Here is a 139,009-nt window from a genome sequence, read left to right on the forward strand (position 1 = left end):
TCCCCCCAATTCCTGCCCCAGCCCCCCGGGATGGGGCAAGAGGAACATGCCACCTCTCCACCTGCAATCTGGCACCGCAGCGCGTCCGTCCCCCGCGCCAGGAGCCCCCCGCTTGTGCCGGGATAGAAACAGCAGCACTTAACCCCCCCCCAACACCCCAAAACCGAGGGGCACCCCCCGCTCCGTTTCCACACGAGCTGGTGGAGGAACCGGCTGCACCTTGACCAGATGAGGGTCCCCACAGTCGATGTGGGGGGGGCTGAACTCCCGCACCCCTCAGCCGCGACGGGGAGGAGGCGAAGCCGAACGGGGCGACGACGGCGAATTTAAACGGAATTATCGACGCGAGGGTGTAAATACCGGGTGAGAGTGGGGGGAGAGCAAAGTCATCTGCGCATAAATTGCAGAGTTTTATCTCCACAGTCACTCGGGGAGATGGCTAAAGGCTGCGGAGGGCATTTTTTTATCCTATATTGAAATTATGAATCACGGCGTAATTACCCAAAATGGATCTCGCGCTCTGGTGACACAGAAGTTTCAATCAGAGAAGTCGCCCGAGTTCGTGAATTTTAATCTCAAAGACCTTAATGAGAGCGAAATCCGAAGGGGGAGGGGGAGGCAGGGAGGGGGAGGCAGAGACGGGGAGGCAGGTTCACGGTGAATCCAGCCTCGTCCCACCCCCCCGCCCCCAACACCCGGCTCTGCCGGCAGGATGCGGCCCCGGCACTTGAATTCTGGCACAGAATTGCCAGAAAAAGCAGAAATCCGCACCCAAACCTGCCGCCCTCGAGTGCCGGGAGCTGCCGCCCGTCCCCCCTGCCGGGGTGCTCGGCAGGCCGCTCGCCTGCGCCTCCGTATTTTTTCTTTCAGAAGATCAAAAGAAAGTAATTTACAGTTTTTCGGCTGAGCAGATAAAGCTGCTCCCCTGCAGGGTCACTGATGTAATGAGCATGGGCTGCGGCCACGCAAGGTCGTCAGCGTTGGCCACGCGCCCGCCAGGCAGCCACGGGGCAGACACGGGGCAGCCGCAGGGAATCCACCTCCTGCCCCCCCCCAGCCGCTGGGCTGCTGCTCCGCAACCCCCCCGCAGCCGCCACGCACCCGCTGGGCATCCACCCTGCATCCACCCTGTGTCTGTCCTGTGTCTGTCCTGCATCTGTCCTGTGTCCTGTGTCTGTCCTGTGTCTGTCCTGCATCCACCTTGCATCCACCCTGCGTCTGTCCTGCATCTGTCCTGTGTCTGTCCTGTGTCCTGGGTCTGTCCTGCGTCTGTCCTGTGTCTGTCCTGCATCCACCCTGCATCCACCCTGCATCCTCTGTGCATCTACGACGCATCCACCCTGCATCTGTCCTGCATCCGCTGTGCATCTGCCATGGATCTGCTGGGCATCCGCTGCACCTCTGCTGTGCATCCACCACCCACCGCATCTACTGGGCATCTGCACTGCATCTGCTGCACTTCTGCTGTGCAGCCGCCACACATCCACCCTGCATCCACCCTGCATCCGCCCTGCATCCGCCCTGCATCCACCCTGCATCAGCCCTGCATCTGCTGTGCATCCCTGCTGGATCTGCTGCGCTTCTGCTGTGCAACCACCACACATCCACCCCGCATCCCCTCTGCATGCGCCCTGCGCCCTCTGCGTGTCTACGATGCATCCTCCCTGCACCCACCCTGCACCACCTTGTGCACCCGCTGCCCTTCTGCCGTGCACCCACCCTGCACCCACCCTGCACCCAGCCCCGCAGGCAGCAATGCAAACCCCCGCAGAGGGCTTGGTTCTGCTCCAACCCCCCACCTTGGCCCCCCTTGTCTGCTCAGAGGAGCCCCGATACATCCCGCTTGCACCCCGACACGGCGACACAGCGTGGGGACACGCACTGTGGGGACACGCACCATGGGGACACACACCGTGGGGACACGCACCGTGGCACGGGGGGGCTTTGCCTCGCCAGTGCTGCCGCGACGGTGCCCGCAGCCCGTTCCCAGCACCCTCCGGCTCTGAACAAGCCCTTGCCCCAGCGGCTGCTTGGGGCGGGGGGGCTCCGTTTGCCCCCCAACCCTCTTTACCCTCAAGGCAGTGGCCGCGTCCCGCTGCTTGCCCGGCGTTCAGCCGGGGATTGTTGGGGTCACCGCGTCCGCAGCCCAGCCTGGCTCCCAGCGAGGAGGGGGGGTTTGGGGTCCCCAGTGCTCCCCAGTCCTCCCCAGTTCTCCCCAGTGTGGGACTGGTGGTGCGGAGGAATGCGGAGGCAGGGCCAAGCCAGCCAAGCGCAGCGCACCGGAGCCACAGCCACCGTCACGTTGGGAGCAGAGGCTGTGGTTCAATACTGATTTCCACCAAAAATAATAAAATAAGATGAAATAAAATAAAATAAGATAAAAGAAAATAAAAATAAGTAAAAGGAAGTAAACTAAAATAAAATGAAATAAAGGAATAAAATGAAGTAAACTAAAGTAAAATAAAATAAAAATAAAGAAATAAAATGAAGCAAAATAAAATGAAGTAAACTAAAAAGTAAAATAAAATGAAATAAAAATAATGAAGTAAAATAAAATAAAATAAAAATAAACGAAATAAAGTAAAATAAAATTAAAATAAAGTAAAAGAAAATAAAAATAAAATAGTAAAATAAAAATAAAAATCAAATAAATAAAATAAAATAAAATAAATAAATAAAATAAAGTAAAATAAACCAAGATAAAATGAAAAACCAAAACTCAGGTGAAGGGGACTGCAGTGCAGTGGCAGGGCAGAGCTGCCCCCGCCGTGCCCCGGCCGGGAGGTGTCGGGGCAGAGCACACCCGAGGCCTCGGCGCCCCCGGAGCGGCCGCAAGCGCCCGTCGACGCTCCCGCTCTCCCCGCGGCCGCCCCGGGACCCCGGAGCCGCCGGGATGGGGCCCCCCGGGCACAGCCCCCGCTCGGGCCACACCACGAGGCACCCGGACGAGGGAGCGGGGCCGACCCCGGCCCGGGGGAGGTTCTGGTGCCGTCGGCGGGTCCACGCGGCGTTTCCCGGAGCCCCGCGGCGTTCCCAGAGCGCGGGGACGAGGCGGCTGCGGCTCAGCGACCCCTCGGCGCGTCCCACGGCCCCGCCGCGCATCTCCTACCTCTCGCTGCAGCACCAGCTCCTTGGTGAAGTGCGTGGCCTCCTCGCTGAAGGGTTCACCCTCCTGGACCAGCCCCGGCAGGTTGCGGGCTCCCCGGGGACACTCGATGCCTGGCGGGAGGAAGAGGAGGAAGAGGAGAGTGAGGTGCTGGGAGGAGGCCGGCGCTCAGCCAGGTGCCGTGGGCTGGGGGCGTCACCCGGAAGGGATGTTTTGGGGAGAAAAGGGGCCACCGGAGAGTTGGTGGGATGGGATCAGCTCCTGGGAGAGACCAGGACAGCCCTGGGGGCAGTGGGGTTGGGGACATGGGGATGGGCAGGGGATGAGCCAGAGGGGCTGGGACATGGGGACAAACAAGGGAAGAGCCAGGGGGACATGGTGACAAGTAAGGGAAGAGCCAGGGGGACATGGTGACAAGTAAGGGACGAGCCGGGGCTTTGGGGACATGGGGACAAGCAAGGGAAGAGCCAGCAGGGTTGGGGACATGGGGATGAGCCAGTGGGGTTGGGGACATGGTGACAAGTAAGGGATGAGCTAGGGAGGATGGGAACATGGGGACAAGCAAGGGAAGAGCCAGCAGGGTTGGGGACACAGGGACAAGTAAAGGATGAGCCAGTAGTGTTGGGGACATGGGGACAAGTAAGGGAAGAGCCAGGGCTGTTGGGGACATGGGGACAAGTAAAGGACAAGCCAGTGGGGTTGGGGACACGGGGACAAGTAAAGGATGAGCCAGTGGGGTTGGGGACGAGCTTGGGATGAGCCAGCAGGGTTGGGGACGTGGAGCCCCAGCCTTCCCCCCAGCCCTCATTAAAAATTAACATCCTTAAAATTAAAAATTAAAATCCTTAAAATTAAAACTTAAGACACTTTAAAAAGAAAGCCGGACCCCCCCCAGCCCCCACTCAGTCTCCCCCCGGTGACCACCCCGGGCTCCCCTTTGGCCAAGTGCTGCCAGCACCTGCGCTGGCCCCCACTATTAAACTGGGATTTCCTGCATTATTAATTTTATTTTTACATAATTCGTTATTAATGAAGTGCTGGGAATTACACTTAGCGTCTGCCTGATAAAATGCCGCCCCGCTCCAGCCCGGAGCACCCAGGGTCACCCCGGGAGAGCTTTGGGTGATGTCCCCATGTCCCCCCCCGACACCAACCACTCCACGTCGGGGAATTGGGGAGGGTCGCTGCCCCGCGCAGGTGCGGGGGATGAGAAGCACCCGGTGAAATCAAGGACAATTAAATGGTTAAATGATGATTTAGCTGAAGGCTGCAGGGGCGGGGGGGGTCCCCAGCCCTGCTGTGGGGGCTGGTGGGGGTCCGGGGGGGTCTCCAGCCCTGCTGTGGGGTTGGGTGGGGGTCCAGGGGGGTCCCCAGCCCTGCTGTGGGGGCTGGGGGGGTCCCTGCCTGCTCACAGGCCCTGTAGCAGTGGGGGGGGTGTGTGTGTGTGTTACCCCACCCCAGAGCACCTGGAGAAGGAGCCTGGAGCACTGGGAAGCTGCCCCACTGCCCCCTGCACCCCAATTCTGCTCCCTGACTGGGGGTGCAGGAGCCAGGCTGCAATTCAGGAGGACACATCCCTGTCCCCAACCCTGTCCCCACCCCCATCCCTGTCCCCAACCCTGTCCCTGTCACATCCCCATCCTCATCCCCATCCCCATTCTCACTCCCATCCCAGTCCCCACCCCGTCCCATCCCATCCCAATCCATCCCATCCCATCCCCATTCCCGTCCCTGTCACATCTCCATCCTCATCCTCATCCCTGTCCCCATTTTCACCCCCATCCCAGTCCCCACCCCTGTCACATCCCAGTCCCCATCCCATCCCCATCCCTGTTCCTGTCCCATCTACATCCTCATCCCCATCCTTGTCCCCATTCTCATCCCCATCCCAGTTCCCAGCCCTGTCACATCCCAATTTCCATCCCTGTCACATTCCAGTCCCCATCCCAGTCCCCACCCCTGTTACATCCCATCCCATTCCTATCCCTGTCACATCTCCATCCCCATCCCCATCCCAGTCTCCATCCCACCCCATTCCTGTCCCTGTCACATCCTAGTCCCCTTCCCCATCCCCATCCCCTCCCCTCACCCCCCCCCGCCGTTGCCATCCCCGTGCCCGCAGAGCCCGGTGCTGCTGTCAGCCAAAACCCCCTTTTCCCCCTCTTTTCCCACCTCCCCCCCCACGCTGTCTCCGAGGGAAGCGAAACCCTCCCAGGGAATCGGGCAGGAGTTTCGCTGCCCTGACAGTGCAGGCAGCTGCCAGCCCCCAGCCCTGCCTGCGTCCCCCCTGGGTGACAGGGACTCCCTGTCCCTGCCTGTGCTCCCCCCCCTCCCCGGCCTCGGTGGCACTGACATCCTCTGCCCCCCAAAAAATGGGGCAGGAAGGGAAGATTTCGGGAAACACGGCGCAATATAGGGTGGGGAGAGCGGGCAATCCAGTGATTTTTGTTAACGAGCTGGAAACCGGCAGTGTGGTAACGAACTGCCATGGCAAAGGCGCTGCCGGGTCTCCGGCAAGGAGCATCCTCCAGCGCCGCGCTGGGAGGGGGAAATGAGGAGCCAGAGCTGCCAAGAGCGTGTCTTCCCTTCCTCCTCCTCCTCCTCCTCCCCCTCCTCCTCCTCCTCCTCCTCCTCCTCCTCCTCCTCCTCCTCCTCCTCCTCCTCCGCGGAGCGAGCAGGGGTTGGGGGAAGGGAGCCGCGGCGGCGAGGCATTATGCACCACGGCGGCAAGCTTTTCTAAAGAAAACCTGAAGAAATAGCTGAGGAAGCATCCGAGGCCTTAAATAAAATAAAAAAGCAAAACGCAGCTTTTTGTCAACGTGGTGAAGGGCTGTCGGCCCCGCGGTGCCGGAGGACGCCGGCACAACCCGCTGCCACCCCGGACAGACGGCGCAGCAGCTCAGGATGCCAGCTCAGATCCTCTCTCTGCCTCTGACGCCTCCTAAACCCACACGAGCGAAAGCTGCTTTTGGAAAAGGATAAACCTAAAAAGGATGGGATGAGCGTGCTCGGCCCCAGAAACCCGCCGGCTGCCGTACGGCGAAGGGAGGGGGACGCTCGGTGCTCACCGGCTAAGCGAGCCCGGCAAAAAGTTACCCAGCGCTTTAAAAAAAAAATAAATAACTCAACCCGAAGCAGCTGCTCGGCTGCTCTCCCTGGGAAGCTGTAACGTATTAATGTGCGCAGAGGAGGGATGTGGTTTAAAATGCTGCAGCGTGCGGCTGCCGCCGCTCCCCCCCCAGGGCTCTCGGAAGAACTCGGCTACAAATCACCTCTGCCAAAGGCTTCTGCCGAGCGGCCAGGCCCGGCGCCGGCGGGGATGGAGGACACAGTGGCCGGGCTGCGGGGGGGTGCTGCCACCCTGGCCCCGGCCCTGCAGGGATGGAGGTTGAGGGCTGGGGATGAGCATCCTACAGCATCCTGGGGTAGCCCAGGGCATCCCACAGCATTCCAGGGTACCCCGGGGTATCCCATGGCATCCCACAGCATCCCAGGCCATCCTGCAGCATCCCTGAGTATCCCACAGTATCCTGGGGTATCCTGCAGCATCTCTGGGGCATCCCAGGGAATCCCACAGCATCCCGGAGTATCCTGCAGCAACCTTGGGGCATCCCACAGCATCCTGGGGTATCCTGCAGCATCCCGGGGTATCCCTGGGTATCCCACAGCATCCCAGGGCTTCCCAGGGTATCCCGCAGCATCCCGCAACATTCCAGGGCATCCTGCTGCATCCCTGGGTATCCCACAGCATCCTGGGGTATCCCACAGCATTCCAGAGCATCCTGCTCCATCCCAGGGAATCCCACAGCATCCCAGAGTATCCTACAGCAACCCTGGGGTATCCCATAGCATTCCAGGGCATCCTGCTGCATCCCTGGGTATCCCACAGCATCCTGGAGTATCCTGCAGCAACCCTGGGACATCCCACAGCATCCTGGGGTAACCCACACCCGGCATCACCTGCCTCTCCCCTCCCTCCGGGAGCTCATAAAAAACCTCTCCCAAATATCTCCATGGAAAATCTCTTGGATTTACCCCCGACTTCCCATCCCCCCTGGAGTGGGGGTTTTTCCAGCCCTGATTTTGGGGCTCAAAACAGCGTTTTTCCCCCCCTTGCTGTGCCATAACCGTGACGGGCACGGGGGGGAAGGGACAGCACCACACAAGGTTCACCGGTCCGGGAGCGCCTGCGCCGGTGCCGAATGTCGGGGATTGATCTCTGGGGGGGGATTTATGGATTTTGGGAAAAACAGAGGTGAGCCGACGGGAGGAGAGGAGCTGCACGGTGGCAGCAGGCAAAGGCTTTGGGCCGGATCCTGCCATTGCAACCAGCAGCGCTGGGCAGGACGATGACACCTGTCGCCAGGGGAGCTGAGCCGGGGCTGGCGGTGATGCTGGGGGCTGGTGGTTAAGTTGGGGGGCTGGTGCTGATGCTGAGGGTTGGTGGTGTTGCCGGGGGGCTGGCGGTGATGCCGGGGGGCTGGTGCTGATGCTGAGGGTTGGTGGTGTTGCCGGGGGGCTGGCGGTGATGTCGGGGGGCTGCCGCTGCCTCTTCCCCGGCGCTGGCAGGCGCGCGGCCAGCCTCCGAGTCGTGATGGCAACTTGGCTGCTGCCGCAGAGCCCGTGTGGGAGCGCGGCGTATTTTTAACACTAGTCCCTACCAAAATAGAGGCTGCTGGGAACAGGGAAACAGACGGCAGCGGGGAGGCGGGAGGTGGCCGGGTGCTGCCGAACCGGGCTGGCTCCTGCTAACGCAGCCCAGAGTTGGGGGGGCTGCCGGGGACCCCCTGCCCGGAGACCCCAGATTTTCGGGTCACCGTGTCCCAACACCGCTGCAAGCGGCCGGGGTGAAAAAATGAGGTAAAACAACAAAAAAATAGTGGTAAAAGTACATCAGTTCCCAAAAGTTGAAGTATTGTAAGAAAATTCTGGCTGGGAAGGGCTTTGGGGGGGTCTCTGATCCAACGCAGGGTGCGCTGGGGTGGGGGGGCACAACCTGGAGCGGGCACAACCTCGGGGGGCTGCCACCATGCCCTGCAACTCACACAGAAACCTCCATTTCCCCCTTTTTTCCCCCAAAAGCAGATACATGCCCTGACGTGGCTCTTTGGGGCTGCTCGGCTGCGGGTCACGGCCCCCCTCGCCCCCACCCCACCGGGGCCGGATCCCGGTAACGGTGCCGCCGGCCCCCGCACCGAGAAGGCGTCAGGCTGCAGAGTCTCGCCGGGAAAGCGAAACCCGGGATTAAATTAGCGCCTATTTGCATATATTTATAGCCCTCCAACGTATATATTTTAGCTGGGAAGCCGGGTTGAGGCTCCCCTGAGAGCATCCCTGAAGTCACAGTTACAAGGGACCCGTCTTTATGATGCTCATTTGCATTTGATATATATAAAAAAAAAGGAAAGCATTGATAAAATGCAGCTATTTCTCATATTTCTGGCTCGAAGCGACGGGTGATGGCACCGTGCGGAGCGGGCAGAGAGCAGGCGAGCACCGCGGTCCTGTTCCGCTCGGGAGCACCGAGAGAGGCTCCCGGGAATGGCAGCGGTTGGAAAATCAATTAAAAAAAAAGTAGGAAAAATAAAAAAAGAACATGAGTGTGTCCGGAGGGTGAAACCCAAATCCGGGTCGCTGGCACCGGCCACGGCAGCTCCCCGCGCCGCCGCCCAGCATCCGCCCGCCTTATTTTATATGATGCAATTACTTTGGTGATTATTAATTAACCAAGGAGAAACCCCTCCCCGCCGTGGGGTGCAGCGCAGGAGCCCCCACCCCCGGATGTCCCCGTCGGCCCCCCAAAACCAAGCGAGCCCAGGGGTACGTGCCGGGGGAGGACGAAGCACGCCCAGGGGGAGAGACGCCTCAGCCACACTGCGACCCCCCCCACATTGGGACCCCCCCCCCACCAGGGACACCCCCACACTGGCTGAGACCCCCCTGTTTCATCGGGGTCCGGCACCGGTGCTTGCAGTGGGTGCCCTGGGGTGGGCATTGAGGCGGGTAGGGAGGGGGGCTGAGGGTGGGATGTGGGTGCTGTATTGGAGCTGGGGGGAGTCAAGAGGGCACCCCAAAATCCAGCTGGTGGGGGCAAGCGGAGGTTGGGAGGAGGGCTGGAGGCTTGGGGGATGCTCCAGCAGCACTGTGGGGGGTGATGGTTTTCTGGGGTGCCATGGAACAGGACATGGAGCAGCAGCCCCCACGAGGAGGGACCCCCATGGAGGAGGGATCCCCATGGAGGAGGACCACGGAGCCAGGACCCCCACAAAGAAGGACCAAAGAGCAGAGACCCCCACGAAGCTGGGACCCCCACAGAGCAGGGACCCCCATGGAGCTGGGACCCCCACAGAGAAGGACCATGGAGCAGGGACCCCCACGAAGCTGGGACCCCCACAGAGCAGGGACCCCCATGGAGCCGGGACCCCCACAGAGCAGGACCATGGAGCAGGGACCCCCACGAAGCTGGGACCCCCACAGAGCAGGACCACGGAGTGGGGCTCACCCAGACACAGGCTCCGCTGTCACAGGCCTGGGGCTCCCCCCGGGGTGCCAACGTTTGGAGGTGGGGGCCACCCCACTCCTCTGCCCGTTAGCTCAGCTCCCCCCCAGCAGGACCCCCCTCTTCTCCCCTCTCCTCTCACCACCATTTCACCCTCCTGGTGCAGCCAGCAGCTCACCGCAGCGACCCCCCCCCCCGCCCAAATAAAGTCTGGGGAGTCCCGGAGCCCCCCCCCAGGCACCTGCCCTTTCATTAGCTGTTTCACTAAATAATTGATCAGGGCTCATTAGAGGCAGAGCTGCTTAATAACTGACTTTGCCTGAGTCAGGGTAAAAGTTTAATTTCCCAGCGCCACGAGCTGGGAGCTGCACCAGCCCCCCCGTCCCGGTGATGGGCACCAGCAGCTCCCCAGCAGCGTTTCAGGGAGCCCCGGGGGCGTGGCCGGGGATGGGGGTGGCACCCCCAAAGCGCCCATCAGTGCCACCCACCGTGCCGGTGTGCCAGGGCAGCTGGGAAAGGTGCCAGCAGGGGCTGGGAAATTATTCAAATTATTAGCCCCCTCCTGGGCTCAGGGTCACCCCAAAACCTCCATCCCCGGTGAGCGCAGGTCGCAGGGGAAGGGGCCACCCCGATTCCGCTGGGGCTGCACCCCCAGGATGCTTTAAGATTTGCCACCGGCTGGAGAAACTGGGGGTGAATCACCCCGAGTGTCGGGGCAAGGAGGGGACGGGGCCGACACAGCGAGCTCGGTGGCATCGGCGGTGCTGGCGCTGCTGTCGGGATGTGGGGGGGAATCCGGCCAAATCCCAGGAATACCCGCGCTGGCAGATGTGCAGGGTCTGCAGCGGGGAAGACAGAAGGGGCGCGTCATCCTCCCTGCTAATTGGCATGTTACCTGCCTTTTTAGCCTGTAATTAATGTCTACAGCTTGATTAGCGAGCCCCGGCTGGGGAAGGTCTCCCCGGAGAAGAGCGGGGGCAGAGCAGGAGCTGCTGCGGCCTCCCCCGGCACTAAGGGGCCGGGAAGGGAGCGGGACACTGCTCTGACACCCAAGAAGCGTCTCCAGCAGCACCACTAGCCTGGCTCAGCACGCCACGGCTCTGGGATGTGCAAATCAGGATGGGCCTGTGCAAAGTGCGATGCTCCTGGGTGATGCAGGACGATCCTTTGCAATGCAGGATGGTCCTGTGCAACATGGGATGACCCTGAGCAATGCAGGATGGTCCTGGGCGATGCAGGATGATCCTATGAACCAGGACGGTCCTGTGCAAAGCAGGATGGTCCTGTGCAATGCAGGACGCTCCTGGGTGATGCAGGATGATCCTGTGCAGCTCAGGGTGCTCCTGTGCAATATGGGATGACCCTGAGTGATGCAGGATGGTCCTGAGCAATGCAGGATGGTCCTGTGCAACATGGGATAACCCTGAGTGATGCAGGATGCTCCTGGGTGACACAGGATGGTCCTGGGTGATGCAGGATGGTCCTGAGCAGCTCAGGGTGCTCCTGTGCAACATGGGATGACCCTGAGTGACACAGGATGTTCCTGGGTGACACAGGATGGTCCTGGGTGATGCAGGATGGTCCTGGGCGAGGCGGGACACCCCAGGAGACGCAGAGGCTGGTGCCGAGGGGTGCAGCTGCATTCCCAGGGGGCCGCAGCTGCCCACGGGCACCCGGCTCCCCAAAATCTTCCCCCCCCGAGCACGGCGCCCACTTCCAACAGTGCAGAGCCGCTGAGGGAGGTGGCCGGGGGGGTCACTCAGGCCACAGGTGCCCCCAGCACCCATCCAGGCACCCTCGACCGCAGCGGGTCCCCCCCTATCACCCCCCCCGAGGCAGGTGGGTCTGGGGGGTTGGGGGGGGGGGGGGTTATTCACAACTTTTGGGGAGCAAAATCAGCCCCTGGGAGTGGGCGACAGCCCGGCGGTCTCCACAGCAACGGGGATTAAATATAAAATATAACCAGCAGCGAGCGTGCTCCCCCCGGAGCTCTCCCCGGAGCCATCCATTTCCAGGCCGCCCCAGCACCCTCCCCACCCCCTCCCCTTTAATTTAAAAATTATAAAAATAATTGGAAAGGCCGAGCCGGAGCCTCAGCGCGAGCGGCCAGGAACACCGGGAGGGATGGGGGGGATTTAACCGGGCGGGAGCCTCTTCATCCCGCCCTGCCAAGGGGATTAATCGGTGCCGGTGCCCTGGAGGTCCCGTGGGATCCGGGGTGGCCGTCCCCCACCCGAGCGTCTCCCACCGGCGAGGAAGAGGATGGGGAACGGCGATTCCCCTGAAACGGGCCGCTCAAGCACGGGGAGCAAAGCAAATCCCAATGCTAGGCACCCGAAATCATGGGGGGCCTGAAATCATGGGGGGAGCATCCCCAAGCGTGCTGGTGGGACGATGCGGCACCTGAAATCCTGGGGGTCTCAAAATCATGGGGGGCCTGAAATCATGAGGGGAGCGTCTCCGAGCGTGCTGGCGGGATGACACGGCACCTGAAATTGTGGGGGGTCCGAAATCATGGGGGGCCCGAAATAATGGGGGGAGTGTCCCCGAGCACGCTGGCGGGACGACGCGGCGCCTGAAATCATGGGGGGCCCGAAATCACTGGGGGAGCGTCCCTGAGTGTGTCAGCGGGATGACGCGGGGGCCAAAATCACGGGGGGAGCATCCCTGAGCGTGCCAGTGGGACGATGCGGCACCTGAAATTGTGGGGGACCCGAAATTGTGGGGGACCCGAAATCGTGGGAGACGCGTCCCTGATGCGGTGCCTGAAATCTTGGGGGCTCCAAAATCACGGGGGGCTCCGAAACCACGGGGGGGACACCGGCGGCTGCGCCGGGCCGTGCCCTGCCACCAGCTGCGGCAGGATTCCCGCGTGGGGAAGGCGGCCGGAGCCAGCGGCAGCCTTTTAAACCAGAAATATTTAAATATATACCTAAATTCCTCCTCCCTGAGCACGTGGGAGTTTTATCGCTTCTTAAAATTTTACCGTCTCCGTCGCAGGCAAGGGGGAGTCTCGTTTCCCCGTCTTTTGCAGCTGACTTTAAGAATGGTTCATTATAAATAAGACTCGGTGACTATTTATACGCACAAGCGCGCGCAGAAGGACGGGTTTAGGACGCGCTTCCCACACGGCAGGAGCGGGGCTGGGGACACTCGTGCTCAGGCCACGGCCACGGGTTGTCCCCAGGCCCTGGCACCGCTCCAGCACGGGGGAGGGGGGGGCAGGTTTGGTGACTGGAAGGTGATGGTGACGGTCACAGGTGGGACTGGGGGTCCCTGGAAGCGCTGGACGCGTCCTACGGTGCCACGGAGCTCCGGCAGATGGGGGGGGGGTCAGGGATTTGCATCTTTGGGGTGCGAGGGGAAAGGGCTGCGGGTGATGATGGGGGGGGCCCGTGGCAAAGCCCTTGGTGCTGCGGTGGCCTCGGGGGGCGGCGGAGCGGGTGAATAAAGCGACGGATAAAGACTCCCCGAGTCCATCCCGGCCCCCACACTCCCCCCCCTCAGATAAATATTCCATTGGTGGGAGCGGGAAGAGCTGCTGCTTACAGCAACCTCGGTGGTTTTATCCCCATCTAAGATCTATTTATATGCTTATTGAATTTTTCATAACCAAGTTGTGAACGATCGGTGTTCAGGGTCATCCTTCATACACGGTTATCGCCATAGAAACGGGAGCGAGGGATGAGCCGCCCCACATCCTCTCCCATCGAGGGATCCGGCTCCGCGAGCCGCTGCTCGCCCCGGTAACGGGGTTCCCCGTGCTGGGGGGACACCCCGGCGCCGCTCACCCACCAGGGAGGTGGCACCTCCAAACCCCCGGGGATGGTGATGCTCCGCGGCGAAGCTTTGGCTCAAATCCGCACCGCAACTGGCGTTGGTTTAGTTGGGGGGGGGGGGGGGGGGGGGGAATTCTGCTATTTTTGTAGGACCTACCAAAACCACCACGCGCCTCTCTCAGCTCATGCTCAGACCCGTCCCCGCGTGTCCCCATCCCACCGCCTTCCTCCCCCATCTCTGTGATGCTCCTGGGGTTCACCGCCCGGCTCCCCAGTTTTGGGGGAGGACAGCACCCTTCCCAGGCCCCCCCCCGCCCAAAATCACCCCCCAAACCACCCTGCCTGCGGGAGGAGCACCCTGCTCGCCCTGCCTGCACCCACCAGGAGGGAAGAGGGGGTGAGCAGCCACACCACGGGGCACTGAAACGTGCAGGAGGCACATGGTGGGGGGCACAGCGGGGTTGGGGGGGGAAGACCCCCCCTCCAGCACCCAAACCCTCTAAACATCTCCAATTAGTGCTCCCCAGCCCAATTAACCCCCAAGGTTTGGCAGCATCAGCCTTAATGTCACCCGCAGGTATGTGGAGGGGGAGGGAGGATCGTGTAGACAAGGAGGGGGCAAGGAACCCCCCCGCCATGCTGAGGGGTGGCCCTGCGCAGGGCCGGGGGCTCACCTGCGAGGAGGAAGGTGATGAGGCAGGTTTCCTTTGGCATGAAGAGCTTGAGGCGGGAGCCGCTGAAGACGTACTCCACCACGGCCTCGGAGCGGCCGGCGCGCTGCAGGAAGGGCAGGAACTGCTTCGCCTTCTGGGTGTCCTGAGAAAAGGGGGAAAAAACAGGGTGGGGGGGGGGTGTCAGGGTTGGGGGGGGGGTCCCATCGATGTGCGGGGACCCGCCACCACCCCGATGTCCCACAGGGTGGGTGCTGGTTGGGGTGTGGGATGTGGGCAGGGATCCCGCTTCTCCCAGTTTGCGGTGGACCGTGCACCCCCAAACCTGCACCCACAGCCCTGGGGCGCCCGACAGTGATGGCGCAGGCAGGAGCAGGCAGGAGCAGGCAGGCCGGCTCCTGCCCCATCCCTCCCTCCACAACAGAGCAGCCCTTTCTGGGGAAACCCCCTCTGCGGGCCACCCGCTCCCTTCCCAGCAGCGAGCCTATAAATTCAAGCACGTTCATTAATGAAAACTTAACGAGCTGCCGAGCAGCTCGGGGTCCCCTGGGTGCCTCCCTGGGTACCCAGCCAGCGTCACCGCCGGCGTCACCGGTGTCCCCACGAGGACTCAGTGTGGCACCTATGTGCCAGCAGCCTCGACGCTGAGCACCGTCCCGTTGCCGCCGTCGCATGAACGGGGTGAACCCCCTCCTCTGCCCAGTGCAGCCGGGGGGAACCGCAGAGCCCACCTCAGCCCACCGGCGCCACGGTCGGCACCTCCGCATGTCCCGGAGGCAAGAGGCTCCGTGTTGCAAGCGCCCGATTTATTTACCCGAGGAAAAAAGGGGAAAAAAAAAAAAAAACGTTTCCTGAAATAAAAGGCAGCCAGGTGGCTTTTTATCTCACTCCGGCCTTAATTTAGAAAAATGAGCTGCGGAGGAGAGAAGGGAACATGCCCCGGCCTCTCGGCGGGACCTGGAGCCGGCTCTGCCGCGCAGGGATGGAGGCAGCAGCCGGGCCGCGGCCGGAGCAGGGTTTAATAACTTTTATTAATCTAAACGCAGCGCGGCGGTGCTGGGAAGGGGCTGTAAATCTCCCGAGCAGAGGACGGGAGCCAGGGCGGGAGGGGGACGGCGCTGGCATCGGCTGGTGGAGGAGCCGGAGCCGCTTCTAGAGGATGGCAGCAGAGGAAGAGGCGAATCTCGGGGCCCCTCTGGGGACGGGGGGAGCTGCAGCAGGAACCGTGCTGCCCTGCCTGCAGTTCTGCCTGCGGCTCTGCCTGCGGCTCTGCCCGCGGCTCCAGCGGGGATCGGTGCTGGCGGCACGAGAGCGAAGGGGCCGGTGGTCGCGTGCGTCCCCCATGTCATCCACTTGCTCCCGCGCGCGCGTGACCTAGAGCGGGCGCAAGATCTTGGTGGTCCCTGAGTACCAGAGGCGCCACCCCCCAGCTCCAGCACCGGGAAAGGCACCGGGAAAGGCACCGGGAAAGGCACCGTCATCCGCTGCGCCGGCGCTTCAGCATCTCTCTCCCATCGGCACCGCCCCGGCAGCTCCCCGGCCACACGCCGACGCCGCAGCTCCCTTCGCTGCAGGCGCCCACCCGCAAAGGGGTCTCAGGGAAACGCCCCCCTCCAGCACCCCAGCTGGAAAAGCCCCCCCCACCCGCACCCTGAAATCCCGTTCCGCTGCCGCGCTCACTCGGTGCCACGTGCGCGCGGTGCACGGAACACGCCCGGGGAGGGTTTTGGAGCAGATGTGCAGTCAAGAAGTTAATACAACACATGTAAGAGCAATCTGCACGCAAAGAAAAACCACATTACCCGACGTTAACCACTTAGGTCTAACATATGCAAATCTAAAATGGGAGCCGCTAATGAAGGCTACTAATTAGCGGTAATCACTAGACAGTCACGATTTGATTAGCTTCAAGGAAAAAAAAAAAGAGCTTCAAGAAAAAAAAAAAAAAAGACCCCACCACGGGGTGGGCTTCTCTGCTCTGGCCCAAAAGTGGGTGATTGGGGAACCGCCCCCCAACGCCCCGGCTGCTCCAAACGGGTGGTGGAGGCAGCGAGGAAGAGCTCGGCGCCGAAGATCGTCGGCATGGGAAGGAGGCGGCGGCGTTCCGACATGCTGGAGAATGACCTTAAAAATCCGCGGGGATTCGCACAAGGCAAAGCAGCTCTTCCGCGAGAGGGGCAGAGACGTGCCGGCGCCCAGCGCTACCGCGGAATAATAAGCGGAGAGCGGCGATTCCTGCCCGGCAGCGCGGCGTGGAGGGGACGGGTGTCCAGGCGGTCCCCGGCGGTGCTGTCAGGGCAGGGTTTGGGGTTTTGGCGCTGCCGGGGGGATCCCCCGCGTCGCTTCGGGCCTTTCGTGCTGCCAAAGCGGCTCCTGGGTGGGGGTGACGCCGCCTCCGCCACGCAGGTGGGGACGCCGGTCTTCTGCTCCACTGCGGGCGCCGGGAGAAGCCGGACATGAGGCAGGAGCTGGGGGTTCGACCCCTCAGACCCTTCAGATTCTCCCCAAAATGTGGCTGCGCTGGCCTCTGCCCCACGGCTCCGCCAGCCACCACCGGGGCTCACCCCGACCCCACCGAGGGTGGTCGGTGGCCGCCCCGCAGCGCTGGTGCTGGGCAAACCAGAGCAGGGAGAGGTTGGGCTCATACGCTTCCAGGGCACGACCCACCCACCCTACTTCATCCATCCAACCACCTCGGGGGGTGCAAACCCCCCGGCACCCCCATCCTGCGCCTTTTTGGGGCTCCCCAATACACGACGGAGCGGCGCTGCCGGCTCTGCCTGCTCCGCTCCCTGCCCGTACCTCCTGCCCAGGTGATATCACCCCCGTTACTATTATTTTAACACTTCCAGCGTTTAATTAGCTGGGAATGGAAGGAAAATTATGCATAAATACAGCGAGGGAAAAAATATCACCCGAACTCCACTTTTTATGTGAAGCTCTGCCAATTATGCAAAATTATTCAAGGACTTTTGACAAGGACAGGAGGCTTTTTGGCGGCCGGGCTGCCGCACACTTGCCTGAGCTCCCGTGCTGGAGCGCACGTTAATGGGAGAAGCGAGCTAGCGCAGATTCGTATCGCTGCTGCACTTCCCTCTGGGCTTTTTCTCTGGTTTTTGGGGGAATTTTTCTTGCCTGCAGCATCGCGGGATCTGGGAGAAGGGAGCTGCTTGTCTCCGCAGCTCCCGGCAGGCAGGGAGGAGGGGGATGGGACTGGGGGGGGCTCAGGGTGTTGGAGAGGAGCGGGGTGCTCCGGGGACACCAGGACAGGAGCCAAACCATGAGAAAAGGGGCATTTCCCAGCATGAGCCGGGGCGGGAGCTCGGGAGGCTGCTGGGAAAACTGGGTTGAATCCTGGGTTTGAGCTAATTCCCTGATTTCTGCACCAGGCGGGATGGTGGGGAGTGGGGAGGCAGAGCTGGGGACCAGCAGCGGGACTGGGTGGGGACAGAGATGACGACCCAGGGGACAAGGACACAGCACCCCACGGCATGGGTCAGGGTTGGGGACCAAGGTGTGGGTGGCACTGAGGGTCCTGTGACCGCCCTGTCACCACCACCTGGAAGGTGAAACAGCCCCAAATCCCATGTTTTCTCCCCGGGGTGCCGCAGCAAGGGGAGGTGCCGCACCGGTGAAGGGCAGCGGGCGCAGCCCAGCGACACCGCAGCGGCGTTGGGCACAGAAGAGCAACGGGGACAGGGACATCCCCAGCAGCCGAGGGACAAAGGGCAATGCCACACCAGCCACTCCATCGCCAGCACCAACCCAGCACCGGTGCCAGAGCGACACGGAGCTCGGCAGCGCCGCCGCCGCTGGCACTTTGCTGGGCCAAGCGGTGCCACAGCCGGGATCGCGCGGGGGGGACACACCGCGCACAGCCACCTCTGGTGGCATCGCCAGCAAGTCCTGATGTTGGGGTCACCGGCACCCCAAAACATTGCCTGGCTCCTGCCTCCCACCGTGGTGCAGCACCAGGGAGGCTCCAGTTCGGTGCTGGTGCTGAGGGATCGCGACACACACACCCCCCTGTCACCCCGAACCCTGCCAGGCCCCGGAAGGCGGGTGCTGGCCGATGCCGGTGCTCGCCGGGGCAGCGGGAGGAGCTCATCGAGGCTAATTCCCAGGGAATTATTTTGGCAGTGGTAAAGCACCCGCTGTCAGCCCGGCGCGCGCCCACATTCATCACGCCGCGCAACTGCTGACACGCGGCGAACGGAGGCCTGGATCAATTTACAGAAAACTATTAAAGATTAAAAAAGATTAACAAATCTTCATAAAAGCCGTGATGTATTAGCCTAATTTTGTTTGCGGGGGCCCTCCCTTTCCCATCCGGCTCCAACCCTTTTGCTCGCTGCCCTGATTGAGTTACGGGGGCTCCTAACGATCCCGGCGGCAGCACGGCCCCGGCGCGGGGACCCTGCGGGGAGCAGGGCCGGGGGGCTCGCAGCAGGGACGTCCCCATGCTGCTTTGCCTCACTCTTTGTGAGCAATCGCACCGGCATGTGGGTTTTTTTAAAGCCTAAAAGGCAACCAAGCCCCCACCCTGGGATGTTGGCAGCTCTGCCAAGGGGGTGTCCCCAGGATGGGGTGCCGGCACGGGCAGCACCCTTCCCCGTCCCGCGGCCGGTGGGGACCCCATGAAAACGAGAAATCTCCATCTCATATGAGCAGCCAACGCCGCTGTGGAGCCCAGCAATTAAAAAAAAAAATTGGGGTGTCCAGGACTCTGCAGGAGTTGGGGTGCCTAGGACACCACAGGAATTGGGGTGCCCAGGACAGAGCTCCGTCCTCCCGAGGACACAAAGGACCCTCTGGTGAGCCGGGGCACGGACACAGCCCCTCTGTGCTGATTTATCAACGTCTCCGGCACAGCAGCGGGAGCCCTGTGCGGCAAAACCCTGCAGCGCCGTGGGGTCACCTTCGTCACCGGTGCTGGGGGTGATGCCAGCACGAGCCATGCGGTGAGACCTCCCCAGGGAAGAGAAACCCCGAGGAGAAATCTCAATTTCACCCTTTCCGGGACATGCTGGGGGTGACAAACAGCTTCTGCAGGGGCACTTGGGGGAGCCACCAGCCCTAGAGGAGGAGGAGGAGGATGGTAAAACCATCCCCAGCCGGGTGTCCCGGTTCCGTTCCTTCGGAAATCCCGCGTGCAACGAGCGGGCCCACGCACCGTGCGGGAGCGCCGGCGCCCCGACATCTCTCCAGGATTGCCCCATCCCGGCAAACCACCTCTCCTGTGGCACAACCGCTCCCCCCCAGCCCCACCGCCGCGCGCCAGAGGGTCCTTACCCCAGAGATATCGGCCACCCGGTGAATCGGCACCTCCTTCTTGCTGTGCAGCCCTTTGCCGTTCTTGATGGCCCTGCGAAACGAGAGGTGGCACCGAGCTGTCAGCACCCGCCGCTGGAAGGGCTGGCGTTGCCCCCCGCGCCCAACCCCACGAGAGACCGCCCGGCTCGTTAGCCCATTAATCCCAACTACCGGCCTTCAGCGGCTCACCGGAGCTCAGCCCGGACTTGATCGGAGGCACCACGCGTCCCCGTTACCAAATTAATTTGCTTTGTCCCCTGCGCGAAGGAGGGATCACCAGGAAGGTGAAGGATGCAAAACTAATACCCGTTTCTTTCGGCGCTTAATCACACGAAGCGTTTTAAATGCAGAATACGTGGCAAAACGCTCCAATTCTAATGGAAATAAGCTCCTTCTAGGTTAAAATAATATAGAGGCGATAAGGAGACTGGATGAAGCGATACCACAACGTGGAAGGTGCCCCATGGCTGGAAAACGTGGGTGCCCCCGACCTGGTTTTTGTGCCGTCGACGGCCGCGCTGGCTTATCGCCGGGCGTGCGGAGGCAGCGGAGGCAGCGCTGCCCTCGGCGGGAAGGGCCAGCAGTGGCGGCGAAAGGGCAGCGCACGTTCATTAGAGCTCCTTCCCCTGACAGCTTTGTCCTTTTCCAGCTTCCAAAAGGCCAAGATTATTTTCCAGGTGTTACCGGTGCGGAGCAGAAGCTGCCCGGGAGCCTGCACAGCCGAGGCACTGCGGTGGTTTTTTGGGGGGTTGGGGCTTTTTTTTTTAGCCTGTCAGCAGCAGGGTGGTGAATCCAAGAACCGAAGTGGGGCTGGAAATCAGGTCCCTGCCCCACACCTCCCTGAGAACGCTGCGCTCCCGGCTCCGGTTTGCCAGCACCCGCAGCCAGCCCAAGGCGGGGACTTAGGCTCATCCCAAAGGATGCCGGGGGCTTCCCCAGCAAAGCCAGGCCTGGTCCCCTGTCCCCACGCGCCGTGGGACGTCCCTCTGCAGAGCGGGGGGGCAGCTGACAGGACTTCAACCTCCTCCCAGCACCTTTCGTCCCCACGCTACAAGACGCTCCTGTAATACAAGCGACGAGCCGCTGCGCCCCATGGTCCCCCAAATTCACCCCTTCCCGCGGGCACGGCCCGGGCTGCCGGTCCTCAGGCTGGAAATGAAAGCTCCTCATTTTTTCAAGCTGCTCCCAGGCCTGAATTTGTTCAGGGTGGACCGTGATGATAATAAAAATACAAGGGGAAAAATTCAAAGCCCCTGCCGAGGCTTTGTACAGCGATCAATTTGCTGAGCTGGATCACTGGAGGAGCTGTCTGGAAGAAGCCAACCTGTTAAATCAGCAAAAGGATTTCTTCTTTCTCCCTCGCCCTCCTTTGTGACGCCCCTCCCCGCTCAACGCTGCACCCAGGGAGAAGTGGCTTGGCCAGAAATAGCTTTTTTTTTTTTTTCTTCCAGGAAAACAGCTCTTTCCCCAGGTTAAGAAGAAAGTTAAACAAGTGCCGTAACACCCGGCGGGCTGGAAACCACTCCAAGGGCAGCCAGGGATGCTCGTCCTCGGTGGGGGGATGCGGGTGCTGTGACAGTGTGACCACCCCCCGGAGCAGCTCGGTCCCGGGAGATCAGACTCCGGCCTGTGAGCCAGGAAGGTTAAAGGGATTTTGCAACCCCCAAACTGCTCCCAACCCTCCTCCACCGAGACCTCCAGGCCTCAATCTCCCTGCAAATCCCCTTGGAATGTCAGTTGTGCCCCCGCCGCTGGCACGACCCCCTCCACCGCAGCACACCCGAGCATCCCAAATTTGGGAAATCTGAGCTCAAATCCCCCCTCAGTGGCTTCAGGCTCCATCCGTCACATCCAACCCCGGCTATCCCGGTGCTGGGCTGGAGCATCGCCCATGCCGGTGCGCTCCGAGATGCTGATTTAATGCCAAGCACATCCCTGTCGCTCGGCAGCGATCCGCCGGCCGCCGATCCCACGCCGCGCGGGCTTGGGGAGGGGAAAAGGCAGCGCCAGAGCCCATTTATCAACCTTCCCCCTCAAAAGCGAGAGCGGCTCGCGGTAAAGCGGAGTCTTGCACAGCCGGGCTGGCAGAAACCACGCCGCAACCCCCTCAAAGCTGCTCGCCCCTGCTGTCGGCACCGCGCCGGCGGCTGCTGCCAAAATCGCTGCCGAGGAGGAGCTGAGATCCCACCGAGGAGCAGCTGAAATCCCACCGGCACGCTGGGCCCAGCCGTGCCACCACCCCCCCCGGTGCCGCTGGAGCCGGGCCAGAGCCTGTGGGGGGACCAGAGTGGTGGGGGGATTTGGGGGATGGATGGGATGGATGGGATTTGGGGGATGGATGGGGCACAGCCCACTCCGGGCTTCTCCCCGTGGAGCAGCAACATCCAGAGATGGGGGGCAAGGACCCAGCCCTGGTGTGGGGGGCATGGGGCTGCACGTGGGGTTGAATGATGGGAGCTGGACTGCGCACAGCTGGACCGTGCACAGCTGGATCATGAACACGTGGACCGTGCATGGCTGGAGTGTGCACAGCTGGACCACAAACACCTGGACTGTGCACAGCTGGATCATGAACACCTGGACCACGCACACCTGGAACATGCACACTGGGATCACGGACACCTGGAGCACACACACACTGGGAGCACACACACCCGGAGCACAAACACCTGGAACACACACACCCAGAACACACACACTGGGACTATGCACACCCAGAGCACACACATCTGGAACATGCACAACCACAGCACAACCCCCTGGAGCACACACCCCTGGAACACGCACACACCGGGACCAAGCGCACCTGGAGCACACACACACCAGGACCATGCACACTGGGAGCACGTACACCCAGAGCACACACACATGGGACACACACACTGGGACCACACACACCCAGAGCACACACCCCTGGAGCACACACCCCCAGAACACGCACACTGGGACCATGCACACCTGGAGCACACACACTCTGAGCACACACCCCCAGAACATGCACACCTGGAGGACACACACCTGGAACATGCACAACCACAGCACAACCCCCTGGAGCACACACGTCTGGAACACACACACCGGGACCAAGCACACCAGGACCATGCACACTGGGAGCACACAGCCCCAGAGCACACACCCCCAGAACACACCCACTGGGACCATGCACACCTGGAGCACACACACTCTGAGCATGCACACCCAGAACACGCACACCCACAGCACACACCCCTGGAGCACACACACACGGAACATGCACACTGGGACCACACATACCTGGAGCGCACACACACACACACACACTGGGAGCACACCCCCCCAGAACGTGCATCCCCAGAACACCCACACCGGGACCACCACATACAACTGGAACACCCACCCCCAGAACACGCACACCGGGACCACACACACCCCCCAAACACGCACACCCAGAACACGCACACCAGGACCACGCACACCCCGAACACACCCCAGAACACCCCCCCCCCCGTCCGAACACACACACACCGGGACCACACACCCCCCCAGAACACGCACACCCGGAACACACCCCAGAACACACCCCAGAACACACCCACCCCCCCAGAACACACACACTGGGACCACACACACCCCCAGAACACACCCCAGGACGGCCGCTGGGGATGGTGCTGCCGGTGGGAGGCAACACCTTGGCGCTCCCCTCCCGCCCCAGCGCCGGCACCACCCCAACCCGCCGGGGCGCAGTCCTGCACGCGGGGCGCAGGCGGGCGGGCAGCCAACGCCGCCCTCCCCGCTCCTGCCAGCTGGCAGCAAAGCAGGCAGCGCGCCCTTGCCTGCATCAGCGATTCCGCGGCCCCCGCCGAGGAACGTGGGGAAGCAGCCACACGCGTTTTTCTCACCACAATCCCCTCAACCTAATTACGGGAGGCCGGGACGCGCCTCGAGTCCGTCGGTTTGGACGTCACGGGGGTTTTAAACGCCGTTATTCTCCGGCAGCAGCGCCGTGCCGGGCTCACTGCCCCGCGGAGGGGAGCGGAGACCCTTTGAACCCCAAACCCAACGCACCGGGAGACTCCGAAAAAACCCTCCCGGGTGTTTTCCAAAAGGTTTTCCAGCCCTTCAGCTCCCGGCAGGAACACGGAGCACCCACCACGCTGCGCGGCGTGAAGGTTGTGGGGGGGTGGCACACGCTGTTCAGGGATGATTTCGGGGGGTCACGGCGGGGGGGGGCGGGGGCTGGAGATTTTGGCAGAGCTAGGGTTGGTCACGGAGTGGAAAGGATGCTCATCCCGGCCAGGAGGGATGCGGGGCAGGGAGGTCACCCTGAGCGAGGACAGACAGATGGACAGGGACACTGAGGGGGTGGGAAAGGGGGACACGGTGCCCCTCCCGGGGATGGCACCCACCGAGCCTCTGCCGCCAAGAGCTCATCGTAGTGCGAGGATCTTTGGTCGTCGTCTTGCCGGTAGCGGATGACGGTGGCCAGGCCTTTGCTCACCAGCGCTTCGGCGATGTTGCTGCAAGAAAAAAGAGTGGGGGGGGGGGGGCTCAGCACCGGTTTGGGGGAGCGGAGAGGCACCCCCTGTCACCAGACCCCGTCACCGGGGTGGGAGAGGAGACCCCCACCCTGTTTTACACCGCTCAGCTTGGAGGAACAATTAACTTCTGGGCACAGACGAGGGGTCCCTGCGTGACCACCACGGTGAGGGGGGTCTCCCTGCAGCACCCCAAAACCCCCACCCCTAAAACCAGAGGGGTCAGCGCCCCCGGGCCGTGGGAATGGGATTTTACCTTCCCATTGGTTTTTTGTTGTTTTTTTTTTATCCCCTCCACCCCCTCATCGGGGAGGGGAGGTCGGCACCGGGCGGGCGCGGGGACAGCTGCCAACGGGCGCCGCGTGCCGAGGCGGCGCGGTAAATTGGCTGCCATTACACTCTGCTGCTTTAAACAAATTCATAAATTCTACTTCGCTGAGCGCATCTGTAATTCTCCTCCAATTACACAGGCAAGACATGGACTGCTAATTCACTACTTGGGGAAAAAAAAAAAGAATATATATATATATATGTATGTATAGGGGGGCCTGATCCATTCACAAGCCCTGGGAGCACCCGCTGCCCCGGAGAGGGGGAAGGGCAGAGCCATCACCGGGAGCTGAAAATAGGTCTTGCCTCGAAAAAAAAAAAAAAAAAGGCAGGGAAAAAAAAAAATAAGGCTTCGTAAACGAGGAAATAAGCTGCAGCAGGAGGCAGCTGCAGAGGCAGCGCTCGAAATGCCAAGCAACCAGGAATAAGCACCTACAGCTATTTTGGGCACGAACAGGAGGCTGTGCCGGGGGGAGGCGAGCGCAGGGCTGGTGGCACCCGCGGCGTCCCAGCTGCCCCCCCCCCCGGCCCCGACAGGGCGCATCAGGGTTTGGGGGTGAGCAGAGCTGGGTGCGAGGCTCCGTCCCCCGCGTCCCCAGCGCCTTGGGAGCAGTGGGATGGCGACGGGCAGGAGGTGACGGCGCTGGGGATGAGCTGTGGGGACACCAGCTGTGACATTAAGGGGGTGACTCAGTGACGAGAGGTGGCAGCACCCTAAAAATGTGACAATCCGAAGGCTGTTGGCACGTCCCCACCTCTGCCGGTGAGGACAACGTGCCCCGCGCTGGGACGAGCGGCCGAGGTTGCTGCCGGACGGAAGGGCTCCAGCTGGGACCCCCCCACCCCCAGGAACGTCTGTGGCCAAACCAAAGTGTCGAGGGGCTGCGGGATGTGGGGGGCGGCCCCCTCTCACCCTCGTGCCCCTGCACCGTCCCACCAGCACCACTCGCGGGGACACGCGTCACCCCACACGTTCTACAGCGGGGGGAGACGCCTGGGAGAACCGGAGGCCAGAGACTCCAGTGATGGGCACACCAGGAAGAGCTTCCCACCTGGCTTTGACCACCGAAAGGTCACCCAAAAATACCCCCTCCGTCCCACCTCCATGTCGGGGAGCAGCAGCTGCACCCCCAGAGCAGCACGTCCCCAACGTGACCCACCCCGGGGACAAGCCCCAAACCACAATCCTTCCCATACGGCCACATCCCACTCAACCCCCCCCCCCCCCACCGTGTCCCACATCCTCCCGCCCCAGGGCTCAGGAGGGAGCAGTTCTCCAGCCCTGACGGGTTTTTAATCCTCAGGATGGGGCTGGATTGGGGCTGGGGGGGTCCCATCAACCCCCCCCTCCCCTCAAAGTTTGCAGCCACCAACAGAGGAGACACCCAGCTCCATCTGCCCTGCACTGGCTGGGCCCCTCCATCCCCACCCATCGTCCCAGCCCCATTTTGAGGAAGAAAACAAGGGGGAGGGACAAGATCTGGGAAGAGTGGAGGAGATTAAAACCCAACATGGAAAGCATCAGGAAACGAGGGTGCCAGTGAGCGCTCCGTCTGCTCGCGGAACGGACGATTTGATTCTGCCCCCAGCACTCGGGAAGTGTTGTAATCTCGTTGCCACCTCTGTTTGATGGCTTCATTTATTCAGCAATATCGTGGTTATGGCTTTTTATAAGACAAGCAAAACTGCCAATGTTTGCTCCCACCGCGCCACCGGGTCCTAAAGGAGCCAGGACGGGCTTGGGGCTGCGCACAGGGAGGGTGGCTGCGCTCCCCCGCCCCTGCCCTGCAGCTTTTCAATCCCCAAGGGCCGAGGGGACGGAGGCACCTGGTGCAACCACTGATTTGGACCCAAAAGCTGCCCCCCACCCCGGGCGTCCTCTGCTCCATGCAGAGCCCCGAGCCACCTGCGAAGGAGAATTAAAATAACAAGGGGTGGGCTGAACCCCCGGCATCCCACGCAGGTCCCCCCCTTTCCCCGGGCAGAGGGTCCCGCAGCGCCAGGTCCAGCTCTCACCTGGGTTCGTGCTCCTCCAGAGGAAGGAGAAGCCGCCTCCACCCCGGGATTGTCAAACCCAAGCGAGAGCCCCTCAGTCCCCGAGTGGGAACAGCCCGTGGTCGGCTGGGACGGAACTCCGTCCATCCCAGCTCCAGCCCTCTGCCATCCCAGCTACACCCCGCTCCCCATCCCAGCCCATCCCAGCCATGGCCCACTCCCCATCCCAGCTACACCCCGCTCCCCATCCCAGCCACATCCCACTCCCATTCCAGCCATATCCTGCTCCCCATCCCAGAACCACCCCAGCCCCATCCCAGCCGTATCCCTTCCCCATTCCAGCTGTATCCTTCTCCCCATCCCAACCCCATCCCAACCCCATCCCACTCCTCATTCCAGCCCCATCCCCTCCCCATTCCAGCTGCATCCCTCTCCCCATCCCAACCCCATCCCAGCCCCATCCCTCTCCCCATCCCAGCTACATCTCTCTCCCCGTTCCAGTTCTATCCCCTCTCCATCCCAGCTACATCCTTCTCCCCATCCCACTCCTCATCCCAGCCCCATCCCTCTCCCATCCCAGCCATCCACACCCACCCCTGCCCCATCCCTCAGCTCTTTGCCCCCCCCCGCTCAGAGCAGAGAAGCAGCTATCCCTGGCACGAGACTCCAGAAGTATCCGATAGGCACAAAATCCAAGTTTTCATCATTTCCAGCTGTCAAAGGGCAGCAAGAATCAAAATCGCGGGATACGGGGATGAATGGGGGGATCACTAAAAATCTGCTGTTAAACCACCTCTGCCACCAGGGCGCTGGGTGAGCCGGCCGTGGATCGCAGCTTCGTTAGGAAATAAATCCTAATTTTGGAGCAGGTTGGCCGAGGCTCCGACCGGGGAGAGCTGGGGGGACCGGCAGAGGCACCGGAATCTGCCCCTTCATCCACCCCTCCTCCTCCTCGCCAGAGCAGATGGGAGCGTATCAGGGTGATGCCGGTGGGACTTTATTTGGGAATTTGGCTAAACGATGCAAAGATGAGGTTTTTAAGCAGCGTTATGTAAACCTGAGGGATTTCTAACCAAATCCACCGTCCCAAAGCCAACGGGCCGGGACAGCCGGGTGTGAGGAACTGAAAGACAAAAGTTCATGGACAGGAAAAGCCTCAAGGCCAAGTTGTGACCTTTGCAGTCGGTCTAAGGAATGGCTGATCTGGTTTAAGGAATTATCTGGTTTAAGGAATGAAATATCTCGTTTAGGGAATGAACAATCTGGTTTAAGGAAGGGCTGATCTGGTTTAAGGAATGGCTGATCTGGTTTAAGGAAGGGCTGATCCAGTTTAAGGAAGGGCTGATCTGATTTAAGGAATGGCTGATCTGGTTTAAGGAAGGGCTGATCTGGTTTAAGGAATGGCTGATCTGGTTTAAGGAAGGGCCGATCTGGTTTAAGGAAGAGCTGATCTGGTTTAAGGAATGGCCGATCTGGTTTAAGGAAGGGCTGATCCGGTTTAAGGAAGCGCTGATCTGGTTTAAGGAAGGGCTGATCGGGTTTAAGGAAGGGCTGAGCTGGTTTAAGGAATGGCTGATCTGGTTTAAGGAAGGGCTAATCCGGTTTAAGGAATGGCCGATCTGGTTTAAGGAAGGGCTGATCCGGTTTAAGGAAGGGCTGATCTGGTTTAAGGAAGGGCTGATCTGGTTTAAGGAAGGGCTGAGCTGCGAGCGAGGCGCAGGGCGGATCGAAGGGCGCGCGGCTCCGCTCCCTCGCACTCAGCAGCCAAATTCTCCAGAGAAGCCTCGAAGGGGGGAGACGGACACGGAGTAAAACCAACTGCTCGGGGTAAGGCCCACGCTTTAGTTTACGACTAGAGCCCCCAAGAGGAGCGAAAAGCTGGACAGGAGAGTTAAACACCCGGCACCAGATGGGGCTCATGGGGGAGAATTGCCCGAGAAACAAAACCTGAGGAAAAGGTAAAGGGGGGGGAGATGGCGACCACCGACTGACTGGACAAAAGGGTTCGTGCTGCCCATCCCCCGGCCACGCCCAGAACCCGCCTCCACCTTTTCCTCGTCCCTCATGGACACCCGCCTCTCCTGGTCTAATATGCAAATCAGCCCATGACGAACTTAAAAAGGCCACAGAGAACGTCGCTGGGGTGCACCCACCACCCAAGATTACGGGACCTGAGACCGCGCTGGAGCCCGGGCTGGGGATCACGATTCTTTCACTCTCCTTCTCTCCTTTCTTTTCCTTTTTTGTCTTTCCATTCTTTCCTTTCTCACAGATTTATCAATAAGACACCCCGTCGCTTATGGTCCTTTCCCACATTTAAGTTGTTTCTACCCCAAGTAAAACATTTTAACCGGCTGGTTGGTGTCGTTTCACCTTAATTTAACCCGAGGGGATCACAGAACCTTTAGGACTCTCTGGGCTCCCAGTCTGGGCCCTAACGGCCCCCCACGGCCCTTCAGCCCCACCCACCGCGGCTGCGCTTTGGTGCTGAGCACAACGTCCTTCGGCCCCACAGTGCAACCGGGAGAACCAGCTCCGGTCCCAGTTCCCCCCATCCCAGCACCGGTGCCTGACTTCAGGGACCCCCGGCGTGACCAGGAACAACCCCCCCCACCGTTGTCCCCCGCAGCATCCAGCCGCCTCCTGCACCCCCCTGCCTGCAGGAACGACCGCACCGGTGAAAAATCTCCTCCCCGGGACCTGCACCGAAGGCAGGGGGTTGGCGGCGGCAGCAGCACGCGGTTGCACTGTTGAAGGGTGCGAGTGTCTTAATCCCAAATCCCTGAGGTCGCAGCCACCCTGCTCCCTGCCCAGCCAGGTCCCTGCCAGCACCCTGCCAGCACCCTGCCAGCTCCAGGGCAGGCACCGAGCTCTGCCAGCCCTCAGCCAGCCACCGGCAGCCTCGCAAAAGCAAATTGCCGGGGCCGGGGCTGGCGGCAGACATCTCCTCCCCGGAGGAGGGAGCAGCTTGCGAAGCAGCAGCAAAAATCTGGGCCTTTTCCAGAGGCTCGGGCTGTAAAAAAACCGACAGAGCTCCTGGGCGTGAGCCCAGCTTTACCCTGGCACCGCGGCCCACGCAGGCAGCTCCGCGGTGAACAGCGAAGTGCCGACAGAGCCGCGCCGGGGTTGCAGCTCCGGGCAGCCAGGTTGGGGTTTGTGGTGGAGGGGAGAGCGTGTGGCACGGGTTTGGGCTGGCAGCTCGCCCCGGGGATGGCCTGGAGCTGGCAGCGTGGCACTGGAGTCACTCAGCACCGGCGAGTCCTCCCGCTGAGCCCTCTGCTCTGCACCGGTCAGGATCATCACTGGGTTTTCGGGTGAGGAGGGAGACGTGGGGAGGTACAGCAGCCCAGTGCTTGCCTTCAGGACCGCGACCATCCTGCCTCCATCCTGCCTCTCCTGCAGCAGGGACCCATCCTGCACCCTGGGAGCTCATCCTGCACCCTGCAGCAGGGACCCATCCTGCACCCTGGGAGCCCATCCTGCACCCTGCAGCAGGGGCCAATCCTGCACCCAGAACCCACCCTGCATCCTGCATCGAGGACACATCCTGCACCCTGCAGCGGGCATCTGTCCCCGGGCACCCTCACATGAGCAGCTCCCTGCCTGCCTCTGCCAGCACCAAGACCTCCCACCCGTGTCTGGGGGCCCTGCGTGGCCACGACGCTGCAGAGCCTCCAAGCACCGGCCCGGCAGAGCCGCTGGAGCAGCCGGAGCCACCGGAGCCCCTCGCCCAGCAGTGGTGTGGGGCAGGACCAGCCCACGCCGCTCGCCACGGGGAGCAGTGCCACAGATTGCAGAGAGAAATCCCCAAACCCACCCTCCTGTGCTTTGACCCCAACTCTGAGCAGCTTCCTCAGATGTTCCAACGTCCTTCCTGGAAAGGGGAGTGAAAAAGTGTCCCCTCACCACCCTCCCTGGGACACGGGGGAGGCTGGAGGCTGTGCCAGGATCCCAGCATCGCCAAGCACCCCGGCCATGAAATTCTGAGCTGTTAACAAGCCCAGCCACAAAATCCTGATCCACCAACACCCCCAGTCACAAAATCCCGATCCATGCCAGCATCCCAGCATCACCAACACCCCAGCCATGAAATTGTGAGCCGTGCTGGCATCCCAGCATCACCAACAACCCCAGCCATGAAATCCTGATCCACCAACACCCCCAGTCACAAAATCCCAATCCATGCCAGCATCCCAGCATCACCGACACCCCAGCCATGAAATTGTGAGCCGTGCCAGGATCCCAGCATCTCCAACCATTCCAGCCACAAATTCCTGATCCACCAACCACCCTAGTCATGGAATCCTTGATCCACTAACAACCCCAGTCAGAAAATCCTGATCCATCCACCACCCCAGCCACAAAATCCTGATCCGTGCCAGCATCCCAGCATCTCCAACCACCCCAGCCACAAAATCCTGATTCACCAACCACCCCAGCCACAAAATCCTCATCCGTGCCAGGATCCCAGCATCACCAACCACACCACCCACAAAATCCTGAGCTGCTAACAACCCCAGCCACAAAATCCTGACCCACCAACCACCCCAGCCACAAAATCCCGATCCATGCCAGCATCCCAGTGTCACCAACAACCCCAGTCACGAAGTCCTGATCCACCAACCACCCCAGTCAGAAAATCCTGAGCCACTAACAACCCCAGCCACAAAATCCCGATCCATGCCAGCATCCCAGCATCACCGACACCCCCAGCCACGAAATCCTGATCCGTGCCAGCATCCCAGCGTCACCAACCACCCCAGCCACCAAGTCCTGATCGGTGCCACATCCCAGCATCGCTAACACCCCCAGCCACGAGATCCTGCTGCTTGAGTGCAACACCTCCCCCGCCCGGGCTGCAAATCCTGGGAGAACCCCAATTTTTTTTCCACGTTTAAGAGCTTTTTAAGGCTCAGAAATCCCAGCGCTGCCCGCGGGGGCTGATCCTGGCACTCGCCCGGGTGCTGGGTGCGACAAGAGCACGGCGCCGGGTGCGCCGCAGCCGCACCGATCCCCCTCCCGCTGCCGGAAGGAGGCCAAGGAATCGGGGAGCAGAAATAACGGTTTAAAGATGAAATTTCCTGCCCGTAAATTAAATATCACGCTCCAGCCCCGCTCCCCGCTCCTCTCCCCACAGCCCCTGCACGGGGGGGGAGGGGGGCACAACCGCAGCCCCCGCACTTCAAATAAAAATATCCGGGGCAAGGAGCCGGAGCGGCGGCACAGGGGGAAGATGCATCCCCCAGTTAAGCCCAGATTAAAGAATGGGAATATGAAAACACAGATGAAAAGCTCTTTGCTGTGGAAAAAAAAATCTTATTAGGCCGTGAAATACAGTTTTTGCCACTTAAAGAACGGCAGAGTGAAAAATGGCTCTTTGCAAGCTGTGCCCCCCGCCCCCCTCCGCCCCAAATAATTTTTTTCCCCCTGAAAATCCAAAATGGAAGTTTTTGAGTGGTGTTTTCACCCACCAAAACCTTTCGCTGTGCCCAAACCAGCCCCCCATGAGCCCCCATTTACAGTCTCAGGGGTGGGTTGGGGATGTCTCCTTCCCGCATCCCAACGTGCTTCCCGGGATGGGGCTCGGCTCCTGGCGGCCTTCTGGGGTGCCCCAGGAATCCCTGGGTGCCCTGGGATGCTGTGGGGTGGGATTGGATGGGAATGGGGATTGGGATGGGATGGGATGGGATGGGATGGGATGGGATGGGATGGGATGGGGATGCGGTGGGATGAGAATGGGGTTGGGGATGGGATGGGGTGGGATGAGGAATGGGATGGGATGGGATGGGATGTTATGGGATACTCTGGGATGCTGATAGATGTCATGGGATGGAATGGGATGGGATGGGATGCCACAGGATACTATAGGATGCTGGGGAATACCGTGGGATGCTGTGAGATGTGATGGGATGTTATGGGATGCCACAGGATACTGTGGATGCTGCAGGATACTGCTGGATGTCATGGGATGCTGTGGGATGGGACGGGATACTGCTAGATGCCGTGGGATGTTATGGGATGATGCTGGATGTCATGGGATGCTGTGGACACTGTGGGATGCTGCGGGATGCTGTGGGATGTCATGGGGTGCTGCGGGATGTCGTGGGAGGCTGCGGGATGCTGTGGGATGTCACAGGCTTCCCAAAGAGCAAAGGCTGGTGTGAACCCCGAGCCCTCACGTGCACCCACAGCCATTGGTCACAGCAGACCTGCCCCGTCCTCCCTGGGACCCTCCCAGCAGCGCCCGTGGTGGGATGAGCCGTCACCACAAGCCGGGCCTGGCACAGGAGATGCCCACGGGGCTCCTGACGTGCCGGTCAGCCATGGCCCCGCTGCCCCATCTGCCGTGTCAGCACAGTGTGGCTCTGGGAGCCGAGCACGGACCTCTCTGATTTTATTTGTGCTCAGCAGGGAAAAGCCAGCCGGGAGCGGCCGCGCCGGCAGCGCTGGTAAACGCCGACCAGGCGCTGGCAGAGCGGGCACGGGGCAGGGCCCTGCCACGCAGCTGCGCTGGTGTTCCCCAGCTGGGGATCAAACTGGAAAACCCCGTGGAGCCCGAAGGTGGGGGCAGGCGGCACTGCCAGCTCAGAGCCTCGCTGCGCAGGACACCGAGTCAGGCAGGGGTACAGGCAGGGATACGGGCAGGTGAGGATGGGTTTGTGCTCCTCGAGCTCACGGTGCTTTGAGCCGGGAGCTGGGGCTGCCTGCACGCCGGGCAGAGGCCCAGAGCCGCGTCGCTCCACTGCCCGGCGAGCCGTCGGCGTGCTCGGCCTGCCAAGCAGGCTCAGCCCAGCCCAGATGCCAGGCAGACAAGCCAGGCTTTCTTCCCCGCTCTGTCCCCGGCACAGCATGGACGGCACAGACCCGGCTCTGTTAAGCCCAACGCCTTTGCTGGGGCCATGGCACTCAAAGCACCCCAGGGCCGGGAGCGAGCGGGCTGCCCCCCAGCTCCCAGCGCTCGCTCCAGCGCTGCCTGATTACGGCGATGAAAGTCAACGCAAGCCCTGGCCCAGCAAATTCGCATCAGGTTTCCTCCCGACGCGACTCGGGAGCTTATTTGGAAGCAATTTGCAGCTGGAGATGCTAAAAGCAGGCGGCGGTGCTCGGCGGGATGTTCCTGGGATGGGAACTCCTGCCCCTCCACCGCACCGCGGCACAAGTGCTCCCGGGGTTGGCAGTGCCGCAGCCGCCGGCTCAGGGAGAGGCCGACGGGTTTTACACCTCACGCTCCCCTCCTTGGGCATCACCAAGATCTCACCATCTGACAAACAGCCCCAAAAACGCAAAACCCACCCCCAAAAACCCAGTGAGAGACGCTCAGCTGGAGAATCAGCTCCCTGGGGATGCAGTTAAAGCCCCACGGAATAAGGTGGGTGGGTTTGAGGCCGGTGCAGGCAGCGCGGGGCTGCTCCGCCCGGCTCCACCGCATCTCACCCAGAAATACCCTTTATGCTGCGGTTTCATCCTGGGAGCAGCAGCTTGGCGCAAGCCGGCAGCGAGCATGGAGCAGTCCCAGCCCCAGCCCGGGCAGGGCTGGACCTTCTGTGCCACTGAAGTGGAAATTAAACCCACTGGTGAGATAAGAATCATTAAGGTCCTTAATTAGACCGGAGTGGGGTTACAGGGAGGTTTTCGGCACGGAGCCACGTCTCCCTGTGCAGCGCGACGCTCCACGGCTTTCCCAGACCTTGGATTAAGGGGAAGGAAAGCGCAGCGCTGCAGCACTTTTTGGTGGCTTTCCAAAATAGCTGCTACGGGGTGGGGGGGGGTGGGGGGAATTAAAAAAAAGGCAAGGAAATGGTTTATGACGAATCATCCCTATGTAGCTCGGGGAGCCACTGCCATCCGGGACCTCTCCGTAGGGCACGGGGGAGAAAAGGCACCAAAACTGGGGACTCGGGGGCTGCTCCTACAGTGCTGCACCGTGTCACGGGGCGAGATGTCCCTTGGGAAAGGACAGACGGACCTCCCGGGGACATACAGCAGCGAGAGATGGTTCCTCCAAAGCAACCCCACTCCTCCTCGAGGTGGCCAGCTCATGGGGTGGCAGTGGGGGGGGGAGTGTTCCTCCAGCTTGGCACCCCCAAACTGCTGGAGACAGGGTGGCAAAGCGCAGGGCGTGGAGGGGTGCGGGGTCCCTGTGCGAGGACAAGCCCCACTCCGTCCTCAGTGTCCCCAGAGCCCCGCGGGGTTCCCCGGGGCCGCACTTACATTCCTCCGATGGAGACGGTGGCACACGTGCGCTCGGAGAAGGCGGGCACGGTCTCGGTGGCACTGCTGGCCGGTCGGATGTAGTCCACCGTCACGTTCACCTAGGCAAGACAGACGGGCAATGGGGTCAGAGCTGTCCAGCCCAGGAGCTCCCCGCAACCCCTCATCCTCCCCTTGCCCCAAATCCCCGCTGTTAGCCGGCCCCTCCGCTCCCCACCCCTGCCCCGGTGAAGTTTTCCAGCCGGCTGCTGGCACCGACGGTGCTGCCAGAGAAACATCGCACTGGGCATGTTGAACCAGGAGTTTTTTGTAGCAGACAAGATGCCACCCCGGGCTCCTGCCAGGCACGTCGGGGAGCAACCAGCGTGCCGGAGAGCCGCAGCGGGGATGCCGAGGGTGCAGCCAGCCCCGGTGCCTCCTGCTTTACGTGTAATTGCATTTTGGGCTCTGGCAGGAGAGCTCGCCCGGAGCTGCAGGTAGAGGGAAGCGCAGCTCCCTGCTAAGCCGGAGCTGTCAGCTGGCATCAGTGTCGCCGGCACCGCGCCGAGGCCAGTTTGTAAAACGTTTTGGCAAGGCAAAGGAGCAGCCCTGGGTGCCCCAGAAACCCGGCCGTGCACCCAGTGCCGAGCTGCGGCGTCCCCCATGCCACCGCCAGCCGCTCGCATTGTATCACATCACATCGCCTGGCCAACGCACAGGGGACCAGCACCGTGGCACTCGTGTGCCTTGGGGGGGACAAATTCTGCTGGGTAACTGCATCACCCGCTGCGCCGGGGCGCAGGACGAGCTGGTGGGTGTAGAGATGCTCACGGGTGAGATCGTGGCGCAGGTTCCCAGCACGGCGGCCTGTGGGCATCACCCCCTCAGCAGCTCTTGGCCATCACCACCCCCCCAACAGCTCTTGGACATCATCATCCCCCCAACAGTTCTTGGCCATCATCATGCCCAAAACAGCTCTTGGCCATCATCATCCCCCCAGCAGCTCTTGACCATCATCACATCCAAAACAGCTCTTGGCCATCATCATGCCCAAAACAGCTCTTGGCCATCATCATCCCCCCAACAGCTCTTGGCCATCATCATCAACAGTTCTTGGCCACCATCACACCCCCAACAGCTCTTGGCCATCATCATCCCCCCAGCAGCTCTTGGCCACCATCACGCCCAAAACAGCTCTTGGCCATCATCATGCCCCCAGCAGCTGTTGGCCATCATCACCCCCCAACAGCTCTTGGCCATCATCACCTCCCCAACAGCTCTTGGCTGTCATCAGCCCCCCAACAGCTCTTGGCCATCGTCACCCCCCCCAACAGCTCTTGGCCATCATGACCCCCCTGGCAGCTCCTGGGGATCACGTCCCAGCACCCACTACAACCCATCAGCATTTCCATCCTGCACTGGGCCTTTGCGGTCCAGCTGGACCCCCGAACCGGAGCAGGGAGCCAATGCTGCCACACCCACCCCCCCACAGCCATCTCGTCCCCGTGGGCTCGGTGACCATCCCAGCCAAGGCCACGGGAGGTTCAGGCCAACCCAGCAAGGGCTTTGTCCGAGCAGGTGTAGGACAGGAGGGCTGGAAACGCCATCGGCGTCCCCCTGGCAGCACCGGCACTCGCCTGCACAGCGACATGGAGCTGCAAATCCCGGCCATGGCCATGCAATAAAGAGCAGGGAAAAAGAAACTGGAGTTTAACTCAATCCCACAGCTGCCAGCGCCATTTCTAGGCAAATCCAACCCAATCCCACCACCTCACTTCTCCAGAAAAGCACCTTCCTCACCGGTTTCCCAGCACATCAGCAGAGGAGACTGAGCCTGCCCTGGGCTGGGGGACATGGGGGAGACACAGGGCTCCCTGGGGAAGTGCTGGTGCTGCCTCCCCCCCCCCACCCCCCCACCCCCCCCGTGGGGTTGTTTTTAGGCACTATGGGGTTTTTTGAGGCGTGTCACCGCACGGCACCGTGCCCACCCCGTGTCGCCGCTCTCAGCGCTGGCAGCTTGCGTCAAGCAGGCAGGCATCCAGCTCGGCCTGCGAGGGAGCATCCCTGAACCCCTTCGAATTGCCAGCTCTTCCCAAATTCACCTTCTAAATGAGCTGAAAAATGCAAAAAAGGTAGGATTGCCTGACAAACCCCCGCTGTCAAATCAAGGTTTGCGGCAGCAAAAGAGGGGGCTCTGGCAGGAAAGAGCCAATTACCGGGAGCGGTTAAAGCAATTCCTCCCAGCGAAACTATTGTCATAACAACTGCAGGGGAAAAAAAGACGAGGATTACTCCGAGAGGCAGGTTAGGAAATTGGAAGCTACTACAGATCTTTTTAAATGTCATCCGGCTCAACAGCGAGGCCCGGCTCGCTTGGGAAACATCTCGCTTGGAATTCGGCGAAGGGGCCGGCGAAAGGCCAGCGAGGAGCCACCACGCCGCGCAGCTCGGGCTCAGATCCCGCGTCCTCACGGGCAGGGAGAGGCGAGGAGGGATGGGGCTGGGCGCCGCAGCTCGGCCTGCAGCGGGGAAGCACCGTGTGGGGCTGCAAAGTCTTGCTGCGCGTTGCGCGGCGCCGCATCGTGTTGCGTTGCATGGCCAAGCGTTGCCCTTGCATTCCTTCACGAATTGTTGTGTTGCGTTTCTCTGCGTTGCGAAGCGTTGCGCTGCGGAGCGTTGTGTGGCGTTGTGTTGCAATGCAAAGTCTTGCTTTGCGTTGCGATGCCCTGCACTGCGTTGCATCACGTTGCGCTGCGCTGCAAAGTGTTGCGTGGTGTCGCATCGCGAAGCGTTGTGTTGTGTTGCGTGTTGTGTTGAGTTGCAAAGCCGTGCTTTGTGTTGCACTGCACTGCAACGCGTTGCATCGTGTCGTGTTGCATTGCAAAAGTTGTGTTTCTTGGTGTCGCAAAATGTTGCGTTGCCTTGCAAAGTGCTGTTCTGTGTTGCATTGCAAAGCGTCGCGCTGCGTTGCCAAGTGGTGCCCTTGCGTTCCTTCACAAATTGCTGTGTTGCGTTTCTTTGCGTTGCAAAATGTGGTGTTGATTTGCGGAGTGTTGTGTTGCGTTGCAGCGTCTTGCTTTGTGCTACACTGCCCTGCACTGTCCCGTTTTGGGCACCTCCTGCACCCCCAGCCCTGGATCAGGCACCTCCTGCACCCCTAGTCCCAGTTCCGGCACCTCCTGCACGCCCAGCCCCATCTTGGACACTCCCTGCACCCCCAGACCCAGCTCAGGCACCTCCTGCACTCCCAGTCCCATCTTGGGCACCCCCTGCACCCCCAGTCCCGTCTTGGGCACCTCCTGCACCCCCTGTCCCATCTTGGGCACCCTGTGCACCCCCAGCCCCAGTTCAGGCACCTCCTGCACCCCAAGTCCCGTTTTGGGCACCTCCTGCACCCCCAGCCCTGTCTCAGACACCTCCCACACCCCCCACAGCCATACCCCCAAGCTTGGGGAGCTGCTTGTGCCAGCCCAGCCCCCCCTGACCACTTCCAGCCATGGCAGACCCGGACCCCTGGCCCAGACACACCAGGGGACACCGCGAGCAGCAGCACCCAGGTCTGGGGCTCTGCTCCAGGCCCCCGCAGCCACCCCGCTCTCAGAGCCACCCTGTGCCCGTGCCACCCGCAGGGCCCCTGAGGCGCAGGGGAAGCACCCCGGCTCTGTCCGACACCCCGCACGCACACAGCGACCGTCACTGCCACCCCGCTCAGTATTTCACGGCGGGTAGAAAAACCAAAAAAACCCACTTCCCCGGGCACAGAGAGCGACATGTTGGGCCAGGAGGGCAAGGGGGGTGGGATATGGGGTGACTGGTTGACCACGCAGGGTCCCCGCCTGGCTCCCCCCATCCCTCCTGCACCCACGGGACCCGCAGCGGGTTCCTGCTGCCTCGGCCGGTGTCAGGCGTCTCTGGGCACATTTCCAAGGTCAGCTGCAGTCAGCGCGAATTAAATCACCGGGCCGGCTCTCCCTGGAGGAGCTCCAGCCCGGAGAAGAACGGCGCTACAGAAATCTGCACGCCTTTGTGCAGCCTTCAATGTCACACCCCCCCCCCCCTCCTCCTCCTCCTCCTCCGGCTCCCCCGCCACCAGCCGGGGCTGCACCGGCCCTGCCAGCCCCTGCCTGTGCTCGCCCGGCACCATGGGATCAAGGGAAAGGGTGGCCGAGCCACTGGCCCTGTCCTCGGCCCCACGGCCTGGTGGCTCGACATCGGCTTCTTGCAGCCCCTGGAGGAGGAGAAGGAAGAGGAGGAGGAGGAGGAGGAGGAGGAGGAGGAACAGTGCCCAGAGTGCCAAGCACGTGGTGACTGGTACATGGTCCCCAGCGTGTAGTCAGTGCCACGCGGTCCTCAAGCTGTGGCCCCTGTCACACTGTCCCCAGCATCATGATCCAACAATGGGGTCCCCAGCATTTGGCCCCTGCCCCCTTGTCCCCAACATTGTGGTCCCAAGCAAATGGTCTCCAAGATGGGGCCCCCAGGATGTGGCCCCTGCCACACTGTCCCCAATAATGTGGTCACTGCCACATGGTCCCCAGCATCACAGTCTCGACAATGGGGTCCCCAGCACGTGGTCTCCAAGATGTGGTCCCCAGCATGTGGCCCCTGCCACACTGTGCCCAGCATCGTGGTCCCAATGATGTGGTCCCCAGCGTTTGGCCCCTGACACATTGTCCCCAACACTGTAGTCCCAAACACATGGTCCCCAGGACGTGGTCTCCAGGATGTGGTACCCAGCATGTGGCCCCTGCCACGTTGTCCCCAATAATGTGGTCACTGCCACATGCTCCCTAGGACGTGGTCCCCAGCACGTGGCCCCTGTCACACTGTCCCCAGCATCATGGTCCAAACGATGTGGTCCCCGGCACGTGGTCCCCAGTGTTTGGCCTCTGCCACGTTGTCCCCAGCATCATGGTCCCAACGATGTGGTCCCCAGCACATGGTCTCCAGGATGTGGCCCCCAGCATGTGGCCCCTGTCACATTGCCCCCAGTATCGTGGTCCCAACAATGTGGTCTCCAGGATGTGGCCCCTGCCACACTGTCCCCAGCATCATGGTCCCCAGGACATGGTCTCCAGGATGTGGTCCCCAGCGTTTGGCCCCTGCCATGTTGTCCCCAACATTGTGGTCAGTGCCACATGGTCCCCAGCATATGGTCCCCAGCATGTGGCCCCTGTCACACTGTCCCCAACAATGTGGTCACTGCCACATGATCCCCAGAACATGATCACCAGGACGTGGCCCCTGCCACACTGTCCCCAGCATCGTGGTCCCAACAATGGGGTCCCCAGCACACAGTCCCCGGCTCGCTGGCCATGCTGGCGCTCACAGGCAGGTTTTTGGGAGCACCCCCCCAGCCTCGGAGGCAGTAGGGGGGTGCCCAGCTCCCCTTCACGGCCCTGACACGTGGCACGAGCTCACAGGGGAGGTAAAAATAGTCCCTGCGAGTTTGTGCCAGAGGAGCGGGGAGACCCGCAGGCGTTTCAGGTAATTATAGCTCAGCAAGTGTGGTCTGCCACCCACCCCTGCCACAGGCACCCACCCTGCTGCGCCCTGTGTCCCCATGGCAGGGAACGGTCCCCTCCAAGCCCCCCAGGCCAGGCTGGAGCAAGGGGAGCAGGGAGGAGGGGGATGTCACCGGCACGGCACAGCACAGCACCCACCCCTGCCCTCTCCAAAAGGTGGGTGCTGCCCACCTCCCCTGCGAGGGCAGAGAGCACCTCCGGGTCCTGCAGACCCCGGGCAGGATGGGGTGTGCACCCCCAGCTTGGGAAGGACACCCATGGGTTCAGGCAGATGCCCCGCCGGGGGATGCTCCGCCGTGGCCGCACCGTAACACGCCATCGCTCCCCGCCCCAGCAAGGGAGCTGGGGCAGCCCCCCAACTCTAATTTTTCCCTATTTTATTTCTCCTCTCCCCTCCCCAGGGACAAAACCAGGCACAGCAGGGACGTGGCTGATGCCACCCATGAACTAAACCTCCGTTTGCACCCTGACCTCCTCCAACCTCGGGGGGGCCCAGCCACGGCTGCGCCGCGATCCCCAGGCTGTGCTCGGTGATGCTGAAGCGGCCGGAGCTGCCAGCCCAAGGCTTGCCCCAGCCCTCCCAGGGCCCAACCGGCCCAAACGCTTCCTCCGGGCCTTGGCACGACACTAAATAGGTGCCACGTGGTGGCCACTAGTCACAAGAGCGGTGCTAGGAATCCCGGCAGGGTGAGGGGGTGCAGGAGGCACCGCAGGGGCAGCGGAGGGGAAGATCCAGCGTCACATTTTCCCTCCCCTGCCCCGCCACACGAAAGGGGCTTTGCTGGGAGTGGTAAGCAAGAGCCAGCTGGGTCTGCCGAGCCCTACACTAGCCCATCCCTCTCCTGCCATCGTGGTCCCTCTGAGGAAGGCAAGCAAAGAGCCCGGGACGTGGCACAGGGGATGCTCCAAGCCACCGGGCTCGCCCCCGTCGAGCCTCGACCACCGCCGAAAGCGGAGCCTGCACCCCCCACCAGCCCCCCTGGGTTGCAGCTGCCGGTGGGCGAGCCCAGCCCAGCTAAGCCAAGCCCAGCCAAGCCAAGCCAAGCCGAGCAGAGCCACACCGAGCCCAGCCAGCAGCCCCAGGCTAGGCCTGACCTTGCTGGAACCTCGACTAATCAAGGCTGCAGCAATGGAAACGCCCAGCAGAGCCATTTGAGGAAGCGGGGGAAGGAGGAAAATAGATGCACGGGGAGGAAACGGCCCCAAATTTCTGGTCGTTACACCCGGAACAACCACAGCCGCTCTCTGCACCCGTCCCTGCCTCAGGGAGCCGCCTCAGCCCGCTGCAGCGCCCGGAGCACAGCGTGCCGGCAGATTTCTCCCCTCCTGCTCGCCGGCGTCGGCAGCGCCGTTTATTCCAAGTGGAATACAGTCGGGAGAAGCTCCCTCCCAGCTTCGGCACTGAGGAGCAGCCAGCTCTCCAGAAGGGTTTTCGACAGCAAAATCCTCCCCAATTTCACGTGCCGGAATGACGCAGCGCGTTCCCTCTGGAGCCTCGCCGGCACCGGCACGCTCCTTGGCACGCTTGGCTGCGGTGTGGGCAGTGGCAACCCCCCACCCCAGTGCTGGTGGCCACCCCTCACCACGCACCGTCCCCATCCCGCCCCGGCCGTAGCATTCTGCAGAAAGTGGGACTTTCAAAAAAAAAAAAAACCCTGATCGCCGCTGCGCGAGGCGAGCAGGCGCCGCTGTGCCGCCGGCTCTCCCTGACTTCTCAGACCGCCAGTAACACACAGCAAAAATTGCCAGGCAGTGCAAAAACCTGCAAAAGTCTGCAAAAATCTGCCAAAGTCTGCAAAAGTCTTCTCTCCTCCGGGAGAGAGGGATGGCGTTGCAGGGGGAAATGTTTTCCCTGGTTAAATTTTGGTTTTCCCAGGCCTGATCGCTGGTCCGCTGGCGGCGCCAGCACCGGGAACGTTTCTTCGGGTCACCCCAAAAGGAGGATCCCAGGGAGCATCCCAGGGCCTCTGAGGGCACCGACCCACCAGACACAAGCGGATGCAGCGGAAAACTGCAGGGACCCCCCCAGCTGCTGCTTTCCAGGGACGCGGGCGGGGGCCTCAGATTTGTACTTGGCTCTTGCAGATGGCTGCGAGGTTTTTATCAGTTCGCTGTCAGCCTTCCCTTTGATGAGCATCCCTCCCTGAGCTGCATCGCTAACAAATCCCCCGGGGCATTAAAAATAAGTCGAAGCTTTGCAGATAAATCGGTGCAGGTGTGGGGATGGAGGGTGAGGGCAGGCCACCCCCGCCCGCCCGGGAAGCGGGGCAAGACGAGGCACCGGCTGCGGTTCGGACGCGCTCCTCGGCATCGGCCTCGCTCAGCCTGCCCGTCTCTGATTATCAACCTCCCTGTCGATCCGGGGATGATCGCACCCCCCCTGCCAATCCAGGGCCTGGTCATGGCACACGCCGGGGACACTGCGCACCGCCACGTCCCCCCGTGCCGGCCTGGAGCCACGGGAGCTGTGGCAGGAGCAGGGGGGCTCGTCCCCGCGGTGCCGGGCCTTGGGGATCAGGCCCGGGGCTGGCAGAACGGGTGAAATTATCCTCGGGGTCAGAGGCGTAAAATAAAGTATCAGGAACACGTCGCGGCTTTGGGGGTTCACCCTGGCCCCACACAAAGCTCCGGTTGATGGGGTGCAGGGAGGTGAGAAATGGGCCCCCCCATTGCTGCCCGCTGCAGGGCAGGTAACGGGGCTCCCCCGCACCTCTCGGCATCCCCAGGGACCTTCCCAGGTCCCCCCCCAAATTCACAGCTGCCGGCACTGAGCCCCATGGCCGTAGGGGAGCAGCTTGTTGGGCACCCCGGGGTGCTGGGAGACCCCAGGGGGAGGCACCCACCGCCCCCCTCTGCTGCAGAGCTGCCCTTAACGAAAGGACCGAATCCCTTCCACTCACAGGGGCTATTTTTCCCTGAGTTATTCCCCGCCATCTCCCTCCACCCGAACGATTAATCCCCCAGCTAATTAGAGGAAAGGGCCAAGAGCACCCATTTAGACTCGATTCAATTGCCTGAACGATGGCATAATTAACAAAAGCTGCTTAACGGCGGCGGCGGGTGCGTGCCCAGCGCGGAAATCGATGGGCAGCGTCTCCGCCGCGGGGGAGGGACCATCCTCGCCCTGACACGCACCAGAAATTATTCCACTGCAGGAGATAAATCCATAGCGGGGCATGGGAGGCCGGCGGGCGCAGCCGGTTCATCCTGTGCCACCGGGCAGATTCCACGGCACCGGGTCACACCCGGGAGGGGGCAGCTCCCTCGCCGGAGCCGCGGCAGCTCTTGCACCGGGCACGTGCCGCGGCGTGAGCTGGCAGGAGAGTCAAGAAAAACAAATCCCGTCTGTTAAAGAGGAAAAGCGACGCGCCGTAAAAATCCCAGCTTTGGAAATTTCACGTTGCTTTGATGAAAGGGCGAGAGAGAGACAAAATAAATGATGCGCCGGGTAGCGCCGGGGCCCTGGAAATTCAGAGGTGGTTCCCCACAGCCCGGCACCGCGTGGCCCCAAAACGAAGGGGTGGCTGCAGCCATGGAGATGTTTCTTCCTCCTCCCTCCGGTGTTTCCTCCGGAGGGAGCGGGGACAGAGGGAAGGATTTCTGGAAGGAATTGCAGTGGTTTATTTGCACTGCAGGGGCGCAGGGGAAGCAGGCTGCGGCACGGGGCAGAGCCGTGTCGGGGTTGGGGTTGCGGGGGGACGCGGTGTTCCAGCCCCCAGGATGGGTTTCAGGCTCTCCCGGTCCTGAGCTGGGGTTGGGGGGGGGAGCAGCCAGAGCTGGGAAGCCCTTGGGGGGCTGGCAGGACAGATGGACGGGCAGTGGGACGGGCAGCGGGGAGACTGGCAGAGCCAGGAGGGCTGGCTGCTCGCCCATGCTGCCAAACCTCAGCCCTCGGGGCTGCTGCCTCCCTGCCTGCCTACCTGCCTGCCCACCTGCCTCCCTGCCTCCCTGCCTGCCTGCCCCCCTGTCATCCTGCCTGCCCGCCTCCCTGCCTGCCCACCTCCCTCCCTGCCTCCCTGCCTGCCTCCCCGAGCCGCGGCTGCCCTCAGACACCCACAGACACCCACAAAAGCAGCCGTGGCCCATCCCACTGCCCACCCAGAGCCGGGCCCGGGCCCGGTACCACACACCAGTGCCACCAGAGCAACGTCCCAGAGAGCAGGAGCGGGATGTACTGGGAAAGCAAGACACAGCAGCAAGATTTCTTAGTTTCCAACTAATTTCCAATTAATTTCCTCTGCCTGGAGCTGGTAGGGGTGGGAGAGGAGAGGGGATCATGAGATCTCACGGCATCCCAGCGTGCCAAGATGGTGCTTTTGAGGTGCCTGACCCAAACACGGCCCCCGCTGCCTTCACAGCGCTCCTGCCTGCACCAGCTGGCACACTGCCTGCACCGGCCGGCACGCTGCCTGCGGCACAGCCAGAGCACACGCACCGGGAGGTGTCAGGACGAGGACAGGAGGGCAGCTGAGGACAAACTGCAGCCAGAGGACATTTGTCCTTGCTGGGGAAATGCGTCTCTCCATGCTGGGAGCGGAGCAGCCGGCGCTGGGCAGGGGATGGGCAAGGAATGGGCAGGGGATGGGCAGGGGCTGCCCTCCTGTGGCACCGGGCACAGGCAGGCGATGAGCAAGGTCACCGCTGTGCCAGGGCAGCACCCATGAGGAGGGTCCCCAGGGTGCTGCGAGAGCACCCATGAGGCAAGGTCACTGCTGTGCCAAGACAGCACCCACAAGGAGGGTCCCCAGGGTGCTGGGACAGCACCCACAGGGCAAGGTCACCGCTGTGCCAGAACAAGACCCATGAGGAGGGTCCCAAGGGTGCCAGGACAGCACCCATGAGATGAGCCCTACTCCCCTTCCCGGCAGGCAGCCCGGGGTGCAGGCAGCCCGGGGTGCAGGCAGTCCAGGGTGCAGGCAGCAGGCACGGCACGGCCGAGCCTGGCAGATACGTGGTGTTTGCAGCTGAAGAGGCGGCTGCTGAAGCACCGACAACGAGCCCGAAAACTCATCGTGGCCTAATTATTCCTCATATTTAATTCCTTGGTCTCGAAGGGGCTGCCGGGGCGCTGCCAGGGCTGATCCCTCCTGGGGCTGATCCCTCCCGGGGCTGATCTCTCCCGGGGCTCATCGTACCGGCTCTTCCTGGGAAGGGGCAGGAGCCAGCTCCGAGTCTGGCAGTGGAGCCCTGGCCCTGGGGACAGGCTGGGGGTGCACAGGGCAGAGCAATGGGGGAGCACCCCCCTCCACGGCAGCACCCGCTCGGCACCCAGCGCCCATCCTGGAGGAGAAGGGCCCAGAGGGTGCTCGGTGCAGGGTGGGGGCAGCTCGAGGGAGCACCCCAGCCCGTGGGGACCCGCAGCCGGGGGTGCCAGGAGCCAGCGCGGGGCTGTTGGAGCTGCCCGAGGGCCCCCGAGATCCCCGAGATCCTCATCTCCGGAGATCAGTCGACCCCGGGGCTCTGTGGGAAGGAACACCCTCCGGAGACTGGCAGGGCTCCCCGGAACAGGCAGGGCTTCCTGGGGCAGGCAGGGCCCCCCAGAACGGGCAGAGCCCCCTGGAACAGGAAGGGGTTCCTAGAATGGGCAGGGCCCCCCAGAACGGGCAGGGCTTCCTGGAGCAGGCAGGTCTCCCCAGAACGGGCAGGCAGGGCTCTGCAGAATGGGCAGGCAGGGCTCTGCAGAGCAGTCAGGGCTCCCCCAGGACAGGCAGGGCTCCCCAGAATGGGCAGGCAGGGCTCCCCAGAACGGGCCGGCAGGGCTCCCCAGGGCACCCCTGCGAACCCGCGCGGTGCTGGAGCCGTGCCGCCGCCGCGGGCAGCGCTGCGCATCGGTGCCAGCCCACCCTGTTTGATCTCCTGCAAGCAGAAAGCTCTCGGAAGTCGCCAGCTCCCCGCCGGGGGGGGGCTTTAAAAGTATATTAAAAAAAGGGGGTGGGAAAAGAGGGATTTTGCGGCAAAGATTGATGCTGCCGGCGAGCCGCGAGAAGGCAAGGGCGAGCCACCCCGCACAAGGCTGTCATTTCAAATCAGAATGCGCCGCCAACCTCAGGGGACTGTTCTGATCATTAACGGGAAGGATTTTTTTCATCGCTTTCCTCAATCAAATTAATCTGAAGTGAAAAACGTGGAGCTGACAAAGGAAATATTTATAAAGCAAACGAGGCAACATCAAAGGCAAGCGGGCGCCTGGCTCCCCAAGGCTACCGAAGCAGCGAAGGCAGGAGCCCGGTGTGCGCCGCAGCGGCTCGCTGCAAGGTTATGTGGAGCTTAAAAACTGGAGCCAAACGGCTTTTTTGCTTCTATTTCTGGGGGTCACCGGCTCCCCAGCACTCCCTTTGGGCGCAGGGGCCGGCGGCAGCTGGCTGCTGTCCCGCTTCCCTGCCTGCTCCTGCCTGTCCCTCCGGACGGGCCGATCCTGCTGCTCACCCTCCCGTCACGGCAGCCGGGAGGAAGGCAGGACCCTCATCCTCCTCCCTGGCCGTGGTCACGGGGACACGGGGGATGCAGAGAGCAGCCACCGGCCTCGGGGATGGCTGGGGACCGGTGCTGCCCGGCACGGGGACGGCTCTGCCGGCACCTCGGGGGACGCAGGACCGGTGCAGGCAGCACCGAGGGCTCTGGCACACCCAGCCGCGGTGGCGACGCGGTGACGTTGCCCTCGGGTCCCACCCAAGGGTGAATGCCAACAGGTTTGGGGAGAAAAAGGCTGGTTTTCGAGCCATGGCAGGGTGGGAGATGGCAAAGGGACGGCGGCTGGAGGAAAAGCGGCGCCGGTAATCGCCGGGGTGGCCGGTAGCGCTCCGAGCGGGGCCCTGCCGAGGTGCAGCCCGGCACGGGGCCGGGACCCTGCCGGGAGCGCCAGGTTTCCATCGCAGAGCCCTGAGCTCCTTCACAAGTCCCAGCAACGCCCTCGCAGGCGTTTTTGACTACGAGAAGTGACAGATTTCCCATCAGAAAAGCCTCGCAAGCTGCGATTTTTTTTTCTTTTTTCTTTTTTTTTTTTTTTAATATATAAACAGGGCTCTGAAATGGAAAGATGCAATTAGGCATGGAAATAGTCCTCAATGAGCAGCAGCAAGCAGCCTCACTATGAAGGAAATTGATTTTATTTGACCATTTTATGAGCATTTGAAAATTGCATCCTGAGCATGTGCTTCAGTAGTTAAGTGCACATTATATTCTTCATTCCCCTGAATTGCTCTAAACCAGCCTAGAAAAATACGCCAGGGACACAAAGGGAAATAGAAAGCGGCGAGGGACACAGAATTCCTGGGAAATGGGGGCAGCCGAAAGTGAGACCGCAGCCCCTCGGAGGGGTCAGCTCCAAGGGTGCTCCAGCTTTGGGCGCACCCCCCAAGCCCCCACAGAGAGCCCCCGGGTCCCTCCTGAAGGACTCACGCAGCACCACCAGCACGGGGGCAGTGCCGGCTCCCCCCGGCCCCTCGCTAGCGCCCGCCTGTCACTCGGACCTCGCCCCCGGCCCCTCCGTACCTTCTTCCCGATGAGCTTCTTGCGCAGGAACTCCCGGGCCTCGAACATGTAGGGAATGTCATAGAGCGGCCTCAGCTTCCTGTTCTTGTCCTGCAGCAGGGGGTAAAGAGGGGGGCACAGGTCAGGGGAGCCCCACAAAACCACCCTGTGATGAGCATCCCTGCAGGGAGGCAGCCCCGAGCACCCCCCTGCCTGCTCCTGCACCCCAGGGCAGGCTCCCCGAGCATCACCGCAGCCCCCGGCTCTGCCAAAACTCCGGGGGGGGGGGGGCCCTGGCCGACACGAGCATCCCCCCTCGAGGATGTGCCAGCGGTCACCTTGCGGTGCGGGGCTGAGCATCTCCAAGTTTACATGGCAGCAATATAAGGCGAGGGATGGAGGGGAGTTTGGCGGGGGGATGGCCAGGGTCCCCCCAAATGAGCCAACCACCCCCACCGAGCACAGGCAGCTCAGCACCAGAGCCCGCGCGCAGGGGGGGAAGGTCTCACCTCCCCAAAGTACCACACTCAGCACCCCCTTCCTGCACCCACCGCCTGCCCATGCCCGCGGGAGGTGAAAATAAGGCTCCTACAGCCTCTGCTCATGCAGGTTCCGGCACAAAAGTTGCTTGTTAGAGCCCAGCGAGAAGATAATATAGAACGTACAAAATACAGGAGTTGGGTGCTGCTTGCCCTCTGCCCCTCGGAGCCCCCAGCGGGTGTAAGGAACTGAAGGAAGAAACGCCTCAAACATTCATCGGCACAGAAAAGCTCAAGGACAAGCTTCGGCCTTGGGATTAGTCTAAGGAATGTCCCCCAAGGGAGCGGGGGTGTCAGGGCTGCACCCCGCACGCCCTTGCAGTTGTATTGACAAACTCCTTGGAAAAACCTCAGAGGGGGAGAGATGGACTAAACCAGGTTGTTTCTCCTCAAACACAAGTCCCGCTAAGCCCGAGACTTTGGGCTCCATTGTGTGAGCCAGACACCATGCTTGCCTCGCTAATGACTTGCTAATGACTAATGGGCCTTCGCCACTGAAGTGGTAACAAGAAGTGAGAAGAGGTGATGGCTGGGCTGAGGCCAACTGGAGGAGTTTCACTGAGGCCAAATGCCGGGTGCTGCCCTTGGGCCACAACAACCCCCAGCAGCGCTACAGGCTTGGGGAGGAGTGGCTGGAGAGCTGCCAGTCAGAGAGGGACCTGGGGGGATTGATTGATAATGAGCCAGCAGTGTGCCCAGGTGGCCAATGAGGCCAATGGCATCCTGGCTTGTATCAGCACTAGCGTGGCCAGCAGGGACAGGGAAGGGATCTCACCCCTGTACTCGGCACTGGTGAGGCCGCCCCTCGATGAGTGGGTTCAGTTTTGGGCCCCTCACTCCAAAAAGGCCATTGAATGACTCGAGCGTGTCCAGAGAAGGGCAACGGAGCTGGTGCAGGGTCTGGAGCACAGGTGTGATGGGGAGCGGCTGAGGGAACTGGGGGGGTTTAGTGTGGAGAAGAGGGGGCTGAGGGGAGACCTCCTGGCCCTCTGCAACTGCCTGAAAGGAGGGTGCAGAGAGGGGGGATGAGTCTCTTGAGCCAAGGAACCAGCGGCAGGCCAAGAGGGAATGGCCTCAAGCTGCGCCAGGGCAGGGTCAGACTGGCTCTTAGGAAGGATTTCTTTGCAGAAGGGGTTGTTGGGCGTTGGAATGGGCTGCCCAGGGCAGGGGGGGAGTCCCCATCCCTGGAGGGGTTGAAGAGTCGGGTTGACCCAGCGCTGAGGGATCTGGTGGAGTTGGGAACGGTCAGGGTGAGGTTCATGGTTGGACTGGAGGAGCTTCAAGGGCTTTTCCAACCCAGATGATTCTGGGATTCTGTGATTCATTTCTGGGATGACTGATAAGATCTCTGGGAACAGAGGAAAAAACAAAGCTGGGCAACGAACGACCCTTGACTCAACTGGAACCCCTGCTCCACCTTTTTCCTCATCTCTCATGGAAATGAATTTGTGGAATACCTGCCTCTCCTCGTCTAGTATGCTAATCAGCCGATAAGATGAACTTAAAAAGGCAACAGAAACTTTGCTGTGTGTGCACCCACCATCGAAGCTAAATCTGTGTGCACCCACTACCTAGGAGTACAGGACCTGAGACAATCCTGGATCCAGAAGTGGTGATCTGGATTTCTTTGACTCTCTTTCTCTCCTTTCTTTTTCTTTCCTTTCCTTTCTTTTGTTTCTTACAGATTTATAAAAGACCACATCACTTACTATCCTTTTTCAAGTTTAAATTGTTTTCTACTGCAAGTAAAACATTTTAACCGGTCGTTTGGTGTCGTTTCACCTTAATTTAACCCGAGGGGATCACAGAACTGTTGCGATTCTCTGGGCTTCCAGTCTGGGTCCTGACAGCGGGTCCAGGCAGGGCTGCAGGCAGGGGTCCAGGCAGAGCTCCCTCCTGCCCGGCCACCGTCCCCAAGAGCGGCCAAAGCAGGCGCCTTGCAAAACTATGGGGCAGGTGGGCAGCAGCGTTTCTGGTCGCCCTCCCCGTGGCTTTGGGGACAACCACCCCTGGCCCAGAGATGGTGTCTTCAGAGCCACCACCCCCAAGGGGCTTGTCCCCCACAAATCGTGCTGCCACCAGCTCTGGACGTGGCACGCGGTGTGATGGCGCAACAGACCTGGCTTTGAAAGCGATGCCAAGGGGCTGCTGCTGCCCGGCACTGCTCCCCCAGGGAGGAACACGGCTTTCCCCAGCAGATCCCGCGCCCTTGCCGGCGCTGTGCTGGACTTTGGGCACTCTGTGGTTGGCCACACCAGCACCATTATGGTTACGGCACCTTCGGGCTCTGCCAGCATGCAAGGGGAGGAAGGAGGGCAAAGCCAAGCCAAGCCAAGCCAAGTCAACCCAAGTCAACCCAACCCAACTCAACCCAAGCCAACTCAACTCAACACAACCCAACTCAACACAACCCAACTCATCTCAACCCAACCCAGCCCAACTCAACCCAGGGAGCTCCCCAGTCCACGCCGGTGGAGGATGGCCCTCAGCACATCTCTCTCTTCACCGGTGTGGTGCCGTGGGGAATGGCCCCCTGCACACCTTGCTGAGCTGGGGAGGGGAGGAATACACCAAAAAGAGGGAGATAGGGCAAAAGCTGCAGGAAATGAAGGAGAGGAATCAGATGGGAGAGGGAGCGAGCGGACAAAGACACGCCGGCACTCGCGCTCCATGTTCTTCCATAATGAATGAGGCTTTGACAGAGTTTATTGTCCCCGACACCATTCCCAGGCTGCTCCTTGGAACCATTCCCTCCTCCACCCGCACCCCGGCGATGGGAACGGGCTGGAGCCTGCGAGGGCATCCCCACAAGAGATCCCCCAAGGTGCCGCACCCAGTGCCAAACCCATCCCCGAGGGAGTCTCCTGCTGCCTGCGGTGGCTGCAAAGCCCTTTGCAGGCAGAGTGAGGGCAGATCCCAAGCCTGGCATGGTCCAGGACCCGCAGAGATGAGATTCCTTCTGGAAAGGAGCTGGGGATCAACCCGATACCGCTCGTGGCACAGAAAAGCTTCCTGGCACCTAATGAGATGGGCTTGACGAGGCTGGCACGGAGCTGTGGCAGGCAGCATGGGATGTGGTGCCAGCTAGCCGGCCCTGAAGCCAGTTTTCCGGCAAGGAGAGAGCTTCCTCCTCGCCCCATGGGGACGGCACGGCTGGCAGGTGGCCAGAGGGAAGCCCCGGCACGGGCGGTCGCCCTCGGGAGGGTGATACTGTTGTAGCAAAGCCAGCGCTGCCGCTGTCCCCGTCTCAGCCCCGCGGTCAGGCCGGCTCCCTGACTGCGCCCCGGCTTGCTGCAGGACGATTCAAGCCGCTCCCCTCCCCAGAGAAGCGCGCGGGGACGGAGGCATCTCCGTTATTTAGCTGGTGCCAGAAAAATTCCCGGCCCCGTGCCAGGGCTGGAGTTGAGCAGCGTGATAAATCCTGCGGAGCCAAGAGCGGGGTCCGAGCTGCCGAGGGGGGCTTCCCGCTCCTCCTGGGCCATCCCCCTGTGAACCGGGGCGGGGGGTGTCCCCCCACGGGGCATCCCGCCAGCAGCACGTCCCCGTCCCCTTGTGGCACGGCTGTGGCCGCGCGGAGCCGGAGGAGCAGGGATGACTAACTCCTCATTTCACAGTCCGGTGCTGCGATGCGGCACCGTACAACCACGGCCGTCGCTTCGCTGAACAATCACCGCACCGAGACGGAGAATTAAGCCAAAGGGGTTGAGAGACAGGGCAGGCTCAGCCTTCCCACGTGGATACTCCCTGCCTCGCCATCTCCCATACCCCTGCCTGCACCCCGAAACACAGACCAGGCTCTGCTCCAGCCCCTCTGTGCTACCCACCGGCCTCCCCCTCCGCCCCTTCCCACCCGTGGCCGAGCCATGGGGAGTGCATCGCCAGCCTCCCCATCCTGCTCCCCGGAGAGCCCCCAAAACCCAGCAGAGTCCCCCCAGTACACGCTCACACTCAAACTTTCCCTGCAGCCCAACCCGGGATCGCAGCTCCCCAGTCCCATCCAAGCAGCTCCACGACACAAAGACGCTCGCTTGGGGTCACGCAGCGGGCTGCTGCCTGCACTCAGCCGCCTGCTCTGCCTGCCAGAGCATCCCCCGGCCCCGAGTCCTCGGGGTGGCTCCCACCCCTGGAGCCCGCTGGGCTTTTCTCCGCTCCATGGTGGGATCCGATGGGACCCAGGGGACGAGTCTCTCCCGACCTCGACAAGGTCATGGCGAAGCTTCAAGATAAATAACACTGCTTGGGCTCCCGTCTGCGGCTCTGCACAGGCAAAGCCCTGTGCAAACAGTAATTAATCCTCACTAACGAACTCCAAATTTATTGCTTATTTAAGTGTCTATCTGGCACAGGCTGTTAGGTCCCTAATCCCATCCCGCACACCGCTGAAGGGGGATGGTGGGAGCGAGCGGCAAAGCCCAGGGTGGCCCCGGCATCACCGGGCCCGCGGCGCAGGCGACGGCAGCGATCGCATCACCGGAGAAGTGACCGGAGAGCGGCCGGGAGGGCCCAGAACTGCTCACAGAGCTGCCCCAGCTTTGCTCTCAAAGCTCCCACGGGATGCACCCGCCATCCCACCTGGCACGGGGGTGAGGAACTGAAGTTGTTAATGACTCAAACGTTCATGGACAGGAAAAGCCTCAAGGCCAAGTTGTGGCCTTTGTGGTCAGTCTAAGGAATGAATGATCTGGTGTAAGGAATTATCTGGTCTAAGGAATGAATGATCTGGTGTAAGGAATGGCTGATCTGGTTTAAGGAATGGCCGATCTGGTTTAAGGAATGGCTGATCTGGTTTAAGGAATGAACGATCGGGTTTAAGGAATGGCTGATCTGGTTTAAGGAATGGCCGATCTGGTTTAAGGAATGGCTGATCTGGTTTAAGGAATGAACGATCGGGTTTAAGGAATGGCTGATCTGGTTTAAGGAATGGCTGATCTGTTTTTAGGAATGGCTGATCTGGTTTAAGGAAGGGCCGATCTGGTTTAAGGAATGGCTGATCTGGTTTAAGGAAGGGCTGATCGGGTTTAAGGAAGGGCTGATCCGGTTTAAGGAAGGGCTGATCTGGTTTAAGGAAGGGCTGATCTGGTTTAAGGAATGGCTGATCTGGTTTAAGGAAGGGCTGATCCAGTTTAAGGAATGGCTGATCTGGTTTAAGGAAGGGCTGATCGGGTTTAAGGAAGGGCTGATCTGGTTTAAGGAATGGCTGATCTGGTTTAAGGAAGGGCTAATCCGGTTTAAGGAAGGGTTGATCTGGTTTAAGGAAGGGCTGATCTGGTTTAAGGAAGGGCTGAGCTGCGAGGGAAGCGCAGGGCGGATCGAAGGGCGCGCGGCTCCGCTCCCTCGCACTCAGCAGCCAAATTCTCCAGAGAAGCCTCGAAGGGGGGAGACGGACACGGAGTAAAACCAACTGCTCGGGGTAAGGCCCACGCTTTAGTTTACGACTAGAGCCCCCAAGAGGAGCGAAAAGCTGGACAGGAGAGTTAAACACCCGGCACCAGATGGGGCTCATGGGGGAGAATTGCCCGAGAAACAAAACCTGAGGAAAAGGTAAAGGGGGGGGAGATGGCGACCACCGACTGACTGGACAAAAGGGTTCGTGCTGCCCATCCCCCGGCCACGCCCAGAACCCGCCTCCACCTTTTCCTCGTCCCTCATGGACACCCGCCTCTCCTGGTCTAATATGCAAATCAGCCCATGACGAACTTAAAAAGGCCACAGAGAACGTCGCTGGGGTGCACCCACCACCCAAGATTACGGGACCTGAGACCGCGCTGGAGCCCGGGCTGGGGATCACGATTCTTTCACTCTCCTTCTCTCCCTCCCTTTTCTTTATTGTCTTTCGCTTCTTTCTCTTCTTTTTCCTTTCTTTTCTTTTTCCTTTCTTTTCTTTTCCTTTCCTTTCCTCCTTGCCTTGCCTTGCCTTGCCTTGCCTTGCCTTGCCTTGCCTTGCCTTGCCTTGCCTTGCCTTGCCTTGCCTTGCCTTGCCTTCCCTTCCCTTCCCTTCCCTTCCCTTCCCTTCCCTTCCCTCCCTCATAGATTTATCAATAAGACACCACATAGTTTATGATCCTTTCCCAAGTTCAAGTTCTTTCTACTCCAAGTAAAACATTTTAACTGGTTGGTTGATGTCATTTCACCTTAATTTAAAGCGAGCAGGTCACAGAACCTTTAGGACTCTGCGGGCTCCCACACAACGGGGCTGGCACGGCACGGCTCTGGGTGCTGGCACGGGGCTGGCGGGGGGCTGGGGCTCTGCTGGGGCTCCTCTGCCACCGTTTAGCCAAGGATTTACCCGGCTCGTGTAAAACCCTGCAGCTGCATTAACGAGAAGAGAGGACATGCCTGCCCTGAAAGCAGCACTCAAGTGCTTAAAAGCCTCTTCTCCGGGCACGGTGGCAGCGGCTCTCCCCGGCATTGCACAAAAGCAAATGTTTGCCTTAAAAAAACCAACCGGCCACCTCAGAGCATCTCAGGGCCCCAAAAAGGGAACCATGGGCAGAGGCATCGTCCCCACCGCTGGAGCAGCCGCCTGTGCTGTGCCGGCACCCACAGCCACACCGGCCCCGGAGGAGCTGGAGGCTGAGTCCTCACCGAGGCCGCGATGTCGTGATGCTGATGAAAAATGCAAACCCTTCTGCAATTCCCAGCAGAGATAAAAGGCACTGGGCTGTGCCAGGAGCGGGGTAATAGAAATGTTTAAGTGTCCAGTACGTATCGCCCTTAACCGCGGCCCTCTCAGCCACCATTAAATACCATTTTGCTGGCCTTAAAAATGATATTTCATATCGGAGGGGAAGTGGCTGAGCAGATCAGTCTGGGAAGCTGTTCAAGAACCTGAACACACGTTTGAGGTTTTGCAAATAAACATTAAAAATCAATATAACAGCAAGGATGTGAACTAAATTCTACGACCGTCAAACATCCAGCAATTATAGGCACATAGAAGGATATTGCTTTTTTTTTTTTAAACTCCTTTTCAAGCCAAGGGCTCAAACCGCGGCAGCACCCCCGTAAGATGCCGTCCCCGTCGCCTGCCCGGACGCGGCATTTCACGGTGCGACGTCCTGGGCCGCATCCTGCCGCGGGAGCGGGATGGGCGAGAGGGATGGCACAGCTCTGCCGGTGCCAAACGCTGAAACGCCAGCCCTGGCTTTCCCCAGCTGCTGGGGAGAGTCATCAGCCATTCAAAAAATAATTAAAAAAAAAAAAAAGCACAGCATATTAGCCTCATTCAATTAAAGGTGTGCGGCGAGGAAGTCATTTTATTAGAGAGAAAGGCAACGTGCGGAGCTTCATCTTCCGAGAGTTGCTGGCGGAGGGGAGGGGGAAACGGCTCGTCCTTTCTCCTGGCACGTGGAGACAAGGATTTCAATCCAGAAATCGATGGGAACGTGCTGCTTCCTCGCGTCGGCCCGCAGCTACGCGCCGAGGAGCCCGGGGAAAGAAGCCGTTTTTTGTTTAAAATGAAAAGACAGAGCATCTCGAAGGCGGGTGTTGCCCCCGGGGCCGGTGAGCACCGGGTACCAGCAGCCCCCTCAACCTCCCTCCTCCTTAAATAACCTCCCGTGAGGCTTTAAATACCGAACAGGCCGAGTGAATTACGGCTCTCCTGTCAAATTAACATCATTAGGCCCTACAGTAGCCAATTAAAGTCTATTTTCAGGAAAGCAGCAGCCGCCAAGGGTCGCATCCTGCCGTGGGGGGGTTAAACACCAAGTGCCCTCGGCCCCTGGCTGCCCAGGGGTCCCGCTCCCAGCCCCTGGCCCCTTCCCAAGGGCAGGAAATGGGGATGACGATGGATACAGGAACATTTGGAGCAGTTGGAAATTCTCTGAGACCCCGACTGGTGCCAGGGCGCTCCCTGAGTGCAGGATTTGGGGGTTTCTTACAAAAATCCCAGTGTGGGAGCCCAGAAGAGCCGAGGGGCTGAGACCTGCAGCCTGGCAGTGCTGCAGGTGGGGAGAGCTCTCCTCTTCCCCTCCAGCGCAATTAGGGAAGCTTATTATTTGGAAAGCAATTAGCAGAGCAAATCAACTCCAAGCGACACGCGAGAATAAGCCGTTCAAAACGACGAGGCGAGGTGGAGATTAACCAGCTGCCGCCGAAAGCGGCTGCGGGGCTGCTCGGGGAGGCAACAGCCCCCGAGGGACCCCAGAATGGGGGAAATTTGCCCTGTTTAGAGGCTGCTCGGCTTGTGAGAGCCCGGCGCCAGGTACCCAGGTTGGACTCAGGTCCAGGGAACGGGGAGACGGTTCGTTAGCAGCATCATGCCCGCAGTTCTCAGCCCTCCTGTCCCGGCGCATCCTCGGTTGAACCCGGCACGCTTGGAGATGCACCGAGGCAGTGACAGCGAACACTGCGGCGTGCTCTGTGCTGGTGTAAGAAGCTCCAGGAGGAGCCTCGCAGCCGGCGAGCAGGAGCGTTCGGGGATGGGCTTCTTCCATGGTGAAGCCTCCACATGCATCACAGCAACGACGGCGGGGCACACAGCTGGGGTAACGGCGTGCACGTGGGCGATGCTCTTCCAAACATCCCAGGAGCTGGGCAGCGCTTCTTCAAGGAAGGGGGTGACACCAGGAGCAGCAACAGCTCCAGGAAATGACACCAAGTGAAGCGGGAGTGTCGATGTGCACGAGGACAGGGAGGCTCTACAGAGAGACCTGGATAGGTTGGATCGGTGGCCAACGTCAACGGGATGAGCTTCAACAAGGGCGAGTGCCAGGTCCTGCACTTGGGCCACAACAACCCCCTGCATGGCTACAGGCTTGGGGAGGGGTGGCTGGAGCTGTCTGGAAGAGAAGGGTCTGGGGGTTCTCATTGACCAGCAGCTGAACAGGAGCCAGCAGTGTGCCCAGGGGGCCAAGAAAGCCAACGGCATCCTGGCTTGTATCAGCACTGGTGTGACCAGCAGAAGCAGGGAGGTGATAGTCCCCCTGTGCTCTGCACTGGTGAGGCCACACCTGGAGTGTTGTGTCCAGTTTTGGGCACCTCAATACGAGAGAGATCTCGAGGGGCTGGAGCGAGGGCAGAGGAGGGCAACGAGCTGGGGAAGGGCCTGGAGAATAAATCCTGTGAGGAGAGATTGAAGGAGCTGGGACTGTTCAGTGTGAGGAGGAGAAGGTGAGGGGAGACCTCATCACTCTCTACAGCTCCCTGAAAGGACGTTGTAGAGAGGTTGGTGCTGGTCTCTTCTCCCAGGGAATTAGTGACAGAACAAGAGGGAACGGCTTTAAACTGCAACAGGGGAGGTTCAGACTGGACATGAGGAGAAAAATGTTTCCCAGAAAGAGTGGTGAGAGAGTGGAATAGGCTGCCCAGGGAGGGGGTGGAGTCCCCATCCCTGGGTGTGTTTAAGGGCCGTTTGGATGAGCTGTTGGGGGATGTGGGGTAGGGGAGAACTTTGTAGAGTAGGGCTGAGGGTTGGACTCAATGATCCCGAGGGGCTTTTCCAACCTGAAGGATTCTGGGATTCTGTGAAAGCAGCAACAGGAACGCAATCCCTGAGGACTGCAGGGAGGAAGGATGAGGGGCTCCCACCCTCAGAGAAAGAAGCGGTGTCTCCGTTTGGGCGGCCCCAGCTCGCACGAGCACGCGCCAATTCTTGGATGCAAAGCCTGAAGCGTGTGTTCAGCCTCTCTGGCGCTCTGCCCGCTGCCTGCTCTGCCTGCAGACGTGTCCTCCGGTTCGTCATTGCCCATGGAGCCCTCCCTGGCAGCGGGCACTCCGTACCAAGACCCTCAACTCTTGAGTGATTAATTCCGGCTGCGCAGCCGAGCTGGGGAGGGTTTTTAAACGGCAATAAGGGCGCGAGTGCGTGTCCGGAGCGCTGGCTGATAGAAGGGCAGTGCTGCAGGCAGCCCTGCCTGGCCCAGGGCCGGCCCCAGGGGGTTGCCAGCCCCTCTTGGCTGCAGCAGTGTCACCGTGGTGTCACCAGGGAGGACCAGACCGGCACAGGGAACTGCCGCAGCCCGGCCTCAGCCAGGTCTCCCACAGCAGCGATGGGCTAAGGAGGGGTTTGAGGGCTGCAGGCAGCCCCCTGGCAGCCCCCCTGCCAGGCTGTGAGAGCGGCTCTTTCCCAGCTACTCTCTGAGAGGGCCCAGGGGAGATCAGAGCATCTCAGTGGCAGCTCCCGGAGTTACAGCCCTAAGAGGATTAACGCCAGCGGCCGCTCGCGGAGCTCTCTGATACTCACACAAAGGGATGTCTAGCAACGGAGAGGGGTCAGGAAGAAGCTTCCCCTGGAAGCTACTGCTCCAGGACAGCTCCCACCATCTTCTCAATCCTGACGGGCACCCGCAGGGACGTTAACACAGACACACGTCGCCCGCGGAGAGCACGGCGAGGCAGGAGGGCAGCAGTGCCAGCACGGTGCTCCTGGCATCAACCGGTGAGCCAGCACTGTGGCTCAATGCCCCCATCCCAGCACCCCGGGGGTAGAGGGTTTTCCCCAAACCCCTGCGCAGCCCCTGGGCGGGTATCAGAGCGTCTCAGGCCCTGGAATTACTCAAACATCATTAGCAGAGCCCAATTAAAGAGAGAAAAACCAACTTCTCCTGAGCTGAGCCTCCATGCACAAACAAGAAAGAGAAGGCCCCATTTTAATCACTTTTATTAGCAAAACAGGCTCCCCGCCAGAGCCTTGCAAATGGAAGTCAATCATTTTAAGGCGATCTGCATTTTTCAAGGCATACTGAGAGGCTCACGGGAGTGCTCGGGCCCCGGCACAGCACCAGCACCGTGACTGGAACCAGGGGTGTCCCCACACCCCAGCGCCTGCTCAGCACCGCGGGGACGCCGCCGTCCCTTGGGAGCGGGGACCTTGTGTGGGGGCCGCGGTGTCTCGGCGCTGGCCGGGCTGAGCTCGCCACAGTCACCCTTCGCAGCGTGCGCAGACGGGCTGAGCTCGGTGCCAACCTTCTTCACTTCCAAAGACAACTCCGAGTCATCCCTATGCTGCTAAAGCTCTTCTGTGGCAGCTTCCCGGGCAGACAAGGGGTTCAGCAGCCCCGAAGCCAGCTCGGGAAGGCAGGGGACAGCCAGGTTTTGGTGACCCCAAGCACCGCAAGGGAGCACCGAAGGCTTTCCTCCATCATCATCCTCAACGCAGAGTCGGGTCTGTGGCTGGACGCGGGGCCGGACTGAACCACGTACAGCATGGAGGGAGTTTTCCTCGTCCTCTGGTCCCCTTCCCCAAACCAGCCCAGCGCACGAGAACGACCCAGGCTGTGGAGAGGGCGGCTGGGAGGGGGAAGGGCTGCTCCACCCTGTCTTATCCCACCCCCGTGAAACCCATCAGAGCCCAGCCCCAGTATTGATGGTGTTGCCAGCACACGCCGTTCCGGTCTCCTCCCCAGGGCATCGGGGCTGTGCTCACTGCGCGCCTGGGCTCGCTCCTGCAGCCTGGCCAGCGCCCATCAATCTCCATCAAGCCTGAAGGCTCCTATTAATCACGTTAAGAGAGGCCCTAATTTAAACCTTCTGCCTGCTGCCACGTGCTGCCTGCTCAGCTCCCTCTGCCAGTGAAGAGCGGGAGAACCCGCAGCCCGCGGAGGTGGGGAACATCCTGCAATGGGCCTGGGGTGCTGGTACCGCTGCCGGTGACGCAGTGGGGAGGAATGGCACGGAGGAGCAGTGGCACCGGGGGGGTGGAGGCGAGGTCTTCCCCCAAAGCAGGGTCCCGCCGAGCCACGGGCATCCCCGGAGGGACTCTTCCCCCAGGTTAACAGGATCCCAAACAAGGAAAGGAAATTTTTTCCTGCTCTCTGGACGCACCAGCTGCTGTTGGAGCTGGGAGCACCTTGCATGAAGCAGAAACAGGCAGGATGCTGGATTTCACCCCAAAACTCCCTCTGCCTCTGGCAAGAGGGGCTGCCATGGTGGGGAGATGCCGGCAGGTCTGGCCCCAGAGCGGAGCTTATGGGGCTGCACGACGCAGGCGCCTCTTGGGATGCCGGCGGCACTGCGGGGCGGTTTTCGGCAGCAGCGCAGCCCGTCCCCGGGGCGCAGAGGATAAACACGGTGCCATGACCAGTCACCTTGGGGCTCCTCTCGCCTGACAGAGCGGCAGATGAAGCAGGACGACGCGTTTTCCACGGAAATGACTTGAGCATGTCCAGAGAAGGGCAACAAAGCTGGTGCAGGGAGCACAGGTGTGATGGGGAGCGGCTGAGGGAACTGGGGGGGTTTAGTGTGGAGAAGAGGAGGCTGAGGGGAGACCTCATGGTCCTCTGCAACTCCCTGAAAGGAGGGTGCAGAGAGGGGGGATGAGTCTCTTGAGCCAAGGAACCAGCGGCAGGCCAAGAGGGAATGGCCTCAAGCTGCGCCAGGGCAGGGTCAGACTGGCTCTTAGGAAGGATTTCTTTGCAGAAGGGGTTGTTGGGCGTTGGAATGGGCTGCCCAGGGCAGGGGGGAGTCCCCATCCCTGGAGGGGTTGAAGAGTCGGGTTGACCCAGTGCTGAGGGATCTGGTGGAGTTGGGAACGGTCAGGGTGAGGTTCATGGTTGGACTGGAGGAGCTTCAAGGGCTTTTCCAACCCAGATGAATCCGTGAGAGCTCCGGTCCCCAGCCCTGTCCCTCCATCCCTCCGCATTCCGGCAGGACACAGCCGGGGCACGTGCCAAAGCAAGAAGTGCCCGTCCCTGTGAGAGACAACTTGTGACTCCCCACAGAAGGGCCTGAGAGAAACAGGTCTGTGAGAAAAAACAGCCTGAGAGAGGGAGAGAAGGGATGGGGGAGAGTGGAGGCCCAACGAGCCAAGGAACATCTCAAACACTCACAAGTAATGAAATTATAGTTACGGGGTGAATAATGTGGAGTTTGGAGCTGATAAGGCGGCCGGGATGGCACGGGATGGGCTGGAGTGGGGAGCCCTGGGGAGCAGGACGGTTCTGCTCTGGGGCAGCTGGTCAAGTTTCAAGGCCCATCTGTCCAGTGAACGACCTTTGCTTCATTATCCGTGAAATGCATTTTAAAGTTAACACCCTGAATATGCTAATGAAGATTAACAAGATCATGCTAATTCCATCACTCCACGAAGCACCTTCCCTCTCCCCATCCATGGGGTACATAGGGGTGGGGGTTGGCCTGAGGGAGGGACCCAAGGACAGTGGGTATAAACTGAGGGGGGCGAGGGGTGAAAGAGAGAAAGAAAAAAGATGTGAAGAAGGGAAGAAGACAGACGCAGCCCTGATGACCTCAGACAGGCCCAACGCAGGAACCTGGACTGATGATCTCTATTTCTCTGTCCTCTCTCTTTCCCTCCTTTTCCCTCACTACCATTAAGTAACACAAGACATGCTATACCGCTTGCCATAACTCATTATACACTTGGCCAATTATCGTGTATCCAATTAGTACATTGTGGGAAGTTAATAAATGTCTGGACTTTGAGATTTGTCTCACCGTTGTCCGCTCCGTTGGGGATTTATGAATCCAAAAGTCTCCCTTGTCTGAGCGGGACAGGCCAGCCCCGCCGCCGGGAAACCGTCCCCGCTCCCTCTTGGGGCTCCAAACCAAGCCGGGGCGCAGCCAACGCCAAACCCAACGTCCCCTTTGTGAGCGCAGAGCCCCCGGATCACCGGTCGTGGCTGTGTTCAGCACCCCCAACTCCTCAAAAAGTGGGTACAATAGAGGGGGTTTGGGGCCTGTCATTCTCTGAAGGCTCCGCACCGCGGGTTTGCTCCTCGCACGGTTTTACAAAGACGAAGAAAACCCGCCGTGTTCGCTGGCTCCATTGCCAGGGCGGCCACGCCGGCCGCAGCCGCTCCGTGCCCCCGCAACCCTCCTCTGCACGGCTGCTTGCAATTGTGTTAGCAGTGGGCTTAAATTAATAAAGTTTGTCTTCTCAGTGTGTGTGACACATTGGACAGGCACCCTCTCGGGAGCCGCACTTCCCGCGGCGCGGGGATGAGCCGGATCCTGCCCCGGCTGAGCCGACTCTGCCGCCGGCGCTGCCCCGTTGCAGCATCCCCCGTGCCGTAAGCGGCCCCGGTTTCCTGCCTCCTCGTCCCCAGAGCGGGAGCTCGATGTTTTCAGCATCACGGACATGCAGCCCCGCATTGGGAGACCCCAAAGTGAGGGGCAGGCTCGCCCCGAGGCACCCCAAAGCGGTTCGCCCTCGGTTCATTGAGGGGTTGGGGCTCCCCGCTCGCTCCCTGCTCGCTCCCCAGCAGGATTTGCGTCACCACCAGCGTGGCCGGTGCAGCGGGGCCGTGGAGCGTTAAAAACAGGGACAAGGGCAGCAGGAAGCTGGTGGCACGCAGCCACGGCAGAGCCTCTGCAGCTCGGGTCTGCGGGGAAATAAAACAGCCCCAGCAGAAAAGCCACAGGACGAATGGAAAGCGCGCGATCGATACGATCATCATCTCTCTCCTGGCGTGGAAATAAAAAGGACGAAGCTGCGGATGCTGCTTCGGCACCAAATATCAGCGGCTGAGCGCCGGGCATGGGGGTGAACCGGGGATTTTTGGGAAGGGCGCTGGGGCCACGCACCCAGCGATGCCCCGGGCACCCCATCCCCTTGCAACATCCAAATCCGAGCCTGGAGGGGCATCACCACTGAGTGCCGCGGCTGAAGCGCAGCAGCGCCGGGCTCTGCGGATGGATACTGGTCCCAACACTGAACCACGGAGTCCCAGGGAGGCCCACGGACCCCCCCCCTTCCCCGACTCCCCCCCACATCACCCTTGGAGGGAGCGCTGAGCGCGGATGCTGAAATCAGCTAATGAAAGTTATTTATGAGGCGATTACCAAGTTGGCTGCACCGGTGCTGAATTAAGATAATTTGTAATTACGTGCGACACTTTTAGAATACTGCACGCTTATGTTTTTAGTCACTTGTTTTATTAAATTAAACGCTGGGGCTAATTACAGGCATCCTTTGGATATCTCCCTCTCAACTCCCGACCCGCGGGAGCCTGTCACCAGCCGATAGCGCGTTCAGCGCTCCCCTGTTTGCTCACACAGGGGCTGTAATCACCAACTATAAATTACCTCGTTAAAAACCAGGATTACCCTTTGCAAGGAAAGCCTCTGCTTAAACCCATCAAGATTCTCACAAGAAAAGTAATTTCTAAGCAATTGAAGTTTTTGTTTCGCTGGTATTAGCGGAGAATATTTCTGGTTGAGGAATATTTAGGGAATAATTGGGGAAGTTTGGGCTTCGAGGTGGCTGCATCGCAACCTCTGCCCAGTTAGAAAAATGGCAAAACATCCTTCAGCAGCGGCAGGGAAGGCAGCGCCCTCTCCTAGGAACAAATCGGGGAAACCACCCGAGCACGACGGTACCCGGCCGCGGGGAATTCATTAACCGCCGGCGCTTTGGCAACGCGCACAAAGAGCCACCTCTCTGTGGACAAGGAGATAATGTCGCCGCTAATGAGGAAATTGAGATGTATAAAAATACTTGGTGATTTCAGAAGGGTTGTTTGGTTGGGTTTTTTTAATTTTGCAACACCGCAATGGTTGAATTCTATTTTAAATGAACTTGACTTCCTCCGACACTCTCTCGTGGAGCCAAGGGAGCATCAGTAAAAGATGCTCAGAATTCCTCACAGCCCAGATCCCCTGAAAAGCAGATTTAACCCATTACTGGGCTGCACAGTTACATGCTGGAGATGCACCAGTGGCACCAGTGACCCACAGGGAACAGACAGCCCCGAGCCCAGACAAAGGTGGGCAGGAGCACGGTCCCAGAGCACACCGGGCCGCCACAGCCCACCAGCCCGGGTTTGCCCTGAAAAGGACTGTCAAATGGGAGACAAGGCATTTGTTTCCGCAGCGTTCTTCCTCCCAACAGCAGATTTAGTCCACCCACAGCTCGTGTGCCTTCCCCAGGTACGCTGTTGTCCAAAAAACGTGGAGAAATTATGCTACTGAATTTGGGTTTATGCTGAATACCCATCTGCTTGCTGTAATGCAGACCCTCGTCGGGCTTATGAAACATTTAAAAAAATTATTTCCTCCGTGGTTTCAACCTCTGGTCTTTGCCTTAAAGCTCATCAGCCCCATGAACAGGCAGAGGACGCACAGCCCCCGCAGGGGTTTCCTCTGCCCCCCCCCACCCGTGTCCCCACCACGCTGGCTGCAGCCACTGCCCAAGGGCACAGAATCCGTCCTTGGCCCAGCTGCCACCACAGGGACCCTGCGCCTTGGCCGAGGCAGCGCAAAACCTGCACTCCCAGTCCCAAATCACGAGAAGGGGGGGGGGGGGCCTGATCCTTCCCGGGTCCCTGCCCTGCTCAGCTCCCAGCCCGCTCTGTGCAGGATCGCAGCAGGTTGGTCCCAGCACCCCCGGGGGGACTATTGGAGCAGCTCCCCCCCTGCATCCAGGGAGCCCCCCCCGCCAGGACACAGACCCTTGGGGACAGACCCCCCCCCCACTCTCAGCAATGCCAATGTCAAGTGCTGCCACGACCCAGCCCCAAGCTGAGAGAGATGCTGGGAGCACTGGGATGCAGGAGGGAGCCGACATGGACAGGAGGAGACGGTGCAGGTGCAGTGGCACAGCATGGCACGGCACGGCACGGCATGGCTCCTGCCTCAGCAAAGGGGCCCAGCCTGCCCACAAACCAGCAGCAAGTCCCAGTCAAGGCAGACAAGCCCACGTCCCCATCCCCGCTGCCCGCCGGAGGAAATCTTCGGGACAGATCTGCACTCCCCCCCCATGTTGCTCCCCAAGGCACTGCAGGAGGCCTCTCACCAGCCTGACTCGTGTCACCCATCCCTGGGGGTTTGCAGGAGAGGACGATGGCAGTGGCACCCTCCACTGCACCGCTGGCCCCGGCAGCGGGGGTCTGAGGCAGCCGCGGGGTCCCCTCCACAGGACAAAGCACCAGAAAACAGCAAAATGCAAAAAATCACCTCAACGCGGTGTTTTGCTTGAAAGGGACCCACGTCTCGGTGCGTCGTGGAGCACCCTCACACCGCGCTGGGCGCTGGAGCAGCCTCCTGCACCGCCCCAGTGGGCTCTGCGGGACTGACTCAGCTCCCTCCTTGCTGCAGCAGCCATCCCGGGTCACAGCGGGGGTCCCCGGGGGTCCCTCTGTCACCCCTCTGTCCCCAAAGCACCCAAACGAGGCGACTGGTCCCAGCGCAAAGCCCCTGCGCCCATCCCACCTCATCAACAAACCCAGAAGCTCAGCGGAGCAGCTCCACAAACGCCTCCATCCACGTGAAATGAAGTTTTTATATTATTTTCAACCAAAAAGCAATTTATCATCCAAAATCTCCCAGGAGAGTGATGCGATATGCTAACTAACTGCCCTGCTGCTCTGCCGAGGTGGGATTCTACCCCACAGCCCCCATGGGAAGGGGAGGGAGAGTGATGGATGGACCCCCCCAGTCTGGAGAACACTTGCACCCCCCAAAAAACGGTGCTGCAAACCCCGCATCGGGACATCCCAACGCTGCATCTCCCCCAACACACCAGCCTGGGGCTACCCTGGAGCATCGAGCCGACCACGGGCTGGGCACCGAGCAGAGTTTGACAGAAAATGGGCAAACCCCACGTCGGTTTGGAGGCGGGGGGTTTGGGCTACGCCCGACCACAGCCGGGCAGCCCCACGGGGCACCCGGGGTCCCCTATGCTGCCCACGCGTCCCCGAGCTCCCCAGTGCTCCCAGCCAGACCCGCCTCGCCGCCAGTTCTGCTGTCGCAGCAGCTCCCCGAGCCTCGGCGCTGGCATTTCACACCTTCCCCTGCATTTTGGGTGCGGCGGGTGGGATGGCGCGCCAGCAGCCGGGGACAGAACAGCCGGCAGCTTGAAATCCAGCCGCACATGCGCTGGGACGGGGCACCGCTGCGGGCACTGCACACCCAGGAGGCTTTCAGGTCTCAAGCAGTGTTTCCACAGAATCACAGAATTACAATCTCGGTTGGAAAAGCCCTTGAAGCTCCTCCAGTCCAACCATGAACCTCACCCTGACCGTTCCCAACTCCACCAGATCCCTCAGCGCTGGGTCAACCCGACTCTTCAACCCCTCCAGGGATGGGGACTCCCCCCCTGCCCTGGGCAGCCCATTCCAACGCCCAACAACCCCTTCTGCAAAGAAATCCTTCCTAAGAGCCAGTCTGACCCTGCCCTGGCGCAGCTTGAGGCCATTCCCTCTTGGCCTGCCGCTGGTTCCTTGGCTCAAGAGACTCATCCCCCCTCTCTGCACCCTCCTTTCAGGCAGTTGCAGAGGGCCAGGAGGTCTCCCCTCAGCCTCCTCTTCTCCACACTAAACCCCCCCAGTTCCCTCAGCTGCTCCCCATCACACCTGTGCTCCAGACCCTGCACCAGCTCCGTTGCCCTTCTCTGGACACGCTCGAGTCATTCAATGGCCTTTTTGGAGTGAGGGGCCCAAAACTGAACCCACTCATCGAGGGGCGGCCTTGATTTGGCTTGATCTGCTCACGAGGAGCGTGAAAAAAGGGTCAGCAGTCTCCGAACAGAGCTGACTCAGACCCAGAGCTTGGCTGCGGGACTCTGCAAAGCCAGGAGATGCTTCTGCCTCCTTCCATCCCAGCCCTGAAACCATCCCCGAGGGGACAGGGATGGGCTCTACTCAGAGCAAAAGAGCCAGCAGCTGCTGGCAGGCTCCCTGGCTCTGGCGGTGGCAGCCATTTCAGGATTTAAGGAAAAACCCCCACCCTTTCAACACTGTGAACCCAAATTTCAGACGGTAACTGCAAACCCCACGGGATGCGGAACGGGGCTGTCACTGGATGCACCTCACGGCCCTGGTTTCAGGGTCACACACCCTTTCGGAGCGCGGGAGGGGACACACAGGCGTCCCCTCCTGACCCCATCCCCTGCGCCTGGGGAACTGAATTCCTGCTGAGCCTACGAAGCGCAGCCCCACGCTGCAGCGGCGGTCTCGCGGGTGCCAGGTCGAGGGAGGTGTTTGAAGTGGTGGGAGCAGCTCAGAGCCCAGCCCGGCGCCGCCCGCAGAAGCAGCAGCAGCAGCAGAAGCTGTATTCAAGCGCACCGTGTGCCCAACCCGCACGTGACGGAGGGGGAGAATAGCAGCCAGCAAAAAACTAGGACAGCAGCGGCCGGACTGGGAGGGAGGCAAAAAGCTTTTAAGGATGGAGCCACCGTCCCCTCCGCAGGGACCAGGAGAGGGAACATCTTGAGCCGTCACTGTCACCAGCCCTGTCCTGCTCGCGGGCCATCCCGTGACCCCCTTGTCTGTGGCAGCGTCCGTGGCACAGGCAGGGTCTGTGGTGCACGCAGCGTCCAAGGCACAGGCAGGGAGGGTCTGTGGGGCAGGATCTGAGGCACAGGCAGGGTCTGTGGTGCACGCAGCATCCAAGGCACAGGCAGGGTCTGTGGTGCAGGCAGGGTCCAATGCACAGGCAGGGAAGTTTTGTGGGGCAGGCAGGGCCTGTGGGGCAGGCAGGGTCCGTAGCACAGGATCCGAGGCGCAGGCAGGATCCATGGTGCAGGCAGGGTCTGTGGTGCAGGCAGGGTCCATGGGGCAGGCAGGATCCGTAGGGCAGGGTCTGAGGCACAGGCAGGGCCCATGACATGGGCAGGGTCCATCCTCAGACCCTGCAGTAGAGGGTCGGGGTAGGAAATGTCAGCGGGGGGGTCTGTCCCGCGCTGTCCCTTGTCCCTTGCCCAGCACCTTTAGCAGAGGGGGAGGCTGCGACGCTGGCACCGGCAGCTCCGTCCCCGCAGCCCGGCACAGTGGGCGCGACCCAACCCCCAGAACCTCGGTACAACTTATCCGTTTTGGCCTGGCCGTTCGCGGCAAAGCAGCAGCGGTGACACCCGGGCTACGCCGCGCCGAGAGGGGACAAACCCTTGGCCGGCACTGAGCCCCGCAGCCCCACAGCAGCTCCGTGTTTCCCAGGGGCCCGACGGCTTTGCCCCTCACCTCGGGGATTTCAGGAGGTACAAGTTCATGAACGAGGTGTCCCGGCAGTGACAACCCCCCAAGTGCTCCCATCGCAGCCTGGCACCAGCACCCAGAGGCAAGAGGGGGTTTGGGGGTGCAGCGAAAGGAGCTCGGCGCAGGGGGGAAGCGGGGCGGTGGGGACAGGCGGGCAGCGTCCCCGAGCACGTGGCGGCAGGCGGAGGAGCTGGGTGGGCTGCGGGTGCCAGCGAGGGACAGGCACCATCCCCTTGCAGCACGTCTTCAAATGTCTAGCGACTAAATAGAGATCTCCAGCAGCCGGTGGTGCTGACGGCGGGGGGGAATATTCATGATGACTCCACACAGCGCTGGGAGAGGTGCCTGGAGGGAGGTGTTAACACAGCTGAAATGCCCGAGTGATGCAAAGGGAGGGGTGCTGGGGGAGGCACAGAGCAGAGCTCCAGCAATCCTCCCCCACTGTGCAGAGCCAGGCCTTTGTCATGCTCCCGGCTGGAGGGATAAAAGCTGAGCCCTGACCCACAGGAAAGCAGGAGGAGGAGCGAGGCAGCGGGGCGAGGACGTGAGCCTTGCGTTGGCTCTCGACACGAGAGATTCCCCCTCCTGCCTCCAGCCCGACACCGCAGCGGGTCCACGCCGCGATGAAGGTGCTGGGACCCCTTCACCGCCACGGGGAGTGGGGCGGGGGTACCCCACCAGCCAGCCGAGGCGATGCCAGCACCATGGCAGTGCCCTTGAACCAACGCATGTCCCGGCCGTGCCCTCCAGCGTCCCCTCGGTCACCCCACGGCACCCAGGGGAGAGCCCAGCGCTCACGGGGTGGGATCCAGGGTGCGGAGGCAGAGCCCTGCTGCAGCCATGCTGGGCGCTGAACTCCACCTCCTCGCAGGCTCTGGCTGCCTCCCAGATGGAGCAGAGGGAGAAAAAAATTAAGTCTTCGCAGAGGCAGGTTCATCACATACCTAAAATCATGGGCTTAAGTTTCCTGAGGCACAAGGGTGCTGTTGCTAGGCAGGACGTTAATTGCACAGTTCAGCAATGTGGCAGAATTGCACAGCTCCTCTCTAATTTAGTGCAATTTAACCATCAATAGAGGCTTCGCAGTCGCTTCCTGATGAGATCAAAAGGTCGAAGCTTCATTCTCCCATCAGCGTTTTTCACGCTCACCCAGCAGACCGAGAAACGTTCGCCACAGCCTTGGCGCAGAGCCGGCCGTGCCGAGGAGCCGGGAGGTCGCGCGCGCGGGACACCGGGTCTGCCCGTCTCTGTGTCGACGCTGGAGGTGATTAAACCTCTGCAAGCAGAGAGCGGCTCCCGGAGAGCACGAGGCAAAACCCAACGGGAGCACGAGGCAAAACCCAACGGGAGTGTCGGCCTCCCAAACACGAGCTGGCAGATGCCTGGATCCTCCTCAAAGCGTCGGTGTCAAACACCCGGCACTTCTGCTGGGTCAGAAGAATTACAACACTTAAATGTTTAAGTTGTTTGGGAAGTAGTTTAGCACAGCCCGATCTTCAGGGCTTATTACTTACATGGCATCAATAAGACCAAGCACTTAAGGGCTGCCGCTATTCACAGAGCATATGGTTTGGAGCTGCATCTTCCTCCCGGCTGCATCTTCCTCCTGGCGACACAAGCCCCGGAGCCTGCGAGCTCTTGCCTGCGGTGGCAGAGCTGTTGCCTGGTAGAGAAGCTGCTCCATAATTGCCAGCAAGCTCCTGCCCGTCGCCACAAACTGGCCCCAGCCCTGGCTCCAAGGCTGGCCAGCTGCCCACAGCCCATCGCCGGCCCGGCCGCTGCTCCTCTGCGCTGCTGCCGCCTGCTTTACTGCTTCGCTTTTTTTTTTTCTTTTCTTTTTTGCTGCTGAGCTTTTGCTCTGTAAGCCGTGAGCAATTTCCCGGGATGCCAGAGGCCGTTAACCATGCAGGAACGCAGCTGTGCCAGCTCACAAATTAATCCAGCCCAGATCAGGCCTCATCCCTGGCCCTGACACATCCCCCGGGAGCCAGGCTCTGGCTGCACCATTGCACATTTGCTTTCAGCCAGGGGAAAGAAAACCCACCTGCGATAAAACCGCAGTTTTACCAGGGCTCTAGACCCGCCCGAAGTCCCCCAAAAGCCAGGATTTAGCACCCTGCACTGTCGGGAGCTGTATCTCACCAACCCGCAGTCCCGGGTCAAACACCAAAGAATTGCTTTCCAGCTGTGGAAAGATGCAGGGAGAAGGGAGAGCAGAACAGGGGAGAGAGGTGCAAGCTCATCATTTTCACACTAGAAGAAACACGCTGCCCGGAGGGCAGAAAACAGGTTGCAAGAACATGCTGACTTCGTCTGTCTTCTCCCTGGAAGCTACTGCAGCCCCTATTAAATATTGATCGGGGAACTCCAGTGCCCCCACTTTCTGCGCCCGCCTCTCCCCAGATGCACCTCTCCTCTGCCAATATTTAGAAGACATTAAGGCCAGATGCCTGAGCACTTAAAATTTTCCGCCGCGCTGCTCCGCCGGCGTGGCAGCGCTCACCGCACGCCCCATCCACGCCGGCAATCAGTTCTGTTACACAATACATGGATGAGCTACAACGATCCTTGTAACGGTAATTTAGCGGAGATGAGACACTGATGAGTTCACGGGTTTGTTTCTCATTAATCTTTTATGCTCGTTGAGCGCGGCGCGCTTTTTGTAGTACAAACCCTGCTCGACAAATAGGGAAACAAGAGCCTCTCGCCACACAGACCCCGCCGCGGCGGAGCCGTACGGCGTCACTCCCCAGGCACGGCTTGGCCACACTGGCCTTGGATTTAAGTCTGGCCCAGAGCTCCCGGCCAGCCAGGCACGAGCCGCAGCCAGGGACCATCCTCATCGTGCTGAGGGGGACAATGACGACAAGGCGGGGTCCCCGGGGAGTGAGGCTGAGCTGGGGGGTCCCCTCCAAGGCTGGTTGCTGTAGGTCACCCATTCCTAGAAGGATGAAGGCACCAAGAACAGCCCAAAGAAACAGGAGAAGCTGGCAGATGGGTGTTAAGCCGAGGAAACGAGGGACCCTCCTTGGGAAGGGATGGCTACTTGGTCTTTTAGCCGAGGAACCAGCGGCAGGCCAAGAGGGAATGGCCTCAAGCTGCGCCAGGGCAGGGTCAGACTGGCTCTTAGGAAGGATTTCTTTGCAGAAGGGGCTGTTGGGCGTTGGAATGGGCTGCCCAGGGCAGGGGGGGAGTCCCCATCCCTGGAGGGGTTGAAGAGTCGGGTTGACCCAGCGCTGAGGGATCTGGTGGAGTTGGGAACGGTCAGTGTGAGGTTAATGGTTGGACTGGAGGAGCTTCAAGGGCTTTTCCAACCCAGATGCTTCTTGGATTCTGTGAATTTCTAACCCTGTTTAAGATTTGGGAAACGAGCTGTTCAGGATCCGGGTTTTTAGCAATCGCAGCTGCTTTATCCCTAGAAATGAGCTTTTTTCTTCCAGCGCTGTGACACCTCGGGGTACCTGATGGCGCGCGGGTCTCGCTGGCAGAGCCTCGGGCGCCTGTGGGTGCCTCGTCCTGCCCGGCCCCCTCGGTGGGAGCTGCGCTCGCCGAGGCGAGGGCTGCTCGACAGATGGTTTGCAGGTGCCTGCCTGGTGCTTTTCTGCAGTGAGCCGGATTTTGGAGAGAGGGCGGCTGCGCTTGGCTTGGCAGAAGTTTCAACGTTAGCTGTGAACGTGGATCGGTTCCTCCTGTCCCTGCAGAGGCTCTTCTGGCATCCTCGGCTCGGCGGGTTCTGGGGAGCGCGGGCGACGCTGTGGCCCCTGCCAAGAGAGGCGGCGTTGCGGCACGGCTGGCCGCATCCCCGCCGCGCCACCGGCACGGTTGGGAGTTGGGCGGAGGCTGCTTGGAGGTGCCGCGTTGGCCGGGGAGCGCAGAGCTCGGTTCTCTTTGCAAAGCCCCCCCCGGCGCTGTCTGGGTGACGGTACAACTTTTCAGCAGTTGCGATGCCGATGGCACAGCAGCCCGGGCTTCCCCAGTGCTGCAAACAAGGCAGCCGCTCGCTTCCCCGGCTTGTCACCCCCAGCCCCTCTCCAGTTCGGTAGCAGCAGCAGCTCAACCAGGGCGGCACCAGAGCCGGGGTTCAGGGGTGGTTTTCCTCCGCGGTGCCCACCGCGCCTGCCGGCACACGTCCCTCACAGGCCATCTCCTGCCCTGCCTGCGCATCCTCTGGCGGGGACCCCTGGTGCAGCTTGAGGCCATTCCCTCTTGGCCTGCCGCTGGTTCCTTGGCTCAAGAGACTCATCCCCCCTCTCTGCATCCTCCTTTCAGGGAGTTGCAGAGGGCCAGGAGGTCTCCCCTCAGCCTCCTCTTCTCCACACTAAACCCCCCCAGTTCCCTCAGCCGCTCCCCATCACACCTGTGCTCCAGACCCTGCACCAGCTCCGTTGCCCTTCTCTGGACACACTCGAGTCATTCAATGGCCTTTTTGGAGTCAGGGGCCCAAATTCATCTCAAAGAGCAACAAAACCAGCAGCTCGGGGCGTCCAGGCTGCCCTTGACCTCAGAGTCCATCCCCTGCCCTTCCTCAGCGGTGCTGGGCGGGCTGGCATGTGCTGGGCAGGTCATTGCTACAAGGCACTTCCATTTTCCCATAAATATTCTGGCAATCAGCGAGTGTCAGGGAAAGGAGCAGAGAGGAAGAACTGCTGTTTGATGGGGTTTGGGTAAAATACGGCGCTTTCTAAAATCTGCTGGAGCGTGGTGCAGAGCCAGCGGGTAGAATGATGAGGAGCGGGAGCAGCGGTGCTGCCGGGGCCACCGTCCATCACTGCCCTGCTCTGCCTTCACCCAGGCTCAGCCCTGCCCGGCGGCGAGGGGGTGGCGAAGATCACCGGGCTGCAACATGGATCAGACATGAGATTCAAGGCGTAGAAAAAGCCTGAAATACCGGCGGATTCAGTCAAACCCCGCGTCAGGAGCACCAACCTTCTGGCAACCTTCGTGCCCGGCTGGGCGGACAAACAGCCATGGCCATGTGTATTTTTTTTTTGCCCAGCGTCACCCCTCAGCCTTGAGCTCTGAGGGGAAGCAGCATCGCGTGTGCCCTGCCCCGCCAGACCCAGCACCCCAGAGCCCAGCTGGTGGGTTCCCCCCCGCCCCAGACTGGGAACAAGGACCCTCCGTGGGTGACGGCTCCCGCTCTCTGGAGGCTGGCAAGCGCGGGGGCTGGCTAATCCCTCATCTGCTCGCAGCCCAACGGGAGCCAGCAGTTCCCTGCCTTTGGAAACATACCGAAAGCCAAGGAACCCGCGCAGGAAAGAAAAAAAAAAAAAAAATCCAAGCCCAAATCTGTTTTTTCTTCTTCTGAAGCCATTTCCAGCTTCCCTCTGTTTCCAGCTTTCTGTTTGCGGCAGCGCCTGCTCCTCCAAGTTTGCCCGGTGCGGTGACAGCCCTGACACTCGTGTCGGCTTCGCGATTACCTGCGGCCGTGCCAAATGCGCTCCCAACAGCCGGAGCGGGCGCAGCACCGGGGTCCCACCCTCCGCAGACCCACCGCCCTCTGCCCCGGGGCTTGGAGGCACCCAAAGGTGCCCCAGAGCCCTCCCCAGCACCCCCTCACCAGCGTTGGTGCGGGGCAGGCGGACAGGCGTGAGACACCATCCAGTATAAACAAAAAAAACCCAGATAACCTCGGCTTTGTGCCCTCAAAAAATGCAGCTGGAAGGTGCCCCAGAGCAACCAGATGATCCTTAAAGAAATCCCCCACCACCGATATCAACCTTATCTCCACCACACAGGCAGGAGCAGGGACCTTTGAGTCCCGGAGCAGCAGCACAGCCAGGAAAGGAGCCGGGATATCTCCGCTCCTGACCCCATTTCCATCTCCTCCCTCTGGCTCCCAGGGCCGTGGAGGGGCCCTGGTGCTGCCAAAACCTCGAGCCCCCCGGCAGCAATCACATCTCCCCCCCGCAGCCCCGCTCCAGCCAGGAGAGACCCTGCCCCACTTTCAGACTTTGAAAAAACCCCAACCCAGCACCAGCAGGATGGTTTTATCCCTGTTTTTGCTCTTCAAATCAGGGTCCATGTGTTTCAGTCTCCCACTCCAAGAGTTTTACCAATTAAGATATCATTTTAGATAAATTGGGGGATCGGAGCAGATTTGTGCTGCCGCTGCATCAATCGGGCAAACGCAGCTTGCTAGAGCAGAGCTGCTAACGAGATTCTGTAATTTAGCTCTCCGAGGGAGGGAATTTCTGATTAAAAAAGCAAAGCTGAAGCCTCCCGAACACCAGGAACGGTGCTGACACCGAGACCCAGGAAAGCCCCGATCCCTGAGCCGGAACCACCGCTCACTGCTCGCAGATCCGGCAGTTCGGGGCCCCTCACCGGGGCTTTGCTCTTCCTCCCGCTCTTCCTCCCGTCCCACGGAAACACATGGACAGGGCTCGGCCTTTGGTCGCATCCGATGCACCTGCTTGGGCAGGGCCCGATCCATCGCTGAGATGGACAGACCCAAAACCCCACTGCGGGGTGTGAGGGACCCTGAACCCCACCGCGGGGTACGAAGGACCCCAAAACCTACCACGGGGTACAAGGGACCCCAAATTCCACCGTGGGGTACGAGGGACCCCAAACCCCACCACGGGGTACAAGGGACTCCAAATTCCACCGCAGGGTATGAGGGACCCCAAAACCTACCACAGGGTACGAGGGACCCCAAACCCCACTGCAGGGTACAAGGGAACCCAAAGCCTACCACGGGGTACAAGGGAGCCCAAACTCCACCGTGGGGTACGAGGGACCCCAAACCCCACCGCGGGGTACGAGGGACCCCAAACCCCACCGCGGGGTACGAGGGACCCCAAACCCCACCACGGGGTACGAGGGACCCCAAACCCCACCGCGGGGTATGAGGGACCGCAAACCCCACTGCGGGGTATGAGGGACCCCAAACCCCACCGTGGGGTACAAGGGCTGAGTGATGCAGGACGCCGGAGCGATGGGCATGAGCCGCAGTGACGGGGAAAGGCTTCCCAGCACCCGGAGATGCCCCGCTCACCCCAAAGCTTGGAGCACCCCATGTTTTGAACCTCAGTGGTGTGGTGAAACAAGCTCATGCTTCAAGGCTACGGGCTTAAACACGGCAGAAACCAGCCTTGGTGCCAGCCCGGCCTAACAAAGTCCAGGTGATTCCACTGGAGGCGAGGGCAGCACCAGCCGTGGTGAGCGTGGGGGTACGGCTGCAGCCCGGCGAGTCGCTTACACTCAGGGCCCGGGGAAGGATTAAACACTCGGCTTTCGGTGCTGCATCCTGCCCCTGAGATGCTGCCCCCAACCCTGGGGGCTGCTCCGGTGAGGGGATCTGGCCCTCGCAGTGAGGGGCTCCGGCCGTCCCCAGCAGACCCAGCACCTGCACGGCGGGAGATGCATCTTCATCTGAATACACATATTCCTCGACAGAGACAAGCGATAGAGATATTAAATGCTATCAGCTCCTGCTCTCAGGATTCATTTCGCGCCGGGTGATGAAGGCGGGAGATGAAAGGCTGTAGGATTTTATTACGCTGAATTTTCGGTTTGTCATTTCCCATCTCCTCGATCAGGTGCCTCGGGACCAATTTGTGCTCGGCGGGATGGAGACGCATCTCCCTGGCGGCGCCACGTTATCTACATGCTACCTACGAGGGTGGGTGCGTGGCCAGCCCTCAGCGGGGCGCAGCCAACGCTGCCAAGCCCCGGTGCTCTGTGACGCAGCCGCCAGACCCACACACAGCACCTCATGGCTACACCCTTCCAGAACAGCCCAAAATCAACCCAAAATACAAATTATATGTATTTTTATATATGTATATATATATATACACATGCCTTGAGCTCAGGTTCCATCTTTGCAAGGGCAACTAGGATCGGGGTCTCCCACCCTGAGCCCCCCAGTGCAGAAACTTCCAGACCAAGGGGCTGGAGCAGGATTAAAGGGTCCCTGGGCAGAGCGGGGGGGAGCTCGGGGGCAGAAAGCAGCCACCCACAAGCACCAACTCAGGGATGGGGGCGAGGGGCACACAGCTGAGCGAGGGGACCAGTGTGTCTGGCTAAGGCTTTTTTGGTTGGTTGTTGGGCTTTTTGATGGTTTGGGTTTTGTTTTTTTTCCTCAAACTAATGATCTGGAAGGGGAAGGGGGGTAAACATTTCATTAATTGCATTCACAGGTAATTAAGCAACCGCATAAGCAGAGCCAGAGATGAAAACGCAGCAGGGCCTAAAGAAGGATAAAACCCAGACAGGAAGAACTGAGGTTTAACTGGGGCACCCACAAACTAGAGTGGCCGTGGCCGAACCCGCTCCGGCACGGTGCAAGGGCACCCAGAGGCAGCGCTGGGGCAACCACGAAGGGCCAGAGAGCTCGTCCCGGTGCCAGCACCCAAAACCCTCCCACTCTGGGGAGCCCGCAGCAGGCCAAGAGCCCAAACATGTATTTTCTGAACCTCAGCAGACTCCGGAGCGCCGCCTGCTCCAGCTCTTGGAGGAGGAGGAGGAGGAGGAAGGAGAGTAGGAAGATGGAAGCAGCTCTCGCAGTTCTGCATCACCAGGCCTCGTGCCGGCCAGGCCACGCTGGTGATTTCACAGCACCGGAGGGTTTGGCAGAAGGATCCAGCCCTGGCAAAGGCAGGATGTAACCTAACGGCGCAGATGTTTCCAAATGCCGAGACAACAGGCTCCCCACACGGGACACCAGACGCACACCAGCGACTTTGGGCTGTTGGGGCATCCACAGCAAGACCCCAGACCTCAGCACTGGGGGAAGAACCCACATTTAGGGCATCCCCCGGGCACAGCGGCGAGCCCAGCGGCTCCCAGCAGGCAGGGAGAAGGCACCCACCCGCGTGCCAGGGCCGCAGCACCCAAGCAAGCGAAGGATTTTGCCGGGGGAGCTGGCAGCGCGGCGGCGGTGGCGGGGGGCAGCCGCTTTTCTGCGGTCTCCTTGGAGACTGCGACCGTGCCGCCAAGAAACCACGTTCCTCCTGGCAGTGCCAGCGGGCACGAGGGAGCAGGTCCCCCGCCTCCGCCGCCGGCACCGGTGGCCGTTTGACAGCCGCCTCGTGCCCTCCCCACCATGCGAGCATGCCGCTCGGCTCCTGGTAGCTCCCGGCCACCCGGCGCCAGAGAAACAGCAGGAGGAAAGAGGCTAATCTGGGAAGTTATTCATAATTCAGTGTGTACAAAACAAGGCGGCATCCTAGGAGGGAGGAATTTCCAAACCACCATTCCCCCAGCAACCTGGGCTCTGCCCTTGCGCCCACCAACAGCTCGGGGAGCCGCGGCATGCGGTGCTGTCGCCTGCCAGCACGGTGAGGCCAACCCGAGCCGGCGCTCAGAGCATCTGTGCCGTTTGGGGGTGAAAAAAACAAAAAAAACAGCCCTGGAAAAGGCAGCTTTCGCATAATCCTGAGTGAAGGTTGGTTTTTTGCTCCCAGCTGGAAAGCCTTGCTCTCGCTCGCAGGCAGGAGCGCTCCTCGCCAGCTCAAGAGGCGCGGGATGAGGAGGTTTCTGCCAGGAACAATGCGGGTGCTCGGTGGGGGTCTCAGCAGCTCTCGAGTGCATCAAAAATAAAAGAAAGAAGCAGCAAGCAGATAAATCCCTCCTTTTGGATAGTTTTAGATCGAAGCCGGGCTCCTGGGCCCATGCCGCAGATCACAGCCCTGCTGGGAAGTACCGGCTGCCCCCACCGCCACCCGCTCCGCGCCGAAGAAGGGGCACGGGGATCACACCGGCGTGCCGGGTCCCTTTGAGCGGAGGTGGAGTGGACTCAGTGTGCGACCCGCAGCCACGCGGCAGAGCTGATTTGGGGCGCTTTCATGTTGCTGCCGAGCGCAGCGCTCAAGGTCCAGGGCACGCCAGCACACAAGATGCTCAAACCAAGCACGGCGGAGACCAAACTGTACACGAACAACGCGGTGTTTTCCAAAGGCTTCAGTCTTTGGGATTTCTCCATCAGAGCCTGATGCTGCAGGTCTCTGTGAGACAGAGCCCGGTGTCCCTGCGAGCCGGAGGACAGAGCAGCCTGCTCATCCCGAAGGCAGGGAGAGGGAGGGAAGTGCTCCCTGACCCCACGGCAGAGGGGAGAGACGCTTGGAGGGGAGACGTGCCCGGGGCGGCACAGCTGAGTGCCTCGCTGAGGGGCACAGCGGGGAGGGAAAGGAAAAGCAAAGGGGTTTGCACACTTTGTGTGGCCTCCAGCAGCCCTGTGGCCTCCGGCACTGCGAAGGATCCGAGGGTGCTGAGCAGCTCCAGTGCTGCCCGTGTGCCTGGCCACTGCCACGTCATCCATCTGTCAGCGCGTCCCACCACGCATCACCCCACGCCCTGGCAATGGGGCTCTCCCACCTCCGCACAGCAGAGAGCAGCAACGATGCCCATAATACAGCAGGGGAAACTGAGGCAGGGGATAAGGGAGGCATCGGGCTCCCTGCAGCACGCTCAAACTCCTCCCCAAGGACTCATACTGCTAGACGGGGCTCCCCCAGAAGAAAAACAGGGATACGCAGCAAGGGGGCGGTCAGGCCAGATAGAAAAGGAGCCCCCGGGGGAGGGCCTGGTCCCAGCAGAGATGGTCCCAGCACAGCCCCCTCCCCACCCACCACCCCCGAGGGCCACCACGCATCCCCACGGTCACCTGTGTGCTGTCCCCCTCCAGCCGGGGGGGTCGGATGCTGGACAGATGAATGGTTTTGTGGTCCCCAGAGTTCAGCTTCACCACAATGGCGTCGGCGTTCAGCACCTGCATCACCTGGGGAGGGAGAGAGACCGAGGTGAATGCTGTGCCCACGGGCAGCGTGGCACCCAGGACAGTGTCCCACCAGCAGCACGAGCTGGCACCCACCCCGGCTTCAGCCCCTGGCACAGGGTGAGTGACTGACACCGACCCGGTGCCTGGTGGGTCACTGAAGCAAACGTGGTTTGCCAGCGTGTCAGAGAATCCCAGAATCATCCAGGTTGGAAAAGCCCTTGAAGCTCCTCCAGTCCAAGCATTAATCTAACATTGACCGTTCCCAACTCCACCAGATCCCTCAGCGCTGGGTCAACCCGACTCTTCAACCCCTCCAGGGATGGGGACTCCCCCCCTGCCCTGGGCAGCCCATTCCAACGCCCAACAACCCCTTCTGCAAAGAAATCCTTCCTAAGAGCCAGTCTGACCCTGCCCTGGCGCAGCTTGAGGCCATTCCCTCTTGGCCTGCCGCTGGTTCCTTGGCTCAAGAGACTCATCCCCCCTCTCTGCACCCTCCTTTCAGGGAGTTGCAGAGGGCCAGGAGGTCTCCCCTCAGCCTCCTCTTCTCCACACTAAACCCTCCCAGTTCCCTCAGCCGCTCCCCATCACACCTGTGCTCCAGACCCTGCACCAGCTCCGTTGCCCTTCTCTGGACACGCTCGAGTCATTCAATGGCCTTTTTGGAGTGAGGGGCCCAAAACTGAACCCACTCATCGAGGGGCGGCCTCACCAGTGCCGAGCACAGGGGTCAGATCCCTTCCCTGTCCCTGCTGGCCACGCTACTGCTGATACAAGCCAGGATGCCATTGGCCACCTTGGCCACCTGGGCACACTGCTGGCTCATTATCAATCCCCCCCAGGTCCCTCTCTGACTGGCAGCTCTCCAGCCACTCCTCCCCAAGCCTGTAGCGCTGCTGGGGGTTGTTGTGGCCCAAGGGCAGCACCCGGCATTTGGCCTTAGGGAAACTCCCCCAGTTGGCCTCAGCCCATTGCTCCAGACTGGCCAGATCTCTCTGCAGAGCCTCCCTACCCTCGAGCAGACCAACACTCCCACCCAACTGGGTGTCCTCTGCAAACTGACTGAGGGTGCACTCGATCCCCTCGTCCAGATCATCAATAAAGATGTTAAACAGGAGTGGCCCCAAAACCCAGCCCTGGGGGACACCACTTGTGACCGGCCACCAACCAGATTTAACTCCATTCACAAAGTGGTGTCCGTGCTCCGGCTCTCCCAGCCCGAGGAGCTCAGCACTGGTCAGAGCCCTGCAAAGTCCCCCCGGACGGTGACACCGCAGCGCACCAGCACATCACCCGTCCTTTGCTGGGGCTCAGCCCCCCCCAGGGCTTCACACCAAAATAAAACCAGAGAGGGGACTGGACCACAGACGATGGTGGTGTGTAGAGGAGGGAGCGAGCTCAGCCCACGGCAGAAGCTCTTCCACCCCACAAGCAGGCAACAACATGTCCGGCTGGTGCTTCTCCACGCACCCAGGGAGCAAATTAATTAGAAAAACTGGCAGCAAAGGCGGGCAGGGCCGTGCAGGCAGGACAGAGGGCTCAGGGCACGCTGCTTTCATCCGCTCAGTTTTCATTAAAGCCCGGACCGAGCGGCAGTGGGCGGAGCCGGACAAGGCACCCAGGGACGGACCTTCCCCTGCCCTCTCCCAGCACAAAACCAGTTCCCCCAGTGGAAAATGTTCCCGTTGTGGCTCATCATGACGACCCACACATCCCCCCTTCTCGAGCCGAGCTCGCAGGGGGAAGCAGAGGGAGGAGGAGGGCACAGACTTGCTCCACTTGCAGCACTTTTTGCCCCAGCAAGCACACCAGTCCCTCGAAATGTGCTTAGCCAAAGGGATAACGGGATTCTAGGAATAAAAGTTCAAGCAGATGCCGAGGATTGCCAGCGCTCCGCTCGGCACAGCACCGCCCCCCCCCGCCCAGGGGACGTCCCTCCCCAGGGATTCAGCCCCTCCTGAGACCCACATCCCTCTCTTCTCGTAGGCAGAACCCAGCCCGGAGGAGTGCTCCGTGCTAAGCAGAGTAATCAAATCTCACGCTTCAGGGCTGCTGGAGGGGGGGATCTGGCTGGGACCCCAGTGGCGCGTTGGGCGTCTCTCCCTTCCCTCTTGCTTTTAAAAAACAAGATGTGAAGATAAGAAACCGCAGCCAGGGAGCCCACAGGTCAGATCCGGGGGCAAATCCTGCGCTACGCTGCGCACCCGTCCCGCGCGCCCACGTCACAGCTGCAGGACCTGCGCTCAGATCTCATCTGCTCTCTGGCTCCCACTGACCCCTGGCCACCAGCACAGCCCCAGTTCCCTGCAGGAGCCAGCAACTGGCACTGGGGGACTTGCCAAGCCTCTCCGGCCCCGAGCAGCCTGTTCCTGGCAGAATTAACTCGCGGGGCCCTTGGTCAGGCTGATCCAGCTGCGACGGGGCTCTGCCGCGGTGTGGGATGCTGCAGGAAGTGGTGCCAGCGGCCAGGGCACCCAGGGGCTGCGAGTCCAGGGCAGGGCAGGGCACCCACTGCTCCTCTCCCCAAATCGGGCACCCTCTCCCCTCCCAGGGCACCTTCTGCCCTCCTCGGGCTCCTACACCCCTCCTTGGGCACCCACTTCCCTCCTGGGGCATCTTCTGTCCTCCTCAGGCTCCTACTCCCCCCCTTGGGCACCCACTCCCCTCCTCCAGGCAGGAACTGCAGCCCCAGCTCCACAGAAGCAGCAGCAGGGGCTCTGCAGCCCCCCCCCCCCCCAGGACCCCAGAGGCAGGAGGGGACACGGTGACAGCAGCAGCAAAAGGGGAGGCTCAGCACCGCCTCGGAGGCCGTCCCATTTTTCTCACTAACCATTTCTCAGCTTGCTGGGGCCCGCTTCCTTTATCCAATATTTATTGTGGCTTCACCTGCCTCCGAAAGGCACTTTGATAAACGCAGTGAAAGGTTTTTTGTTGGTTTTTTTTTTTTTTTCCCCTCAAAAATCTCTGCAGCTGTTTCTTGCAGAGCCCCCATGCTCCTTCCCCAAACCCCCCCCCCCCCCCCCGACACAGACTTCACCCCAACTGGGTGATGCCCCTGCGGGCTCCAGCAACACCCCCTGAGCCCCCACCTGAAGGTCCGAGCGGTGCCTTGTCACTATTTTTCATGCAATAAATCTTTGTCACTGCCAGCATCAACCCCACCACCATTTCCAATTTCCCACTGCCCCCACCCCTGGCTTCGCCCCAGCAGCTCCCCTGAGTGCTGCGGACTTGGGGGGCGGGGTGGGGGGACACAGGGACATTCCCCTAGCTGCCACTGTGCTCCCCAGCTCCCCACGGTAGCCTGGTCAGCCCTAACAAGGGCAGCTCGTTAGCTCTGGCAGGAGAGGGCTTGGGGACTGGACGCTGCACCAAGCACCTCCAGAGCTGGGAGTGAGCTCCCACACCCCGACCTTGCAGGACAGGGACGGTGGCACTTTGGCAGCTGGTGGCCCAGCACCCAGCGAGGGGCCAGCGCTGGCCCCTCCCCGACCAGAAAACTGCTTTTTGAGGGGTTTTTGGCAAGTTTTGGGGCCCAGCTCGGTAGGGGAGCAGCTCCCAGGGTGGCTCTGGCAGATGCCACTGAGACCATTTGGCCACGCTGAAGGCTCCGAGCATTTTGCGAAGGGGAAAAAAAAATTTAAAGAAAAAAAAAAAAAGAAAAAATTAAAAAAAAAAAAAGACACAGGCACAGCTCATCCACAACCGCCTCCTCCAGCCTGCAAAGCGATGCGCAGCCCAGCCAGCGAGCCTGGATGCGGCCCAGGGGCTGCCCACAGAGCCTAGTGTGCCCCGGGCGAGGGGCTGCTCTCAACCGCTCCACCCCCCCCAGCCCCAAACCCCCCGCGGGGCCCGATTCTGCCCCACAGCGGGGAGAGGGGCTGACACAACCTCTGACAGCCCCACGTTATAAACAGCTTTTGGCAGAGGATAGCTTTCAGCGTGATGTATTCAACTCAAAGCAGCGCTGTCCCAAATTCCTGGGTGCTCTAAGACAAGCTGACGTAGGGAATTCAGGAGAAAGCCTCCAGCCTCTTCCCATTTTTATTCCACCACTTTTCTCCTTACCACTCGCAGCCATCAAATCCACAATTGAGGCCAAGCCTTAATTTCTCCCCAAACCAACCCCTCCCCTCAAAGCACCGGCAGCTGACCGCGACGGCAGCGGGATCCAAAATTAGCCGGAGCCAATTTGCTGCGGTTGCTCAACGGTGCAAAGACAGGTTGGGATCTTCCTCCTCCTCCTCCTCCTGCCGCCACCCCCCCCCCAGCAGCTCCTACGTCAGCTCTACCGCTGCAAACGAGCACCTCGGCATTCTGCCGAGCACGGAGGCGGCTTCAGTGCCGGAGCAATCGCTGCCTGCCCGCTGCCTGCCTGCCTGCGGGTGCTCAGACCTCTCCGCAGAGTGCTGGGAGGACGGACGGAGGCTCACGGGGCCCCTCGAGGAGAGCGGGCACGTGCCCAGCTCCGGGTTCAGCTCTGGCACTCTGAGGCGTGTAGGCATTTGTCCTGATTTTCCCTGTCACTTACAATTCCCGGGAAGGGAAAAAAAGACCAAAAATTGACACTGCAAAAACCGACAGCGCCCGGGGAGGCCGCGGCTGACGGCTCCCTAAATGCTGATTTGCACAGGCCTGCGTAAAAGAGCAGGTTTTCACCGAAGGCAGAGAAAGTCTGCGTCTCCTCCCCAGTAAGCAGGAGGGCACCACGGAGGTCACTGCGTTTGGGGGCTCTTCCCGCAGAGCGGCCAAACTGCGCCAGAGCAGACCCCGCACTGGGGGGGGGAACCCTGGCAGAGCGAGGGGCTGTGCCCAGAACCAGGGGGGGACCCATCCTGCTCTGCTCTGGGGACCCTAAGTGGGGCGCAGCCTGGACATGGGGGTGTTCCCCCCCCCGCCATCTCCACAGATTCTCAAGGGCAGGAGATGCTGCTGAGCCCCAAACGCGCCGCAGGCACCTTCACGGCCTCGTTGGGGGCTCAGGACGAGACACCCGCCTGCCGCAGCTCCCCGCCAGCATCCCAGCTCGCACACGAGCCGCTCGGCAAAATAACGGGCACCTCCAAAATGCCAGGAGCGGCCACCCGCCCCCTCCACCAGGCCCCCGCAAGCTGCTGAGCGAGGCATGACTAACGGCCCCCGTGCCGGCTCCGGCAGCAGCCTCTGCCAGTGGCAGGATGGCGCTTCCGAGCGTGCCAGCGCCGTCGCACGGCCGGCCCCGTGCCCGCAGGGTGCTATTTCCCACCGCGATCGCGGCACCCTGGGTAGGGACCAACCATGGTCCTTCTCCGTGGGGTGGGGTCTCCCCTCCTGCCTTCTCAGAGCCCCTGGGCTCGGCATTTGAGCCCTGGTTGTACCCCACCCCAAGGGGAAAACCCTTCACCGCTTGGGGAGGGAAGATTGTGGGGCCCTCCACTACCGCTACCACGGGCCATACCCGAGCAAAGAGGCGGCTGCAGAGGAAGGTGGAATCTGAAAGCAAACGCACAAGCCAGCACCTCCCCAGCCTCATCCCACGGGGCAGGAGCTGCCGCGCCGATCCTGGCGATAGCACCGCACGGATGAGCTCATTCAACCGCTTGCACCATGCGGCCCAGACCGGAGCGACCGCGAGAGCTTTGCCCTTTGCTCCGGCAGCTCTGGAGCTCCCCCCGCCAGCACCGGGTCCGGCACCCTCTGCCCCCAGCCCCGTCGCACAGGCTGACTCTGGTCATGCCAGGCACCCTGGCAGGGATGAAGCGGCTCCAGGGATGCTCCGGGGCAGGATCGCACCCGGGCGCGGGGGTTAAACTGACTTTCCAACAAATCTGGCTGCTGCCAGTCTCCCAAGAACCGAAGCCCCCCCGGGTGCTGCGCTGGGCGAACCGGCAGCACCATCTAGTGGGCTGCTCCCCGGAGCTGTGCCCGGACCCCCACGCTGTGCCTGAACCCCCATATCCCCGCCCCGTAGCCCCCCGCGATGCTCCTCCTGGGGCAGGCCAGCGCTCTCTGAACCGCACCGGCAAGGTTTCTGTGCAGCAGGAACTGCAGGCACCGCTGCAAGCGGGGCAGCCCCGGAGCTGCTCTGACCTGTGAGGCTAACAAGGCCTCCGAACTGGGCCAACTACTGCAGGGAGGTGCTAGCCATGGGGCTGCCCCACTGAGCCCCACACCAGCAACCCGCCGGGATGGGGGTGGCGGCTGACACCGCGCTGGGAACGCGGGCAGGAGCGGGAAGGAAAACGCCACCGAGCCCCAAGCGCCCTGCGCCGCGGCAGGCAGGGTGAGCACATCTCTGCCAGCCCTTCCCCACGCCCTGTGGGCCCTTCCCCTTCGCCTTTTTTCACTTTTTCCCACCCCCAGGCCTGCCCGGGATCCCGGCGTGTGCCAGGGACGTAGTCGAGGCCAAACCCGCCGGATTTTATCCACACGCCGAGGCAGCCAGGCACCATCCACCCTGCTCTGCCACCGCTCACCTTGGCTACGAACTGCTTGTCCTTCTGATCCAGGTTTGCCGTGGGGGCCACGTAGTCCCTCCAGATCCTCAACTTGCGCTCTTTAGCGAACCTGGAGGGAGAGGAGAGGGGGACAGGATGGGTGTGATTCAGGGACAGACAGGCCATCTGGTGACTCGCCCAGCAAAGCCGTGGCGGAGGCAGCAGCAGCAGGGCTGGTGCAGAGGGCAAGGAGAGATGGCATCTCCCTCCCCTGCAGGAGAGCACCAGGGGTACCCCAACACAGAATCCCAGAATCCTTCAGGTTGGAAAAGCCCCTCGGGATCACCGAGTCCAACCACCAGTCCCACTCTACAAAGTTCTCCCCTACCCCACATCCCCCAACAGCTCATCCAAACGGCCCTTAAACACACCCAGGGATGGGGACTCCACCCCCTCCCTGGGCAGCCTATTCCACTCTCTCACCACTCTTGCTGGGAAACATTTTTCTCCTCATGTCCAGTCTGAACCTCCCCTGTTGCAGTTTAAAGCCGTTCCCTCTTGTTCTGTCACTAATTCCCTGGGAGAAGAGACCAGCACCAACCTCTCTACAACGTCCTTTCAGGGAGCTGTAGAGAGTGATGAGGTCTCCCCTCACCTTCTCCTCCTCACACTGAACAGTCCCAGCTCCTTCAATCTCTCCTCACAGGATTTATTCTCCAGGCCCTTCCCCAGCTTCGTTGCCCTCCTCTGCACTCGCCCCAGCCCCTCGAGATCTCTCTCGTATTGAGGTGCCCAAAACTGGACACAACACTCCAGGTGTGGCCTCACCAGTGCAGAGCACAGGGGGACTATCACCTCCCTGCTTCTGCTGGTCACACCAGTGCTGATACAAGCCAGGATGCCGTTGGCTTTCTTGGCCCCCTGGGCACACTGCTGGCTCCTGTTCAGCTGCTTGTCAATGAGAACCCCCAGATCCTTCTCTTCCAGACAGCTCCAGCCACCCCTCCCCAACACGCAGACGGAGGGAGAGGGGGCTGCAGTCTCCCGCTCAGAGCATAGCCCCCCCCCCAGCACCCAACCCCGCAGCATCGGACTCACCTTTCGGCCGCACGCAGCTTGTCAGCGCCGCGGGTGTAGACGGCGATGGACCAGTCCACGCAGCGGGCAAAACCCTCCTTCAGCAAGAGCTCGGTGATGTTCCCATTCTGCGGGGAAGGGGAGCAAGTGCCCACTCAGCCGGGGAAGTGGGGGGATGCAGCCTTTCCCGCCCCCGACCCCCCTGAGGAGAGCTGGCCTTCCTCCCATCCCTGCCCTGCTGTGAGGGGGGGAGCTCCCTCGCCCTGCTCAGCCCCCCCAGAGCCCTGCAAGGCCTGGCCACAGCGCCTGGCGCCCCTCAAGGTAGCAAAGGCCACCCCAGCGATAGCCACATGGTCTCCCACATCCACCAGTAAAGAGCCCACGACTCCCAGCCTACCCTGAGACCCCCCCTCCCCAGACTTCGCAACCAGTATCTCCAGCAAGTGATGACCAACAGTCCTACCAGGACCCTCTCCCACCCCCCCCCGGCCCCAGCCAGCCCCACTCGCCGGGTGCAGGATGGTGCCCAGGATGTTCTGGTTGTGGCAGCTCTCCAGGACGATCTGCACGTCCCTCTGCAACAGCCGTGACTCCGTGAAGAACTTGGCTTCGGCCGCAAACGGCTCAGGGACTTCGGGGGCATCCGCCTCCCGCTTGAACGTGGGGCACTGCGGCAGAGACAGGGCGGGGGGACAGTCAGAGCACGGGCTGACCTCTAAAACCTCCACACAGGGGTGGGAAACCTCCTCGGGGAGGCCCCCAGGTCTTGGCTGTAGCTTCTGGCAGAGACAGGCTGGGGGGCTGCACACCCCGATGTTTTCGTGCCGTGTTGCACCGACACAGCCCTTGACTCGCCACCTTGACTTGCCACGAGCAAACCGGGGTACAGGGACCCCCCGGCGCTGGTGGCCGAGCTCTGCGGCCCACGCACCAGCAGTCACCTTGATGCCAGCAGAGTGGGGCCAACCACTGACCCCATGACTGGCAGATCCTTGCTGGGTGTCCAGAACCCCGAGCTCAGGCTGCTGTTGGGCTGGGCAGCACCAAAACCTGTTCCCATTCCCATGGTAACACCCCACACTGGCTACAACCAGCCCATGAGTGGAGGGGGCACGCAGGACAGCACAGCGGGCAACAAGGCAGCTGCACCCCTGCTTCTGCAGCCCGGCATTGGCAGGGCTTGGTGCCAGCCCAGCACGCTCGCACCAGTGCCGAAGAGCACCAAGGAGGATGGACGATGAACAGGGGTGCAGATTCACAGAATCCCAGAATCATCTGGGTTGGAAAAGCCCTTAAAGCTCCTCCAGTCCAAGCATTAATCTAACATTGACCGTTCCCAACTCCACCAGATCCCTCAGCGCTGGGTCAACCCGACTCTTCAACCCCTCCAGGGATGGGGACTCCCCCCCTGCCCTGGGCAGCCCATTCCAACGCCCAACAACCCCTTCTGCAAAGAAATCCTTCCTAAGAGCCAGTCTGACCCTGCCCTGGCGCAGCTTGAGGCCATTCCCTCTTGGCCTGCCGCTGGTTCCTTGGCTCAAGAGACTCATCCCCCCTCTCTGCACCCTCCTTTCAGGCAGTTGCAGAGGGCCATGAGGTCTCCCCTCAGCCTCCTCTTCTCCACACTAAACCCCCCCAGTTCCCTCAGCCGCTCCCCATCACACCTGTGCTCCAGACCCTGCACCAGCTCCGTTGCCCTTCTCTGGACACGCTCGAGTCATTCAATGGCCTTTTTGGAGTGAGGGGCCCAAAACTGAACCCACTCATCGAGGGGCGGCCTCACCAGTGCCGAGCACAGGGGTCAGATCCCTTCCCTGTCCCTGCTGGCCACGCTACTGCTGATACAAGCCAGGACGCCATTGGCCACCTTGGCCACCTGGGCACACCGCTGGCTCATTGTCAATCCCCCCCAAGCCTGCAGCGCTGCTGGGGGTTGTTGCGGCCCCAGGGCAGCACCCGGCATTTGGCCTCAGTGAAACTCCTCCACTTGGCCAATTCAAGAAGGACCTTGCCACAGAGAGGACTGTGGAGCGCGTCTGCCAGCGGCCGAGCCTCACCTTGATCCCCGAGAGCATGACGGTGACCAGGTAGTAATCGGGGAGGAGGAGGGCTCTCACCACACTGCCGTCCCGGACGTGCTCTATGATGGCTGCGGAGCAAAAGCAGAGAGGTTGGTGCTGCTGCGGCACCAGGAACAGCTCTCTGCGGCGAGAGCATGCTGGGAACAGCACGGCACAGGCAGCTGGCCCCCGAGGCCACAGGCAGGCAGGCAGGGATGGAGGGCAGGGACCACCCCAAGGGCCAGAGCTGGTGCCAACTTACCATTGACTGGCTTCTGGTGCATGGAGTCAACGAAGTGCCGGGGGTTTTCAATCGTGTACTTGAGATCCCGGATGGTGTGGGAGCCCGTCCCCTCGCTCCACATCCCCTTTTTGGCACTCTTGGCCTGTTCCTCCAGCTCCGCCAGCCTGCTCTGCTCGGGGCTGCAAGGACAGGACGAGACGGGGTGAGGGCAGGCAGGACACTGCCGGTTCCTGCGTGTTTTATCACCAGGAACATCCATTTTCCAGGCACTTTTCTGGATGTTTTAGTGATTCGATCACTCACATCTAGAAAAGGTACTGCCTGGGCGAGCTGGTGAACAACTCTTCGTGCTGCTGACAGCAACACACAGTAAATCAGACTCAGTTTCTCCAGCACAGAGGCTGCACCATCCGTGTCTGAATTCCTGCCACTGGAAGCGCTGTCTCTGATAGACTAGGGGGGGTGTTTAGCCCACACAACCCCTTCCGAGGTGGCTTTTGGGCACCGCGATGGAAAGGCAGCCCCAGGGAGACACAGCAGCCCCAACTCCCAGCACGGCAGAGCGTGTTTTGGGAGAGGAGGGGTGGAAAAAACATACCAAACCACAGACCGTCCCCGTTCTGCACACGCCAGCGGCCGAGCGCGGCAGCTCCCCCACCGCGCCGCCGGCCAGCGCTGTCAGAACTCATTAAACAAATTTGGGGATATTTGTGTTTTAGCATTCTTCAGCTCAGGGCAAAGCTGCAACCTGACGAACCCTGAATTCACCGCAGAAGCGCCCGACACAAGGAGCTGAGGAACCTCACGAGCCGCCTCACGCAGCCGTTAATTAACGCACCCTTTGAACAAGGAGAGCAAACGCGGCGCCGTGCTCCGGGCGATGTTTAATTGCAGGAAGCTCAGCCCTGTGCTAATGGTGCCACGCCAGCCCCGTCGCGCTGGGGATGGAGCTCCTGGCAGCGGCGTTGCCCAGCTTGGGGGGGCTGCCTGTGCTCCCCCCGTCATCGTGGGGGTCAGGGCGAGCGGCTACGCTCACAGGAGGCTGAAGCAGCAGAGAGGCAGAACCCCACAAGCCTGAAACCACCAGAAGGTCCCTGTGGGGCTGTCCCAGGACAAACAGTGGGCGACAGCACCCAACCTGCACCCCGATTTCCTTCCCTCCAGCGCAAGGCTGGTCTGGAAACACCTGTAAAGTCCCTGGAGGACCTCAGTCACTTCCATGGAGGTGGCGGGGAGCAAGGGGCTCCCCGAGGAGGCGACGTGGGGCTGCCCTGCCCTCCGTGGCCACACAACGCCTTCTGCTGGGAGCAGTTCCCACGGTAGGGCCAGGGGAGGGGGCTCCAACTGGGAAGGCTGGCTGGGAAGCAGGGGTGAGCGGAGAACCCCCCCTCAAATCAGAGCCAAGGCCTGTCACACTGGCCTTGAGGCGCCTGGGCGAGCACCAGCCCACGGTCTCTAACAGCCGGCCCTGCGCCGTGCGAGCGTGGCTTCCTTGGGGCATCACAGCCAGCTCTGCGTGGGCTCGTGGCCCCTCTTCGGCACAAGCCCCAGCGGGACATTTCCAGTGGGAAGCAGGAGAAAACCAGTGAGAAAACGCCAGCGGACTGGCAGGCACAGGCTTCTGCCTCGATGCGGGAGGTGCAGAACCAGGACAGGGCGGTGAGGGCCGACTCCAGCAGAACCCCATTCGCCCCAAAAACACCACCGGTCCTCGCCAGGCTCTGGTGCTGGCACTGCGCCCGCTCTCCCGGCAGCTCCGTGCCCCTGGCCCCAGCACCCCACCGGCTTCTGCAGCCCCTCCAGTGCAGGCACATCCCCCAGACATTGCTGCCCTCCATGGTCCCCGACCATGCCACAGCAGAGCTCCTGAACTCTAATACTGTAAATCAATCATTAATAATAAAAAATACTGTATTCCTATTTAATATTATCACAGATAAATACTGTATGTAGCACTGAACTCTGCCAAGGGCACCCAGAGCCCACCAGCACCAGGCAGAGAGCTCGGTCCCCAAGGGCTGGGGACAGGGACTGCATCCCCGGGCAGGCAGCAAGCCTGGGCACAAACTACCCCACCCCTGCCCTCGGCAACGCGCGCTCTGCGTACTCCAAAATACCTGTTTACGCTACCGAAAACACTGGGTGGAAAACATCCAAGTGTGCCAGGAAGAGTTTTCGGAAGCGACACGGGCACGTTTCCAGCCCGGCAGGCGCAGGGATGGAAACAGCGTCCCGGCAGTATTTATAGCAGCGCCACAGCAACAGCTCGCACCCCTGGAACAGAGGAGCTGCTGCCCCGGGCCGTGCGCGGGGACGCCGACACGCCGTAAGCCAAGCCCAGGCTTCTCCCTCGCTCCGGGACACGCCAGGGCCAGGGCGAGCATCAGCTACGACAGCACTGGCACCATCGCACTGCCCAGACGTAGGATGAGGGGCAGGAACATCACAACATCACCTCTCCGGCGTGAATTAAAGCACCTCGACTCCACGCCCGGTGTTATTTTTCCAACGACCAAGAGCTTCAGATCATTTTCTGCTCTGCAAGCTGGGGCCACAGCGCCAGTGCTTCGGCAAGGAGACACCTGGCCGCCCCCCACAACCCCTCGCCACCTCAACCCTAAAGACAAGGGGTCACCACGCTGGGACACGGCTGCCTGTGAAACCCTGGAGCAGCGGCGGGCACCTGGCCAAAGCCGAGGAACCCAACGGCTCCGGGTAAATCCCCACGGAGGATCGGCGCGGCCGCGCAGCGTGGGCAGGAACGCAGGCGAGTTACGTACTTGTTGGCTCGGATCCCTTCCCGGCGGGAAGCCAGCCCTTCGGCCACGAGGGACTCAGCGATGTTCTCGCCGCTCGTGTCTGCGGAGAGAGGAGGAGAGGAGTCAGCGAGACGAGCCGGCAGCGCGCCCACAGCAGCACGCGGGCCTCCGTCCTGGAAAGCATTCCCACCGCAATTCCAGCCAACAAGTGCCGGAGGAATCCGGGAGTGAACGGCTCCCGTCACCAGCCCGGTGTCCCAGCAGCACGTGGGCTTCATGCTGCGTCGAGCGGGGTTGCCTGGGGCTCTCCTGGGGCCACCACGTCCCCCAGCCCAGGGCTAAGCAAGCGGGAAGGTGGCACATCGCTCTGACACGCTACTGCGCTGCAAAAATTGTCACCCAGGGCATCTCCGTGGGAAGGGGACGTGCTCAGCACCTGCAGGGGGGCCAGGCAGTGCCCTCCCAGCACCAAAGGGGCTCTCTGGATTTCCAGCAAAGGCAGCGCTGCCATGAAAAGAGGATATACTATTTAAAATAATGTAAATATTAGGCCTGCGACGGGTCCCTTGCACGCGGCATCCCTCCTCTGCACAAACACGGGGCTTCGTGGCTACCAGGAGCCAGAGCCCCCAGGGAGGCGGGGGACCAATGCCACGGTCTGGGGGGGGAACCCAGGCGGGGAGAGCAGATAAATAGGAAAATTCAAGGAGAATCCCCCGGCTGCCCACACAGAAGGGAGGGTGCGGGGGTGCGCAGCCCCCAGCAGCAGTGCGGGGTGGCTGGGGAGGGGGTGCCCGGACCCCCACCCTTCCCCAGCACCTCCGCTCCAGCTCAGCCACCACCAGTGAGCGACGACAAGCTCCCAGCCCCAAAAAGCCCCCCCAAAAGCCCGGAGCCGCAGAGAGCTGCTGCATCGCTGCCAGGGAAGCTGTCACGGTGTTTCCACATTAATAGTATTTAAACCTTGACAAACTTCATCAGGAAACGTTTGATGCTTCATTTCTCACCTCCGCAGCGTGACAGGCTGGGATTTAACAATAAGGAAGACGCCTCCGCGGGAGGCACGGCACAAGAGTCCTTAACGTGGCACACAGGAAGGCTGCAGGTGACTGAAAGGGAGCACTTCACCCCTCGCCGTGTCACTGAGCAACAAAATCCCTTTCAAGGTTTGATTTGCTGCACACTGGGCTGTCAGGACCTGCCAGGCTTCCTGCTGAAGGGGTGGGAAAGCGGAGAGCTCCCCAAAACTACACACCCCCCCAGCTCTGCCGGAGGGGATCCCCAGCCCAAAGGGCTTCCCAGTCCCCCAACCCACGAGCAAAGCTCAGAAATGAGCATGGAGGTAACTTCAATATCCAGTTATTTGTGGTCTCGGGGGACAAGGCTCATCCTGGCAGGTCGTAGGGCCCCGCTCCCCTTTATCACAGACTGAGGACCGCAGGGGGGTCTTGCAAATTTTCTCCCCTCCCAGGGACACGGGACATGCTGGCTGGCACAGGCCAGGGTGCAGCAGCGACGGGAAGCCAGTCCTGGGTCACCCTCGTAGCAGCGACGAGGTGCTGGTAACAAAGGGGCTCCGGGCTATTGCCCACCTTGGGCCACGCTGGCCCTGGGCACGTCCAACCGAGCCTGAAAACCTCCGAGAAGAGAGCTCCAGCCTCCCCGGGGAGCTGCGCGGCTGCAAACGCACCCGCTGATCCTCTGCGGCAGGGAGCGGGGAGCCAGCAGCGACGCCGGGTTTTCCTCATCCTTATCCTGCGCAGAGGCACCAGCACCTCCTGCCGCAGACCCAGAGGGACCCTCTCCCCCCACCAAACATCACGGACCACCTCCTTCCTCCCTGGGCCCCCGTGCAAACCCTGCTTGCTCCGTGCGTGCCTCGGATGAGCCCCGTCTGCGGTGCTCAGTGAGTGCCGGGTGTTTGTTGCTCGAGCCAACCTGCCACTTCCACCGTGGGAAAGGCTCCGAGCACCACCAGGGAGTAGATTTGGGGACAAGGACACCCCACGGCACCTGCTCACCCTTTCCAGTCGACTCTGCTGCTCGCAGCTCAGTCCGCAGGGACACGGGGCCAAGGGCACCTGACTTCCCACTCTGCACCAGAGCTACGCCTGCAACTCAGCAACTTCCTTACAGCCCCCAGCGCACGCCTGGTCCTTACCCCCTTCCCCCAACTTTATCCCAGGGGCGAGGAGGCTGCCAGGGAGCCCGACCCACTCCCTGGTCGTATCCCAAACCTCCCCGTTGTGGGGTGGTCCCGGCTCTGCAGTGAGCAGAGGCGCATGGTTCGCTTGGTGCACCCCCTGCCCCACACCGAGCCGGTGCATCCAGCTGCTGCTGGAGAACAAGCTGGGCCCCAGTGAGCACCCACTTCCCACGAGCCCACCCACCCTGAGTGGGCCTCGTCCCCCTTCTTGAAACCCAAGGGCGCGGGAAGTCTAAGCCGAGGAGAGCGGTTCAGCGCCAGCAGCAGGGTGCAGAATCACAGAATCCCAGAATCATCTGGGTTGGAAAAGCCCTTGAAGCTCCTCCAGTCCAACCATGAACCTCACCCTGACCGTTCCCAACTCCACCAGATCCCTCAGCGCTGGGTCAACCCGACTCTTCAACCCCTCCAGGGATGGGGACTCCCCCCCTGCCCTGGGCAGCCCATTCCAACGCCCAACAACCCCTTCTGCAAAGAAATCCTTCCTAAGAGCCAGTCTGACCCTGCCCTGGCGCAGCTTGAGGCCATTCCCTCTTGGCCTGCCGCTGGGTCCTTGGCTCAAGAGACTCATCCCCCCTCTCTGCACCCTCCTTTCAGGCAGTTGCAGAGGGCCATGAGGTCTCCCCTCAGCCTCCTCTTCTCCACACTAAACCCCCCCAGTTCCCTCAGCCGCTCCCCATCACACCTGTGCTCCAGACCCTGCACCAGCTCCGTTGCCCTTCTCTGGACACGCTCGAGTCATTCAATGGCCTTTTTGGAGTCAGGGGCCCAGTGATGTTGCCCACCCTAAACCGCTTTCTCTCAGCCTTACTCTCACCAGACTGAGCGATGGCTGAGTGGGGGTTAACCACAGGGAGTGAGACCCCAGAAACTCATCCACCAGCACGGCTGGAACCAAAATCAGCCAGGGCTGCTGGCAGAGGAGACGCAGCACCCAGCAGAGCGCAGCCCAGTGTCCCACTCACTGTGAGAGGGGGTTTAACCGGAGCCAGAGCCCACCTGTGCCAGCACCCAGAGGCCGTGAGCCAGGGCGGGTGCTGCCCACGGGCCTCATGCAGGATTTGGGCCTCGCAGCCAGGCCAGGCTTTGCTCCCGGCAGGGCCGCAGGTAAAGCTGGTTCCTTTTGGGAGATTTCAATCCACCAGAGGTGATCCAGAGATTTAGAACAACAGAAAAAGATGGCAAGGGGAAACCCGGGGGAATTCACCCGGCGCCGCAGAGCATCAACTGGCGGCTGCAGCTCCGGAGAGCGCAGCTCTGCACGGCCCCACCGGCAGCCGGGTCCGCTGCTGGGCATCGCTCCCCTCCAAAACCTGGAGCTCTGTGGAAAACCGGGCACGTGTCCTCCTGCTGCCGACGCTGCAGCCCGACCCACCCTCTCACACAGCAGCTCCGCGAGCACCGCGCACCCCCCAAACCCCACCATGCACCCCCCAACAGCCCTTTAGGTACCCAACGGAGCCCCTGGTGCTCACCTTTCCCCAAATACACCATCCCGTACTCCCGGCCCTGCGGGGTCTTGTACTCCACGGTAAAGCAGACCTCCTTCCCAATCAGCTTCTTCCGCAGGAACTCACGAGCCGGGAACCCCCAGGGCTGGAGGGAAAGAAGTCGGGGTGAGCCGGGGAAAACCCCGAGCCTCCCCGCTGCGGGGAACTCGCGCTCTTCTCCGCGTGCGCCGTGTTAGCCTGGGACCACACTGGAGGCTGTCGGCAGCCCACGAACTTGCAGAGGAATCAACCCCATTATTCCTCAGGAGAAACACCTCTGCTCTCCCGCTCTGTCCCCCCCGCAGAGGGGTCACAGTTGGTTTTCCAGCTGGCCTCGTGCTCCGGGCTGAGCCCAGGGAAGCTCCTGGGATAGAGGAAGCGGGGCTGGAGTTGCGGCGACACCAGGGCTGGACCAGTCAGGGCTCCTCCAGCTCCTGCCCAAAGCTGCGGAGGTGCCCGTGGCAAAGGAGCAGAGCAGGACTGGCCACGGTGGCCGTGTCCGGCCAGGAGAATCAGGCTCTGGCATCCCACTGGCACCTCCCTGTACTGAGGCAGGAGCGCACCGGAGCCCCGGTGAGCTCAGCCCCACTCCACCGCAGCGGGTGGGTGGGGAACGCGGTCCGGAGGAGAGAACACGACGTGCTCATAAACAATTAGCAAACCTGACAGGCGTAATTTTTTAAAAGAGTGACATTTAAAGGCTGAAGCAGTGTTTAGAAGACAAACTCCCCAGGGAGAGCAATTAGCTGCCAGCGCTCTCTGCACCACCCCCGGGGCTGGGAGGATGGGTGGCCGGGGCTGGGCTCCCTCTGACACAACCCCCCCCTCTCCCCGTTGCCGGTACAGGCAGCCCTGCCTGCACCCCATCTGCCAAAGCAACACCCCCGTTGCCTCCCACGCTCCGAGGCAGGCAAAGCCCCGCAGGGGAAGCTTGGAGGCACCTTGCCCAGCCAAGCCTTGTCCTCGCCAGTGGATGATGCCTGCCCCGTGACCGCAGCAGCGTGAGGAAGGACAATTCACCCCAAAAATTCACCCTCCCCTCTTGCAACGGCCGAGCCGAGGGTGCTGTGGTCTGTACCCCCATCCAGCTCAGCCCAGGAGCCCTGGGGCTGCGTGGCACGGCTGGCACGAGGCACCCACCTCGTCCGGGGTATCCTTGGCATCCGGCTGGCCGGCGGCGGCGCGGCGGGCGAGGTTGCCAGCACGGATGTTGCTGAGGTTGATCTGGCGCTCGGGGGGCGGCCCGCCTCGGGGCTGCCCGCGGACGATGATGGCACAGCCCGACAGCACCTGCGGGGAGACAGAGGGATTACGGGGGGCGGTCCCGCCCAGCCTCCGGCGAAGGAGAGCAGCCGGGAGGCAAGAGGTGACGGAACTGAGCATGCAGGCAGGCGATGCTGCATGGACAGACAGACTTCCAGGCACCACAGGTGCCTCGCAGAGCCAGGAGCTGCCCCAAATTTCCCACTCGGAGACGTGGGATGGAGCCAAGCTCCGCACTGAGCGCCTTCACAGCGGTGCCCGGCACACATCCTGTCCCTTCCTTCAGGGCTGGAACGCAGGGTGAGCTCAGCACAGCGGGTAACGCCAAGGAATTACAGAATCACAGAATCATTCAGGTTGGAAAAGCCCCTCGGGATCACCGAGTCCAACCATCAGACTAACTCTACAAAGTTCTCCCCTACCCCACATCCCCCAACAGCTCATCCAAACGGCCCTTAAACACACCCAGGGATGGGGACTCCACCCCCTCCCTGGGCAGCCTATTCCACTCTCTGACCACTCTTGCTGGGAAACATTTTCCCTCATGTCCAGTCTGAACCTCCCCTGGTGCAGTTTAAAGCCATTCCCTCTTGTTCTGTCACTAATTCCCTGGGAGAAGAGACCAGCACCAACCTCTCTACAACGTCCTTTCAGGGAGCTGCAGAGAGTGATGAGGTCTCCCCTCACCTTCTCCTCCTCACACTGAACAGTCCCAGCTCCTTCAATCTCTCCTCACAGGATTTATTCTCCAGGCCCTTCCCCAGCTTCGTTGCCCTCCTCTGCACTCACTCCAGCACAATTGGCAGATCAGGATTTTACTCCCAGTGCTGACCACTCCGGTGAGCCCAGCCGAGCTATTTTCCCCCACTGCTTTGGCTGCCAAGTGCTCCAAGCCAGGAGCATCCCAGGGCAGCACCATCCCACCCTCCCAAGGCTCCTCCGGCACCCCATCACTCCCCACTGCCACAGCAAGACCCCCACTTTCAGGCAGGCACTGTGAGTCCCCCGAGGGGCACTGGGTGGCTGCTGGCACAGCACAGGAGGATGCAGACAGGGAAAAGCTGGCACCGGTGCTGCCCCAGCGCAGCCTCCCGAGCCAGGGCACGTGCCCACAGCCGGTCAGCCCGGAGGGACTTGGCACGAGGGCTTTAACTGCCTGGGCCGCTCGGCACCGCCTCGGTGAGACTTACAGGGGGGTTGAGCCAGGACCATGCTCCGGACAGATGCTTTTACCCACTGAGATGCTAAAATCTTTACCGGGGGATCCTACCCGCTGGGGCTGCAGGCACCAGTGCCGGCCGGCCGCAGCCCGCACCCATGGGTGGTAACCTCAGCCAAGTCATCAAGGTCAGACAAATAAACCTGTATGGAGAAAACTGCTGGAGAATCCCCAAGAAAATAACAAAGAGACCCAAACTAGACCTCTCCTCCTCACACCTCACTCATTCCAACACCCCCCTGCCCTGCAGGAACCCCCAGTCATCCCTGTACCAGACCCCAAGCAACGGCAGAGCCATGGAGCCAGGCTCCCGGCCAGGCAGAACGAGCACGCCGGGGATCACCCTCCTCCCGTTTTAATCGGCGCTGGCTCCCAGCACGCAGGGATTGATGCCGCCGAAGAAAACCTCCGGCTTGGATTTCAGTGTGTGCCTTGGCTCGTCGCCGACCCAAAGTCCCCACGGCCACACGCACGGCGCATCCCGAAGCCAGAGGACTAGTACCCTGGCACAGGAGCCAGCCCAACCCGGTGCCAGGGACACCGGCTCGCGCCGAGCCTCACCAAAACGAGTCCCACCGTGCCGACGCCGAGGGTCTGGCCGCCCCGTGCCATCCCCTGCCCGGGCCCACAGCACGAGCTGCAGGGAATCGAGCTTCAAATTAAACCCGAGCCACACGCAGTGATCCCCCGGCAAAGGCTCTGTGCTTGATGCTTAAGGACTGAGAGGTTTCATCGCTGTAATTAACCTCAATCTTTAATTCATAGGGCACAGGGAAACAAGGCGGGTGCTGTAACTGTTTTATCCAATTAACAAGACAAACCCTGGGTCTGGGGACAGGGACAGGTTCGTTAACGGAGCTGCTCCGTGCTCTGCAGGTGCGTGCGGTGCTTTGGGGTGGGCACATTGTCACCCCACTGTGTCCCTGCTTGTGGAGCAGCCACATCATCAACCCCCACCCCGTGTCCTTACCTGTGGAGCAGCCACATCATCATCCCCCTGTGTCCCTGTCCCTGGGGCAGCCACATCATCATCCCCTGCCCCGTGTCCCTATCCCTGGAGTGACCACAACATAAGCCCCCGCCCCACGTCCCTGCTCGTAGAGCAGCCACATTGTCACCCCCCTGCGTTCCTGTCCCTGGGGCAGCCACATCATCACCCCCTGCCCTGTGTCCCTGCCCCTGGAGTGGCCACAATGTCACCCCCCACGTCCCTGCCTGTGGAGTGGCCACACTGTCACCCCCCACCCCGTGTCCCTGTCGCTGGATCAGCCACATCGTCACCCTCCACCCCGCGTCGCTGCCCATAGAGCGTCCACATCATCACCCCCTGTGTCCCTGCCTGTGAAGCAGTCACACTGTCAACCTCCCCGTGTCCCTGCCCGTGGAGTGGCCACAATGTCACCCCCCACCCCGTGTCCCTGCCCGTGGAGTGGCCACAATGTCACCCCCCACCCCGTGTCCCTGCCCGTGGAGCAGCCACATCGTCACCCCCCGTGTCCCTGACCATGGGCACCCATCAGCCCTGCCACATGCTCTGGTCAGAGCAAGCTGGGCTTAAACCAGGCTTAAACCAGGCTGCGAAAGCTGTACTTAGGGCAGGCTGAGTCCAGGCCATGGCCCAGGGACACGGGTTGGACGGGCCAGGCTCCTGCTGCCGAGACGTCCCCGGAGTGCGGGAGGCGATGGCACCATGGTCCCACCGGCACAGCCAGTGTCCGGGGCACGGAAAGGGAACAGCCAGTGGCGAGGAGCCAGGGCAGGGACCCAGCCACCCACCCGCCTCTCTCTATTCGCCTAGAGACTCACCAACGCGCGGCCCTGGGTCAGCCCCAGAGCAGGGGGCACCCCGTGCCACACTGCACCTCTCCGTGTGCTCCCCCAGCCCCCCAAAAGGAGCCCACTGACACCCCATCCCACCCCTCAGTCAGGCTCCCGGGGCCTCTCCCCTGGCTCCCGCTTCTCCCCCCTCATGCTGCTCCGCTGCGCCAGGACGAGCCCCCTCCCTGCTCCCAAACTTCCCCACTGTGATTTCAGGGAAAGCATAAAAAAACAAACCCCAAAACTTCCCAGTTCAGAAAGTTGCGATGGGAACGGCAGCGGAGCCCGCAGGCGGCACCACCCCAGCTGGTCCCAGCGGCTCCTGGCCCCATCACGAAGCAGAGCAGCCACCGCGGAGAGCCAGGGACCCCCACCCCTCCGGGGTGCCCCCCTGCGCAGGGATTTTGGGCTGGGTGCCCTAGAAAAAGGGGCAGCAATCCCACAGCACCCAGGCACGGGGCAGCGGGTGCCTGTCACGCACGGCTGCCTCCAGCGGAACCCAACCGTCCCACCTCCAAAAATAAAAAAAAAATATCACACTCCGGACCCGCAGCCCCTCGGACACAGCCAGGCCGGGGGAGGTTTTTCCCTGAGCACCCCAAAAATCTGTTTGTTGGGGACAAGACAGCGGGAAGGGCTCCCCATGCCATCGGCGAGCTGAAGTGTGGGGAGGGCAGTGTCCCCAAACCGCCGGTGTCCCCAAACCGCCGGGGAGCGGGACACAGTGCCAGGCCCGATCCCAGCGGCTGCTGCCAGGACCCGACCTTCGCCCTGCAGGTCTCTGCTGCCGGCACACGTGGGGACATGACAAGGGGGGGGCTCGGGGACCCTGTCCCACCCCTCCTTCCCGTGGGGACACCGCTGGCACGGGAGGAAGAGGAGGGAGAGGAGCAGGTGGGGCACCCCGAGGGGTGTGGGATGGCGGGGGGCCACGGGGCTGCTGCTCACACCACCGGGGAAGCCCAAACTTCCTCTGGGCTGCCAGCTGAGCGGGACCACCAGCTCCTGGCCCACGGGCACGTGGGGGGGGACCCAAAAGCTTTTCCTGCCCCGTCCCAGCCGGGGTGTGGGGGGGCGGGGGGCGGTGTAGCCCCCCTCGGGCCAGCCTTGTCCCCGGCCCCAGGACACGGTGGGGGGGTGTGTGGGCACAGCCCCGCCAGCACCCCCCAACCTGGGGGTGGAGGGATGTCCCGGGACGCAGTGAGGGGTCCCCAGGCTGGCGGGAGAGGGGGGGGAGAAAAAGAGAAAAAGGGGTTGCAGAACAGCACCGGGGAACCGGCAGCACCGGGAGCCGCGGGAAGGGACCCGAGGGCACCGGAAGATGCGGGGGGGGGGGGGGGGGGGGGGGAAAGGGGGAAGGCCGCGGCCTGGGGGCAGAGCGAGAGGCGAGGAGGGGAGCGGAGAGGGGGGGCCCGGGCACCGGAGGAGGTTGCATGGGGGGAGAAAGCCCGGTTACCGGAGGGGAGGTGGGGAGCAGAGGGGGGGTTCCGAGCACTGTAGGGGGCTGCAGGAGGCGGGGGGGTGCCGGTTACCGGGAGGGGAGTGCGGGAGGGGGGTCCTGGGCACCGGAGGGCCTGAGGGAAGCGGGGGGAGGGGTCGTGGGCAGCGGAGGGGGCCGCGGCCCCGGGCCGGGCCGGCGGGCGCGCGAGGCCCGCGGGGAGCCCTTACCATCTTGACGATGCCGCGCTGGACGGCGAGGGGCGGCGCGGAGCCGCCCTGCCCGGGGGCGGCCGCGGAGGCCATGGCGGGGCGGGGGGAGGCAGCGGACGGGGCGAACGCGGAGGCAGCAGACGGGGCCCGGGGCGAGCGCGGAAGGAGCCGCGGGGCGGGGCGGAGCCGAGCGGAAAGGAGGCGTGGCCTCCCCTACGCCCCGCCCCTCCGCTCAGGCCGACGGCCAACGGGAAGCCGGCCCCGCCGCTGGCTCCGCCCCGCCCCGCCGCGTCCCGGCCAATGGCGGCGCTCGGCGCCGCAGCACCGGCTCGAGAGGCCGCCGCGGCGGTGACGTCACGAGGAGGCCCCGCCCCGCGGCCCGCCCTCCCGCCCCGCGGGAAGGGGGCGGGACTTCCGGGGCACGCGGCGCCAGGGACACGTCGGCAAAGGGGCGCCCGGGCTCCCGCGTGGCCTCCCCCGCGCCGGGGGCGGGGCCTGGCGGGGACACGCCCCCTCGCGTCACCGCCCGGCCCGCGGGCGGGCAGCGCCGAGCACCGGCGGGATCCGACCCCCGCAGCCCAACCCCCGGCCCCCGGCGGGGGAAAAGGGCACCAGGTGGCACCCCACGGGGGGAAGGGGACGCCAGCACAGCCCCACGGGGGGGTCAGGGGAAGGGGACCCCAGCACAGCCCCACGGGGCGGGTCAGGGGAAGGGGACCCCCAGCACAGCCCCATGGGGGGGTTGGGGGATCCCCGAGCACATCCCATGGGGGGACTGGGAAGCGGGGACGCCCAGCACGGCCCCGTGGGGGGGTCAGGGGAAGCGGAATCCCCCGGCATGACCCCACTTGGCACGGGGGGGAGTTTGGGGAGGGGTGTCCCCCCATATATTAGGGGGGAATGGGCTCCCTGTGCTGCCTCCCCCCTCACCTTCCCCAGCAGCAGCTCTGTCCCCCCAGGGTCCCTCCCCCAGTACCACCAGCTGCGCTCGGAGGGTGCAGGGTCGCCCCCCGGTGCCTCTCCCCCCCCCGCCCCGTGCCAAGGAAGAGCCACGGGGCTACCAGAGGCTCCCAGCACAGTACATGGCCCCGGCCACTCCTGCCATCTCCCAACCAGCAGTTCTGGGGGCAAAAAGGAGGAAAACGGGGTCCCCACTTGCACCCCTGCAGCTTTTGGCCAGTTTTGGGGTGGGTCAGCTGTGAGCACGGGCCACCCAGTAGCCTCGTGGCTCGCACCCTGCACCCCCCCTCCCCAAGGCCACCCCCCCACAGGGGGTTCTGCTGCCCCACGGACACCCCAACCCTACCAGGAGGCTGCAGTGCCTGCGGCCAGTGACAGCCACGTCCCATGAGGTGACCGGGGACACTGTGTTCCCCACAGCATCAACCCCCCAAGGTCACCCTCCATCACCATGGCCCGGCAGCGGGGACACGAAGTCCGGCTGTGGCTGCAGGGTGATGTCCCACTGGGGACGTTGGGGCTGTGGGTACAGATCTTGAGGTGACTCCAAAACACCCCAAAATCCCCCGTCCGGAGCAGAGGGGCCTAGGGAGCCAGCGCAGAATGCCAGAATCATCCAGGTTGGAAAAGCCCTTAAAGCTCCTCCAGCCCAACCATGAACCTCACCCTGACCGTTCCCAACTCCACCAGATCCCTCAGCGCTGGGTCAACCCGACTCTTCAAGCCCTCCAGGGATGGGGACTCCCCCCCTGCCCTGGGCAGCCCATTCCAACGCCCAACAACCCCTTCTGCAAAGAAATCCTTCCTAAGAGCCAGTCTGACCCTGCCCTGGCGCAGCTTGAGGCCATTCCCTCTTGGCCTGCCGCTGGTTCCTTGGCTCAAGAGACTCATCCCCCCTCTCTGCACCCTCCTTTCAGGCAGTTGCAGAGGGCCAGGAGGTCTCCCCTCAGCCTCCTCTTCTCCACACTAAACCCCCCCAGTTCCCTCAGCCGCTCCCCATCACACCTGTGCTCCAGACCCTGCACCAGCTCCATTGCCCTTCTCTGGACACCCTCGAGTCATTCAATGGCCTTTTTGGAGTGAGGGGCCCAAAACTGAACCCACTCATCGAGGGGCGGCCTCACCAGTGCCCAGCACAGGGGTGAGATCCCTTCCCTGTCCCTGCTGGCCACGCTATTGCTGATACAAGCCAGGATGCCATTGGCCTTCTTGGCCACCTGGGCACAGTGCTGGCTCCTGTTCAACCGGCAAGTTCAGAGCTGAGGTCTGGGATCGCTCCTGCTCCACCCCGGCGTGCCATGCTACCGCAGGCATCCAAGCTGGTGGCTTGGGCAAGCGACCATCCAGCTGGTGCCTCACAGACCGACACGTTTGGGGGGCGATTTGGAGATGCTCACCTGGCCGGAGACGTTGCAGCGTTTGGCAGCAGCCCCGTGGCGTGTCCCTCACCGTGGTGCCGGGCTCCTCGCACGCTGCTGCAGCCGCTGCTCACCTCTGCCAGCCCATGACGGAGCCCTTTGAGGGTGGCGGAAAAGGAAAATCCTCTTTTTGAGTGGTCACGTAGGGATGCACCGACACCGCTGGGTCGGGGCATGTTTTGCAACCTTCGTGTTAATTATATTCCTTTCCCGGAGGGTTTGTGTCCTACACGTGGCGCCGGCGCAGCCTTTGGCCCCTCGGCCGGGGTGTCCCTGGGGTCCCACTCTCGGGGTTTCACCCCAAAACCACACTGCCCTTGCTGAAATCTCCCACCCGGGGTCAGGCCAGTATGGGAGGGATCCTCCTCCCAGCTCGCTCCTTGCCTGCCGCAACCCTCCACCGCTTTTAATTTTCTTGCTCCAGTTCATTCTACGATAAGTTATTTCCTTGTTCTTCTCCCCTTTTCCTTTTTAATACTTTTCACCGTGATTCGCGAGCATCTGGGCAAGAGCTTGTGCACGAAGGGCAGGAAATCATCTCCTCTGTTACCCCGATTTACAGGATTCCTGGGCCCACTCCTCGCCGTGCCGCTGTCCCGGCTTGCAGCTGCGTCCCACCTCCACTTCCAGCTCCCGAGAGGGCGTCTTCAAGCCCTGAGATTGCCTCTTTTAGCCAGAATATTTTAATAATCATCTTTTTGATCGAAAAGAAAGTTAAAATGTAGGTGGAAATGCTTAGATAAAGTAGGTTTTCTTGGTTGGCTGAGTCATCTGGGCTTTTAACTTTTCACGTGTGCTTTCTGCAGGAGAAAAGAAAGGATTTTTTTCCAGCCATCCCCAGTGCTTGGCAAGGAGCAGGGTCGCCTGCTGCAGAGAAAAAGCCCAGAAAGATGCAAAACAGCCTCAGACATGTAGAAAGGGGCTATGAAGAGGAGGGGAAAGCTCCTCTCCGTGCCGGGGGGATCGCTCTGGGGTAACCGAATCGACCTCGACCTGCCGCAGCGCCCAGCTTCGGTACCACGGTGGGATTTGAGGCCCCGTCCATCGCTGCAGGGTCTCCCACTATCACCAGTACTCAGCCTGGGTGGGAATTGGGGTCCCCAGGAAGGGACCCACCCTCGTCACTCCTGCTCGGCCACCCCAACCCAGCCGCAGGCCGTGCGAGACCCCTGCCCTACACCGCTGCCCCGGCCACGGTGCCGTCACCACGTCCTTCGCGTGCCAGGGGAGCGCCCGGGCTGTTTTTCGGCGCAGAGCCCATAAATATTTTGTGTCAAGCGCTGACGTTTTAATACAACACGGAGCAATACATTTTGCAAGTAATTGGGGTGGAGGCGGCCGAGAGGTGGCCGAGCCCCGGGGCGGTGGTGCCAGCCAGTTGCCGGCACAGCAGCTCGGCACTGCGGGTGCCGGGACACGAGGCTGCGGGAAGGGGCCAGTCGCTGCCCCCGAGCTCCTGCAGACCCTGGCTGAGCCCCCCGGGGACCCCGGCAGTGCCTGGGCTGGGCACATTGCTGCAATCCCAGGGTGTCAGAAGGGACCTGGCTGGGGTGGGCAGAGGGCGTGAGCTCCCCAAGGAGCCCCAGGGGTTTGCAGCCTCCTAGGCAGGCGCGTTGGTGGGCTGAAACGCATCCCCTGTACTGCAGGACGAGGCTGTGGGCACGTCCCCGGCTCTAGTCAGAATCGTGCAGGCAAAGACCGCTCTGCTGCTGGTTAAATGGGGTCTCCCCCCACCCCCAGCAGTGCCAGGGGCCCTGTGCTGACCCCCCGGGATGACCCTGAACTGCACCAATTTCCCGGGCAAACCCATCAACGCAGCCAGGCATCAGCTACTTCCCCCATTAGAGCTTTCCAGTCCGCCCTCATCTCCTCCTGGAAATGCCCGGTGGTGGCTCAAGGTCCCCCATGGCCCCGTCGTCCCCCTGCAAGGTCCCCCATGGCCCAGCCATCCCAGGGGAGCTGCACTTCCCCCTCCTGCCCCTCAGCCCCATCCCGGAGCATCCCAGCACAGGATCCTGCTGGTGCCACCACCCTGGCTGGCCAGAGAGCACCCCCCGTGGTGGGTGACTCTCGGCCCATCCCGGCCATGACCCCTGTGACCATGGAGGTGGCTCTCAGCCGGTGTGAGGAGGGGGAGAACCAGTAACTGGGTGTCGAGCACCTTAACGACCTCTTGACAGGGGTGGGAATTAATTCTCAAGTTAACCGCATGCTCCACGAGCCCAAATCCCGGCACGTTCCCGTTTCCTCGCTGCGAGCCCAGGGACCTGACTCCAGCACGGACCTCCCAGTGCGGGGGCCGATGGGCTGCGGCTCCCCCCGGCTCTGGCTCATTAGTGCTGACGAGCATCACTCCTGTGCCCAGGCAGGGAAGCTGCTCATCACCCCCTCCCTGGACTGAGGCTGTCTCCAGCCCACTGCCAGCTCCCAAAGGAGGAAAAACCTTCCGGACACCTCTGGTGGGATCAAGGATGGGATCTGGGGAAGGGAACTGGTCCCTCTGCTCAGCCCCGCACCGCAGCCGTGCCAGGCAGGTGTAGAAGGATTTTCAATATATCCTCTGGTATATTTGAAAGAGATTTTAAGGCCCAGTGAAATGTGTTCAGGGCTGAGCGATCTTGTAAGGAAACCAGAACGCTGCTCCACAGGCCTGAAAAGTGTCCTTAGCCTGCGGCTTGGGTAGTCCCAGCCCAAGGCTGGTTTAAAACCCCGTCAAGCTGATCCATAGCGACAGTTTTAACAAAGGAGGATTAATTGACTAAACGCAGGTGTTTTGCCGCATCAAGAGAATTTAGTATCTAGAAACCGCCCTCTCTACTGAAGGTTTTAGCAGAACATCCTGAAGTCTTTCTCAGAGTTGTGGGAGATGAAAACTAGTGGAAGGAAGATGAAGAAGATGATGACCCAAAAGATGACCCTGAAACTGAAACAAGGATTGGAACGGAACGATGAGAATCAGCTGAAGCTGGGGAATAAAATGGACTTTGGAAGTTGATGAAGAATGAAGAGTTGAGAGTTCGTGGGAAAACACCAAAGACTTTTGTATTGCAGAATGTTCTGTAGAATCACAGATACAGAAGGTGTTTTTTGTCAGCCACGGCCACTCCCTGAGGTGCTGGCCCAGCTCTGAGTTGTTAATAAAACCAGCCTGGAGATACCCACAGCCTGGAGAAATTCTTTAACAGCAGGGTGTCTGCCCTCGTTCCTCCCACTGGCACAGCACGGGACACACGGTGGGAGGAGGGAGCACGTCCTCAAGTGGCTCCCACTTTCCCCCCGGCCCCGTGCTCCAACTCCTGAGCATCCTCCTGTTAAACTCCCCAAATCCAACTGGCAGCAGCCCAGAGGAGTCTCTGTGGGTAGGGAGAGCTCAGCAATGCCCAGCCACCTGCAATTATCTCTGATTGCTATTATGGGCTAACGAAGGCTCGTCAGAGCTCTTGACTGTCCCGAGAGCTCAGGCTATGGGGTGACCCTTGGTTCTGCTTCTCCAGATGTCCCCTGCCCCAGGGAGGTCAGTGGTAGCCCCAGTCCTGGTTGCACTCACCCGTCCTCTCCCCCTTTGCCACACGGGCTGCCTGGAAATGGCACCGCTCAGAAAATGCGAAGCCGGTGGCTGCGGACGGTCCCCTGGGTTGTGCTGTGCCACTCTGCTGCGGGCTGGCTCCCCACGAACTGGGTTCAGTTTTGGGCCCCTCACTCCAAAAAGGCCATTGAATGACTCGAGCGTGTCCAGAGAAGGGCAACGGAGCTGGTGCAGGGTCTGGAGCACAGGTGTGATGGGGAGCGGCTGAGGGAACTGGGGGGGTTTAGTGTGGAGAAGAGGAGGCTGAGGGGAGACCTCCTGGCCCTCTGCAACTGCCTGAAAGGAGGGTGCAGAGAGGGGGGATGAGTCTCTTGAGCCAAGGAACCAGCGGCAGGCCAAGAGGGAATGGCCTCAGGCTGCGCCAGGGCAGGGTCAGACTGGCTCTTAGGAAGGATTTCTTTGCAGAAGGGGTTGTTGGGCGTTGGAATGGGCTGCCCAGGGCAGGGGGGGAGTCCCCATCCCTGGAGGGGTTGAAGAGTCGGGTTGACCCAGCGCTGAGGGATCTGGTGGAGTTGGGAACGGTCAGGGTGAGGTTCATGGTTGGACTGGAGGAGCTTTAAGGGCTTTTCCAACCCAGATGATTCCATGATTCTGTGAACCACCTTTCCTGTCAGTCAGGAGCCAGCTTCTCATGCGCTCACTTAATTTCACGTAACAAGAGGTTTTAAGCAAACCATCGTGCTGTACTAAGCCAAATGTCTTGCAGAAATCCGATCACCTGTATCATCGCAGGTGTCTATCAGCAGTCCTGAAATCTGCTTTGAAAAGGAGATGAAGACGAAGACGAAGATGAAGACAAAGATGATGGATCCACTTGCCTGGAGCAGCTCAGACCTGGAGCTGCTCTTTCACCTCAGGGCCCTGGGGGGAAGTGGGGTGCAGCCGCTTGCAAGGATGGGGCGTGACTGTGAGAAAGCCAAAATGACCCCTCCTCTGCCCCAGAGGGTGGCTACCTCACTGGTGGCCCTGCCAGCCACCTCTGGGCATCTTCAGAAACAGCACCAGGAGCCTGCCACGCCAAAACCTCCACTCGGGGCAAATGTTCCGGGTGGAAAATTGCCTGTTATCAGAGAAGGGGGAAAAATGTATCCCTGGCAAAGGGATGCTTTTCCTGGAGCCAGGTGCTTAATTTTCTGGTTTTCATTGTATTTGGACGCATTCCTTTGCCGGAGAGCAGGGCCCACCCCCAGCACCACTGGGCCCCAGCTGCCCAGCCCCGCAGCGGGAGGCTGGGGGGTGTCCAGGGCACTGAGCCCCGAGGTTCCGGGGGCTCCTCAGGGCATTTTGGAGACCTGAGCAGCCGCTGCTCTGGGGGTCTGAGCACCGGCTGGGATGGAGCCTCCGGCCGAGGGAGGCCCAGAATATTGTGCCACTGCTTACAGGGTGTGAAAATACCCAGCAATATCCTCTCTCCTGGGTTTCCTACATCTGCCTGCCTGCCTGCCTGCCTTCGTCTCTGCCTTCCCTTCCCTCGCCCTCCCTCTGTCCCTCGCAGTAAGCAGCACCCTGGGCACAGCTCACCCTAAATCTCTGCAATACTTGTCTGCAAGGGACAGGGTGTTCCCTGGGCACAAGGGGAGCCTCGCCACGCTCACACTCACGCCACGCTCACGGCCATGTTCATGGGCACACTCATGGACACTGTCATGGCCATGCTCATGCCACACTCGTGCCATGCTCACACCACACTCATGCCACGCTCACAGCCACATTCATGCTACACTCACGCCATGCTCATGGTCATGCTCATGCCGGGCTCGTGCCACACTCATGGCCATGCTCATGCCATGTTCATGCCACGCTCATGCCATGTTCATGCCATGCTCACAGGCATGCTCATGGCCAGGCTCATGCCACAGTCATGCCATGCTCATGACCACACACATGCCACACTCACAGCCACGTTCATGCTATGCTTGTCGGAGTCACCATTAGCCAGGGTCCTTATTTCTCCGTGCGGGAACAAAAACGATGCAACACCAATGTGATGATCAGGTCGTCCATCTTTTTTATTATATATTATTGTCCTATCATTCTTGTTGTTCTATTCCTTTTCTGGTTACATTTATACTCTACTAAGTTCCGTACACGCACTCATCTATCTTCTAATAGGCTACAGGTCATCTACACGCGCTGTTCACGCGCCTCTACAAGCATTTGCATTGGTTAATTGCAATTAGCACGTGAAGCCCAAAACTTGCCAAAACTCCCTTATCTCATACCCTGTTTTGCTCAGACTTGTGTGCTTTTGCTGACCACAGGTGTTTCTCACTTATCTGCTGTCTTGTGTGTTTTTGCCAGCCTTATTTTGCTGGCCTTGTCTTCGTCCTTGCATTCTTCTGTCTGCACTAACTTTCTCCCAGCGCGGCCCAGACTCCTACATCTGCTCATGCCATCCTCATGCCATGCTAATGCCACACTCATGGCCATGCTCACACCATGCTCATGGCCACACTCATGCCACACTCATGCCATGCTCACGGGCATGCTCACGAACACTCTCATGGCCATACTCACGCCATGCTCATGCCATGCTCATGGCTATGCTCATGCTACCCTCATGCCATGTTCATGCCATGCTCACGGCCATGCTCATGGACACTGTCATGCCATGCTCACACCACGCCCATGCCATGCTCATGGCCACGCTCATGCCACACTCACACCACGCTCATGGCCACGTTCATGCTACGCTCATGCCATGCTCACGCCATGTTCATGCCACACTCAGGGCCATGCTCACGCCACGCTCATAGCCACGCTCATGCCACATTCATGCCATGTTAATGCCATGCTCACGGGCAGGCTCATGGCCAGGCTCATACCACACTCACGCCACGCTCATGCCATGCTCACACCATGTTCATGGCCATGCTCAGCCACACTCATGCCATGCTCATGCCACCCTCACACCATGCTCATGGCCATGCTCACACATGGAGAGAAGCAGCAGCAAATCCCCCCGGCCCCCTCTCTCCCCCACAGGTCTCAGCCCTGCCCCGATGCTGACCAGCCCCCGCACACTCGTTGCTGTGCCCGGTCCCATCCTGCACCCACCCCTGTCCCTCCTCCCTGCAGAAAGGCCCAGAGTGACACTGGGGAAGGGGCTACTGTCCTCTCAGCCGGGGCTGGCCGGTGGCTGCAGCCCTGGGACCCCTGGGTTGCAGAGACAGAGCTCTCCTGGCAGCTGGAACCATCAGAAGCTGGTCAGAGGGGAAACTCAGGTGCCACCAGCCGCTGCGGTATGTGGTGGCACACACAGTCAGGAGGTGAATGGCCAGCGAGGTCCCTGGGCCACTGGGCCAGTACCACCATGTGCCACCAGCTGACAACACAGGCAGCCTAGCACCCCCATCTTGCCCCTGGGTTGCTCAGCACCCCCATCCTGTCCCTAGGGTTCTCAGCACCCCTATCCTGCCCCTGGGTTGCTCAGTACCCCCATCCTACCCCCAGGATGCTCAGCACCCCCATCCTGCCCCTGGGGTGCTCCACAAATCCGTGAACCCAGATCCAACCCACAGGTGAGGTCCTGGGATCAGCGTTGGGGTCCTGGAGCTGGGGACGCACAGAGCCTGACCCAGGGCCCCCGCGCACCCTCAGGGCCTGGCCCAGGGGAAGGCAGGAGAGGAGAGGCTGAGAGGCTGGACCCCCCACTTTCCACCCGGCTTCATCCCCAGACCCTGTCCTAGACCCTGTCCCAGACCCTGTCCCAGACCCTGTCCCCAGATCCTGTCCCCAGACCCTGTCCCCAGACTGCCCTGACGTGCTGCGCCAGCGCTGGCTGCACCTCCCCCCACAGAAATGTCTGTAAAAAAGCTCTTCCCGAGGCGTGGAGGAAGGTGGACGGGAGGAGACGTGGCAGCAAACACCAAACACAGCCAGTACAGGGGGGCCTGGGGACCCTCTCGCCTCTCCATAGCTCTGTCTCCACCTCTCCATCCTCCATCTCTCCATTTTTCCACATCTCCATCTCGCCACATCTCCATCTCTTCACCTCTCCATCTATCTCTCCACCTCTCCATGTCCCCATCTCCCCATCTCTCCATCCACCTCTCCACCTCTCCATCTCTCCATCTTCCATCCCTCCACCTCTCCACCTCTCCATCTATCTCTCCATTTCTCCATCCCTCCACCTCTCCACCTCTCCATCTATCTCTCCATCTCTCCACCACTCCACCTCTCCATCTCTCCACCTCTCCATCTCTCCATCTCTCCACCTCTCCATCTATCTCTCCATTTCTCCATCCCTCCACCTCTCCATCTCTCCATCCTCCATCTCTCCATCTATCTCTCCATCTCTCCATCTCTCCACCTCCCCACCTCTCCTCCCCTCACCCCCCCGTCTCCCCCCGTGCCCGCGGTGCCCTCTCCCCTCTGCCCGCTCCCCGCCGCCGCCCCGGCCCCGTGCGCCGCTTCCCCGCCGGCCACCGGCGCGCCCTGCCCGGTGCGCACAGCCCCGGGGGGCTGCTCCCGGGCCCGCCGGACCCCCCCCCCGCCCCCCGCCCGGCCCGCGGAGAGGGGATGGAGCGGCGGGACCGACCCGCCGCCGCCAGGCCCCCCCCGCCGGTACCGGGGCCGAGCCCCGCGCCCAGCTCCCCGGTGCCGCGTTACGCACGGGGCTCGCCATTCCGGGGGGCTCCGTCGGGGCTCCCCGACGGCCGGAGCGGAGCGGGGGGGGTGGGGGGGTGGGGGGGGGGCGCAGACCCGGCTGCCAGCGCTCCCCGCTCCACCGGGAGCCCGTCCCCGGGTCCCACGGGAGGGCACATCGGGGAGGGGACGCGGGGGGGGGGACACTGCTGGGGCGCCCCGGGGGGGGCGGCGGGGGGGCGCGGCGGCTCGGCGGGGGCCGGGGCCGGGCCCGGGCCCCGCAGGGTTGTGGTTAATGTGTAATTGGGAGCATATGGCGTTTTGCAAAGGCGGGCGGGGGTGCGCGGAGCGCGGGGGGCGGCGCGGGGTGCTCCTAACGCTCAACGACCCGCGGGGCCGGGCGCGGAGGGCCGCGGCGCAGAGCTCCGCGCTGGCCAATATTTGCTCTTCAAATATTTTACTTGAAAGGTTTACAACGTGGGGTTATTTTTTTTTTTTTTTTTATCTCCCAAGAAGGGGGCCATCTGTGCCGGGCCCCGGGGTTGCACAGCGGGGCAGCCCCGCAGTGCCCAGCCACCCCGCGCCGCCTTCTATTTGCTCAACACCCAAAAAAAAAAATTAAATAAATGTAATAAAAGCGAATCTGGATTTATGATTGAATCCCCAAGCGCTTTACCATATGGCAGCTCTGTCTGTCCCTGTTTGCTCTGGGGGAGATGCAAGAGCGAAGCCCCCCGGGGAGGCTCCATCGAGGGTTACCGGGGATGCTCGGGGCGGCCGGATGCGGCTCCGCCAGCCGCTAGTGCCGACATACCGGTGGGAACGGCGGCACCGGCTCACTGCCCAGCCCGGGGGGCTCCATCAAGAGGCCCTGAGCCAGCCCCAAGCCCCGACGGAGCCCCCCAGAGCGGGCGTGTGCTGGGCGCGGCCGCTCATCCCCCATCGGGCCGCCTCTTCTTCCCCATCCTCCTCTTCCTCCTGCCCCGTGACATCACACCCTGCTCCCTGTCAGCCGCCCCGCACGACACCGGCCCCGGCAGCACCCGCTTGGCCCCGAGGACGATCTGGTTCGGCTCCTTCGAGGCTCCACAGGTACCCCCCAGCACCCCTCCGGGCACCACCGCTCTCAGCCGTACACATGCCTGTCCCTGCCCCTCTCCTCATCCCCGCGGCCGGCACAGCGACCACGCTCACCCCCCCTGCCCCGAGACCCCTCAGCAGGGCCCAACCGGGACTGTGGGCTCCCAACTCGCCTTCCCCAGTGCCCCCGTTTCTCCATGGGGGAAGAAATCCCCACGTTGCTTCCCGGCATGGCACGAGCCAAACTCTTGGCCGGGGCAAAGCCGGGGGAAGGCCGGTGGGGGCTGTGATGGCCCCCACGGGGACACGCGTCCGGCCGGTACCACTTTTTCCCTCCTTCCCGGAGCAGGAAGATCCATTCTTAAGGAGAGGGAGACCGGGTGCACCCCACGTTTGCTTTCCACCCGTCTTTTCACGTGGTTGGATTTATTTTCTTGAATTTGATAATCAGGGTTGGGGGCTCCCAAGAACATTCTCAAGCGGGGCTGGGAAGCAGGGCCACGGCTGCAGTGGGATTTGGGGATGGGAGCAGGGAAAGCCCCGCACTGGGGATATCCAGGAGTTTTTGGGGTGTTTCAGGTGAGACCCCAGCTTAGCCGGGGGTGCCAGCCTGGCTGCGTGGGCTTTGGCGAGGCAGCGCTGGCTGCAGCCGTCGGTCTGGGCGGCAGCTCTGGGGCTCAGCGGGCGGCTCTGTCATTACCACGCACGGTTCTGCCTGAGCAGGCAGCAAGGGGAGAGGGGTTTCACGGCGAGAAGGGCTGGCACCAGCATCCCTGTGGAAATGTCCCCTCTCCTCCGTTCCACGGGGGAGGGTGCTGCCCTGGACCCTGCAGCACCCCACAGCACCCCGAGCCGACACCTGGTGCTCGGAGCTGCACTGTGTTTCCTCCCACTCCCACGGGGCTCAAACCCGCCGTGTCCCTGGTGCCACAAAGGGACGAGCCGGTGGTGACCAGCCCCCTCATGACCCGGTTCCCACCAGGGCCACCCTCTCCAGGAGGAATCACTGCTCCCACCCCGTTGTGGTCCCAGGTGGTCTCAGAGGACACAGGGACTTGGCCAAGTGTCTCCGCAGGAGTCCTGCAGGAGCTGCTGCCGGCGCGTCCCTGGCCACCGGTAAATCCCCGGGGTGGGAGGAGGTGACCTTCACCCCGCGGAGCCCGGGGGAGCAGCAGGAGGGCTGTAGGGCAGGATGGGGCAGGAATGAGGGGCAGCGCTCGCTCCAGGGGTGCTGGGTTCTGTGGGGGGGTCCCACCACTACGGCAGCGGTGCCTGAACCCACGGGGCTGCCTTAGCTCAGGGTCCAGAGCCAGGGAAGGTGCGTGGGGGGCAGAGAGAGGGGATGGGGATGGGGCAAAGCGCAGGCGCTCCTGGAGTGTGGGTGCACACGTGTGGGGAGAGCCAGCCCCGACCTGCTGAGCTGGCAGAGGAGGGGTCAGAGCGGTGGGGTGTCTCCAGCCGAAGTGGGGGGGGGCTCCTGTTAGCCCTGTTATTGCTTGCCCAGCTCTCCTCGGCCACATTAGGCTGTCGGTGTGGCCAATCTGGATTTATAGCTCTGGGTTTATCGTGGGGCAATGGAAGCGTGGGGCCAGACCCTCCCTCTGAAATAAATACACCGAGAGACGGCAGCGCTGCCGGCAAGGACACGAGGGGGGAGCAGCGATCCCACGCACGGGTGCTTGCGTTAAAGTGGGTGATAAAGGGCCCATGAGCCAGCCCAAGCAACCAAACCCAGAGCTCCTGACCCTGTCATCCCCTCTGCTCCTGCCCCCGTCCCCCCAACACCCGGCAGGACCCCAGTGCTCAGCCGCAATGGGGTGGGCACGGGGAAACCCCCCCGTCCCCCGTGGCGTGTCCAGGGGAGTGCGTGCAGGCGCTGGGACACGGCTCTGTAGGTACAGGCAGCGCAGGCAGCATTCCCGGTGTGTCCCCAACCACTTCTGAGCCCGAGTGCCTCTTGCAGCCGTGGGACCACTTTAAACTCCGGGTCCCTTTGATCCGCCGTGCGGGAGCACAAAGATCTCCCAAGCAGTCGGATGCACTCGAGTGTTTCCATCCTCTGCTCAGTATTTCTCGCTCCCCCTTTTTCTTCTCCTCGCAGGAGGGGGGCAGGGGACGCAGCCAAGCCCGGGCCACTGTCACTGAGTTATCCTGCCTGGCGACAGCAACCATCTCCTCTTGGCACCCAAAGCCCCGTGAGGCCTCGTCATGCAACACCGGGGTGAGCGATGCGGCTGCACCGGGACGGCCCCGGCGTCTGTGGGGGAGTCAGGGAGGTGCCACGGCGGCACCTGGCCGGTCCCAAGGAAGCTGCTTGTCCCCTGCACAGCCCGAATTTAGTGCTGGCAGCTGATACACGTGTGGCTCTGCAGGGTCCTGTCCCCTCCCTTTGCAGATGCCTTCTCCTGCTGCCCCTGCCTAGAGGAAGCTCCTTCTCCCCGTGCTCCTCCACAGGGTATTTTTCCTGCCAGCATCACCTGGGCTGCCCTCCCCCATTCCCTGCCTGCTTCTGCTGCATGCTGCCTGCACCCACACCCCAGCAAACAAGCCCCACGTTTCTCCAAGCGCCACGTCCTCCCGCCCAGCCCCCTCCAAATCCCCCCCCTCAATGCACAGGGGTCCCCAATACCACCCACCCTTCACCCTGCAAAGCCTCAGCCCCAGCGCTCTCCCGGAGAGCCGGGGAGGGTCGGGCAGGCAGCAGCCCCCCTGGCAGCAACACCCGTCCCCCATCCCTGCCCGCTTGGCCTCTCCCCAGGGCCCAGCAGTGTGAACCAACTGGGGGGGCTCTTCGTGAATGGCCGCCCCCTCCCCACCTGCAAGAGGAAAAGGATCATTGAGCTGGCGGCGTGCGGCGTCCGGACCTCGGACATCTCCCGCAGCCTCAAGGTGTGTCTGGTTCGGGGGGCTGTGGGGGTCTCCTTCTCCTCCAAATCCTTTTCCCACAGAGCCCCAACTGCCCCGTCTGCAGGTGTCCAATGGCTGCGTCAGCAAAATCCTGGGCCACTACTACCGGACGGGGGCCGTGGAGCCCAAAGCTGTCGGGGGCAGCAAGCCCCGCACGGCCACCCCCGAGGTGGTGGCCAGGATCGCCCAGCTGAAGCTGGAGCAACCCTCCCTCTTCGCCTGGGAGATCCGCCGGCGGCTGCGCGCAGAGGGCGTCTGCACCGGCAACAGGACCCCCAGCGTGAGTCCCTGCCGGGGGGAGGGGGGGGGGGGAGCCACGGGTGGGGGGGAGCCACGGGGGGCCGGGCATGGCCTGGAGGGGTGCAACCCCACGGCTGGGGCGGGCAGGGGGCTGTGGGGAGAATGCTGGGTGAGAGGGAGAAGCAGGCAGGGAGGTCTGTGGTTAATAAGAGTGGCGGGTATATTTATGGCTAGATTTATGAGAGAATTCATCTCTGTGGACACGTTAACCCCAAAAGGGTTGTCAAGCACTGGAACGGGCTGCCAGGGAAGGGGTTGAGTCACCATCCCGGGAGGGGTTTAAAAGACAGGTAGATGCGGCACTTAGGGCTATGGTTTAGCGGTGGACTTGGCAGTGTTGGGTTTACGGCTGGACTCGACGATCTTAAAGGTCTTTTCCAACCGAAATGATTCTGGGATTACCCCGAATTGGGATTCAGACTGCGTCTTCACTACCAGGCAAGAAAACAGAGGCTGGGATCTTCAGTCTGGGGTGGGAGCTCTGACTAGACTCTTTCCTAAACCACATGGCAAGTCTGCAAGCTTGAAAGTCCTAGTCTACATTTAATCTAATTAATTGCTGAAGGGAGACCTCATGGCCCTCTGCAACTCCCTGAGAGGAGGGTGCAGAGAGGGGGGATGAGTCTCTTGAGCCAAGGAACCAGCGGCAGGCCAAGAGGGAATGGCCTCAAGCTGCGCCAGGGCAGGGTCAGACTGGCTCTTAGGAAGGATTTCTTTGCAGAAGGGGTTGTTGGGCGTTGGAATGGGCTGCCCAGGGCAGGGGGGGAGTCCCCATCCCTGGAGGGGTTGAAGAGTCGGGCTGACCCAGCGCTGAGGGATCTGGTGGAGTTGGGAACGGTCAGGGTGAGGTTCATGGTTGGACTGGAGGAGCTTCAAGGGCTTTTCCAACCAAGATGATTCTGGGATTTGGTGATTCTGTAATCAAAAATACCTCCATCAGGAGGTTTCAATTTTATGCTGTTTAGATGACAATCTGGCAAAAACAAGCTCATAACCTATCCCTGGAAATAACTGTTGTGATTATGCAAAACAGCGGTTACCAATACTTGTGCATTTGCATGAAAATCATCGATAACCGGGGGGGAGGGTTCAGACCTTCCCATTGCTGCCCAGCACATTTACTGAAGAAGTGTGAGAATCTCTCACCTCCCCAGGAGCAAAGAACTGCTGGAGGCAGGACAGAGCACTCCCTAAGCAAAAAGAAAAAGAGGGAATACGTGAGTCGTGGTGAGCAGCTCTGAGAGGGTGCGAGGGGCTCCGCAGAGAGCAGCCACCGGGCAAACCCCTCTGCTAACGCATGCAGTGACAGATGCGGCGACAACCAACCCCCTCTGGGTCACCGGTTGTCAAAGGGAACCAAAACCTACGGCAGGGAGGGGAAGGCAAAAGTCTTTGGGTCTGTTACAAGAGATGTGGGTCGGTGGAGACAATAAACCGCAATCTGCCGGTGCCAGCGCGGAGAGCTGTACCTCCTCCTGACAGAGCCACCCCCATAAATCTCACGGTTTCCAGCCCCGAGGTGCAGGTTGCCTGACATTAAATATTGTTAAGCCACCGAAATGAAAGGGTTGCCTGTATCAACAAATGGCGGAGCAGATGGGCACGGCCCCGGCACAGAGAATCCCTGGCACGTGCTCGGGCGCGGCGGCAGGAGAGCGCCTCGGGGATGAGGTTTGGGGCACCGGCCTCCATTCCCCCCCCACCTCTGAACGGGGGGGGCTTTGGCCCACAGCCCCCAGCCCCGTCTCTCCCTGCCCAGGTCTCCTCCATCAACCGAGTGCTGAGGAACCTGCCCAGCGACCTGCGGCTGGTGGCTGAGCGGGGATTTGCGGGGGACCCGCTGCCACGGGGTGAGCCTGGCTGGGGGGGGGTGGGGGGGGGCACGGCCTGGGAAGCAGGGTTGGGGTTTTGGGGGGGTGCACCCCATGGGAGAGACGTGCCACCACCAGCCTCCCAGCTGCATGCACGCACGTGGCTCCTCCACACCCTCCCGCACCGACCCAGTGCCTCCAAAGCAAAGGGGCTCGTCGACCCCCCCTGAGCCTCCCCAGCCCCTCCCGGCGAGCCGCCATGGCTCCCCTGTCACCCCTCCTGCCTTTCTGTCCCCACAGCATCCCCTCTTGCTGCCCCCTCTGCCCTGCGTCCCCCAGGCTGCCACTCACCCACCGAGGCCGGTGCCGTCGCCACCATCTCACTGGGGACCCAGCACCCTCCCTGGGGTTCCGTGTCCAGCCAGCGGCTCCCACTGAGCACCCAGCACAGGACCAGGACGGTTTTCTCCAGCCAGCAGTCGGAGGCTCTGGAGAAAGGTGCGGCTCTCACGGGACATCAGGACACCAGCCAAGGCCTGGGGTGTTACTGGGTTCAGTTTTGGGCCCCTGATTCCAAAAAGGCCATTGAATGACTCGAGCGTGTCCAGAGAAGGGCAACGGAGCTGGTGCAGGGTCTGGAGCACAGGTGTGATGGGGAGCGGCTGAGGGAACTGGGGGGGTTTAGTGTGGAGAAGAGGAGGCTGAGGGGAGACCTCCTGGCCCTCTGCAACTCCCTGAAAGGAGGGTGCAGAGAGGGGGGATGAGTCTCTTGAGCCAAGGAACCAGCGGCAGGCCAAGAGGGAATGGCCTCAAGCTGCGCCAGGGCAGGGTCAGACTGGCTCTTAGGAAGGATTTCTTTGCAGAAGGGGTTGTTGGGCGTTGGAATGGGCTGCCCAGGGCAGGGGGGGAGTCCCCATCCCTGGAGGGGTTGAAGAGTCGGGTTGACCCAGCGCTGAGGGATCTGGTGGAGTTGGGAACGGTCAGGGTGAGGTTCATGGTTGGACTGGAGGAGCTTGAAGGGCTTTTCCAACCCAGATGATTCTGGGATTCTGTTTGGCATATCTGCCCCGAGCTGCCGCCTTCGGGCTGGGCTCCTGTCCCTTGGCCGAGGCCTGGGCAATGGACCGGCTGCAGCCGCGTGTCCTGGCATCACCTCGGAGCGGGTGGCTGCACCCAAAGAGGCTGATCTTGCCCCAATCGCCCTTGCAGAGTTTCAGAGGGGACAGTACCCGGACACCGTCACCCGGGAGAGACTGGCCATGGCCACCCAACTCCCCGACACGACCATCAGGGTAAGAGGAGACCCACCACACTGCCGCTCTCTGGCCTCATCCTGTCAGCCAAAGCATCCCAGACGGGGTGCTGGGCTTGGGGCTGCCAGCACAGTGGGGACAGGGCTCCCTCCTGGCCTGTGGGGACACCCCTAAACCGTGTCACTGCTGCTGGCGGCAGCAGAACTGGCTCGTGTGGGCAATGGACCCGGCGGGTGACTCTCGCGAGCAGGTTTTGTCCCCAGCCTGGGGGTTTCTACCCACTGGCTCTGCCAGGGCACGTCGGAGTCTCACGGGGCAAGCAGGGACCGGGGGAGTGGGACCCTCGGGGTGCTCCTCAGCAGTGGCCCCTGTGCCCCCACCTCTGTCACAGCATCTGTGTGCCCCATCACACTGCCGCCACCGCTCCGGCCCCGCTGCTGGCCTCTGCTCCCCCTGGCTCTGCTCTGCCACGGGGCCGGTCAGGGCCCGGGAGGTTGTGGGGTCGCTTCTGAGCCCCAGGGTGGGGTGAGGGTGCAGGGGAGGACAGCACAGCGCCGCAGAGCCATGGCACATTCCATGGCCCTGGCACACACCATGGCACACACCATGGCAGACTCCATGGCACACTCCCTGGCACACCTTGTAACACACTCTGTGGCACAATCCATGGCACATTCCCTGGCACGCTCCGTGGCACACTTGGTGACACACTCCCTGGCACGTTCCATGGCACAATTTGTGGCACACACTGTGGCATGCTCCATGGCACACTCTATGGCATGCATCGTGGCATGCTCCTTGGCACATGTCATGGCACACTCTGTGGCACACACCATGGCACACCTTGTAACACACTCCGTGGCACAATCCATGGCACACTTGGTGGCATGCTCAGTGGCACAATCCATGGCACACACCATGGCACACTCCCTGGCACCCCTTGTCACGCGCCCCTCAAACACACGTCCAGGGCACCCTCTGTCCCTCTGGGCAGCCCCCGCTGTGGTTCTGGCAAACCTCCAGCCCTTCATGGCAGCCCCGTCCCCTCGCAGCCACTGACCACCCCAGTGTCCCCCCAGCAGCAGCAGCAGCGAGCCCTCCATGGGGTGCCACAGGGTGGGGGCCAGCAGCCTCAGCCCCCTCCCTCCTCCCCAGGTCTGGTTCTCCAACCGAAGGGCGAAGTGGAGGCGCGAGGCCAAGCCGAAGCTGGAGGCCAGCGCTGAAGGTGACAGCCCAGGGCGCGAGGGGACACGGTGCCCGAGGAGGGGGATGGGGTCCGGGGGCCACCCTGGGAGGGAGCGCGGCTGAAATCCGGTGCTGAGCACCAGGATGCCTGGGTTTGCTTTCCAGCCCCAGAGCCCTGCTGGGAGCTGGGGAGAGGACACAGCCACCCCCCCCGGCTAAAAGGCAGCCCTCCCCACCCCAAAATCAGGGCTGGGGGTCCCCACGGTCCCCCAGCCAGTGTGGTGCCCTCCCCACCTCTCCCCACACAGGCTCCTGGTGCGACTGGATGCTGCCCAGTGTGGCGACCGCGGTGGCTTTCTGCCCCTCCTCTGCATCAGCCCCTGGTTCCACACAGGTAGGGTGGCCAGGGTCCCTCCCAGCCCTGTGGTCTCCAGCTGGGGGGCGGGGGCGATGGGGACCCCTCGTCGGCACCCAGAGCTCGGAGCTCTCAGGGAGCCGTTTCTGAAGCCGCCCCGGAGGGTGACACTGCGGAGGTCCCCTCTGGGGTACCCTGGTCCCAAAGCCTCCCCACGGATGCCCGGTGACATCCCGCTCTCTGCTCCCTGCACAGCACCTCCTTACCACCACCGCTGGCTCGACGCAGCCTCTCAGTGGCCACGGTCACGGCCACGGTCATGGCCACAGCCTCACCACCCACCCTGGCCCCCCGTCCCCGCTGCACCTCTGCACCTCTGGCCCCTGCTCTTGGGATGACACTTGCTGTGGTAAAAGGGCTGGGAGGGGAGCTGGGACCCCCAGGTGGGGGCTGGCGGCAGGCTGTGGCACCCCACGGGGTGCTGGAGGGTGTGGGGGGCCGGTCCCCCCTTCCACCTGTTCCCAGCAGCGATGGGGTGGGTGTCCCCGGCCCCACAGCAGAGCAGGGCTGGGGGTGAGGGTGATGCTCCCCCTCCCCTTGCGCTGCCTGAGCCCCGTTTCCATCCCGCAGGCCTGGCCCCCGGTGGCAGCCCCCCTCTGGCTCCCTGGCAGCCCCTGGAGGGCCCCCCCTTCTCCCTGCTGCCCCCCCGGGCTTCCCTGCACCCCGCTGCCAGCCTACTGCCCGGAGCCCCGCTGAACCCCCCCGTGCCGCCGCTCCACACCGGCTCACCGGAGCCCCTCGCCTGCCTCCACACACCGGGATGCCCCTGGATCTGAGGGTCCACAGCAACCGGGGGAGGGGGGGGACTCTGAGACACCCCCCAGCGCCGTGAGACAAGGGGATCCATGCATGGGGTCCCTGTGCCCTCATCCTCCAGCTGGCTGCTTCGCCTGGGCCACCCCCATTGTCCCACGGCACCCCCAGCCCCTCCCCCAGCCCCCCCAGCCCCTCTTCCCCACCCCAGACCCCCTCTGATCCCAGACGGTGTTTTCAGCTGGGGCACAGCATGGCAGGGACAGCCCCCAGCAGCCCCCCAGACTGTCCCCTCCCACCTGCTTCTGTCCCCCCCCAGGGCCCAAAAGCTTCACGCCAGGCTTTGCCTGGCTACTGGCCTCTTCCTCACTGGCCTCCGGTGGCTTGTGGGGGCCAGGACCCCAACCACGTTGCTGGGTCAGGCAGTGGGAGCCGAGAACCTTGAGGACCCCCTCGTCATGCTGGAGCGTTTGTCACTGTCTCCAATGCCACGTCCCTGTCCCAGCCCCCGGGGACACTGTCCCCGCTCTGCTTCGCTGCTGTGTCCCCTGACGAGCATCCCTCCCTCTGCTTCAAGCTTCCTCCTCCCCTAATTATAACACCGTTAAATTACCCTGGGAAAAGCTAATTAACTGCCTACGGGGGGGGGTGCTGCTCGATGCCCACACTCCCGTCCACCCACCCACGGGCACTGGTGCGGGTGCTGGGTGCTTCTGCCCATTTTGAAATTATTTAACACCCATCGTGAGCAGAGCCGGGGCTCAGCCCCCCTCGCTCGGAGCAGCCCCCGAGTGCCTTTTCCCTGCAGAAACCTCATTTTGACGCCTCTGCTCCGGGTGCTGGGGGGATGCTCAGCGGGGGGATGCAGGGCAGGGGGGGCCGGAACCCAGCTGGGGACCCTTCTCCTGCCTGCTGGGCTCACGCTGCATCCCCGCCGTGGGCTGTTGGAAACGGGGGGCACCCCGCTGTGAAATGAGAGCTTTCCCTGGCCCCTCTGGAGAAACCACTAGCCCGGAGGGAGTTCTGCTAGCCAGCATGCTGGGGAGTCTCTGGAGCTGGGGAGCTGGGACTGTGCAGGATGGGGCAAGGAGGAAAAAACTCCCTGTGGCTGTTGTGCCCCCCCTGGCGTGGCAGTCCCCGAGCCACGGTGGTGCTTGAACTCGGCACGGCCAGGACCAGCTCCAGCATCCCGGGTCCCACACTGGTCCCTCCACCCTGACTTGAGCCCTTGCAGAGCCAACGGGTCCCGGCTACATGGCAGATCCTTGCTCTAAATAAAAAGTTTTGGGGTTCTTTTTGTTCCGAAGTTGAATTCCAGGGTAAAGGTGCCCATCGCTGGCACGGAGCATGAGGAAAAGGTTTTATTTGAAGAATAATGATTGTTTCCTTCAACTGGGGCAGGGGCTCAGCCTGAGGTGAGGGATTTTCCCCGTTGGCAGCCTCAGAGGGTCACTGCTCATGGCCACTGGCCTCACGCACCCACGGCGTGAACCCAGCCTCAGCAGCCCGCTCCCCACTGCAGGCTGCAGCGCAGGGGCTGGGCAGCCTGGGGGTCCCCTTCTCTCCCCCAGGACAACATCAGGGTCCAGCGTAGTTTGTGTCATTTTAAGCAAGAAAAAATAATTTCTAGAAGAGAAAAATGTTCTCTGGGCTTCTCTACGTAAAAAATCATCCTGAGAGTAGGCAGCTACGTTATCCCGATCATTTGCTCCCACAAAAACTGCAGGGCTGAGGGTGCTGCTGAGGCTTTCGCTCACCCGCCCACGTGGCTGCGCCGGCCCCATCTTGGCCGTCTGCCTGTCCCAGCCACCCGGCTGAGCTGCAGCGGCATCCTGGGACCAGGGCAGCATGCAGAGAAGTGGGCTGAGCCCTGCCAAACTCATGGCATGTATTACCGACCAGCTTATCACAGAACCATCTGGGTTGGAAAAGCCCTTGAAGCTCCTCCAGCCCAACCATGAACCTCACCCTGACCGTTCCCAACTCCACCAGATCCCTCAGCGCTGGGTCAACCCGACTCTTCAACCCCTCCAGGGATGGGGACTCCCCCCCTGCCCTGGGCAGCCCATTCCAACGCCCAACAACCCCTTCTGCAAAGAAATCCTTCCTAAGAGCCAGTCTGACCCTGCCCTGGCGCAGCTTGAGGCCATTCCCTCTTGGCCTGCCGCTGGTTCCTTGGCTCAAGAGACTCATCCCCCCTCTCTGCACCCTCCTTTCAGGCAGTTGCAGAGGGCCAGGAGGTCTCCCCTCAGCCTCCTCTTCTCCACACTAAACCCCCCCAGTTCCCTCAGACGCTCCCCATCACACCTGTGCTTCAGACCCTGCACCAGCTCCGTTGCCCTTCTCTGGACACGCTCGAGTCATTCAATGGCCTTTTTGGAGTGAGGGGCCCAAAACTGAACCCACTCATCGAGGGGCGGCCTCACCAGTGCCAAGCACAGGGGTGAGATCCCTTCCCTGTCCCTGCTGGCCACGCTATGGCTGATACAAGCCAGGATGCCATTGGCCTTCTTGGCCCCCTGGGCACACTGCTGGCTCATTATCAATCATCCCCCAGGTCCCTCTCTGACTGGCAGCTCTCCAGCCACTCCTCCCCAAGCACTTCAGGGCATTTCATCTCAGCCTGAGGGTGACGGTCAGGCCAGGCCAGAGGAACTGGTGCTAAATGGGGCATTAAATCATTCACAGCGCGTGGCTGTGCTTTGTGTTCCCCGGCTCTCCGAGAGCAGGGTGAGCGGGGCTCCAGCTCCACGCTGCCGGGCACAGGGAGGGGTGAGATGTTGGATGTAGAGCTGAGTGTCCCCCCCACCCCAGGCTGCTGCGCTGGGCTGTCCCCACGGAGATGGGGACACAAAGCTGTCCCCAGCGCCAGCAGGACCGTGCATGACCCAGGGGAGGGAGCTTGGCACTGGGAGCCAATGGGCACAGGTCATCCAACATCACCATGGAACATCTCCCACCTCGCAGGGTGTTAAAGAATTTCTCCAGGCTGTGGGTATCTCCAGGCTGGTTTTATTAACAACTCAGAGCTGGGCCAGCACCTCAGGGAGTGGCCGTGGCTGACAAAAAACACCTTCTGTATCTATGATTCTACAGAACATTCTGCAATACAAAAGTCTTTGGGGTTTTCCCACGAACTCTCAGGTCTTCATTCTTCAACTTCCAAAGTCCATTTTATTCCCCAGCTTCAGCTGATTCTCATCGTTCCGTTCCAATCCTTGTTTCAGTTTCAGGGTCATCTTTTGGGTCATCATCTTCTTCATCTTCCTTCCACTAGTTTTCATCTCCCACAACTCTGAGAAAGACTTCAGGATGTTCTGCTAAAACCTTCAGTAGAGCGGGCGGTTTCTAGATACTAAATTCTCTTGATGGGGCAAAACACCTGCATTTAGTCAATTAATCCTCCTTTGTTAAAACTGTCTCTATAGGATCAGCTTGACGGGATTTTAAACCAGCCTTGGGCTGGGACTACCCAAGCAGCAGGCTAAGGACACTTTTCAGCCCTTAAAATCTATTTCAAATATACCAGAGGATATATTGAAAATTCTTTTACACAGGGATTATCCAGCCCCCGGTGTCACCTCGCCCCCCGCTGCGAAGGGGCTCCCGAGGCTGCGGCGGTCACGGGGGGGCTGGTTCTCAGCCCACAACCCCCGTGGCTGCTGCACCAGCAGCTTCTCCAGGTCCGTTCTCAGCCCCCGAGGATTCTCCAGCTGTGCTGGAAATCGAGCCTGGTCCCCCACATTGGGTGGGGTGGACACATGCTACAAAGGCCATGGATTAATGCCCCGCTTCCAGCCCAGGGCCACAGGCCCAGCCTGGGCTCCCCACTCTGCCCGTGGCCCCGCTCTCGGCGTCTTTGCCCCGTGAGCAATCCTGGCTCTGAACCAGCACCCGTCGGGACGGCGGTGCTGCGCCCCAGAGCCCAGCACTCCGCGGAAACCTTGCACCGGGAGAAGCCCCCCCATCCCATCCTGTCCCACCACTAAAGGCAACGAACAACCTGCAGTAGCTCCGGTGGCTGTCGGGGGGGTTTGGGGGCCACAGTGCTGAGCCCTGGGAACCTGCCACCTCTGCCCCTGGGCTCCTGCTGCCCCCCCGGGTCTGTCACTACGGGGAGGTGGGTCTGGGTCCCTCCTTCCCTCAGCTCCCCACCCTGGTCCCTGCTGACCCCTCGCTCCCCGGCCAGGCACCCCTGGGCTGGGTGGAAGCCCCCCAGCAGGATGGGTGCTGGTGCACCGAGCACCCGCTGGAGTCATTACAAGGGGACAGTCAGTGCGCAGTGACACCTGGGGGGACAATCTGGGGGTGTCAGTGTAACCCTGCAGGGACAGCCGGGGGTGACACTGTGTCTGGGGGGGACAATCTGGAGGGAGAGCCAGTGTACCCCTGCAGGGACAGCTGGAGGGGGGGCAGCCAGTGTTTTTTCAGGCCACGCACAGTTTGCCAGCACACTGTGCCAGGAGGTGTCTCCCCCCCCCCCCCCCCCCCCCGCCACGCGTGGCCGTGCTGCTGCCCGTTCCCACGGGATGCTCCATTCCCACGGGATGCCCCGTGCCTGTCGCCTCCCCCCCCACCCCCAGCCAGCCTCAGCCTTTTGGGGGACAGCACCCAGGACCCAGCTTCTCCCCCTTCCCCCAGTGCCCGCGGCTCAGCCTCTCGCTGCCCTTGGGCTGCCAAACACTTGGGTTTGGCTCAGTCCCATTAATTACGACCCAATTAAAGCTCCTGCAGCACGTGGTCTGAGCCGACCCCACAGGGCTTTCCCCCAGCCCCCTGGGACCCGCAGCCACCACGGTGGGAAGGCAGCACCCATCCCGACAGCACCCCGGGGGGGCTGTAAAATGGGTCAGAGCCCCTCCTGGCACCCGGGGAGAAGGAAATGAGCTTGTGAATGTTATCGCAGAGCCTCAGCCCGTCTCCTCTGAGCCCCAATGTTTTATTCAGGCCCAAATCCCCGCGCCCCAAGATGCTCATGGGAGATGCTCGTCGGGGAGCGGGGCTCTACGGTGGCACCCGCAGCCAGGCAGAACCGTGCCGGGCGCCGGGTACAAAGTGGTGGTGTTTAATTACTCGATATACAACAGCACGTTCCGCAGCCATACGCCCCCCCTCCCCGAGAGAAAGAGAGCAATCAAGTTTATCGAAGGATAAAAAGGAGGATCCTTCTTGTCCCGCAGTGGCACGGCTGCCTCCCAGCCCTGCTCAGCCCCCCGGCGCCGGCTCCGGGAGAGGAGCGGGGACATGTGGGGGGGGACGTGCCACCCCAGCAGGTCCGGGCAAGCTCTCGCAGACGGCACATGCAGGTGGGGAGGGTGGCCAGCACGCAGTGCTGCGGGGACCAAGGCAGGACACAGCGACGTGGAGCTGCCCGAAGAGTCCTTGAGGTTCAAGTCCTACCAGATAAACACACAGAGACAAGGCCACGCTGGGGAGAAAGGAAAAACACCCCCCTCCCCCCCCAAATAAAACAAAGAAAACCAAACAAAACAGCAGTTGGAAGAGACGTCCCCGGCTCATCCGGCCCCTGTGCCGCTGGCCCAGCTAGCGCTTGGAGAGCTCGTGTGATAGCCAGTCCAGCCCGTCGTAGAGCCCCGTGCCCTGGGTCGCACACGTCGCCTGCACGTACCACTGCAAAACAGAGAGAAAAGGGCTTTGGGGTGCAGATCACCAGCCTGGTGCACCCCCGGGAGCGGCCCCATGGGCCCCTCGCGTCAGGCCGGGGTTGGCACTCACGGTCCTGCTGCGCAGCGTCTGCAGGCCCAGCTTGTCGGTCAGCTCGCTCACCGCCATGGCGTTGGGCATGTCCTGCTTGTTGGCAAACACCAGCAACACGGCGTCCCGCAGCTCGTCCTCCTGCAGCTGCGGGGGGGAGAGGTGGGTGCTGAGCCCCCGCAGTGCCGGCGCCCCAGCAAGCGAGACCTGTGAGGACTCTCCAGCTCCTCCGCTCGCTTCCCAGCTGCCCTCCCGGCACCATCATGGAGGTCTCGGTGGCACCGGGATGTTCTTCCAGGAGCACCCATGGGTGCCACTTCACAGAGGGGACACAGGAGCGAGGGGCTCTAGGGACGGGGGGCATGGTGGCAGCACGAAAGAGCAGGCCCGACACTCTCCGAACAACGGCAAGCGGACAGCGAGTGCCTGCCCGCCCCTTCTCCCCCGCTTTCCGGCTGCGACGCGCTCCGCTCCGCAGCAGCCTCCTTCCCCAAGGATGCTCTGCCCCCCCCGGCAGCCACACCAAGGGGTGACAACCCCCAGTTCGCAGGCTGGCTTTCGGACGTCGTTCTGGACGCTGCCCCCCACTCGCTGTGTGCCCTGGGCGCTCGACTAGCAAAGCCCTGACTAAGGAGAACCTAGAACCGCGTTTTTTCAGCCATATTTGCCCCTTGCAATCGCTCCTGATCCCTGCAGGTCCCGCCTGGGCCTGGCAGAGGAGCCATGTTGGGTGCCCAAGCCTGTGACACCCCTGGCACCGCATCGTGGGCAGAGCAGGGCCGGGTCTCATCTTGGGAGGAAGGCCGGGGGGCACCCACCTCCCTGCCAGACCGACCCCACCCCCCGGCCATCCCTCACCATCTTCTGCAGCTCGTCGGCAGACTCCTGCACCCGCTCGCGGTCGTTGCTGTCCACCACAAAGATGAGACCCTGCAGGAGAAGCGGGCAGCTTGCGCAGAGGAAGGGGGGGGACATCGCAGGCAGGCTCCAGGCACCCCCAAACAAGGGGGGAGAGCGGCCCCGCTGCCCACACGAGCCCCCCCCCTCAAGCCCCCGGGGACGGCGCTGCCCCCTCGCTGGCTCCTGCCCAGACCCCTCAGCCTCACTCCCTGCTCTGACGGGGCGATGGGGCAAACACCCGCTCGCCGTCCCAGCGCTCCCAGCAGGGCCACCGCACTGGGGACTGGGACACGTTCCCTGCCTCCATTCACCCGCCCACTTCAGGCAGGATCAGGCCCTGCTGAAGTTAACCCCTGCCCTGCCTGGGCCCGCGTACCTGCGTGTTTTGGAAGTAGTGCCTCCAGAGGGGTCGGATTTTGTCCTGGCCGCCCACGTCCCAGACGGTGAAGCAAATATTCTTGTACTCCACCGTCTCCACGTTGAACCCTGCGGGGAGTGGGGGGACAGGAGGGGCATGGGGGGCCGGTGTGCACTGGGTGCAGTTGAGGAGAGCCTGGCTCCACCTTCTTCACTGGGTTTTACACCCAGGGATGAGCCCCCCTCCAAGCCATCTCTCCTCCGGGATGAGCACCCCCAGCCTGTCCTCATACAAGAGACACTCTGCTCCCTTCGCCATCACCATGGCCCTGCGCTGGACTTACTCAGTGTGTCCCAGTCTGTCCTGCACTGGGGAGCCCAGCGCCAGACCCAGCACTCTGAGGTGTCTCAGCGGAGGGCAGGAGCTCCTCTCCTGACCCACTCTCTGCTCTGCTCAGCACCGCTCAGGGTCTGCTGGCCCCAAGCCACGAGGGCATGTGCCCAGTGCTCGCTCGGGTTCCTCCCCACTGGGACTACTGGGATCTTCTCCCCAAAGAAGGTTCCAGGGCCTGGGGCTGCTGCTCTCCAAGGGCAGGACTTGGCTGAACTCCAGGAGGTCCCTCTGCCCATTTCTCCATCCTCCTGGACAGCAGCACGATGCTCCAGTGTACAACCAACTCCTCCCAGCTTGGGACCAGCCATAAGCTTGCCCAGGGTGCTCTCTGCCATCACCCGGGTCACTAGTGAAGATGTTCAGTAGCCCTGGCCAGCGCGGTTACACCGCAGGTGACCAGCCTCCCCCACCCAGCAGCTTGGCCCATTCCCAACCCAGCTCCACCAGCTTGTGGGAGACGCTACGGAAATCCCAGAATCATCTGGGTTGGAAAAGCCCTTGAAGATCCTCCAGCCAACCATGAACCTCACCCTGAGCGTTCCCAACTCCACCAGATCCCTCAGTGCTGGGTCAACCCGACTCTTCAACCCCTCCAGGGATGGGGACTCCCCCCCTGCCCTGGGCAGCCCATTCCAACGCCCAACAACCCCTTCTGCAAAGAAATCCTTCCTAAGAGCCAGTCTGACCCTGCCCTGGCGCAGCTTGAGGCCATTCCCTCTTGGCCTGCCGCTGGTTCCTTGGCTCAAGAGACTCATCCCCCCTCTCTGCACCCTCCTTTCAGGGAGTTGCAGAGGGCCAGGAGGTCTCCCCTCAGCCTCCTCTTCTCCACACTAAACCCCCCAGTTCCCTCAGCCGCTCCCCATCAGACCTGTGCTCCAGACCCTGCACCAGCTCCGTTGCCCTTCTCTGGACACGCTCGAGTCATTCAATGGCCTTACAGTGCTGAGCACCCCACTGAAGGCTTCACACCAGGATCTGGCAGGACAGTGCCCTGCCCGCCCAGGCCTGGACCCACCGCTCCGGGCAACCTCCTGCCCGTGGAGGCACCTTTGCACTCTCCAGGCCGGAGCTGGCCCACGCCGGTGTAACGGCCCCGGTTCCGTGGAACGGCCCCGGGTCCGTATTCATCACCGCGGGCAGGCGGAGGGCAGCACACCGGGGCCACACACTGGGGTTCGCACTGGTCAGGGGGGGTGCTCTGCACCCGTGCCCGTGCTGGGGACCACAAGGGGCATTTTGGGGTGCGAACCCCACCCGCGGCCCGTGCCCCAGCACCCAGACAGCCACGGGGTAACGGGGCTTGGTGGTCGGCACTGGGGCTCGGCCCGGGGGGACCCACGGAAAACCGGTACCCGGGTGGGTTGCACAGCCTGTGGGATGTGGTGGGGGGGGGGCCCTGCCCGGTGCCGGCTGCCAGAGGCAGGGTGGGGGGCCCTGTCCGGTACCCGGTGCTCAGTGGGGGTCTCTGCCCGGTACCCGGTGCTTGATGGGGGCCCGGCCTGGTACCCGGTGCTCAGTGGGGGCCCTGCCCGGTAACCGGTGCTCGACGGGGGCTCTGCCCGGTGCCGGCTGTCAGAGGAAGGCTGGGGGGTCCTGCCCGGTAGCTGGAGCTCGCGACGGGGACTCTGCCCAGTGCTCGATGGGGGCCCAGCCCGGTGCCAGGGCACTCACCGATGGTGGGGATGGTGGTGACGATCTCCCCCAGCTTCAGCTTGTAGAGGATGGTGGTCTTGCCGGCGGCGTCCAGCCCCACTGCAACGAAGGGGCGGTGTCACCGGCGCCGGTACCGGTACGTGCCCCCATCCCCATCCCCCCGCCCCGGCCCTGCTCCGCCGCCCCCGCGCTCACCCATCAGGATCCGCATCTGCTTCTTGCCGAAGATGCGGGAGAAGATGGCGGAGACCGTGAGGCCCCATGGCGGCGGCGGGACGGGACGGGACGGGGACGGGACGGCCGCGCTGCCTCCCCGCTGCCTCCGCGCTCCGCCGCGCCGCAAGCCCCGCCCCCGCGCACCGGGCCCCGCCCCCGCGCACCTGACCCCCGCCCCCCTCCCCGCCCCCGCGGCCGCCGCCCCCGCCCCCCGCGCTACCAGGCCACGCCCCTCACGGCAAATCCCCGCCCCCACGACTTTGTATCCCCGCCCCGCCCCGCCGTGAAGCCCCGCCCCCTGCGGCCTGACCCCGCCCCCACCGGCGGGAGCCCCGTCCCATTGGCCACACCCCTTGGGCGCACGCGCAGTACGCGCCGACGTCCGGCGGAAGTGACGTAACGCTCTGCGCGTGCGCGGCGCTGCCGGCCCGGAGGTAAGGCCTGAGGCGGCGCGGGGGGTTGCCCGGGAGATTTCCCCCGTTTCTTTCCCGTCCCCGGGACCCCCGCGGCTCTACAACCGCCCGTGATTCCCCCTCCACGGGCCTCGCTGCGCCCAGCCCCTCCTCCGCCACGGCCCCGCGGCCTCCCCTGCCCCACCGGCCCCTCCGCCACTGCCCGAAAGCCCGTCAGGCCCGTCTGCCCCCCCACCGCGGCCCCACAGTCTCTCCCGCCCTCCACAGCCCCTCTGCTCCAGCCCTGCGGCCCCTTTGCCTCAGCGGTTGCCCGCAGCCGCTTCCCCGCAGCTTGTGCCCCCCGCGAACCCCACCATGTCCCTGTCCCACCCGCCCATACTCCCCTCCCGTGGCTTCTCCGGGCCCTGGTGCTGACACCCCACTCCTCCGTGCCGGGTCTTGTGCAGTGGAAACCGTCCCCCAGCCTTCAGCCGGAGAGCTGGGGCTCCCCACCCAGAGCTGGCAGCGGTTGGATTACTGTCACAGCAGACAGCTGTGCTGCCACGGGGCTGCTTCTCTTGAAAAGCAAAAACTGAGCCATTTATAGCTGTAAACCCCCCCTGACTGACCTGAGCGGGAGCAGCTGCAGTGGCAGGTATCGCTGTACGAGGTGTTAAAGTGGTTTTCTCTGGCTCTGACTGAGAAGCTGAGGTGTCCGGGTTGTAGCAGGAGTACTCTTGCCCTCGGAACAGGACATGTGTGAGTGCATTTCCCCTCGGAGCAAGACTTGTGTGCTGAGCCCTGCAGCCCCTGGGGCACGCGGGCACTTGTTGGGGTTCAGTGCGTGGTGCCTGAGCGTTGCAGTCATTCAGCGTCTGGTGTCCTGGGGGGGTGGTTCAGGGTCATGGCCCCACTTAACTGCCTGTTCTTGCTGATCATAAATATGTCTTTGCTGCTCGTTTTCCTCCTCCAGATTCCGTGAATCATGGAGAAGTTTGGCATGAACTTTGGAGGTGGCCCGAGTAAAAAAGACCTTCTAGAGACTATTGAATCGCAGAAGAAGCAGCTCCTTCAGTACCAGGTTCGGCTGAAGGATGTCGTCAGAGCCTACAAGAGCCTGCTCAAAGAGAAGGAAGCCTTGGAAGCCAGCTTGAAAGTATTGTCCGTGTCTCATGAGGCAGATGTTGGCTTGAGCGGTGCCCAGCCCGTGTCTGCGGCTAGCTCCAGCTCTTCCTTCGCCGATTCTGCTGATGACAGGAGCTCGGTTCACAGTGAAGATAGCGTGGGGACAGCTACCAGCGCAGACACTGCCACCAGCCTGGCCAGTGCCAAGGGCGAGGCAGGACCTGAGGATGATAAGCCTGCGGCTGCCGCTTCCTCTCTTAAATCGGAAGAGACGAGCGGGTCAGAGAGCGGCATCAGCACTAGCAGCGGGGATGCGTCGTCTGCTGTGAGCGAGGCTGATAAGAGAGTGCTCCAGCTGAAGACTCAGCTGGCCACCTTGACCAGCGCTCTGTCAACAGTCACGCAGGAGAAGTCCCGCATGGAAGCCTCGTACCAAGCAGACAAGAAGAAGATGAAGCAGGACCTGGATGATGCCGTTAAGAAAGCTGAGGACGAGACCGAGAAGTTGGAGACGGAGCTGAAGTCTGTCCAGGAACAGCTGGCTGAGACCAAAGCCCGTCTGATCACGCAGCAGCACGACCGAGCACAGGAGCAGAGTGACCATGCTGTTATGCTGCGAGAGCTCCAGAAGCTGCTGCAGAGCGAGAGGACTTTGCGCCAGGACGCAGAGCTGAAGCTGGAGGAGACCAGGGAGGCGCTGGCCGGGAGGGCATGCATGGCCGACCGCGCCGAGGGGTACGAGCTGCAGATCAGGCAGCTGAGCCAGGAGGTGGAAGACCTGAAAAGAGAGCTGCAGGCTGTCCAGGAGGAGAACAACAAGCCAGATCCCCGGCTACAGGGTCTGCAGGAGGAGATGGCCAGCCTGAAGAACCACTTCCACGTGCAGCTGTTGCAAGAGATGAAGAAGGTAATTCCTTGTCTGGGCCCCGGAGCAGCTCACTCTGGGGAATATATCAGCGACCAGGGCAGGGTTTGAGACTGGAGGAGCACAAATTCCCTTTCCCAGTCCCGCAGAGTCCAGGAGGTTGGAAATAGATGAGAACATCATGGCTTTGATTGATGGGGTGACAGTCCTGGAGGAAAATCAAAGCTGTTTGTGATACAGCGATTAAGTTGTTAATCAGGGGGTGGTGACCATTGGATTTGGGAGCAACCTTTGAGGCGATTACACGGTGACTGTCCTCCCCAGTGTCCTTTGGTTCTGAACATGGTACTGGTGTGACAGTGGCCAAGCCCGGGAGCTTTCCTCTGCCCCGCTGCAGCAAGGAGTGTGGTCTTGACTCTGTAAAGCACATAAGTGCGCTGCGGGGTACGATTACAGGAGCTCATGAAAACACCTTCTTCAGTGAAACTTGGCGTGCTCTGGGGAAAGAAGAAAAGTAAGTACAGGAGAAAGGCTCTAGGGGGGAGATCAAAGAGCTAGAAAGAGGGATGTGGTGGGAAAGAGGAACCTGTGTAACTCTGCGGGTGGTGGGGCAAAGTGCTTGAGTTGGCACCAGTAACTGAATTTGCAACTGGAAACACGCTGGAATGGAATCGTCCTCATCACCCTACACTCTGGGACAAGTTCTTTTCTTTCTCATCTGAAGCATCAGGCTGGTTTAATGCAGGTTGCATTTTTTTTTTTTTTTCTGAAGTGGTCTCTAACAGCTTCTCCCTGGCAGAGGTGAAGGTGACCCGACTCAGCTGTGTTTTCTTTCACGATGGTGATTGTCAAGTTGCCCAGAATATTTATTAGTCAGTCAGATCTCAATAGCTGTGAAAACAGTGAACACCAGGTGTTTGCTGTAGCTACTCAGAAACCGCTGAATAATATTAATACCAGCACAACAAAGCACGGGATTTAAGTAAATTGCAGTTCAATGTGTGAAAGCTTTAGAGCACACGCACGTTTTAAAAAGATCCTGTAGCAGATTGTGACGTGAGTTCGCTGCTTCCCACCCCCCCCGCACACCTACAGCACTGCAGATAATGCTGCTAACGGGAGTTCTGCAGAGCAGGGAACAAAGGCAAAAATGCTTTTGGTTTATTTTAGCCCCAAAGAAACAAATATCCAAAAAAAGCAAGTCAGCGTGGTGGCTCGTATGGGCTTCTAGGGGAAGGGACGGCCCCACGCTTGGTCTGGAGTTCAGCAGAGCAGAGTTAAGCCCCCGTGTAAACCGCAGACCTGCCCAGAGCGTTGAGCTGACCTAACCCTGCCGTGTCTCTCTGCTCTCAGACCGCCCAGGCCGAGGAGCAGCTCCGCCAGCACGCCCAGATGGAGGAGCGGCGAGTGGCCGCCTTGGAGGGCCAAGTCTCCGAGGTGTCGGAGCTACTCGGCACGTACGAAAAAGCCAAGCAGAAAGACCAAGTGGTCATCCAGAAGCTCAAGGACCGCATCGTACAGTTGGACCTGGAGAACAAAACCCTGGCCATCGCCGCCTCCAGCCGCTCCCCCGTTGATGTTCACGTAGAAGAAGACAATCTTGATGTCAACGTTCTAAAAGATAAAATGGAGAAGCTGAAAAAGCTCCTGCAGGCAGCAGCGAAGAAGAGTCAGCCCGCGCTGGACATCGAGAAGCTGTGTGAGCTGGAGCTGCCCAAGGGCTCTGAGGCTGGCGATGGTGAGAAGGCCACTGCCTTGTACTACCAGCAGGAGCTGAAGCAGCTGAAGGAAGAGTTTGAAAGGTACAAGATGAGGGCGCAAGTGGTTCTCAAGAACAAGTCGGCCAAAGATGGCAATCTGGCTAAAGAACTGGAGGAAGCTCAGGAGCAGCTGGCGGACCTGAAAGAGAAATATGTTGTGCTTCAACTGTCCTCTGATGAGATGGAGAAGCAGCACCAGCAAGACCTGGAAGCCAAGAAGCAAGAGATGTCCCAGTTGCAGCAAGTTCATAGGCAGGAGTTGGAGCGGTGCCAGCTGGACTACAGGGAACGGGCACTGAAGCTGGAGGAGGAGATGCACAAGCAGCGGGACCGAGCGCTGGCGGTGCTGGCGGAAAAGGACCAAGAGCTGGAGCAGCTGAGATCGGTCACGCTGCCTTACGGGCTTCAAGGATCCAAAAACTACCCTGACGTTACCAGCAATGACTCGCCAGGTAACGATTCCTCAGAGATTCTCCCCCAGGCTCTTCACCTCTCCGCCACCAGCGAGCCCACCTTCTTCTTGTACGCGGAGCAGCTGGCTCGCAAGGAAGTGGAGATTGTAGCGCTGCGGAAGCAGAAGCACAAGCTGGAAATGCAAGTTCACCAGCTCCAGGAGAAAATCTTGGTTGAGGAGGAGAAGCACCGGGAAGAGGTGTCTGCGCTTCGAAGCGAAATCGAGAAGAACTTCAGGGATAAGAGCAGAGAGGGAGCCAACCTGGAATACCTCAAAAACATTGTTTATAGATTTTTGACGCTGCCGGATTCTCTTGGTCGCCAACAGACTCTAACTGCCATTTTGACTATTCTGCATTTCAGCCCAGAAGAAAAGCAAACTATTACAAAACAGTCGGCTTACAGCAGCTGGTGGCTGTCTGGGAAGAGATGAGATGGCTGCTTTTATTCCTGACTGCTTTTGCACAGTAACACGGTTCTGGGTATTAACAAAGAGCACTTCTCTTGTGGTGTAACCTGTTCCCAACCATGCGATGGAGCAGGGGGCTTTCGGCAAAGAATTGGGCTTAAACTAGTGCTCTTAGCACTAATTTAAAGTGGAATTGTGCCAACTCTTCCTGTAGGATCGCGGTGCTCTCTTGCTCTCCGGTGTGAGGGTTTGCTCTGAAATGGAACCTGATTTAAAAAAAAAAATTGAAGATAGATACTGATGCTTTTTTTAAACACAATTAATACCTGTCAGGTGTAGGGTGAGGCCCTTTATTAGAGTGGAACTTTTGGCTTCAAACATCAGACAGGCTTGTGACTCAAAAGATTTAAAGGCGGGGGGGGGGGGAGAAGCACTTAAACAGTGCTAAAATAACATAAGACAAAGAGCTGAAAGCCTGCAAGAAGGATGAGTCCTAACTACCAGCATCATCCAAATGCAGAAAATCTTGAGAGATTTCTAATAAGGTGGGTTTTTTTTTTTTAACTTAGAGCCAAATTTATACCAGTGGGTAGAGCAGCTCCTCATAGCACAGCATCACGGGGCGCTCCCTTACTGACAAGGGATTCTGCGGTTATTGCTGTTTCTCAGGAAGGAGAAAAGATACCCCAAATATTTAAATTTGAACACTTGCAGCTGCAGTGGTGCAAGCAGTGGTCCCCCAGCAGCAGGAGTTCTTTTAGAGCAGATATCTGACCCGGTTTGAGATGGGAGCCGGGGTGTCGCAGAAAGCAGACAGAGGAGAGGCTGAAACAGGCACGCCGACCCTTCAGCACTCATCTGCTGAGCATTTGGGGGCTGCGGTGAAGTTTTGACCTTCTGCAGTGTTGTTTTTTGGAAGCCAGGCTTTGTTCCTGTTGCGCTAGAAGCAGAAAACAGCTCTGGGGCCAGCGTGAGCCCTGCGCTTGCCCTAAACACCATGCAGGGAAAAGCCTGGCCGGTTGCTGTGTAGACCTTGAAGTTCTTGTGTAACTTCCTCACAAATTGGTGAGAATGGTAAGAAGGAAGCCAAAAAACCGTTTTGAAACCCCTCTGGCTTTGGTGTAAGCTCCCTGCTGGCATTCCTGCGGTTTGCAGTTGGGCTCCTGAGTACTTAGACCCTGAACGACTGAGCCAAAAGCCCTGGCTCGGCGGGAAGATGGCTGGAATACGAACATTTTACAACCGGTTGCAAGGGTAAAAGCAGAGTGTTGAATATTTGTGGGCTGTGCGAGAAGGGTCAGGGCTTCGGGGAGCTGCGGCGTGCTGGGGGAGCTGCCTGCTCCTGCCTGCGGGAGATCTGACTTTACCCCACTGCCTTCCATCTGCCCGCTGCCAGCTTGATGGCTGAGATGAGGAATCCCCAGGGATCTACCCAGCCTGTCCCCTGACTCCTGGGGCCACTAGAGGGCACCCACTGGTCGCCCAGTCCCCAGGGATGGCCACCCTAGGGTGCAGCATCCCTCCTGCTGCGGCCACACCAGCGCTGACAGGGCCTGGCCCCCCTGGGATGGGGCCTGACCCCCCTGGGACTGGGCCTGACCCTGAAAAGTGGCACAAAGGAAAGCAGCAAGTGGCATGAGAAGGCTCAGTGGCCAAGGCTGGGTCCTGGCTGGTCCACGTGACCAGGGGGGCAATGCTGTGTCTCAGGGCAGCTCGCACAGGGGCTGTAGGGTCAGCAGGGTGGATTTCTCAGTCCAAAACGTTGTCTCCTGCAAGCGAACTGCTCCTGAGGTCTGGGGCAGGGTGCTGATGCTTTTTGTAACGAAGGGTATGCAGGGTCAGGAAAAAAAAAAACCCACCAACAAAAAAACCAACTTTTGTGTGTGCGGTGCTGCCTGTTGGCATTAAGTTCCCTGAAATGGGAAGCAGCATCTCTGCGAGGCTGGAAGAGCTGTGCTGGCCGGATCTCTTGGAAAAGCGCCATCAGGAAGTTTTTGTGCTGATATTTAAATGGTCGCTGCTCTCTCCACACCAGGGAGGGATGTTTTGCTTCCAGAGCTGTCGGGTGGTTGCCTGCAGCCCTGGGAACTGGCTACTCCCAGCTGCGCTTTCACTGACGCTTCTAGAGCTTTCTCATCTGCGTAGGCAAAACCTCGCTCTGCGTTTGTTGTTTTCATGCACCTGCTTTGTTTTTAATTAAAGCTTGGCTACTAAAGCACAACTTCCCCGTCCCAGAGCATGGGGAAAGTGTAAACACTGGCATTAAGTCTTGTTTTAACAATGCTCAGGCCTCCCACAAGTCCCGGAGCCGGCTGAGCAGCCGGGTTGGATTAGCAGCTCTCTGCTTAGCCAGGCCGTTGCTGCTCGGCGCAGGGGACGTGCCGCTCGCTCTCGCGTGCAGAGTCCTTGTGTGGTTGCAGCAGCTGCTGCTTTTTTACCCAGGTGCACGCGATGAGCCCAGCGCGGCGGCTCGTGTGGTTTTTCTTGCCGAGGAAGTGGGCTCTGAGAGGCCGCAGGGGCTGAGCCCACACCTTCCCCACCTCGCAGGCTGTCGGTGCTTCTGCTGCTCGAGTGCCGGGAGCTGGAGTTTGCTCTGCAAATCCCACCTTGCTGAAGGCATGGGCAGTGCTCCAGCTAACGTGAGCCTTGGTGCCAATTAATCCTCAAAAAATCCTCAGGGAAGACTTGCCCCAGGCAGAACTTGGGCCTGCTGGAGGTCTTGGAAGGAGCTGACAAAGCCGAGCAGGGAGCAGTTCCTCATGCTGGCACGGGCAGAGGCTGAGAGTGGCAGCAATTGGTCCATGCGGGATCCCCATGCTGCTCCATCAGAAAGTGGAGAGTTTTTTCCAGAGTTCCTCAGCTTTCACAGAATCATCTCGGTTGGAAAAGACCTTGAAGATCATCTAGTCCAACCATTAAACAATACAAGTGGTGGCTCAGCCAAGGGATCTGCTGAGAAGAGCCCAGTCTCTGGTCCCGGTTTGGAAGAGCTGAATCAAGTGGTGCCTCTGAAACTACGGGGATCGCTCAAAATCTTACCCAGCAGCGGCAGGAGCCGTCCCCACCATGCCCAAGGGCGATGATGGAGAATGGAATAACCTAGAGGAGCTCTGAGCAGTGCTGGGGTTGGTGGCGGTTTTCAGGAGGAGCAGGACTGATGCTGGTGTCCCCGTATTTGGGCCCCTGACTCCAAAAAGGCCATTGAATGACTCGAGCGTGTCCAGAGAAGGGCAACGGAGCTGGTGCAGGGTCTGGAGCACAGGTGTGATGGGGAGCGGCTGAGGGAACTGGGGGGGTTTAGTGTGGAGAAGAGGAGGCTGAGGGGAGACCTCCTGGCCCTCTGCAACTGCCTGAAAGGAGGGTGCAGAGAGGGGGGATGAGTCTCTTGAGCCAAGGAACCAGCACCAGGCCAAGAGGGAATGGCCTCAAGCTGTGCCAGGGCAGGGTCAGACTGGCTCTTAGGAAGGATTTCTTTGCAGAAGGGGTTGTTGGGCGTTGGAATGGGCTGCCCAGGGCAGGGGGGGAGTCCCCATCCCTGGAGGGGTTGAAGAGTCGGGTTGACCCAGCGCTGAGGGATCTGGTGGAGTTGGGAACGGTCAGGGTGAGGTTCATGGTTGGGCTGGAGGATCTCCAAGGGCTTTTCCAACTGAGATGGTTCTGGGATTTGGAGCGCTGGGAGGTGTCTCTTCCCCAGCCAGTGCAGGTCTGGGTTCCTCCTGTGGTCCCGGGCAGGAATAACTCCCAGCCAGGCTGGGGAGAGATGGGCTGGGGAGAGGCTGGGAGCTGGC

General features: G+C 61.4%; 3 protein-coding genes across 7 annotated transcripts in view; 1 reads left to right on the forward strand and 2 right to left on the reverse strand.

The window, feature by feature from the left end:
• Positions 1-2,250: 2,250 nt before the first annotated feature.
• Positions 2,251-100,901, reverse strand: SND1 (staphylococcal nuclease and tudor domain containing 1). Its single transcript, XM_074828151.1, has 16 exons — positions 100,746-100,901; positions 95,918-96,067; positions 94,763-94,883; positions 91,103-91,181; positions 88,341-88,501; positions 88,076-88,167; positions 86,528-86,686; positions 86,040-86,146; positions 84,981-85,071; positions 78,415-78,528; positions 47,414-47,503; positions 34,419-34,519; positions 23,754-23,864; positions 19,348-19,420; positions 14,059-14,200; positions 2,251-3,219 (listed from the first exon to the last, which is right to left on the reverse strand). Exons 1-16 carry the CDS (start codon positions 100,818-100,820, stop codon positions 2,720-2,722), a joined length of 2,166 nt encoding a protein of 721 aa, XP_074684252.1. The 5' UTR covers positions 100,821-100,901; the 3' UTR covers positions 2,251-2,719.
• A 25,001-nt stretch (positions 100,902-125,902) lies between these two features.
• On the reverse strand, positions 125,903-130,360 carry LOC141924869 (ADP-ribosylation factor 5). The gene is made up of 6 exons (XM_074828160.1): positions 130,197-130,360; positions 130,020-130,100; positions 127,974-128,083; positions 127,556-127,627; positions 126,719-126,844; positions 125,903-126,613 (listed from the first exon to the last, which is right to left on the reverse strand). The coding sequence occupies exons 1-6, from the start codon at positions 130,210-130,212 to the stop codon at positions 126,527-126,529; spliced, it is 492 nt and encodes a 163-aa protein (XP_074684261.1). The 5' UTR covers positions 130,213-130,360; the 3' UTR covers positions 125,903-126,526.
• A 241-nt stretch (positions 130,361-130,601) lies between these two features.
• GCC1 (GRIP and coiled-coil domain containing 1) overlaps positions 130,602-139,009 on the forward strand; it is a 13,740-nt gene continuing 5,332 nt past the window's right edge. For 2 of the 5 annotated variants that reach the window (XM_074828152.1, XM_074828155.1), the window contains exons 1-3: positions 130,602-130,651; positions 131,583-132,641; positions 133,953-138,483. In XM_074828152.1, the coding sequence (XP_074684253.1) occupies positions 131,595-132,641; positions 133,953-135,245 (2,340 nt within the window). In that variant the 5' untranslated portion in view covers positions 130,602-130,651; positions 131,583-131,594 and the 3' untranslated portion in view covers positions 135,246-138,483. The other 3 variants (XM_074828156.1, XM_074828153.1, XM_074828154.1) reach the window with 3 other exon arrangements.

This window comes from Strix aluco, chromosome 5 (genome assembly GCF_031877795.1).
Source record: "Strix aluco isolate bStrAlu1 chromosome 5, bStrAlu1.hap1, whole genome shotgun sequence".
Classification (NCBI taxonomy): domain Eukaryota; kingdom Metazoa; phylum Chordata; class Aves; order Strigiformes; family Strigidae; genus Strix; species Strix aluco.

Coding starts and splice junctions, on each gene's coding strand:
- SND1 (XM_074828151.1), bottom strand. CDS start 100,820: ATGGCCTCCGCGGCCGCCCCCGGGCAGGGCGGCTCCGCGCCGCCCCTC. Junction 96,068..100,745: donor AGCGCGGCATCGTCAAGATG/GTAAGGGCTCCC, acceptor GTCTCCCCGCAG/GTGCTGTCGGGCTGTGCCAT. Junction 3,220..14,058: donor CATCACCTTCCTCCTCGCAG/GTGAGCCCCCGG, acceptor TCCTCCCGCCAG/GCATCGAGTGTCCCCGGGGA.
- LOC141924869 (XM_074828160.1), bottom strand. Junction 128,084..130,019: donor CACCACCATCCCCACCATCG/GTGAGTGCCCTG, acceptor CACTCCCCGCAG/GGTTCAACGTGGAGACGGTG. Junction 127,628..127,973: donor ACTACTTCCAAAACACGCAG/GTACGCGGGCCC, acceptor CTTCTCCTGCAG/GGTCTCATCTTTGTGGTGGA.